We start from the raw sequence: 121,896 nt of genomic DNA, 5'->3' as shown, positions 1-121,896 counted from the left end.
CAGCTGATAGAAGCAGAGTCCTCTGTGGATCCTGGCTATATACAGGTTTCCACATGGAACGGCTGGAAGGAATGGGGCCTAAGCTGAGCCCACAAATTTGCTGCCTTCTTGTTAAGCACAAGTCTTAACTCTACTCAGAAACATCAATCAAACAAGTCATGTACCTGTTATGTAAGAGATTCAAGCTAGAAAAAGAAAGCTGTCCTGGGCTTCTATTGCACAATTTAGTATGTATCCTTCATTTGACAGAGTATTCCAGAGACCATCTGTGACTGTTTTCAACATAGTTCCACTTAATGAGGTTATGGGAGAGAAGGAGCCATGTCAGAAGAAGCTGTTACTGAGGCACGATTTTCTCTGAAGACGGCAGCTTTGCGGGTATTTCATCTTCCCCTTTCTTGGTATTATTCTCTTAACCAGGTAATATATATGTTATCTGAATATTGTCACTTTTGCTATACATTTGGAAGTTTAATTGCAATGTTGTATTCGCTCTTTGGAGCTTAATATGAGTTAAATTTGTACAGAATATCTTGATTTTTAGTTTCTTTAGAACACAACTAAAATAAGTGGGTTTTTTTGTCTATTTCTGCTAATTGAGATCTTCAAGTTGACTTTTTCTGTAGATTTTTTTAGGTATTTAAAAATTAAACATAACTGTTATTAAGTTTTGATTAATAGTACTGAGTGCGGTCTGAAATATTTTCTAGATTAATTTGATTAATGGTACTGTCAATCTGAATGATAATTAATGCAAATCAAAAATCCCTTGCTCTAGTCTTTGAGTCACTTCTGTTTGATGAAATAACTGGCACATGACTGAAGGCAGTGTTTATTTAAAAACAGGCTGTTTTTTAAACCTGTTCAGTTCTTTTTGCTGATTTTGTTTTGTTGTCTTACTTATGGAAAGATCTTGAAAGAAAATCTTAAAGCTCTATTAATCACAGTATTTCCTTTTATAGATGGCCCTGGAGTGACTGATTTTTATTTTCTTTCATTGATATTATAGGCTAATTTTCACTATATAAATAGCAACATGGGTAGCAGTCACTCAAATCTGGGCAAAGAGGATATTATGATCTTAGTTTTCAGGTGACAAAAGCTAGAAGTATTGTGAAGCTGATACTCCTTGTCTGCAGGAAATCATGATTTGTCCTTAGAGCACCTTCATGTCAAAGACAGGGAGGAGGAGCTGTAATTGTGTTGTAGAGATTCAGAGGTGTTAGTTGCCTATAACTATGTATGGGATAAGAGAGAGAGCAAAGCAAGTCAGAATTACTTGAGAAAATGTTAAGGCTCCAGTCGTATCCCTCAGAGAATAAAGTTCTTGAAGAGTTAGCCACATTCTGATGCCATAATACACTGCAGGGAAAAAAAGGATGTTTCTAGCTGTCTGCAAAATATGGTCCAGTAGTTTTTTCCATTCTGTGTATGCTGAATCATTGACAAGGATAACTAAAAGGGGAAAAAAAAGTTTATAATTAGGAATGCCAACAATATTTAAAAAAAAATAGATATTAGGAGGTTCTAATAAAGTTCTGCTTTTAAAGCCCATGTCTTTAATATGACTGTATTTTATTCTTATTGAATTAGATGCTTGTAAGCAAAAGCTATGTCATTTTTTATATTTGCATGTAAATGCTTTTCAAAGTTTTACTGCATATAAAACCTGCATGAGAGATTCTCTCAGCTGCATTATTTTAACATTTTTTCTCTATTTACAATACTTGAAAAATCTCACTGCAAGATCACTGATTTCTTTTTTTTACGTTGCAGCATATTCATATCCTTTTAAAATACTATGTGCAACTGTTAATTTTCCTTTCCATAGGGGTTTTCATTTCACTGTTTACTTATGGTAATGCTTGCAGGCACAGACAAATTTTAAAAAAAATCCACTTATAGTTCTTTGAAACTTTACTCCTAGCATTTAATTCTGTGAGCTTCAAGGTTTTAATCTCAGTTACTTGGTTATTAATTCTTTTCTGTTAAATACAGTAGTCTTTTGTAAGTATGTATTTGTGCTGCGTTTCAGGGATTTCCTTTTCCTTGCAGAGTACAGCGCTAGGTTTTTGGCCTCAGTCAAGATACAGTACCACTAAGGACAAGATTCTCAAGTCAAAGGTGTTTGACTTGATTGCAAACTCAGTGCAGAGCAAAACTTTCAATGCTGCTTTAAATTACACCATTCTGATGGTAGTAACCAATTGCACAGCAGGCAGCGACTGCCAGAGCGCAGTGGTACGCTGTGTGGCCAGCTCTCTTGTGTGAGGAAACATGTTACAGAAATGATGTATGAGCTCCAAGGACTGCAGATCTGATTATCTCCCAGCAGTCTGTTTCTCAAGCAGCACAGATTTCCTAAGGATTTTGTGAATGTGGACTCTAGTTTCCAGTTGAACATCTCTTTTCTTCCTTGTATATCTTGTCACTTTGAATTTTGTAAACTTTGTTAATGGCTTTTAATTCCAGTTGCTTGTATATGTGGCTCTTATTTGCTAATTTAAACATTTTTAAATTTATGACTTATCTATATCCAAAATTAAAATGAAACAATTAAAAAACCCTGGTTTATTTAGATAAATATGTTTAAATACATGTTCTTGCCAAATCGAAACACCATGCAAATGTTAGCTTTTGGATCCTCCACTCTTTCAGAGCGCAATAAAATAATCTGCTTGTGAAGGGTGAGTTTCTTCTCAGCATTTTTCTGCTGTTAGAGAATTAATTGAAGCCCTGCATTGTCCTGACATTAAAAAGAAAGTAAGAAAAAAAGAAGTTTGTCTAAAAGTCATTTTCTTAGATCTCCATAGTTTGTGGATTTGCAATACACCTTACAGTTCTTGGTGCTGCAGTATGTGTCTTGGTGCAGTCACTCACTTTGTCACACCAGCCCCTTTGTAAACTCTTTCCTATACTGGCCATTGCAGATTTTGAAAAGCAGTTAGTCCATGTCCTTACTTGAGTCAGTTTTTTCTCAGGCTGTGTGAGACCAGCATCTCTTGTCTCCCTCAGTCCAACTATAGCCTAGCTTGAACACACCAAAAGGAGGGTAGGAGGAAAGGTGGGAGTTAAGGAGTATCTATTTCCAATGAAGTCACATATTTTTATTTTCAGATAAAGCTTTCCCCTGGGTTAAAGAAGCTGTTCACAGTAACAGCAGTGAGTGCAATATCTGTTATTTTCCTGGCCCATCATTTTAAAAGAAGACGTGGAAAGAAAAACAAGAAAGTGCCACAATGGGAACCGAGTCATCTAGTGTTGGAGTGTACCAAAGCAGCTGCATCAGAAAAAGGTACATGAAGGAGCCCCCGAGTTGGTTTTTTTTGTTTTCTTGGAGGGGAACAAAAGGAGTGCGAGGGGATGGGTGTGCATAACAGTGTGTAGTAGTAAAACAAACTATTTTCCTTTAATGCTGAGTAGGTTTGAATTGTTAAAGTAGAAATTGTGCAAATTTAGAACAAAATTACAGTGTTTTATAAATAAGCTGGTCTTGTTCTCAAAGCTGAAGTTTTAATCATGAATTTGGACTAAAACATTTTTATCAATAGTATATTTACAATGGGGTTTGCAGTTCTTGCGGACATATATCAATATTGGGAAAAGCAGATTTAAATTTTTACAGGGTGGAAAAATAATTATACTGAAATGTACGTTTATTGTTACAGATATTGACTATTCTAATTTGTGGTTTCTCATAGGGAACTGAAAATAAAAGAATAATTATTGTTTGCTTCTAAACTGGCTTTTATTGAAAACAGTAAATGCAATTCTTGATAGATCTTGCTAACAAAAGGTACAATGTTCTGAGTTTGTAGCAGCTTTAAAATCAGTGTATCTGTTAGGTTCTAGTTGTTCCAGTAGTCGGCAAAACTTGACTCTTTCTCTGAGCTCTGCCAAGGAAAAAGGATCTCAGTCTTGTATCTATGCAAATGGAGGACTTTTCAGTAAATACTCCGGTTCAGTTCAGAGTCTGGCCTCGGTAAGTTAAAAGTGTTTTAAGGCTCTTGAATGTCTGTTAACTTGCACTGGATATGCAGCTAATGGTTTCGCGAAGCTGAAACAACTTTTCTGAACAAGCTGCACAGATGGCTAGAGATGCTGAGAAGGCTGTTGTACTTAGTAAATCTAGATAGGTAACGTGGATGTAATGTACTCTGGCAGGAATGTAGTTTTAAGGACAGATGCTCTGTATAACAGCAGTTCAAAATTTGGGTGTTTGGGTTTTTTTTAAGGTTCAGAGTGCCACCTCTTGTCACAGTTGTGCTTGTGCCAATTCTAATTCCTGGGATAAAACAGATGAAGATGATATTAAGCTTGTAAATATTCCAGTGACCACACCTGAAAATTTGTATTTGATGGGTAAGTTAGAATAAAAATTTTCAGTATCTATCAACAATGAACATAAATAATTTCTTGGGTTTGTGGCAAAGTGACACACAGTATTATTGTGGTGTTCTTTCAGTGTCCTGTGGGCATGTGTCTAAGAACATTTCCATAAAGTAATGAGATCTTACTTGATCTAAAGTTAGTTTTTTAAAAAACTTTTTTTGTTCCTTTTTTGTGCTAGTAAGCTGTAGAATTATTTTAAATAATTAATAGGAAAAAATACACTGAACACTTGCTTTAATCATATTGTGAACTTTTTTACCTTATTAAAAAGGCAGGTTTTGGTTTTTTTTAGACTGGGAATTGCTGTTGTTTTAAAAACTTACATCTCTGCTATAATCATGCTTACTAACTACATAGTCTCCTGTGACTCTAAAATGTGAATGCATATGGAAGCTGTGTATTTGATGGAATGGAGGTATTCCTGATGTCCCCTAGGTATGGAGCTTTTTGAAGAAGCACTGCGTCGATGGGAGCAGGCACTAACTTTCCGTAATAGGCAAGTTGAAGATGAAGCAAGTTGTGGTTCCATTAAGCTGGGAGCAGGAGATGCAATTGCAGAAGAAAGTGTAGAAGTGAGTAATTCAATCTATGCTCTACTGTTGCTGCCCTGACTACTCATTGCTTTTTGTTACCTGACTCTTTTCAACTTCTAATTCAATTACCAAAACTGAGAATGAATTAAAATTTCTAATTTAGTCGTATTGCATTTAAAGGACATCTAACTTTGCTCCTTTTGATTTTTTTTGACTGGTTATTTGGAGGAGGGCAGGGCGGGGGGGGAATTAACTTTATTTTTTGGCAATTGCTGTTTTATCAGTGTTTGCTTCTGGATGGTATTGTCAAGCTACCAAGCGTACTAGTTCTCTGCACAAAATCTCTTGGGTCATCCCTTTCTTTTATGACTATGTGAGAGGATATCTGCTTAGCAAAGATAAATGTCTTGGGCAAGATTATGAATTTATGAATATTCACAAATAATGGACTCGAGCTTTATTTGTATTCCTTTGTTCTTACGAACTAAAGGATAAAAATATTTTGAAAAAATATACATCTAATGGCTTTCATTATTTCTAGTGCAGTAAACATCACAAATAATTTAAAAGTATTTTTAAATTCAGATTTTATTTGTATTGTAGTAAATGAAATGTATGTATATTTAGAAAAGTGTTTGTATTTTGGATGTGAAGCATTCCTCTGATAGTGTCCTTATGTGGTTTGTAGGAAATTAATGTGGCCCAGTGAGCTCTTTGAAGGCTTAATATTCTTAGATTTTACAAAGGAATCTTACAGACTCTAAACAAATAGAAAAATCTTCTAATGTCTGTCGTCTTGTAGGATATCATTAGTGCTGAATTCATTCATAAGCTTGAATCCCTTCTTCAAAGAGCTTACCGTCTTCAGGAGGAGTTTGAGGCCACCCTTGGGGCCTCTGATCCTGCTTCTCTAGCTAATGATACTGGTAAGTACTCCTATTTTACATTTTTATTGCTTGTAATAATGGAGGGGGAGGGAAGTCACTGAAATATCCACTGAGCAGAACTGTATTTATCAGTAAATAAACAGAAAAAAATTCATGTTCTTCATTTTATATGTAACATTTGATGTAGTGCTTCTATTTTAGCTAAGAATGGACTAAGAGGAACTCTTGTCAGTACACTTCAGAGCTTTCATAATACTTCTCTGCTTTCTAAAGTTTATGTTGACTTGGGTATTTAAATATTTGTGCAGTAAGAATATATGACTCTTTTTATAGCATGGGTGTATTGGAGTGTTCCAAAGAAGTTTTATGTCTTTTGAACTGTCAAATTGTATATGCATGTACTTTTTTTGCCTGCCATGATTAATTTTTTAACTTCTTTTTTTTAACAAAAAAACCCAGAACCCAACCAGAAAGACTTAACCTGAAACAGATATCTATTACCAAAATTCTTATCCCTGGTGATTGAAATTTATCACAGTTATGAGTGGCTAAAACCAGGATGTTATAATGGCAAATATAGTAAGAGTAGTTGCTGCCAGACATGCTGATTAAATAGATAGTTTGATTATTTTTATTTCAATAATTGGTTTAAGATGTTCTTAAAGACTGGTACTGTTACCCTCTTTCATAACTCAGGATCAAGCATCTGATGTCAAATAACTGACTTAAAATGCAGAACGTGTTCTGGGATTAGTTTTGGTCTGTAGTCTTGTTAGGCTTCAGCTTGACTGGCACAAGGTGGCAGTACTCTCGTGTATTAGACCTCGTGTTATCCCGCAACTGCTAAACGCAGCTCTGAGTAAGGTGGGAATTAAATTTAAGTCAGAACTGGCTTTCTAACATATCTGTATGCACCTGTTAATGTAATTCTTATAGCAGAAAAGCGTTTGGATGTTTTATTCTGGTGTCTGAAACCATAAGCCCTAAATAAAGTTGCAGTGTATATCCATTATTAATTTAGAAGTTTATTTGTAATTTCTGTCTTCAGGCAAAATTAATAACATGGTATTCAAAGGACTCAGTATGGTGTTCAATGTTTAGTGTTAGTTATTGTTGTGCTTGGTTACCCTGGAAATATTTTAAATTGGTATTTTATTTTTTACATGGATAGCTGGATTCTTGTTTACCAAGAATGGTCTGAGAATTGAATTCCTTTCAAATGTTCTGTATAGAAATAGTTTGTCATGTCTTGAGTAGATGTCTGTTACTTTGTGTTTTATTTGTGCTGGCCCAGGTAAGTGAGGAAAACAAGTAGTGCATTAGTTTAGAGAGAATAATGTTTCACTGTTCAGGATTTGGGGCTTTTTCATCATGATCCTGAATTCATGGCTTGAACAGCAAGTAAGATATTAGACAATGCTTTACTCTTTCAGAATGCTATTTTAGAACATAAACAGAACAACGTCATGTCGAACACTGTGGAGCTTGAAAGATTTAATACAGCGGTTGTTTTTGTTCAATATTTGATACAAAAACATTCAATCACTCAAAACTTCTGAGATACTGCTGTTCTGTAGCATATGACACTAAGTGTAGTGTATGAATGTTTGAAGTAGGATGTGTTTGAGGTTGTCTTTCCCACAGAACTTACCAAAAAAAGTCAGCCTCTAGGCTTCTCCCAAACATACTTTTCTATCTTGTAAGTTTATTCCCCCCCTTTTTTTTTTTTAATTTGTTAATCTAGTGAAAGAAAAATGAGAGCTACTGTTAACAGACTTCCCTTTACTACCCCAAAATGTGCATGTTATCATGTAATATTTATCTTGTTTCTCTTTATGTTCAAAGCTTTGTATTACTCATTTAGGAAGTATGTGGCTATGAACATTGATCACACACGTGTGTACATGTGCATGTGTTAAGAGCAACAGGAGTGGAAGGGTTCAAGAGCCACAGGCATAAGCAAGTCAAAGAAAATTATGCAATCACAGTGACCAAAAGAAATATAGTACTGTGTTCTTTATACACTACTAAGAATAAAAATAATATCCTACTGCAAAACAAAAATGACTGTTCTGAACAGAAACAGAAATGAAGGGGCCTCTGCTCTGTATTCGAAATGAGGTGTGAATGTGTATATATCTTTGACAGGACTGTGTATAGTTTGTGGCAAGAGGCATCATCTGCTAAATCAGCAGTCCTGAACAACTTAAACACAAAACTTCCTAAGAAGCTAGGTAAGGAAAGCACCCTACTCCATCATTTACTATTCACTAATCTCGGAAAGTGGAAAACGTTCCAATGTTTGGGAAAGCACTAATTTGGTTCCCAATCTTAAACAACAACAACAACAAAAAAAACACAAAAGAAGAAAACCTCACCAAAACTCCAACACACAGGTTATGCATTAAGTGTCATGCCTGTGAAATAATGGAGTTGCTAACTTGCAGTCCTGTTACCACAGACAACATAGTAAAAGATGCAATTAGTGCCAGTTGGTACAGTTTTATGGTAGCTAGTTTTTCTTGGACTGCAGGTTTTTGAGAAATCAATTTGGAAGATTGATACAGCATACATTAGATGCTCATGTCAGTGAGCTAATTTATCATTTGTTTATACTTCTGTACACTGTTAAGGGAAATGTTTATAGCAAAGTATCTAGGGAAGATGTTTGGTCAAACACTAATTTTATCAACTATGTAGTTGAGAAGAATCATTTAAAGAGCTGGAAGTTGGTAAAAACATTATAATTTGGGGCATTAAAAGCATTGAATTAATGAAAAGGAAGGGTTAGTAGTACTGATTTGATTTATCAGTTGCAATGGTTACTATCTAGCAAATCACACTTGAATCCAAGCAAGTATGAGTTGTACATAGATGCAAGATTTTAAAAGAAAAATAATAAAGAGACACTTTTGGAATGCATTAGGAAAATTATACATCGCAGTCAATGTAAGTTCTCACCACAGTGCTGTAGAAAAAAGACCATTGCTTATCTTTGACTATGTGAAGAGGAAAACATCAGCACAGAGGCAGAGATATGATCTTGGTTTTGTATGGTTTTAGAATACTGTATCAAGTTCTGTTCATATTTCAGAAGATATGGAAATACTAGACAGCTCAAAACAAGCTATAAAAATGATCCATGTTTTGGAAAAACAAGCTAATGTGTCGCTTAAGTTGCGTATGTCCGGCTCCTTACTGAAGAAAGTACTAAGAGGTGGCTTACTTGTTCTGAATAGCTACTTACACATGGAAAAGGTATGTGGTGCTGGTGGATTTATAGACCTTGTTGTCAAAGTCATAACCGGATCCAATTTCTAGTTGTTCAAGTGAAACAAGATAAGTTCTGAAGTAAGTTGCCTCTAAAGCATTTTAAGGGTATTTCAGTGTTTTGGACAAAGATGTGGTTTTTTAATGCTGTTTTGAGGGATGGTTTTATTACTCTTTGAGAGAAAGGATGGATTCGGGGGTAGACAGTCATTGTGGTCTTTCTGGCACTTAAGCGTTTCCCCTTACTACTGCTATTTTTTCTCCTTTCATGGGCCTTGGGGTGAACAAGAAAAAGCCTTTGTTACCCTTAATAGGTTCATAACACTTGCAGCTTGTCATTAGAATGCTTATAACCAGCTCTTATGCTTCAGGGTTTGACCCACAACAGTAATGAGAAAATGTTTTGCTTTTGTATTTTCTGTGATACACATCATGGTTAAATACAGTTTGTGGATTTTTCTTCCATTTTCTCCATGTGAAGCACTTGTCATTAGGCACAGCTGGAGACAGGGCTCTGACAGTTGGACAAATGTTATCAGGTGTTATCAAAAGTCTTGCTGCATAAATGTATGACTAGTATTTCTTATTCAGACACCCTAGGTTATAGCAAGCTCCACATTAGGTCAGGAAGAAAACTTACAAAGCGGACAATTTCCATCACTTTCTGGTTTTCAGCTTTGTCTGTAAAATCATCTGTCAAACTTCCGGGGCTCCTGAAAGCACTCTCTCCCCTACTTGTCTACAAGTCACAGATGTTGCTCCGTCCCAAAACCTTTAGATGTTATTCTTCACAGGTCATCATTTCCCTCTACCTAATCAAATTAAGACCTTAGTGCTGCCATTGACCATACCACAGACTTGCTTTTGCTTTGTTATGCCACATACTGGTTGAAGTTGGTTGGCATGATGAACAGTTTGCCAGCCATCTTTGAGAAACAGCCTTCTGGAGGAGACATGCTACCTGGGAGAGTCAGGACTGAGTTACCTGGGACCCTGGTGAAATAGCTTGTCACTGCAACCACTGTCTTTCATGATGTAGCCTGAAGTGCTTCTCTTTTGTCTGCTATGACAGTTAAAAGGTGACATGTCAGAGCAGGCAACCATCACTTGAAGTGGTTGCATGCTGTAGTCTAATTGCCTTTTGTTTGAGGCTTGTTGTGTAAATCGGCACCTCCAGATGCTTCCCCCCCCCTTAGTTGTATGTCAATTATATATTTTTCTCTTCCAGATATTTCTCAATATTTAGATTTCAGCAGTGTAGAAGATACAGGCATAAATAAATAACTTTTCTCCCCTTAGAATTCTATTAGTAGTTATAATAATCAAATAATAGCAAATAATAATTTTCAACTCTGTAAAATATTTTTGAGTTATAAACAATACAGCCCTGGAAAAGACTTGCATTTTAAATAGATGAAATAATGGAATGCAATTATGTTCATTGCTGTTTCATTCTCCACTGGACTTCCACAATTATCGTATAAACCAGCAAACTAAAATAGGATGGGAAGCTTAGAGACACGCTTTCCTGGTGCAGGCATAAGCTGCACTAAATCAGGAAGGAGCAAATTGGCAGAAAACTGTGAAACAAAATATTCATCTTGTTATTTGAGTGGTAAATGTGAGGGGGTAGAGGGTTAAAAGCTTCCAAGACTTTCTGTAGTTGGTCCTTGAAGAAAGTTGTTGGTTTTTTGTTTTTTTTTTTTTTGTTTTGTTTTTTTTTTTTTTGTTAGATCTTTTCTAGCAGACTGAAATGTTAGTCGAGCTAACTTGGGAGGAATGCAAAGAGTTAGGAGAGAAACAATAGCTTTACTTGCGAACAGAATTACAGGTCAGAGGGGAAAATTCTCAAATTGTAGGGCTCCTTGTCAGTACTGAATTCCTGATACTTCATATTATTATTTTGATTTCTACTGTAAAAGGGAATGCTGGCATTCAAATTAATGGTGACTTGTGTACACTGGCCCTTAAACTTTTTGATAATAATATTAAAATCTATGCATTGATTGAATTTTTAGTTTTAAAATATTTACTTTTTATTTTATATTAATTGTACAATTTAAAACAAATTAATTGTTACAGCTACTGCAGTAAAAGATCTCTCACAAAGGTCTGTGTTGTTGGATGGTTTTGTTGGAAGGTTTGTCTGTTTCTTTTTTTAATTTTCTTCTCACACTCAAAGATATGCCTGGCATTTTGGAGAGAATGAGTGTAGCCTTTAACCCAGTGACAAAATTCTTTGGAGAACTTATTTACATATTAGAAACCTTTTCTCCAGCTGCTGTTTAAAACAAACAGAAAAGTCTTTGCATAGGCAATGAATCTGTTGAAAACTCATTTTTATATATTTTAGTAATACAGACTTCTATAACGTTTTACTGTCCATGGATGAATATCTAAGCCTGTATTTGCCTCTGAAATGTTAATGGAAAAATTTTAGTTTGAGAGTATTAGGTTTTATTTGGTTATGCACAACCAATACTTCTAATTCTAAGGCTCCAATGAGGAGGTGAGCAATTTGTAGTAATTCACTTGGGTGTGCTCTAGTAGTACATACTATAAAAATAATTTCAAAGTAGTGTAACTTTTTATGATAGCTTGAAAACTTTTGCTAGCTTTGTGTTCCTTCAAGGTAAATTTACATTAAATGATTTCTTCATTTCCTGGAGAAGTACAAAACCTTTTTCTAGTGGCTGAAACAGAATTCAAATAAAAACAAAAGAAAACAATAGTTTTCTCTTTAGGTGTGGAAATATATTCATCCCAAGAAATGGTCTTGTAAAGGAAAGGAAACAATATTACTAAGTCTGCGGAAAACCCCAGAAAAGTTATTCTGATCCTATTTTTAAAAAATAGTGCATATTTTTAACATAATTTAGCTATTACAGTTTGTGGAAGGTCAGTAACTGCTGAAGCTTACTGCGTTTTACTGTGAGGTCTCTTGTATTGCAGCTTATTGCTGCAACTCCCTTATTTCTGACTCGCAATAGCTACTCAAAGGGCAGATGTTTGAATTGGATAGTATGTCTTCTGCTATCAATAATATTTAAGACTTTAAAGGAAAGTCATATTTGTCCAATATTAATAATACTTCTTTTCTAAATTGCCTTCAGCAAAATTCTTTACCAGAAAGCACTTAAGCACAGAATGTTGAATAGTAGAGTAAGATCGGTAGTTAAAAGTTCAGCTTAAAACTCTAAACAAAAATATTTCTGCAAATGTTGTGTCTATGAAAAGATTATAATGCCTGGCTTTCTCAGTGATACTCTTAGTTTTGGCAGTACTCTACTGAAAAAGGAAAATAGCTTTGCATGGACCTGCAGTGAAGTTACTGGTATGGAAAAAGATTAGTGTTTGATAATATGTATCTTTATGTTGGTATTTGATAACCTGGAGTATATATTTGTGTTTATCTTAAAAGCTGAAGCTTAGATGCCATTTTATTGCGTAGTAAAACAGGTTAGCTGAAGTCTTGTCAACAATGGCTCAAGGTAATCTATCTTACTGTACAGTGAACCAGCATTGGAGAACTCAAGGTCACCAGGGGGTGATATAGATAGAAATTTCAGAAAACACTTCCAATAAGATCAGAAAGAGTCCATTTCTGATTTGAGGACCCCTGTTGCTATTTGCCCAGCAGCTTTTCTCTTAGATCCAACCATGCAGGCTATTTATACACCTTGTTGCTTTTCCTTAAATGGCATCACTGAAACCTGTTGTCTTTCTGTCCACACCAAAACTCCTGTTTGAGCCCTTGTCTTTCTCACTTCTTGTGTCCTGCTGTGTTCTTGTGTCGTGCTTCGTCCATTTGAAACTTGTCTCACATGGATTTAACTGTTGTTTGTAAAAAAAAAAAAAAAAAAATCGCCTTTGCTTATTTTTTCTGAGCAGATTATTCCTTTCCCTTAAGCTGTCTCTTTCCCTCAGGAGCTTCTCTTCAAATGAAATACAAGCTATTCCTCCTTGTAGCTCTAAAGGCTGCTCATAATTGAGCCACAATCCACCTCACTGATTTAATTTCCCAAACTTTGTTCCCTTAGCTGTTCCTGTGCTTCCCTGCTCAGTCTTCCTAACGCAAAATCCATCTGCTATTTCTCAACTGCTTCTGCTCGTTCCTCACAACATGTGAGCAGCTGCAATCATCTCTTCCCTGAGATCTCTTCTGAGTGTGAGCCTCCTGGTTCCACATAGTTACATGGGCAAGCTCTAACTACTTTCTCATTCTTTTTCCTTTCTTCTCTGCCCATCAATTTTAAAGGGGGAAATACAATGAAGCTGTTCCAGTTCCTTACATGAGTAAGGAACATTTGTACAGCAGTTTATGCAGTTAGTGCCCCACAATACTACTTAAGTAGGACTAGTTAACACGTGTGTGTTTAGCACTTATTCCTCAACAGCAAACACACATGACTAACAATACTTTAAAGGTGTATTTTTTTGGTGTTCCATTTGCATCTTTTCCATTGACCATTCTAGTGCTTAGTTCTAGTCAATAGCTTCTTCCTTTAAAAAAAAAGTAAATGTATTTACCTTCTTTTTGCATAAAGAAAAGTGATCATTTTCCCCATAGATCAGGGCTTGATTTAATAACCACTTGCCTTCATTTTGAACACTTTTCAAAAGTGGTGTATGGAATAAGTGGAAACAGCCTTCCAACCTTCCAAAGGCAGGAAGTTGCTTCCCCCGCCCCATGTTCTTGTGGTATATTCTTAACAAGTCATAGTTTACAAATTCTTTTTCTTACTAAAAAGGATGTATATACACTTAACTTCTATGTGTTTATATACATGGTGAATATAAATGTTCCAGAGGCAGGAAAAATCATACCAGACAGATGGCAAGTAGTGAGGGCCAAGATAAGTGTTTATTTTTCTGGCTGGAGTATCGCAGTGTGAGGTTATATAAACTGATGATCAAGAACATGTTTTGGCCCATAGGGCTAATTCCTGTGTTAGAACTTCTACTCAAACAATTTATTCTTGCATTAAAGTCTATTTTTAAGAGAGGCTTGTCTGAAACATTCTTGGGCGAAATGAAGGAAGGCGAGACAGAATGGGGTGGAAGAGATACGGGCAGTGATAGTTTAGAGTTCGAAAAGACTTCAAAGGTAATCAGCTCTCTTAGCTTGGTAGCTTAATCATCTTGAAGGTGCAGAAACAACATTATGAACTTTTCTGATTGCTTTTGAGCACAATGTCAAAATGGAATATTGACAGAATCGTATAAAATGAGCAAATGTAGCTCTCTGCACTGTAGTTCCTTCATTAATTCAATAGTTCAGTTGGGACTAAAATAGATAAACTTCTGTCTGCCATATATTTTCAAGGGCTTAAAATGAAAACACTGTGTCTGTGTGCACACATGTAAAAGCTAACAATTTTTCTCAACTGATGTGTCTGCTATGTTTAAATCTTGCTGCTATTTAAATCAAAGGCCTGGCATAAATAGTTGTAGCAATATCCATATAGCACAGTCTTAAATGATTGCTAGTTACTGGGCTTGTTATTCAGCACTAGCTATACCCCATTGCTACAGCAATACACATTTACCAGGCAAATAGTTTTTGGGGTGGGTTTTTTTTTTCCCATTGTTTACCCTATAGCTGGGAGGCTCAAGTAGCTTTTGTAATCATTTAATTCCTAAAGGCCTTTTTATATCTTGCAGTTGTCTTAAACTTTTGTTTCAGCTTGAAAAGTTTCAAAGTTAAACCTATATGTGGGCATAAATCTGTTTTTGTGGAAAGTTATAGCAAAAGGTTCTGTGAAAAATAACAGAGGGAGTAAAATTTATTATTTGTGTCATTTTTCTCTCATGCAGGTTTTTATACAGTTAATTACTAAAACTGTTACAAAAAATAACTGAGTTTAAGATGTGTTTTATTTCCCTTTTGGTGGCTCAAGCTAAACTTTTTTTTAATAAATTACTGTCAATTTTCTAATTCTTAGTGCACAGACCCAATATCCCACAATGTTCCACCTTACCTAGTAATCCTGTCTGTAGCAAAGTGCTGTAGAGTAGCTGATTCAAGAGCACATGTCGATCACACCAGCCTTTATTCTTTCTACTGCTATTTAAAGCTGCCCTTGTTCTACATGCAGATATGCTGCAAGTATTTAAAGGTAAATATATACATATTTCCAGATAGCCTAAATTATGTACATTCTTTATTATTCAAGCTTTGCTTTATTTTACTGTAATTTACTATGGATAACTAATATATTGGCTATATAGCAGCTTTAACTACATCTGTTTGAGTAGCTGCTAAGCAGTGTCAAGCTGTTTTCCAGGGTCAGGTTGCACTAATCATTACTTACATTATAATTCAAGTATTAATATGTTGTTACTAATGCACTTAAAAACCTTATAGTGTTATTAATTTGATTTTTAATTTAAGTTTGGTAACTGATATTATTTAAGGTCCAGAGGCAGAACTCCTTTATTCAGTACAACTTTTTTAAGGATTCTTATCTCATTTTTTCCTACTCTTGGGGGCAAGTGGAATGCAACCAGGCCCCAATCAGTAGGGCACTTAAGATATTCTTTAAGTCTTATTGTTTAAAGTTAAGCATATGTCTTGCTAATTTAGGTTCTTAAACTGTATGCTGGGTGCAGCTGGGCTTGCAGAAGCCAGTCACATTCCTGAGCAGCTTCACTGGAGTCTGCAGAATTTTCTAAGACAGTTCTGCCCTGAAATTCAAGTCAAGACTAGGATTATTATGCTCTCCCTGCAGAGTTTGCCTGTGTCAAATATGCTAAAGTCAAATATCCATTCTGAATACAGAATCCAAATGTTAGTCCAAATCAAATATATATATATATTTGCATGTTTTGATGTTTATTTCACTGAAGATTACCAGTTACATAGTGATTCTGTCTTTCAGCTTTCTATCTCCGAAGTTAGTGGAAAGATAATCAATCTTTCTTTTCTGACACTGTCTTCATAAATGTAGGTGAATTACCAACTGCTAGACAGTATGTTTTTCTTTTAATGGAAGAACAAATTAATATGCAGGTTCCTTTTGTCAGTCTGCCTCACTTGCTTTGAAAGGTCAACATCTCTGAAGCATAATATAGTGGCTAAAGAAAAACCTTTCCAGCAATCTGTGTTTAGAATCTTACTTTAAAGAGAACCTGTTGGATGGTCCCGTACCCTTGTGCTGTGTTCAGCAAAATAGTCTATATGCTAGCATACTAAACTGTTTCCTCTTTCCTTTTTTTATATAACAAACTAGGAAACTTTATAAAGCAACAAGTTTCAGGAGCTGAGCTACAGTTTCTCATTATTCTTGTCCTTTTTCATCACTGAGTGTGCTACTATCTGCTCCTCTATCAAGAGGTGCATGGTGGGAAAGCCAAGAAGGTGGCAGTGAACTGGTTTGGAAAAAAGCAAGGGATACTGCTAGTAATGCACTTGTGTAAACATCTTGCTTTAAGTACCCACTGATTTAAATAGAATTACACAGATGCAGTAGAACTGAGGCCAAAAGAATAAGTTCACTTAGTTTTGAGACTCCTCTCTCAAGTCTGATGAGAAGACACTTCTACCTAGCCCACTTATAGTGGCCTCTGGCATTAGGAAAGGTATTGAAGGAGCTAATTCTAGATGTGTAAGCCTCAAAGTTAACCTTGCACTTCCTTCTCTGTAAATATGACATTGCATTTTGAATCTGCTCTGCAGCACAATGAGTTAGTGTACTATCACACTGAATGTGGCTGAACAGACCATTCCATTGTCGCTAGAAAGTGTCTGTGCAAAAATAGCTGTACGTTGTGCTTGTTTTTAGGATGTGAAGAAGTAAGAAAAGGCAGTGACATTCAAATCTGATGACTAAGGTGTCTGGTAGTCTTCACAGTGCTGTGCTGTAATTCCCCAGTGGACAGCTTATGTTTTAAAATAAGCAGCACTGGAATTCAAACTAGACCTTGCTGTGGACAAAATAGGTGTGATGCTTTCTGAACTACAGGAGAATGGAGTACCCCTGTGAAGAGGAACCAGTGACAACTTTGTTGCTTATCCACCTAAATAGACTCTATCCCAATTAGACAGCTGAGCAAACTTGATTGCCAGATCTTCTCTCTCAAATCAAATGCAAGTACAGAAACTGTTATCTAAACTATTAGACATGAAAACAGGAGAGTGGTCAGAAATCAAAGTCTTCTGTAAAAGGTAGGGATTTAAACCTTAAAATCAGAGAAGATCCAATGATTTTTAGCTTCAAGGTAAAGAAAAGAAAATTGTAATCCTGTGTAAATGTAGGAACTTATAATGTACAGTTATGAATAATCAAAGTGTACGTTTTCAAATAAATGAAAAGCTGTATCATAGGGAGAGACTTGTCCTGGTGTGTAGTTGACACAGGATATACCTCTCAAACCTGTTTCTGGATCATATGTCTGTCAAGCAGAGTCAGAGCAGTAAGCCGGAGAATTGAACATACGCATACATTTATTTTGCGTTTACTAAGCTGATTTCTCAGCTGTCAGCACATATGATGTGTTAGTTCAGGTTATAAAATACACATTAGATGCTGCTTTATTTTCGGTATCTGTGTACATATTTATATATTTCAGTAATCTAGCACCACATGTGTTTACTTTGCCTCTTCCTTGAGATTTGAATTGCAGAGTTCCTCATGTAACATCTTTCTATTTTGAAATTTTGGTTTTACAATAAAGCATGCCACAATGATTCAGGGACACCTTTCACAGGTCACATTCTTTATAACAAAATTATATTCCTAGCCTTTTGGTAATTTTTTGGCTTAAAAAAAATTACTACCACTGGAAAATATCAAATTTATGAAAGAGTTGTTCAGCAGATTTAAATCGTGAAAGGATTATTTGATTTATTACCATTCCAGAATAGCAAAGGTATATGATATTTCCTAATACTCTTGAGTTACTTAAGGTACCTTTATCTAGGTATGACAGAAAATAAATTATACTTAAATTCCTTTCTTAGTCATATTTGAATTTTACTTGGAGAAACTAAAATGATTATTTATGCACAAGCATTTTGGGCTGTCTTTACCTTTGCTAGATGAGAGTGTTCAAGGTGCTTGATTTTACTCTTGTTGGAATATAAGAGCAGTAGCCATGTTTTGTTTTATACATCGTTAAATATGTGGTGCTCAGCAGATAATGTAACTTTATGGACAAAGGCAGTATCTTGAAGGTCTGAAAATAACCAAATTATTATAAACATCTCAGAAACTGCTATTATTTCTTTCCAAAGTATATAAAAAGTCTCTTGAAGGTTATAAGGTTATTTTAGGCAATTTACATCTTTTTACAGATGACAAATATTGAAAATCAGTACATCTCAGTTTTCAGGTGGATTTTATTGCTTCTGTATGTAAACTTAATGGATTGTACTATTCAATTTTTATATGCATTCTCTACTTGTTTATATTTAATCTATTACTGTCATCTATACACTTGCTTTTAATCAGCTGGACTCCTTTTGTCTTAAGAATAACATCAAAGTAATAAATACAGAACACAGCATGAAGAACATCTTGTGTTTTGCATAATGATAGTTAGGTGAGCATCCAGTGTCTTGGAAAATGGGCCTTTTTATACCTGTGTGGGTATTGTGGAAGGCTTTTATGTGGACGTTGAAGATTATAGCTGTACTTGGAAACAATTACGAAAGCTCTGTTGAGTCAACTTTCACTGAGGAAGTAAGACTTGTCCTTCTGTTTGCACAAAAACAGAAGATTATTCTCTGCATGAAAACTACTAAGGTATTTGTGAAGGATGTAATTTGAAGGCTCAGCAGTTAGCTCAGCCAAAACTTACCTTGAAAAAGGTCTGAGTACTAGGAGGGAGGTAAAATTGCAAATAAAAAGTACTTTGTGCTGTCCCATACTCAGTTTTCCCCAGTTGCTCCTTTCCATTAGACCACTGCTTTGGTTGCTGAGTTTCTAGTCAAATACTGGTGAGCAGAAGCTGTGTCTTCACAACAGGAGCCTGCTGAAGGTGGGAGGCTGGATGATCATATGGCACTGGAGTGTCTTTTTGTGGGTTTGGTGGGGGTAGGAGGAGTGTTGGGGTTTTGTTTTGTTTTTAATGGAATCTGTTGCTTCAGTTTGCATCAGGGCAGTCCTAACAAAGAACCATGAGATATGTTTAACTCGTGATACATGCTAACATATGGGTAGAGTACAAGATTTGGTTAGGTATTTTTAAAAGACCCTGACCTGAAATATATTTTTATGCTGAAGTAAACAGCTTTGTTAATATGCAGTGAGGTGAAATGTCTCCAGCTATAGGCAATTTCCTGAACCCACTTATTTGTGTTACTGATGAATGCAAACACTTAATTTAACAATAACTGTTGAATCCCGAATGGTCTGTGTAGGCACCCTGCTCTGTTCTTGGATTGCCATACAACCCAGTCATCAGAAGGTGCCATCTGAAGGTTGGGATTGTTTTCTTTTTATAAATACAACAGAGCGCAGTGAATTTTACTTTATAGGTGTATCCTGTAAGACTTCATGTAATACATTAGCAGCTACTTGGTAGGACTGATGATTTTTTAATGAATATTCAGTCAACACCCTCAGAGTTATGACTATTTATAAACGTAAATAAAGCTGCCTTTGGATGCTTCAGCAACAGTGGTGACAAACCACTATACTGCTTGTGACTTGCTAGAAGACTGTGTCACATTCTCTTGAAATTGAATTGTGTAGTAATTCATGCTTCTGTGCTCTCTGAACTTGATTAATTCCTTTGTCCAGGCATGAAGCCACACGTCTAAGGGGCCAGGCTAGCACAGTGGCTGTGTGTGTGGTAGCCTGGCAGAATACTGGGACCCTGCTGCTCTTGGGGTACCCTGACTTTTCATAAATGGATTCCTTTGCAAGGTTTTTTCCTCTTTGGAGTCTGTTAGGTCTCTCCTTTCTCATCCTGCTTTCCTGCTTGTGATGTGTTACTGCACTGATGGCCCACTGAAGTGTGAGGGCTGGGTGGAATAGGAAACCATGGCTTTAACAGTGGCACTCAGAACTAAATTCCTTAACTCCCAGTGAGTTCTTTGCCAGCGGGTAAGTGCTTTCCTTTTTTAACTGCTGCACGTAAGTGCCAAACTCACTTGCTAACTCATGCCATGTTTCACTCAGGGTAGGAGGGAAGATAACATGTAAACAGTTTCCAGAATTTTAAAACATGGCCTGATGGTGAATACTTCCTAACTGAATGCTAGAAAGTTATTTTGAGTGCAGTTCCATCTTTAAGTTCCGATCTTGCTCTGAGAGTTTAGAGGGTTGGTTTTGTGGTCTGTCTTACCACATGAACCTACCAGAGCAAAGACAAATAAATATTCTAGATTAGTATTCTGTGAATAGATGTGAAAGTAGTTTTGTTCTGGTTTGTTGGTGGTTTTTTTAGCTTGCTTAGTTTCAAATAGATAGTTGTTTGTAAAATCTTATAAAGCTAGGATTAATTTCACAAGCTCTAGCAATAGTCTATATCCTTAGCATTTTTTTAATACCCTTAATCTAACTTTAGAACCATGTATGCGTTTTAAGGCACTGTAACCAAGCATCTTGATGGCAATTACTGTTGTCAGTATCGTGTCTGAAACTCTACATCATCCTCTTCACAAATATAAATGAACCTAAAATAACCCCCTGGCTTCTCAAATAAGTGAAGTATATTTGAAGCTCACATACTCACTAGTATTCCTTCCCTGAAGGTATTAGACTACATAAGAACTAGGGATGACTGTACGAGCAGTTGCAGCCGGTGGTGGGTGGGTTCCTCCTGCAGCTGTTCATTCCAGGAGTCTCATTGTGCTGCTGTCTCTTTTTTTTTTTTCATGTTCTTCTGTCTAAGAATGTTCTCCTGGTACTTGCATGGTATGTACTCCAGCAGTAACTTAATTTTCACCCTCACGTTTTCATAATAATGCGCGCTCTGCACAGCGTGGGTATTGGTAAGCACCTGCTTGGCTAAGGATATTTTAGGGTGGTGGTGGCCAGAAAGTCAGAAATAGCTGACAAGGCTGTTTTGTTTCCTTTGGGAAGTCTGTGCTTTGTATGCACATATAACTTGCCAAAGGTATTATTTCACTCAGCATTACCAGCCTTTTTTAATCTCTTTTTTTGTCATAGCATGCAAATTTTGTGCTTTTTTTTTTTCCTGTAGTAGTGAGAATTTTCTTTGACTGAAAACGTATATTCCATGTTCAACTAACATGTTAAAAACATACTGGCTAGGTGACAGTTCTAGGTCCATATTAGAAAACTTGGAATTATGACTTCTTCAGCAAACATAGATGTATTCAGAATCTTATCTCTAGAGCTTCATGTAATCTGTAGCAGGCTGGATACAAACTCTACAGAAGAACCTCTGATTCTGTGGTATTCTGGGCTGGAAAATCTGTGGTTCCTTCATTTGCACCAATTATTTTTTTTTTTACATATATGCAGAACAAATTTTAGTTACATATAAATGGAAATAATGCTATTAACCAATAACACAGGATTAAATACTTCAGCATCAGTTTGGGGATATGTTGTTGTCATTGAGCTATAAACTCACACATAACAGCAACAGCACAGTAGTTATCAGACAATATCTAAAGGCTTTGAGGCTTCGTTGGGACTTCCCTGTGAGGGTGGTGGAGGTGTTCTTGGGCTGTGAATAAGTTGATTTATGAGACTACTTGACAGCTGCACTTTGTGTACATAAGAGTTGGGTCCTTACCTTAACATCTTCATTAAAGTCATCAGTAAGACCTTTATCAGTATGGCCCACACTTTACTCTCATAGCAGTTTATTATTTGCATTGCTACTTATGAGTATAACTGTTTATTTCTCATGAAGTGTTGCATGTTGCCTACAGACTAGGAGGATCAGGAAAATAATATTTCTTTAGATCACACTTGAACCAGGTGCTAGAGGGTTTTTCTAACTGATAGATGTAGAAACTTTTGTTTTAATTGCAAATTTATTATGGAAAACAACTTGGCCAAAAGGAGAGTTTCAATGGAGAAATCTGCAATCAGGCTATATGTCCCTGTACTACCCTATGTTTAACAGTATTATTGCAGTTTCAGCAATTGCTGATGTGAAAAAGTGATATTAGTAAAAGCGTTTAATGTAATACTAGAGGGGGATTAATGCAAATTACAAGCTAGAAATAAGATGGAAACATCATGTTACCCATCTGCTCTTACCAGACCTCAAGCAAATGCTTCACAAACCACAGCTGGGTTTTCTGTTCCTGCTCTTCAAATTCCAGTATGTGATTGTTTCTCAACCAACTTGGATGCTGCTGTACTTTTCCTCTTGGTTTTAAGAGGTCAGGAAAAAAAGAACGAAGTATTAAGAATGATCTGAAAAAATCTGAGACACTCATATGAATATTGGTGAAGTTGTGATTACAAGTTGGAATCTGCCTAACTCAATGTAGTAAAATCTTTGTCCAAACTTTTAATAATTTTTTCCCTTCGATGAATAGTCTCAAAGACAGATATTTACTGTTATGTGCAATTTTTAAGCTGTCATTCCAAGTCTGTAACTAATGAAACCATAACAACCACTGAAATAATAGTTAAGTTATGTGGACTTGTAGCATTTCAACTGAGGAGTAAACCATTCCAGTATATTGGCATTTGGCCACTTTGCTATGTAATAGTGTTTTTTATGAAGTATTGCCGTAGCAACAGATCTGGATGATATTGGGTAGCTGGTTGCTGCTGACTGTTGGAAATAAAACAGACTTTTAGCAACACATGTGTAATGTCTGAAGGTAAAGTAACCCAAAATAACTGCCTGTGCTCTACTGAGAATGTAGTATGGGGCACATGAAGCCAAAGTCTGACTTACGAATTTAATCCTTCTGTGAAAGTGTTTCTGTACAGTGAAAACAAAACTATATATGCTAGTAATATGTGCAACAGTTGAAATCTGAGAATAAAATAAAGGAAAACTGAGAGAAACTGTATTTTAAGCATAAAGTGTCAGTTATTTTAAAGGTGTTAAGAATTCCAGTACTATAGGAAATGCTTCTGGATGTGTTATTTCAATGGAAAAGTTTGTTGGGGGGAAAAAGGATACAGAGAAGATTAAAAACTTCACTTGCTTTCCTGAAGAACCAGCAAGTGAAAAAAGGCATGAGAAATAGAATATGATACAAATTCAAGGGAAGCTGAAACCTGTTTGTTATTAATGGCTTTTATTTAGAACAGTATTTCTTGGTTACTAAAACATTGAGCATTTGTTATGTAACAACACAGCCAAGTTAAAAACTTAACAGAGGATTTAGAGCAATATAGCAAAGTAATAGTTTTAGATAGTGAGATCTTCGGAAGTCTATGAAACAAAAGGCAGAAACCCTGGGGAAATACTTTTTTCTTCTCTCTCTCCATTGCAGATGATGCTTGTAAGTCCACTTTAAAGACAGAAAAATACTGTCACCTTCATATATGTTAGCAGGTCATAATTGAATTTACTCTTATAGTAGTACAATGTTGTGTCTTCCAAATGAAGTAGTACATTAAAGTATACATGAAACACACACTTTCAAGACTTAAATTGAATTTTATGGTAGTCTAATAATCACGTTTTGTTGTCTTTTTTATTTTCAAGATAAAAATACAGACATTACTGTAAAGGATAGTACAGATGATTTCTGCCTTCGTGACACATTAAGCATTGCATCTACGGACTCCTTTGTTTCCACAGCTGAGGTAAGACTCTTAAAGATTGCTTCTTTAAAGATTCGTTGATCTATTTGAACAGAGAACAGAAGAATATTAATTTTTTGCTAATTATTGTAAGAAAAGTATATTTCTCTTATGAGGGAAAAAAGCAGCTTTACTTGCTTAGTTGTAACCAGCTTCCTAGCAGTTCAAGTAATGAAGTTGGAATCAATTTGCCTTTTTTTTTTCCTTTTGTGCACTGGCAGAATGCTTCCCCAAGTCCTTCTAAAAAGAAGTTGCTTTTAAAAAATATACCAGAATTTCATGACTGAAGAAATACGATCAGTTGAGGCTATAGTAGTTCCTTTCACCATGAATTGCATTTTTCTATTGTCTCTTTTTTCTTTTTTTTTTTTTGTTTTCCTCCTATTCCTGTACCATAATATCAAGATGTATGAAGAAGGCTTTTTCTTTTTTGGAGTAGTTTGGTTTTTTTGGAGAGCAAATTATTAGAAATTAACAGCTACCTCTCTTAGGAGGTTCCATGCACAATATAATATACTTCATCTAATTTCCCCTAATCTTCTTGGGTAAGACCACAAAGGATACGTAAAGAAATAATCTTTAGATAACGGGGCATTGTCTATTAGCTGAAATCAAGGGAGCTGTAGCAGAAGTATTTGAAAGACTTCTTTATGAAGTGACACACTTATTTGAATGAGCAATATCTCCTTTTATAGTCTCTCAGGAGCTGAAGTCATCTTGAATAGCACTCTTCTCCAAATTACAGGAAAGACAATTAGTCTCAATAGGATACATTCTGTGTTAGATATTGCTATCATGTATGCACTACAACTAAGCTACTAAACTCAGAGTACAAAAAGAATTACATACATGTTCTTTGCAAGTATCTTTTCACTGTCTATTGTAGGGCTTTTTTTTTTCCATGACACAACTACCTTGATTAGTAATTCACATTAAGTTGTGATGATACACCTAGCATTCATTCCTAACTAAGATTATGTCTATAGAGACTGGTTACTCTTTCCTGTAATTTGGTCAAGACCACAATTTAAGCTTACTTCAACTCTATCAGGTCTTGAGAGGAGCTGTAAACTATTATAGTTGGTATACTTTGGTTTTGCTTTGGTTTTTGGTTTGTTTGGTTTTTTTAATGAACTTTCCTAGTGTTTTTGCAAGTATGTGGAGATGGGAACAGTCTATAGTTGCTTGGTTTAAAAACCCCAACACCCAAACCAGGATGCGTCACCTCAGAGGAATTACCATCCTATCCTGAAGCTACATTGTCTCAGGATTTGCTAAAGAAACATTTGAGCCAAAATTGGCAACAGAATTGTCTTTACCTATCCTGAAAGTATTCTGTACATTTCATACCTCAAAACCACTTCTGTCAACTTGGAACAAAGTTATGAAGATTTTTCTCTTCCTTTCCATCTGTTCTAGCCTCTGCCAATAGAACAAGCTCTCTGATCTCCTTTCTCAGTTTTTATTGAAGAATCTATTAAAATTCTCAGCTGATAGGAGTCCTGAAGATTAAGAAAGCCATAAACAACTTGAAGTCTGGTGTTCAAACCAGAACACCATCAAAATTCTGGATTAAATATGAGCCGCTAGGCTTAAACTACAGGGCCAGTTAGCTCTCCAGTAGTAGCTACTGGGACATCATTGTGTGGTGCAGATAAAAGAAAGGTGTGAATTGGTCTTCTCTTATGAATATAATGTTACCCTGGTGTAAGGTTTTGTCCCTCTTCTGAGGGGAAAACTGCTTTAAGTTAGTACTGCAAATAACTATGGCAATGAGAGGGAGTAATAACTACTTCTCAGTATATTTCAGGTATTAATAGAGAACAGTGATCACTTTGATGTAAGTGGATTATAATTGACATAACAGAATTTTTTCGTTCTAGATATGATGTCAGGTAGCTTCTTGCTTATCTACTTCTTTCATTTTGTTATTCTTGCACTTGCAAAAAAAGTAGAATGTTTCAGGCTAAGAGGTTGGAGGCTTTTCCAGCTTCGGATTTGTCTCAGCTAATGGGCAAACAGGCAGTTTTTCTTTTGTCCTGTGCTCCCTGGTTGCAGTTACAATTTTAGTAACTATCCTAAACTCTGTGTGCTGATAGAAATGTTTAGCAAAGTTTTTAAGTCTGAAATTCATATAAGTGCATATACTGCTGTGTGATTTTTTTTTTTTTTTTTTTTTTCCCCCCCCCTCCCCCCCTGGCATCATTAGGAATTTAATCTTCCAGGAAATTACAAAGCAGCAGCATTTTTTGTGGTCACATTATGCTACAAGCTGTATGTTGACAATTTACTCATCATCTTTCTACATTGCATCCTGTCCCAAGGAGCAGGACTAAGTATTTTGTATGACTCCTGGCTTTAGAGACTGGAAGCTATATCAATGTTTCAGTGCTGACACACAGTCAGATGAAATTTAGTTCACTGCCCTGAGGAGAGATAATAGCAAAGATACAGGGAATCCTAAAACAAGACATAGATAGATGTTTTGATGGAAATTGACAGGGATATTGCTTAGGAGTCAAGAAGAAAGTTGTGCTGTGTTATATTAGAACAAAACATAGTAAGATGGCTTTCAAGAAAAGGCTGTACAAAACTGGAACATCTGGCAGAGTTTAAATCACATGCCCTTTTGAGCTCTACAGGATAGCAGTAGGGCATGACAAAACCTCATCTTGGCTATGGCTGATAATCAAGAGGATGCTGAGGATCATGCACTTGATGACCTCTCGTATAGAATTGTGCCAGTCTGGACAACTACAACACACAGGTGATGATTTAGACAGTCAGTTGCCATCCCCAACCCAGTCAGACTTCCATTCATAAACACACATAGGCTCTCAGAAGCACTGCAGAAAGGATGGTGAGCACAACCATTTGCCCTAATTAAGTTATTGGTAGTATATATACTGTGATAAATAATGGTATTTTCTTCCCCATTTGAGACTATCTGCCATCAGCTTGTGTTTATGAGGGTTCGTATCCTTTTCATATTCTTGCTGTCTCACCTACTGTGTGATCAAAATAGCTGCCACCTTTGGCAACAATACAGCAGTGAGTGTGCCAGATAAAGGTCTCCACCCTTTCTTTCCTGGCTTCTCTTCCATCTTTCCAATAGCAGCTCTTTCCTGCTCTCCCTGACGGTGAGCTTTGTTGCTGCCTCTCCATTGTCAGTGCACATGCATTTATCATGTCCTATTTTCATATCTTGACTGGAACTGCATCTGTAGTTCTATTATCAAATAAACTTTGCTTTCTTTATTAAAATGTTAACTCAGTAGAAAGCTTAGGAGATTTCTTTAGACTTGTGGATAAAGCCTTAGCTGCTCTTTTTTTCTCAGTAATTACTTTACTAAGGTTATCTTTTTCTCGGTTCAAATCTACTAAAACAAAGCAGTGCAGGAAGGAGCAGGCTTTGACAACAGAGAAAGAACACCAGTTTCCATATGCCTGTAATTATTTATGTATGGAACCAAAACCTTCCAAGTGACTGAAATTTCAATTTTAGATTCAGAAAGTGCTCAGAAAGAGCCCTGTCACTGAAAGGTAGGGTTACCTTTTTCCTGCTTTCCAGGTAGATGTTCTTTTTCTTTCCTGAAATAGAGAACACCAGGGGGGAATAATGTTGGAAAGTAATAGTAAGATATATGCTATAGCACTTGTAAGTGAGGGGTTTGGTTTGTTTGTGTGTTTTTCCTGTTTCATCACAAAAATCAGACACATGCCCTCCTATATCCTGACAGACTTCAGAAATGTGACCATAATGACTAATCTGATCTTCTTGGGACTTATTGTTCTCATCCTGGTCACTTCCTCCATGTTCATGTCATCTGTCCAATTTGATGTGGATTATTGTCTTGCCTCAAAAACAAATGTCGTACAGCAGTCCTGCAGTCTAGCATGCCCTGAGTAGCAAATGGTAAGGAGCTCCCTATCCGAACAACTTTAATGAGGTATGGAGGTGCCTCATATTTATAGTCTTAAAACATGTGGAGAAAGAGAGGAAAATTAATCCCTGAAATCTTTCACTTTGATAAAAGTAATAGTATTTCTTTGAAGAACATGTACCTGAAGTGCCACTAACCACTGCCTACTACTTTGGGCAAGCTCAGAAGTTTTCATGGTGTCCAGTGAAGCACGATATCTGGTAATGAAGCTTGTCTATTCATGTCGTCATCAGAAGCTTTTCACCTCCCAGTAAATGTCAGTGGTGGTAGAGGCAACAGAAAAGCTCTGTTCTACTTTGAGAAACACTTCCCATTCCTATGTCCTTTCTAACAAATTTCTCAAACTTCATGCTTCCTTTGTATTGGGTGTTTTTTCCCCATTATTTGTCTTCTGCATCCTAACAGATGTAGCCCTGGTTAAAAAGATTCCATTGCTGTGAAAAGTTTTTTCCATGTGGCAATGAAGAGTGATCAATGGGAATGAGATTCCTTTGATTCTCTCCAAGGACAACTATGACTGCTTGCTGTATGGCTATGAATAGGAAAACTTAGGTCAACAAGTCATTAAATGGTGCTCTAAAAGCTTCAAAAATAATAGTAAAATAAAAAAACGTGGAGTTGATCCTTGTCATCTAACAGAAACCTTAGCTGCGTATGGTATTTGCATAGTATATTAAATGTTCTCACTTCTAGGACAAGGATGAGTTTCATCTAATAAATAGCCAGTGTGTTCCTATATGCTGACTGCTCATACCATACAGTTTTTAATTTTTAGGAAATATATGTAACACTTTTAACAAATCCCATATATTAGCACTGAACTAATTTTTGTACCGTAATACCTTCTTGTAGGTATTATGTAGGCCAAAGCCAGAGACAGCACAGAAGCCTAGGATTATTCTGCCTGGCAAGAAGTACTACTACCACTGATGCACATAACATAGTAAATTCGCATTCTTCATTATACTTAAAATCAAGAAATTTGCAGCAATAATTCAGACAAAAAAGAAAAATCTTTTAAAAGATAAAGATACTCGGAGAATAAGATTATCATCAGTCTTTTTAATATAGGATAAGCATAGTTTTTCAGAATGTGAGGAATGCTGACTGTGCTAGTAAATTGACCTTTTTATTAGGGGGAGCAAGCAAGAATTCCTAAAAGGTCTCGCATTGTTTATTTTTGTTACATTCATGTAGGTGGTTATTTTGGTAGTCAACAAGGTTTTGATGCACAACTGAGAATTTTTTCTGTTTATTAAGAAACATCTTGTGGGTGGCAAGTAAGATTACTGGGTCCGTTCATTAGACCACAGCAGTCAAGGAATCCCAGGCTTAAAACCTATTGCATGTTCTAGGGTTTTGATGCTTTACAGCAGTGGTTTCGGTATCTCTTTACTAGCAGATGCAGCCTTAAAGCTGAACTGTCCAGAGAAAACTGCAAAAACAATCTATGTTGTAATCTTCAGAGGCTGCTTTGCAGCACTGTGTGTAGTTATGACTCAAACTTTGGAGTTTTGAAGATGTACATATTATGTCAACATAATGAAGCTAGGTATCTACTGCAGGTCATCATAAATGTCATGTGCAGTGGTCCCAACAACTGCTACGTCTTTCTTGAGCCTTGAATGGATAGAAGTAAAGCATTACAAGACTAGAATGGGATGATTCATCTTTTAATCTGTTCTTTGTCTGCATTTTCATATTCTTCAATGTAACCCCACAAGACACTGAGGAAATAGCAGACGCTTAGAGGCTGGCATGTCAGGTCCGTCTTCACAAGCCTCTGTGTTACTCACAACTACCAGCACTTTTGGCAGCTGTGCATGGAGCATTTTTTCATCCTTAGTGGTTTTGTTTCAAAATGGCAGGGCTGTGTAAAGAAGTGTTCTCTACAGAGTGGCAAGAAAGGACTTGAGGATCTTTCAAGAGACAACTTACCTGTGATGACAAGATGTGGGATGCTGGGACTTTCTGCTAACTGATAAATACTGAACCACTGTTGGGGAAAGTTAGGTGGTGCATAGGGGTACATAGCGGCATAAAAAGCAGGTAACTGAATACACATCATGAATGCATGCCAATTCATAGAAGGTAGTGAACCATTTCATTTAAAACTAACCTTTCTCTCCACCTTTTTCTTCAAAGGTAATAAGTCCTTGGACACTTTAAAAATAAAAAAAGAGTTAATTTTCCTTTTGATGTCACCTTGGGAAGTTCTTACCTAGGAAATGTTGTATGCTCTGCATGTTAACCATTGTATATGATTTGTCCATTCTTCTAATAGCTGAACTCTGCGATTTCAGAAATGCAGATGTGTCTTTGGAGCATCTTCAACTAATTTTGTTTTGAACCAGGATGTTTATATAGGCAAGCTTTCACCTTATTTCACCTCAAAAAGAATGGCCATTACTGAATGTTTGCAAGACCGTTTAAAATATAATACTGGATGTTGCATATATACTATTTACATATAAAATATTTATCTAAAAATATGTTTTTAAATACTAGAAAGCATCAAAAGAAAATCCATGATGACTCCAGGAGCATTATGATGCAGCTTCAGAGCTTGTCTGGAAATCACCTTAGTTTCTGGTTTTCAGTTTATTTCGGTTTTTATCTGCTTCTTGCATGCTAAGAGAAGTCAGTGGTAGGGGAATTTACGTCCCTTTTCCAAATGTTGGGACTAACTTCAATCCATAATCAAAACCATCTTCTCAGCGGAAGAATAGTTACACCCTTCTCTCCTGCTTAGTAGCTGGTTGGTTTAATCACTTTCTTCATTTGAGCTCAATAATAGGCATTACAACAGTAACACAGCTGTTCTATTTCATCTGCTAGCATGAGAGCAAGTTTAAAAAAAAAAAAGCTAAATATAATCAAGGGCCTCACCCAACTCCCAGGTATCAGATTCTATGCTAATGTGTAACCACGTGGGCTATGATCAGGCATCTTCACATGCTAAAGATGTTATCTCAGGCTTGCTGGCAGCAGGTGGAGATTACCTCCATCTAACTGTAGAAATCCCATGAGTCCTAATTCAGTCACAGTCAGTCAGTTTGCCTAAATATCTAAAGAAGGTGATTTGCCTGCAGGTCACTAGAGAAAACTAATATAATCCCTTTTACCACAGAAATTATAACCTCCAAGACAGGGGCAGCTCTTTACAAAGTACATATGTGTTTACAACCTATTTCTTCTCATGCTTTGCAAGTGAAATAAAGTAAATGGAATGTTTTATGGCTTCAGTAATAGCTGGATCAGGTAAGAAATAAGTAGGTATACTTATTTGTGTTCTGTTTTGGTCTTTATTTTGGAAAATATGTATATATTGTTCCACAGTTAATACTTTCTTAACCATAATGTAGAAAAACAAATTCTGGAGTAAAGATTGTCACTTGTTCTTGTTTAAACATGTTCTAACTATTACACTATATATACATGTGTCTATATATGTGTGTGTGTCTGTATGTATATTGATTTCTTATATCTGAAAGAAATCAATATATTCCTGTCTCTTCCAGCTGGTTAAATTATTTCTTCCTATATATTTTCACATGTATTTTTCAATTAAAGGCTGTGTGGCTTCCTTTTTTTAAAAACAACATAAATTTTCAGGTGGGCTTTTTGAATTAGTGATCCCAAAACACAATTTGGTGCTATGATAATATTGTTAAATTGGAATGAGATCTTTGGTTTTAATAGCTGTAAATCCTTTTTTTAGGAAGTCAGCTTAATCTAGTCTGTTCTTCCAAGCAAAACAACTGATAAACTAATATAAACTAATATGTACTTTTAAAATGGAAATACTTTCAAGCTAGATGAATTGTAAAGGTGTACATTACACATTTAATATAACATTTTATCGATCTTAAAACTTTTATTCCTTAGCTATTGTCTCATCACTTGAATCTCAATTTGAGAAATCTATAGATATGTGTATGGGAATACAGATTTTTCTTTTTTTTTTTTTTTTAACCCAAACAAATCAATTTAAAATGGAACCTGACCATTTTATCAAAGGAATTGTATGTATTGGCTTACAGTAAAAGGATACTGGTATGAGTGATTCAAAGTACCAGTGTAAGTTCCAGCAAATATATGCCATCTAACAATGTGTGATGCTTGTCAGAACACCAACTCTGTACCGAAATCTCTGTAACTTATTCATGTGCTCAAATGTTTACATGGACAAAAACAGGTATTGGCAGGTACTTATATTCTTCCCTTTAGCATGCAAGCCTACTCGGCAAATTGTTGTTGCTGTAACCGGCTCAGCTACAGCCTGTGGAGAAGACATGCTGGAAGCATACTTCTTTGTGCCTTTATGAAGCCTCATGCCAGCACCTGCCTGTGTGTCCTCACTGATGGGAAAAACTTTTCATCATATATTTATTTTAAAATGTTAACGGAAGTTTAACATAAAGTTATATTTTAATCTGATTTCTTTAATCTTTCTAAGCTGTAGGGTGGCTATTTTTATGTAGTTCAATTACTGTGAGAATTATTTTTTAAAGATGTTTCTAAGCTCTGTTTTTATAGCCTAGAAGCACAGGTTTGTTTGCTGCATGCAGGATATAGGAAAAAAAAAATTTTTGGATTAAAAAAAAGTAAGAATTCATCTCCTGGTCATTAACTAAACTGAAGGATATGTAAGCCTGTGAAATTTTTTTTTTTAGTCATTCATAATATGATGTAATGTTTGTAGTGGAAATTGTAGCTAGCCATTGTTTGGTGGATTAAATATGGTACCCTGTAAACAGGAGTTCTCTGTATTATTTATGTGCTTTGATTTCTTAATCTGCTTTTGTTTTTTCTTGTTCAAAAAATGTCCATGGTTCACATTAATTTATATGATAACCACAGAATTAAAATTGCCGATAGTAAAAACCTTTTTGGGACCCTGTAGTAAAATGCTGGATGCTCATGCTTCATACAATATGCTTTGGTAACTTGCAGATATATTTACCAGCAAAACAAAAACGGGTGGGAGGATGTTACTATTTCCAGCTTCCTAAAGGTTTGCATGGTGCAATCATTCTGTACTTTGTGTCCTGACAATTTTAATTTTTTTTAACAGCTTTGAGACCCATTAGATTTAACTAGGCAAATTAAAAACAAAACTAAGCTGCCTGCATTTTGTAAATGAAACTTTTGAAACTTGGAAACCTGAAACTGTAGCTTTCAGATTTTAAAAGTTACAAAGTCTTGTTAATAGTGTGGTGTTTCTCTTCTGTTTACTAGCTGAGTGTTGCCTGTTTATTTTAAGCAGATGCAGAAAATGATACAACTTTCAGTAGAATATTGGAAAACCTCTTTTATTCATTTTATCTTTACAAAAATGTTACCAAGCTCTTTAATGAAATGGAAAAAAATTTTTTTTCAGCTTACAGAGCACAGAGAGATTCGTAATACATATGGTCTAGATTCTCTTTGCCATTGCCCATTGTATGAAGAAGCTATGCACTTAGCAGAAGAAGGCAAAATTTATTCACGAGTATTAAGGTATTGATTTGTGTCTACTTAATTATTTCCAAGAAAAGCAAGAATTAAAGTTAAATATTGTATATAGAACTCATTTTTTCTAAGTACTTGTACTAGGGTTTTTTTTTTCCTCAGAATTAGACTTATTTGAATTTTTGTGTGCTTCTTTTTTTAGTGGTCTTTGAAAACTTTTCTATTTTATATAGGACTGAAATGTTTGAGTGTCTAGGAGACAGTGACTTCCTTGCTAAGCTTCATTGTATTCGACAAGCTTTTCAGGTAAATAGTAAGGAGAGTGATTTGTCTGTCTGTCTTGTTAAGCCTAGAGTACATGGCATTGAAACTATCAATGCACTACCTGTGCCAGCATTTTTTCAACTTATGTAATTAAGTATTTTCTTGTGGCTTTTACATTTATATAATTCTAAAATGGGACATACTTGCAGAGGAGTCCCAGTTTTGTGATTAGGTTTGGAACCTTTGTGCCAAAGACTTATTAGGAACTTGCCTACTGTATTAGTGGTTATAATTATATGAAATTTGATTGAAGTATTTAAGGTCACTTAGTATAACCTGTGAATGAATATGTCTATATTTTCTGAAACCTTTTCTAGATAATTCTTTCAGAAAACGCAAACAGAATATTTCTTGCTGAAAGTGGAAGAAAAATTTTGTCTGCTTTAATTGTGAGAGCACGAAAGGTAAAAGTCTTTTTTAATTAATGTTTCATTGTTAATGTACTTCTACGAGAATTCACTTTCCAGCGTAAATAAACCATCTTTCTTATTAAGTTTGCTTGATACTCGTGCTTTTACTTTACAGAATCCAAAGAAATTTGAAGATGTCTTTGATGAGATGATATATTTTTTGGAAAAAACAGATCACTGGGATAATACTGAAATGGAACTTGCTGCTAGAGGAGTGAGTTTGAATTTCTGAAAAGTGCTTTTACCCTTAATTATGCAAACCATAGCATCTAAAAATACATTTTTACAGTTCAGAATTGTGGGAAAGACAACTCTCTTTGTTTACATTGCTGATTTAGAGAAATGGCATCTACCACTGCAGTTTAGTACCAGAAAGCACGTACTATTTTTTAAATTCTCCTTTACTGGCAAAGTATATTTAATATTCATTAAAAACAATTATAAATAAGCATCTTAATACAGAGTTAGAATATGGTGCATGATGAGTTCCACTGCTGAAAGAGAAACTAGGTTACTTAGATTGTGTTCTGATTTAATATAGGTGAAAAACCTGAATTTTTATGATGTTGTTCTGGACTTCATATTAATGGATTCATTTGAAGATTTAGAAAATCCACCAATATCTATACAGAATGTAGTAAATAACCGCTGGCTAAATTCCTCTTTTAAGGAAACAGTAAGTATTTATGTGTAACTTTCATGATTATTATTCTATAGTATATTACAATAAGTAGATGGTATGATCAATATAACATTGGTGGGAACATTCTGATACAGAATTTCTCTATATGCTGAAACTATTCTTCTGGCGATCTGTGCTTTATATTCTTAAAGCACAATGTAAAAATGAGAATAAGTCCAACAACTACAGGATATAGACTGTGTATATTGTCCTGATAACAGCATTGACTTTGAAGCAAAGAAACTACACCGTCCTTCACTGTGAACTCTAATTCGGCTTTCAATATAACTGAGTATGTACCTGAAATACTCCTCAGAAAAAAGAAACAGATTGTATTATCAGGTTTTTCATAATAGCAATTTAAAAGCTACAAGTCTGGGCCCAAAATACATAGAACAATTTAATGTGTTGGAGAAGATACTTTAACTTGATGAGTTTTCTCTGAGGAAGTAGAATTTTAGAAGGGAAGTTTCCGTTAACCACATCTTAGATCTTATTCCTTCTAGAGGAAGAAAAGGTAACATGCATATGTTTATTTTATAGTTACATGATAACAGTGTGTTTTGTGAATAGTAAATTATCTTGCAGTACTGAAGGAGAATCAGATGAGGATAGCTACAAGCTAGGAGGGGGGAAAAGCCTAGTACCCTTACTGGTATTTTGTATTTCACAGGTCCATATTTGGACAAAACTCCTTAGCTGCATCTGAAGCTATTGCAAGAATGTTTTTGCTAAAATGAAAAAGGACATTTCAATGTGTTCACATGCTACTTAATATCTAAAATAGTTACTTATGTCTGAGCACACACTTTGGTATATAAGAGACTGGTCCTCAGTTAAGACCAGTGAATGTTGCTAACTGTTGCAACTGTAAAATCAGTCAAGGATGAGAAAGTACATTTGAATTAAACTAAAGAAAATGTTGCAAAGAAAGATCTGAAAATAACAGATATGAACTACATATAAAATTAGTTATTTGCATCACCTGATATTTTCCCGATTTAAACTTTGTGTTATCACAGATTGAAACTGAATACAAATCCCCAAAATATAGAAATACAATATTCTGCAGATCACTTATTTTGTGATGATAGATAATTTCACTTACAATGAAGTTATGCGGGGTTTGGGCCCTTATTTTTCCTTTTTACATTTAGGCTGTGGCTTCAAGCTGTTGGTCAGTACTGAAGCAGAAAAGACAGCAAATGAAGGTGAGTTGCCTAGCAAATTATGTGGACCAAAGTTACTGATTGGCTCCTAAGAATTTGAAGTTCTGTCCTGTAGCTTTGGGAAAATAAATTACAGATCAACTCTTAATCGTGTAGACATGTTAGTTTAGACAAAAGGCTGACAATTGTGTAAGTCTAGCTCATGGGGCCCTAATACCAGTTTCTTAGCAAAAAGTCGTAGGTGCAAGATTTTCAGCCTAGTTTAGGTCCAGTCAACAGTGGTGACAGTAATTTCTCTGACTTACGGCCCCATGCATGTACCTTGATTTTTGCAGACCAAGGTCATTAGTCTCATATCTCACCTGCTTATGCTGGGATTCTCAATCCCATCTCCCTGCATCATCTCCACAGCTAAATAAAATTCAGTCCTGCCCCTTTACCTACCTGAAGTGCCATCTTCCTTGCCAGCGGCAGGAACTCTGTTGCAGCCTCCTTCAGACCACTTCTGCATCCTGACCTCTCAGTGAAGGAGCTCTGTGGATTTTGAAGTAGAACTCCTCTGCGCCAGCAGCTCCTGACTTCCACCTTTGGAGGCTTTTGTTAGACCTAGGAGGCAAATGCCCCATCTCTGTAATAGCCAGTCCAAAAGCAGAGTTGAGGCTTGCTGCAGGATATCCATAGCCAGTAGAAGTGGTTTTGCATACCGCAGGTGAGAAATCTCTGCTCAGGTGATTTGCACTGACACCTTTCTCTGATTCTAAGAATAGCTATTTACGTGACTCCTAACTGCTAAAGACATATTTCATCATAAAAAAAAAAGTTGGTTCCAATGGCAGTTGGTATTTTGTAAAAGATCCTCAGCTACCATTATGTCTTAAGATTTGAGGTGTCACATCCCTGTGTCAATATGATTGGGAATTTTATATAAATAGATGTTGTCTACACTAGTTTTTTATAAAAGGGATTATTTCCAAAACAGATGTTATAGTAGCCTATTATGTTCATCTCTATTTCAATGCACAAGTACCATACTCTGTAGTTCCTTTGTATACAGAAGTCTCAATATTTATAAGTTTGTAAGTATGTGAGTAACTCCTTGGGACTAGTTTTATCAGCACTGCTGGAGTCATTCAAAAGTGGATAAAGTTAAGCTCCATGGAAGTCTTTGTAACGGAGAGACTAACTGTACCACAAGGAGTTTGATGAACTTAAATTTCCTTCAGGACAGTTCTTTATGTGGTATTTTGTTTTTTAATTTGTGATTAATTTTTATTATTAATTATGTGCTGTTGAGAAATTATAAATATATGTTTATGAGTGTGTAAAAAACTGTGCGTTCATGTATGATATATAAGTTTGTACAATATAATATTTTATGAGTGCCTGTAAGTTGTAAAAGTAACAACAGTGTGGACATTCACAGATATTTTATGTTTTCTTTAGACTTAAAGATGGATTCTTGTAAAGTGTAATTTTTTCCATTCAAAAATCATGATACTTGTTTGGTACAGTTGCCCTATAACTTAACAGAGTTTAAGTTACCACAGCCCTGAAGTAGGAGGTGTTTTAGGCTTTTCTGAAGACTTAGTTTTATATAATAGAGATTTATGCTAAGTTTTCTGTGTGACTTTTGTCTACAATTTTTATATCACTAGGTGCCTGATGGATTTTTTGCACATTTCTATGCTGTATGTGAACATATCAGCCCTGTTTTGGCGTGGGGGTTTTTGGGCCCTAGAAATTCGCTTTATGACCTATGCTGCTTCTTCAAGGTTTGCAACTTTTTAATTGCCACTTATCTTAATTTAAAAAAAAAAAATCTTTGACATTAAAATAAATGTGAATTTATTTATAGGCATACATTTGCATTTTCCTAAGGTTAAGACTAACAGTAAGAAACCATGAAAATAAATATTTTCATATTAATTTTTTTAAGCCTAGAACTGTTTAGCAAAGTCTATTTTAGTGTACTTCTATCTTAGCACCAAAAGAATACATAAATGTTTTTAGGGAATGTGTAAAAGAAATAGCTAGCAGTGCATACTTTTTTCTTCTTGTAAGTGAATACAAGTTTTTCTTTCCCCCACCCCCTCCCCACTAGGATCAAGTGCTTTTCTTCCTCAAGGACATTTTTGATTTTGAAAAGGTGAGATACTCAACTATGGAGAGTTTGGCTGAAGATCTTATGCAATTATTAATCCGACACACTGAACTTTTAATGGCCTATCTTGGAGCAGATTCACTAAGACATGTCAGTGCTTGCGTAAGTGGTCAGGGTCACGTCATGACCAGTGGGCTCTTAGAAGCAAAAGTGCAGTAAGCTTAAAGTCCATGAGAAATGAAACGGAGTGCACTTTGATGTACTCCTTCCCACCTTTCTCTCTAACCCTGAAGCTATCATTGCTGTTACTGAGCAAGCATCTGAAAATGTATCATGTTGCTAAGTATGGAAAAGGACTCAGGGAGGTTAAACATAAATCTGTGAAAAGAACTGGTGAGCATATTATTGTATATAACTAAATTAAATTTGCAGCTCAGCTGTCCACTGTATACTTATTGTATCCCAAAGCTTTTTTCTGTTAATATTTGGGTAAAGTTTATTTATGAAATACTGTACTTTTGCACAGATAATTTGTAAGTGAAGCTGATGAAGTTGTTTCCTTTAAAGGCTTATAGTACAAAATGCTCATTACAAAGTCTCCAAATCATTGTGTGTCTAGATCTAGAAGGTGGTTTGACTGGGCTATATGCAGTCTCTTATTCATGTGATGTGCAATAAAGGAATCACACTCTCAAAACTGAACACGTTGCCTCTGCCCTGAAATTACACTTGTGCGGGAGTAAGCAGTCATTTTGTACTACACTGTAATAGAGTGATGCAGGAAATGCAGACACCATTTGGGCAGGAATGACTTCCAGTATGCATTTTTTTACTTTATTTTAAAATACCTAAACATCTTGAAGGTGTTTGAGAGCACTTATTTATATTAAAAAAGCTATGCTAGCTTCATCAATTAATTTAAAATTTTTTCTTCTTCTAAAACTGTTACTACATTATATGGTAGAGGTAAATTAATACCATTTCATATGTAGCATTTCAAAATATATTTTCAGATAAGGATGTATGATGATATTTGTTAGTCATGAAACAAAATCAAAGATGGTGTTTTATAATTGAAAGCATTTCTGTCTTCCTCCCTTCCTTGTAGGAAGTCAGATGTCTATTTAAGAGGAAATTTAAGCGACTGTGGCCATCTATGTGCAATGTAGAACTGTGGCTCAGGATATGGAACCCTGAACTTTAGATAGGAGCGCAGCACAGTAAGGAGGCATGAGGGAACTTGCAGTAACATTTTTTCCTGTGCTGGAGGTAATAAATAATGATCTATAGTCTTTGAATTTCTGTAAACTGAAACAACGTTTCATAGTTAGCTTAGGCTTTTAAACCATGCTTACATAAGCTTTGCCACATGAAGCCAGCCCAGAATCAACCATTTGTTAAGTAACACAGAGTAAGTAATTGGAGAGTAATTCTAATCATTCAGATACTTGAGAAGCATGTTGTTAAAATCTCAGATACTGAAACAAATATTGATTAGAAACATTTCAATTTTTGAGCAAACACAACCCAAAACGATATTTGAAAAGGAGGGCCTGTGTAATTCCATAATAATTCCAAATGCTGCTGTTGGCCTATTTCAACACAATTCAAGTTGCTGAACTTGGCACTATGCTCCATGGGGTACTCTCTTCTCTGCAAAGTATGTCTTCAATACCAGAATGTGAAGTCTTTTTCACTCATCTCACTTAGCTTACACATACTGATCTCCCCTAATCACACTGCTCAAAAAGTATCTGTATTTTGGTAGCTTCTTGCAAGTCTATGAATGAAATTATATGGTACAGTGAGTGTCTTGTTGGGTTCACAGTCAATAAGAATAGCTGGAAAGAGAAGTAAACAGAGTAAATGGCATGTTCAACAGCAAGTGTACTACCTGGAGGTTGCAATGGGTCAAAGGAAGTGGTCTGCTTTGCTTTGTCTGGTCTAATAAAATGATATGAAGAAAATGGCACCTTAACATTCATCACAGAAAAAGGTAAATGCACTTTTTCACAGAAGTAAATGCATATTTTAGTGAGAGACTTTCACATTATTTATAAAAAACTCTTGAAGAAAGTGCAACAGTGTTGTAAATGAGATTATAACTGTTTCCAGATAATTTAAAAGTAGATCTTTTGTTGAAACTGAAAGGATATTTTTTTAAACAGAAGAATGAAAAAGGTCTAATGAAACACCAAACTATTTAGAAAATGGGAAAGAACCTGATAATATCTGGCTTAAACAAATGTATCCCTTTAAATTAGCAGCACTTCCATGCACTTGTAGAGCTCTCAAAAGTCCATAGCATCGGGTTGGAAATTGGATGGATGTATTTCCCATCCAAAATAAGAATTACAGTATCTGGTTGCTGTGAGATACTATCAACAAATATTTGATTTGAAAACAGTTAAGAAAGGAAGAAAAAAATAGAGAGGGGAAGGGAGAAAAAGAGAGAGGAAGAGGGAAATGGGCAGGTACATCTGGGTAGGCTTTTGATCTCCTCAAGCTCTCTTTGGACCTTTTCCCAAAAAGCATTCACATACACTGTCCTTCCTAACTCCAGAGACAGAGCTATATGTTTAAATGACAGATAGCTGTCCCATTCTAACATGGAACTGGAATCAGTTCTGTTATAACCTAAGGTTTATACACCTCGGCTAGAAGGTGTATACAGAGTATCTGTTGCTAACCAGCCCTATGGCTTAAGAATTTCAAAAGTCTACCATCTTGAAAACACAAGTGCCAGAGCTGCAGCAAAGTGGTGACAGTATGACGCAATTCTACTTTAGTGAATTCATAATCAAAATCAGAATTTAATTTATAATGTCTAAACTTTTAAATAGTTTTGAATGGCTCTTTACACATTAATAAGAATAAGCTAAATTTAAAAGCCATCCTCTTCTGCCATAACTGTACTCCTAAGATCAGAAATGTTGAATGTGTAGGGATTATACAAGAATCAAATGTTTATATCATTTGTAATTTAGTTGTAATAATAATCTTGCTTTTAATGTTTTCTTAATGATTATTATACTTCACTTTTGTAGTCTTTGGTTTTTATCAAGCTAAGCGTGTCAAATCAAGTGTCAGAGTAAGCGTATTTGTGAACTTCATATTGCCTAAATGAACTGCAGTTGTGTATATTAAATAAAATAATTCAGTGAAATTACTGTTGCTCATATGATTGTATCTAAAACTTGAATTTGCTCCCTGAAATCCAACAGAAAACAACTATTACAGAATTTCTTATATACATGAAAAAGAAATGGAATGGGAACAGCTGTCCAGTTTAAATGGATTTTGTTGACCTGTTTTATTTTGCATCTATGAAACAGGCCACAGCACTGACAAATTTTCAACACATAGGCCAGTGATGCACCAAAAATCCAAATATTGGTGTTTCCAGCCTTGGAATTGAAAAAGTGATTCAGCAGGAAACCCCCCAACCTAAGGATGGCTATCATGGTTTGCAGTCGATTCAAGTGCTGTGACACGGGCCATGGTTGGTCAGTTGGCGAGATCCCTGCCTGTCCTACTAACCAGAACAGTTTAACTCTGTGCCATGCTGCTGTCTCGTCTCGTGGTTTTAGGAGACAACTGTTTTCAGGATTATTTCCAAACTGCTCTAGTGAGCTCCAGTCATGGAATAAGACTTCCTTTGTGGGCTAACATAAATAACAGAATCACAGAATCACTAGGTTGGAAAGGACCTTTAAGATCATCAAGTCCAACCATTAATCCAGCGCCACCATGTCCCCTAAACCATGTCCTGAAGCGCCACATCCACACACTTCCAGAGATGGTGACTCCACCACCTTCCTGGACAGCCTGTTCCAATGCCTGACCACTCTCTCGGTGAAGAAATTTTTCCTAATATCCAATCTAAACCTCCCCTGGCGCAACTTGAGGCCATTTCCTCTTGTCCTATCGCTAGTTACTTGGGAGAAGAGACCAACACCCTCATCGCCACAACCCCCTTTCAGGTAGTTGTAGAGAGCAATAAGGTCTCCCCTCAGCCTCCTCTTCTCCAGACTAAACAACCCTAGTTCCCTCAGACGCTCCTCATAAGACTTGTGCTCCAGACCCCTCACCAGCTTCGTTGCCCTTCTCTGGACACGCTCCAGCACCTCAACATCCTTCTTGTAGTGAGGGGCCCAAAACTGAACACAGTGTTCAAGCTGCGGCCGACAGGGGCACGACCATTTCCCTGCTCCTGCTGGCCACACTATTTCTGATACAGGCCAGGACGCTGTTGGCCTTCTTGGCCACCTGGGCACACTGCCGGCTCATGTCCAGCCAGCTGTCAACCAGCACCCCCAGGTCCCTTTCCACCGAGCTGCTCTCCAGCCACTCCTCCCCAAGCCTGTAGCGTTGCATGGGGTTGTTGTGGCCAAAGTGCAGGACCTGGCACTTGGCCTTATTAAACCTCATACAGTTGGCCTCTGCCCATCGATCCAGCCTGTCCAGATCCCTCTGCAGAGCCCTCCTACCCTCCAGCAGATCAACACTCCCACCCAACTTGGTGTCATCTGCAAACTTACTGAGGGAGCACTCGATTCCCTCATCCAGATCATCAATAAAGGTATTGAACAAGACTGGCCCCAGAACCGAGCCCTGGGGAACACCGCTTGTGACCGGCCGCCAGCTGGATTTAACACCATTCACCACAACTCTCTGGGCTCAGCCATCCAGCCAGTTCCTCACCCAGCGAAGAGTAAACCTGTCTAAGCCACGAGCCGCCAGTTTCTCCAGGAGAATGCTGTGGGAGACCCTGTCAAAGGCTTTACTAAAGTCCAGGTAGACAACGTCCACAGCCTTTCCCTCATCCACTAGGCGGGTCACCTGGTCATAGAAGGAGATCAGGTTGGTCAAGCAGGACCTGCCTTTCATGAACCCATGCTGGCTGGGCCTGATCCCTTGGTTGTCGTGCAGGTGCCCTGTGAGCACTCTCAAGACCAACCGCTCCATAATCTTCCCTGGTACAGAGGTCAGGCTGACAGGCCTGTAGTTCCCAGGATCCTCCTTCCGGCCTTTCTTGTAGACGGGCGTCACATTGGCAAGCCTCCAGTCTTCTGGGACCTCCCCTGTTAACCAGGACTGCTGATAAATGATGGAGAGTGGCTTGGCAAGCTCCTCCGCCAGCTCTCTCAGTACCCTCGGGTGGATCCCATCAGGCCCCATAGACTTGTGGGTGTCCAGGTGGTTTAGCATGTCCTTGAGTGCTTCCTTCTGGAACGAAATGGAGAACATAAAGCATTTAATCCTTAAGACTGTAGAAAGGCGATGTATATATGCTTTCATCTGCCCAAATTTGTTATATGTGCTCATCTGCTGAAAACTTGTTATTTTTACTGAGAGTTGAAAGCCCTACCTTAACTGAAATCTTGTGCCTTCGCTTCAGACATGTGAGTCCAGCTATTTTGAGGGTGGCACTGGGGGAAAGTTCCTGTACTGTCCTTCAAAAGACAAACGCATTTTGTGTTCTAACTTTGATGGCTGTTGTTCAGATTTGCAGAGCCTAAGGTCACGTGGTTGTCGTCCTAATATTTATAAATCCAGCTGAAAGTTAAGCTCCACTGTGGCAGACATAACACAAGCGAAATAGGAATAAGTAAGTTCTGTGCTGGAGACCTTGCAGTTGAAGATGTAGGAAACAAGTTGTCTTTCAGTAGGAAAAGGAACATACTCAGACGTGTAATAAAATCACGTTTCTTCCTCTGCTTTGTAAAGTTTCCAGAGAAAGGCGCTGCTTTAAACCAAACGCGCTCTCCGTCTCACAACTCTGGCACGAGCTAGACCGCTCTCCACTCCGTCAGAGCTAACTGTCACATTGCTATTATTAGTCGGTTGCTCGCCATGTGCCATAAGACGACCTAGGACCTGGCCGCGTAGGTATAAAGCCTCCCCGCTGGCAGGGCCCGGGCCAACGGCGGCGAGCGCGCTCGGCGGGGCCGGCGCTTCCCGCCAGCTCCGATTCGGGGCCGGGAGGCGAGAGCGGCGGTTGGCTGCGGCTGCGGGAGCTGTAAGTACCTGGCGACCGTTAGGTGCTGGGGGCCGGGACCCTGCCGTTACCGGAGGCAGCGCTCTCTGGGGACGCGGACGTGAAAGCTCCGCGGTGCCGCCGCCTCAGCCGCGGGCGGGCGGCGGGTCCCGGGCCCCTCCGCCGGCGCAGCCCCCTCCCGCCGCTCGCCCGCTGCGCTGCGGCGGAGCCGGCGCGGCCAGGAGCGCGCTAGCCGAGCGGCGGCCTCCCTCTCCCGGTTATTTATAGCTCCGTGGTGCTTCCAGCCCAAAATAAGCCTGTTGGCCCGGCCGGCTGCCCGCGGCGGGGGGGGTGGGCTGCGCCCCCCGCCGCGGCGAGGGGCCGGGCATGGCGTGCCGAGCCCCGCCGCAGGGCCGGGGCCGGGGCCGGGGCCGAGGCGGGCCGGGCCGGGCCGGGACAGCTGCCGCGGCGCGGGGCTCGCCTGGAATGCGGGCGCCGGCCGCGCGTCGCGACTTTTATGGAAACTTGCAGCGCCGGAGCGGCGGCCGCAGCCGAGGGGCGCTCCGCAGCCGCCAGCCCGCCCGCCGGGACCGCGCCGAGCCGCAGCGGCGGGGCAGCGCTCGCAGGTAAGAGCGGCTCCGCCGGCCGCGGACGGGAGCGGGGGCTCGGGCCGGCTCCCGCGCCCCGCGCCGCTCCCTGCCGCGCACCGCCCGGCCCGCTCCGCGTTCGCCTCCCCCCGCTGCCCCGCTCCCTCGCCGTGGCGGCCCGCTGCCCACCCCGGCGCCCTCCGGCCGCGGGCGCTGCGGGCGTGGCGTCTCCTCCCGCCGCCGGGGAGCCCGCTCTGCCGGCCGCCCCTCACGGCCTCGGAGCGGCCGGGCCGAGCGGCGGCGCGGGGGTCTGTCGGGAGAAGCGGCTCCCTTGGCACCGCGGCCCCGGTGGGGAGGGCGCGGTGGTGCGAGGGCCGCCGCCGTTGGGGTGGCAGCCGGCGGGGCAGCGCCTGGTGATGGGCAGCCGCCGCCCCGCGGAAAGGGACAAGGGGACGTGCCGAGCCCGGCTGGCAGCGGCCGCCTGCGAGGGCGGCGGGGCGGGGGCTCCCCCGCAGACCGGCGCTGCGCCCGTCGCGGGTGCGACCCGCCGCTGCCTTTAGATGGAGTTAATGCAGGCGGGCTGGTGCCCCGCGGGAGCCCCGCCGGAGGCGCGGAAGCGGCCCCGGGCAAGCACGGAGGCAACGCGGCAGCCGGGCAGCCTCGGGGCTGGCGCGCGGCGGGTGAGGACGCGCCGCGCGGTCTCCCGTGCGAGTCTGGCGCTGTGACGTGCGGCTGGTGAAGGTTACTTGAAAATCCCTTCTGCTCATCAACCACGTCTCTGCGTAGAGAGGAGTTCAGCTCTGCTGGCGTGGTCTGCAGCAGCGAGGGCACACTGAGTGCGTTTGTAGGTTCCGCTTCTTCCTGAAGCGTTAAGGCACCGTGGCTTCGAAGAAAACATTGGGTTTCCGTGAAACTTTACTAACGATTTGTTACCAGGTTTGCTTTAGGTAAATAAGAGCTTCTGCTAACACAATAAAAATCTAAAAAAAAAAAAAGCATGCTTAATAGAACGTATTAGTATTTTGAAAATTTGTCAACAGGTAGCTGCATGCTAGAAAACTTCATACTGTTAACCTTAGATCTCAGCTCTTAAGAGACCTTAGATCCCTTAGAATAATGTCCAATGAAATTGTAGAATAATAATTAGTCTTACAAGAGGGTCAGGTGTGTTAAGGAATGTACCCAAGTGTGAGGAGACATCTAATATACCTACAAAGCACTCAGTATGGTGAAATAGAACCAGGTAGATGGTTTAAGACATGCCTAAGGAATACTTTCTCTAACTGCATTTGGAATATTTTGAATTAGTAGTTTCCTCAGTAAAAGAAGTCAGACAATCTGTCATTTACCATACTCGGGTATTCAGCTTTGAAACCCCTTTAACAAGGAACAGTGCCCTGGTGAGCTCTCTGGAAGGTAGCTGCGGGGAAATGGAGGTGGACGTTAAGGACCGTGGAAGAGCAGTTCAGGAAGACCCTTTGCTGTGCACTGAAGGCAGCCATGATCTGGTTTTTATGGGCATCAGCACCACCAGCAGAGTTGGGTTGTGAGGTGGAAGCAGCAGCTTATCTCCAGGAAGGAAGCAGACCTCTACTTTGCAGCCGAGGCATGGCCTGGGCACAGCGACCACTGCTGCGTTCAGTCTGAGTTGACCAGGAGGAGAGGCAGATGGGCTGTGTCCTGTCATTGGAGAAGGGAAGAAGCAAATTGCAGTAGTGCTTCATGTCCAATAATTTATCCCACATTTCAGTACCCTGATCTCTGAAGTCCTGTCAGTGAAGTCAACAAGAGTTGAGCCCAAATCATACTGTTTCTCTTCAGCTGCTGTGAGGAACTGCGGCATGGGGCAAAATGTGCTGAATTTTCTCTCAGGGATGTCGGTTCACAATTTACTGCCGCCCATGATTAGGGTCAGCAGATATCTTGGAACACGAAATCACGGGCCAGGTCACCTCAGCAAGGATTTCCCCGTAACAGCCCAGTCTCTCAGCCTCCACTACATTTGCTCTGGAACCTATGTACCCCATGGTAGTACCCAAAGAGAGTAAGGAACTGGGAGACAGACGTTTCCTGTAAAGAAGGGTGATTTTATTTTTTAACATAGCAGTTGGACTGCATGGCACTGTCATATTGAGTATTTGTAGTTATATAAACAGACAGACGAAATACTTACTAATAGATATGTTTTTATAAATAACATCATATCTGCAAGGACTATTCTACTAGAAGATGAGGCGTTCAATAAAAGTCAAAGAGCAATAAATTCAAAGGTTGAAGAAAAGATTGTGTATGAAATTGAATTATCTGGGCCAGTTGTTGGTAAGCATTCTAGGCTTTAATTATAAAGGCTTCATGAAGAAAATACAAGCGAGTGGAAGTAGTTTGTAGTTTGTATTTGACAAAATGTGAAGTTTAGACAGCTGGTGTTAATTGTCATAACTCATTGGATTCAGTGGAGCTGACGGTTTGTGCCAGTTCAGGATCTTCCCCTATGCATGATAATTTTAGTATCTACTTTAGTATCTGTAATTTAGTACAACAACTGGTAGTGTCATTCCGGACAAGTTACAGTATGGACATAAATGATGAACATCACTCTCTTTCCCCTCCTCTTTCCAGTTCTATTTAATATTTCGCTAAATATTTTAACATTGCGGACTGTGTTTTCCTCTCCTAAGGGCTTTGGCTGCAAGTAGTGAGTTTCCAACTCTCACAATATGGTTTTCTTATATAATGGAGTCTCCCCTGCAAGTAGATCAGAAAGAGGAGACAGATGGCAAACGTAACTTAGACTGTGCCGTGAAGGGCTTATTTATAACTCGGAGTAGCCGTAGGACAGCAGGGGGGCCTCGCGAAAGGAGAAATCACAGAGGAACTAGACTTTTTAAAAAGTCCTGGCTTCGTAGTCCTATTGTAAAGAGTAGTATTCAGTTCAGAAAAATGCTGGTATTTTTCTGTGTCTCATGTGGGGATGTTAATCACTCCACTGACAATCAAGAACTTCTGTGTTTTCTTATGAAGGGGAATTTTATTATTTGTGGGAGGTTTTTTTTATTTCGTTAAAGCTGCACAACATTTTTTGATCAATTGAGGACTCTGACCATCTTTCAGAAATGGAAATTAATTAAATTTAAGGAGATGGATTTTGGGACTTGTGAGCCATCAGGCCTTCTGTGTCCCTTTAACGGTTTTCTTTGTTGATTTTGATTATTTTGCCTAAAAAGTAAGGTTTTAGGGAGTCCGTGTGGAAAGTTGAAAAAGTGCTATGATCATACAAACAAAGACATACCGGAGGTGATAGCTTACCCATTTACAGCAAACAAATAAGACGCTTGAAAACAGGTTTGTTTTTTTTTTTTACAGAGTATTTCTAATCTATTGCCTAGTTTCCCAGGCATTATGGTTTTGTATTAAATTTTCACTTGAAGCTTCTTAGAGATCACTCTCTGCATTACAGCCAGTCAATCCATGCTAGGAATGGCATTTTCTCTTCCATTCAGTTCCAGAGGTAGGACCATTGATAAAAGGCTGAAATTTCTCTTCTGGGAAAAGTCTCAGTGTAGACCTCCTTTGAAAGTGGAACTGCAGTCTGGTACTTTCAGTATAAACATTATAACAGCAGACTAACATTTCCTGAGATATCTCATTTAATCATAAGAAAGGTAAAATTTGGAGACAAATAATAAACCAAGTAATTAGACTAGAGTCGGGTGAATGCTAGAGTGATGGCACTGGATAGGCAAAGAAAAGCCTAGTGAGAAGCTTGAGTCATGTTTTGATCGTGGTTATGTTCAACATTATAATCTGGGATTTTTCTCAATGGGAAGCTTCAGTGAGGAGCTCTTACAGCTTTTCCTGAGATGTGCTGATCTCAGGAAATAAAAGAAAATATGAGACTGAATCTTAAGATTGGACAGCTTCATAATAGGAGGACAAATTTCCTCTCCACTAACTACGTACACAAGCAGACCCTTGTTGCCTCAAAGAGTAAGCATCACTTGTATTAGATTAACTCTGTGGGAAAATTCTTACTACAAAACAAGTATGTATATACAACTTAAATATATAACTAGGTCCTCTCAAAAGGGAATTGATAGGAAGACATCTTATTTAAAAGTAGCTATAATTAGAAAATAAAATATTTCAAAGTTTCTCAGGTTGGAAAATTTATTACCGCATACTTTGTGCAAAGCTATCAGCAGATGATGAAGACACTGTTCTTCCATGATTGTAGGTGTCAGGACTTCTTGACTTAGCCACTTTGGTTTTCTCAGCAACAATATATTGGCTGTGTGGATCCTGTCCTAACGATAAGGCAGATACAAAGGAGCTTCAATCCACTGTTGTTCCTGAAGGAGTGGTCACTGCCTCACAGACCCAAGGCAAAACTCATCGACTGCTTCTTTTTTTTCTTAAAGATTCTGATTGTCTTTATTGGAAATTACTCATCTGCCTTGAGGGGTGCCTGAGGCAGGGTCTTGCTGCTGTTCCTCCTCAAAGTTTAGCTGCTACCTTGGGATGAAAGTGCAAACACGGGTGGTATCATGTTTAGTAATGCCCTACTGCTTTATATCCATATCTTTTGGCATCAAAGGCGGAGGTAGGATGACTTGCAGATGCAAAATGTCTCAAAGCCAGCTGGCTAGCCTTCAAGCATATTAAGAGTTAGTGATGCCAAAGAACTGGAAAGTAGCCTAAAGTAATAGCAGATATGGCAGTATTCCAAATGGCAGAAACGTATCTGCCATCTTGAAGGCCCACAACCTGTTGGACTGGCACAGTTTTGGAAGTTCAGACAGCAGGAAATTGCAAAGAAAATTTCTTCCAACATTTGTACTTTTAAAGAAAATTTCAGATTTTTTATTTGAGGGTAGGTCTCACTGCTGTCAGCAATCTTAGCGACACTGTTAAGGGGTTCAGGTAACTGGAGCTATCAGGAAGGTTTACGACAAAGTTGACCCAAAAGCTCAAAAGCTAAATTGTGTTCTCAGAGTCATAAACATGATCTTCTTCCTACAATTACTTGCACATAATAAGCAAATCAGACTTTGGAACACTCAGTTTTCAAATTACTTTAAGATGAAGCCATATATAGATAGCGTATGTTGCTGCAGTGAAGGTTAGCAGTAACCTTCAGTTCCTTGTGAAAGATGATCTTTGGGACACACTTTTCTGCTCTAGCCCTGTATGAAGGCTAGAAGGTCTCTATGTCCCAGGCTAGTTCAGTGCACGAATTGTACCAATGCGTGACGTTCCTTTGTTTTCTGATGGGTTCATGCAGTAAACTTCTATTCAGCTTCTGTAGTTGAAGGACAAGGCTAAAGGCTATTAATCAGCCACAAGTAGGGGAGAAGAAATTAAAAAAGCAGAGTAGCAAAAGAAGAGAACAGAGAAGAACTTCTCTTAGACCTGCTTAGAAAAATGAGGAAGTAAAAAGATTTTAACTAGTTTTAAGGTTATACTGATCACAATGGCGATTTTACTTCCATGCATGAAGTAAGCTAAAGCTTACAGGGATGTGTAAAACCAACTGCACAATATACAATTGCATATTAAAGTGTATAGGGACCTGGAGACCACAAGAATGCTAGTGAAGTTATCTGCCCTTCTAGACACAACAGAATTTTCACATGCTACTGCTCATCTGAAGCAGTCTAAATAGGAACCAACACTTAATAATTTTACGTTCATGTGTTCACAAGTGACAAACTGAAATGCTTTGGATTCCTGTCAGTCTACAGATGAGGTATTTGTCAACTCTGATTTGGAGGGGAATGACTTCTCATATTCATTCTTTGAAAAGGAACACGCAAGTGTTCTCCATAACATCTCTGTCGAAGCTGAATTTGAAGAGTTTGGAATCTGTAAATCAGGGCAGGGTTTGGTAGCCAAATGCTTGTTTCATATATTGTGACTGCTTTAATTCAGAAAAACACCCCAAGATATCTAAGAATCTGTAGAGGTACAGCAGCACCAATGAGCATTGATGACGTCGGTGTATTTTTGAAGAAATTATATGAAAGCAACTCTTAATGTTCATTATTTTTAACACCATATATAAAAATTCCCATGTTTAAAATCTGTTTGTGACTAAGAATTAGAGAGCTTAAAGGCTAAGAACTACTAAGAACTTAACTTTCCATGTCATGAAATGCCCTGACTTCAGTTCCTCAAAACCGTAAGTGAGAAGTCCCTTCCAGTAGTAAGCTACTTTTCCAGCCTTTTTACTTTGAGCCTTTGAGTCCGTTTGCACCACGTTTGGCACACTGAGTTTTTTAGGTCTGCCTGGGACTCAGGGCATCTGTACAATACAGACAGCAATGGCACTGGAGTCACGTCGTGATTTCCTTCCTCCCACAAGCTCCGAAAGACTTGATGATTTAAAAAAAACACGGGGCGGGGGGAAGGGAAAAGCTTGCCCTGAACTTGAAGTGCTTTTCCGTTAGGTTCCTAATAAATAAAGTGTAATTTAAAATTTGTAATGCTTTCCTCTTAAAAAACGCAGTGCAACTTCCAGCCCACAATTAAATGATAGAAATACTTTCTTTAAGGTATGTGTGTGGCTTACCTAACTCATCTCGTAGTTTTTAGCACTAGTTTTTCCTAGAGCAGCCCTAGGAGAAAGGAAAGCGATATTTTGTAATCCTGCATTGGGTGAAGAGCTGAGGGAGTTGCCAGCCTGGCTGAGACTCGAGCGGGATCGTTCACCCAGGCAGGAGATCCAGCCGCATCCCCGAATGCAGGTAGGTTCCCCCAGCCACCGGGGGCTGTCCCGCCGTGTCAAGGCGAAGCAGCATCTCCGGGAGGCTGCGGGGCTTTGGCCTGAGCACTCTGCACGCTTCGTGCAGCCTGAGCCCACTGGCTCGTACATCAGAGCGCAGCGGCGCGGCGGAGGTGCAGAGCGCATTCCTTTCTGCTAGCATGAGTACTGAGAAAATTACACCAGCCAGGGCAGCCAGAGCTTGGCTCCACGTTTGTGTGGGGTTGGGGGGTGGTAGGGGGGGTTTTTTTTGTTTGTTTGTTTTTAATGGAAATTAAAACCCAACGTCTAGGACTATATAGAGGAGTTATGAGCATGAATAGTGAATCATAAGCTTGTTCTTTTAATTACTGCTGCACACTTAGACATCAATGCTATTGATGTCTTCAAAAGCCTCAAAGGACCACATGAAATTGTGATACATCGATTTCAGCCTATGCAAACTTATTTACAGGAAGATGTTTAAAGCATCATTTAAAAGGAAAAGAAAGGAATATAACTACAACTGTTTCTTTCAGGTAGAAACTGAAAGCAATCTTAAACATACCAGGTGCAGAGCACAATACGGTAGCCATGAATGACATTGCGCAGAAAACTGAGGTATGTACCAATTTTAAAGTAATCAAAGTAATGTAGTAATTTACAACTGATTCTTGCAAAAAGAGTAATTACAAACAATTGTAAAAGACAATTATACTGGAAGTCTGCTGGTAATGCTGTTATTTTAAGACAATGGAAGGGCACTTGAAAGTAGCTTAAGGAAACAGTATCTGATGTGATGGAATCTGTGAAATACGGTCTCACCGCTATTAAAAAAACAAAACCATGAAGAAATAAGGCAAAATAAAGGTAGTAAAATATGAAGAAACTTTAAATGTTGTGGGGAAATTCAGGGCAACATTCTAATTCTGAAAGGTGAATATTAGGCTACTTCAAATATTTCTTCTTCTATGTAGACTCCCTGAGCAACAGGAGAAAAAAACTAGTGGTTTAGGTGGAAAATATGAAACATGGAATGTTTTCAGCCAGTTTTCTCAGCATTACTGTATTGAGAACATTCTTGTAGTCATTACAGTAAAAAGAGAGAAAACTTCACAGTAGTTCTGAAAAGTGGGAACTTCTCTTACTGTTTGGACTCCCACAGAGAAAGCAGTGGGAAAGAAGTGTCCATTAGCTGTATCAATATCACAGTCCTGCACGTCCAGTGATCTTGGCACTTTAGAACACAAAATCACTGGACTTCTGAGTTTCTCTAAATATTAAAAAAGTAAGTATATAATTTACTGGAATTTTAAAATGAACAAATAATACTATTTATTTAAAAACTACATATGGCTGTTGAAGCATTGCCAGAAGAAAACATACATATTGTATTATGTGCCTATGTCTTTATATCTGTTCTAAGTGTTAGGGTAGAGAGGCTCTTTGGTGACTGCTTATGATTGAAACCAGCGATATAAATCTGTATCTAATTTTTAAAGCCATAGTAATTGAAAATGTATATTCACATACTTCATACACATTCATACATTATATAGCTATTGATTACAATTACTTAGCCTATTACTTAGGCTATTTACAATAGCCTAAATTTAATACAATGCTAAACGTTGGCTATTTTAGTATTTATTACTATTTATGAACAAATACAATGATGCTTAATTGATGATGGCTAGTGGCACAATGTTCATAATCCCAAATGCACTTCTGTTTTATGTTCTTACATTCTTTCTAATCCAATCTACCAGAATATTTCTTTCCATCTGTTTCAACTTTCTTTTTCTTATCTTCATTTCTTCTATATCTTCACCAAGATTCTGCTTTCTTCATCTAAACCCGTCCAAAAATCCTATGTGCCCAAGCTTCACAAGGGTGATGTAAAGGATAAATTTGAAGCTATGCAGAAAGCAAGGGAAGAAAGAAATCAAAGGAGATCTAGAGATGAAAAACAAAGAAGAAAAGAACAATATGTTAGAGAGAGAGAATGGAACAGGAGAAAGCAGGAGGTTATTTTCTTTGCCAATATTTTGTGTTATTTTAATACTCAATATTATGTGTGAAAATAATTTCACATTATTTTAAGACAATAATACTGGAACTTTATTTAAAGTATAAAGACAGTTTACTTCCTGTGTTTCATCAACTAGATGAAAGAACTGCTTGGATCTGATGAAGATGATGACACAAAATCATCTAAAATAGAAAAAGGTTACGTTCCAAAGCTAATAGGTAAGAGAGGCCCAATTTTAAAGGCCACATAATTCTCTAGATAAGTGTTAGATGTAACTACTGAACTGTGTATTTCATATTCATAGGAACCGTTAAAGGCAAGTTTGCAGAAATGGAGAAGCAAAGGCAGGAAGAAGAAAGAAAAAGAATGGAAGAAGAAAGAAAGCGTAGAATTGAACAAGATATGATTGAGAAGAGAAAAATTCAAAGAGAATTAGCAAAAAAAGCACAGGAGGTATGTTCATCTGATCACATTAGTCAGGATATAATTCTAAACAACACAAGAAAAAAAGTCTTGTCCTGATCAGAATGATTTCATCTTAAGATTTCTGGTCATGGTGATTTACATGGGAGATGCTCAATGGGACAGAAGTGGGGAATAATGTTCAGAGAATCTTCATCTTCAATTTTTTACAATAATAATTTTTTTAAGCACTAAACTTGAGTTACAGATGAAACCAGGCAGGCACAAACCTGATAGGAATGTGAATCAGGCACAAATTTTGGTGTCATATGCATACAAGAGTTTATAGAATTTACTAAACTAATTAAAAAATGTTATCTTTTACCAACGCTTACTTTAGACAATTTTTGCTTATACATTAGTGAATACTAATGTATCACATCTATTAGTGATAGATGAACTAAGACAAGCAAGAAGAAACAGGAAAACGCCATCAGCAGGCAAAAAAGAGAAGATACTAATGCAGTAAAAATCATAAATCATGGAGATTCAGATGTTTCACTTCGTGAATCTTCATGTATATGTGAACAGAGTCCAACTTTTGTTGATGTCAATAAAGCAAATTTTGTCTTTTGTAGAATTTTGCTTTGGGGTATCATATTTAATTCCTTTTGTAAGTTTTCTTCAGTGCTTCAAATACTGCAGTGAGAATGAAGATCTAAATGAGAGACTAGAACCATAAGTGAATTTGTATTTAACCAAAAGATAGTAATACTTAATTTAGGTCTGTTTTCATTGTAAGAAAAGAAAAACTTCTATAGGAGGAATCAGTTTTCAACAAGGACTTGGACAGTATTTTCTACTAAGACTTTTAACAGTGTTGAAACTGGACTTTTAACTGGAAACGTATCTAGCATATATTTAGTCTACTCTGAAAATCTGAAGTACATACTATGTAGAATTTTACAAAGTATGTTAGTTTTAGACAGTAACATATAAAGACACCATATGAAGCAAATACAGAAATAGGCTTTTTGCAGGAGTTGAGGGGAAGACAATGTCACTTGAATCAGAAACAACCTATGAGCTTGCTTTAGCTTTTTTTCTTTTTACACAATTCTGGAATGCTTAAATGAAGAATGGATGTCTAAAGTACTCTTCTCAGTTCATCACTGAAGTGTTAAGAATGCTTGAGCATAGTTTCTGTATGATGTTTTATGTCATGTTCCCTCTTTCTCAACAAGCTAACCTATCCGAAGTATTCCAACAAAGGTTGAATCATTACCATCTCTGTGAATTTAAGTGCTACATATGTATCACTGATACAAAAAGAATTTCCAGTTCTATGTTTGCAAATATAAGGCAAAGAGCCAAAGTAATGTAATCATATTAAATTCTCATTTAATAGATTGATGACTTTAACAATACGGGAACTGAATCAGCAGCAGAGGTAATCGGATTTTTTTAAAGAAATGTTCACCTACATTTTTTTTCACTTTGTTTTATTATTGTAATTTGGGCTGGGAAAACTTAGAAAAGGGCACATGAATACATAATTAAAATTCAACCAAGAAGCTAACAAATTTCTAAAGTATATGGAACTATATGTCTGTACTTGAGGTGGATTTATTTAAGTTTGAAATAGAGTCTGCACTATGAATACTTTGTGGTTAGTTAAAAACATCTAAAATGTAAATACTCAAAGCCACCAGAATGATTTGAGGTATATGGGCAATAATACTCTAAGTCCTCTTGCTTTGGAAAGTATCATCTTAAAGCTCTTTGCCTTAAACTTGAAATTAAAAGGGGATTCTGTCAATATACAGATGTTTGAACCCCTTACTCAGTTAATTTTTTTTTTTTAATTGACTAATTTACCATATGGGTTTGGATTTTAAGTCTTGCAAATAAATGTTTAATACAAAAAGGCTAGGTCCACAGTTCCTATTTGTCTTCCACTAACACAAGAATATTGCATTCCTACTACAGTTTTGGAAAGACAAACAAACAAACAAAGAAAAATCCATTAATTTTAAGTTATCTGACAGTATCCCTGCTAATCATGGTATTTTGTGGAAAAAAAACCCAAAACAAAACAACCCAAAAACTGGGTAAAATGTATTTTGGCAAGTAATTTGTGAAAATAGTTTTGCAGCACCATCATCCTTCAGAAAAATTACTCTGCCTGACAAATTACATAGTGCGCTCTAGAACTAGCAGCTTATTCCAACTGCTGTCTAATCCCTCACTTAGTAAATACAAGACTGGAAACTAAGTGTGACTACAATTGCTACATATTCAAAATTTCACCTGTTCTTCTCCAAACCATTAATATTTATAATTACAGTTAATGAAAACATGTAAAGAAATTAAGGAGTTTGCCAGCAGTGATGTTTAAAATATAATTCAGTCTCGATGCTCTCCAGATAGTACAAGAAAATTAGTGACTGCCACAGGCAGATGGGTTTATTCGTGCAGTAAATACTCAATACAAGTAAGTCTTTTTGGAAGCTTTGGTGCACAGAGGTAAAACCAGCAGTGTCATTAAGAAATGAGTCTATCTAGAAGTAAAGCTTTATGAAAATATAATAAATATCTTTTTGGACAGGAAGGGGATGATTCACTGCTAGTTACAGTTGTGCCTGTAAAACTCACCAAAACACCTGGGAAGATGAAAATAAACTTTGAGAACACAGGAAAGGAGAGAGCAGAACAAAGAGAGAGACAGGATGAAAAGACGAAGCCAAAACATGAGGAACAAAACCAATTGCTTAAAGAAACCAAGTGCCTTTCATTTGTCATGGTAAACCCCTCATCTAAAAATACCTATGAAATAAATATGTATTATTTAAGGTATAACTATTCCATTTTTCTTACATAGGGTGAAAATGAAGACAATGATACACAAGAGCCTCTGTCTCCTGGTAAGCTGAAAGTAACATTTGAACAACTTGAAAGACAAAGACAGGAAAATCAAAGGCGGCAAGCAGAGGAGGAAGCAAGACAGCGTTTAGAAGAGGAAAAACGCTCTTTTGAAGAAGCTAGACAGCAAATGGTAAATACACGTTTTGTTCATGTTGTTACAGAATTTTCACATAGGATATGCTTTTGCAGTCTTCCCTGTATCTTATTTTTCTTTTTTCTTATTCCTTAACTATATTTCAAGCTGTTAAGAGTCTGAAAATTAATTTTTTACAGACGTATTTTTGACCTTATCTCTAACTCAGTAACCACACTGGCAGAATGCTTTAGACATTCTTTTATTACAACCAGGAAACTTATGTGTTTTAAATTTGCCAACAATCTTAGCAGGTTTTGCATCTACACTTTGTGGTACCTTAAGCTATGAGTCCTCAAGAAGATAATTAGTTGTCTGTTTTGTTCTTAAACAGTGCTTCAGATGTTTCAGTAACCAGTTTTTGATTAAAACATTCTGTAGTAACAGAATGGTATTTTTTATTCTCATATTTATTTATAAATGATAGATAAGTACATCAATTACCACTTTCCTTTTATAAAGAAACAGAAAAACAGACAGGTCAACTCTCTTGTATGCATTGACATAAACAATAATATACTAGAAATTACTAGAATAGGCCCAAAATTTTCAGAAATGTAGCTCACAATTCCTGTTTTATATTACTTGCAAAACTGCCTCCTTATGTGTTCTTTATCATAAGCCAGACTTATGTTAGATTAACTATAAACAGACCTCACTGTAGTTTGTTCTTTGATCATACTAAGGGAATCGTACACTTGGTATTAACGTAAGATATACCACATAGTTTAGTTCTATATTTCCTCACTTGACCATACTCCATTTCCAAAAGCATGTTTTAAGTTCTGTATTTGAATACCTTTCCCCTGTACAATCACGATCATTATGTCTTTGTTAATTCACATACGAAGAAGATTAATGAGAAATGAGATTTTAACCTTCCATGAAATCTCTGAAAATATTACTTCCAGGAATTTGCTAACTTTAAGTTAAACAGAGTATAATTATGTACGAACATTCTTGGACAAACAGCTCAAGATCACTATATTGACTATATTTCAAAACACTCGAGAAACTGATATTCTCCAGAAAAAACACCCAACAACACAGAACCTCCAGAAAGTTGAGACACTGAAATTCCCAACTGGTCCAAATTGAGAGGGTTCTAGGTTTAGGCAGATACCCAAATTGTAGTTTACTCCTCCACCCCCACCTCCAATAAATCACTTAACCTTTGACAACAATAACCTTGACATTATGTCAATAATACACTTAACTTTTTTTATTTGGGGTTGGGCAGGTGATAATAAAGAAGGAGAAGAGGGAAGAAAATGAAGGCGGGAGAACTTCATGAAGTCAATAGCTATTCTAACTGAAGCTTTGTTCATGTCTCCCACCCTTATGTATCATGCACTTATTAATCAAGTAATACAAAGTAATTTACAAATTCTCTACTTGAAAATAAATTTTCTAACATGCAGTTCTATCTGGCATCAGTGGTTGTCAAAATTCAAAGTCAAAAGTTTTCTTAAAGGAAGAGTTGAGCAGTTAATTTACTTCAATTCTTTCTTTCTTCCCCATCAATTCCAAAGAAAAGACTTTTGTAATTCCCTTGACTGGCTACCCCACATACCAGTCCCAGGACTGCTGGCAGTGTACAGAAATCTGGATTATCAATATTCTGACAGTTCCCAGTCCACTTCCTCCATTAACAAATAAAGTACTCTGAGATGTCTTCTGGAGACGTTTCGTTCTTTTATTCTTGATTGCAGTTTGCAAACCACAGGCTTCTCTTAGCAGTTAAGTGTTCACTGGAGACAAGCAATAGTGAAGAGATCAGAGTGTCTCAATTCCCTTTCCTCAGTGATGATTAAATGTCTAAAAAGAAAAGAAACAAAAGTCTCAGTCTGGAGTAATAGCAAAATGTTAACTGATTTAGTTTTGCTATAAAACTCTACGGCATTTTTTAAACTGCCAAGTGCATTGGTGAAAACGACTTATATGCAAACGAAAAGACTTGATGGTATAAAGGTCTATGGAAGTGATATAAAGAAAGTGAACAGGGAGTGATTTATAGTAAATGATCCAACCCCGAGACCATAAAATATGTACTTAATTGTTCAGCCTTTTCCTGATAAGACATTGTTCTTTGAATTATATGCTCAACAGATTTTTTTAAAATTATAGAAGGTACTTATAGGTTACTGAAATGCATTTCTTTTCTCCCTCCCCTGGCTAAAACCAGGATTAAAATGTTTCTTATAGGAACCAAACTCTTGATATATTTTTTTTCCCCAGGAGAAAAAAAAAAAACAAACATAAAAGATCAGAAAGGAATTAATGGAGTATATATTTACTATAAAGAGTATTTTTATGTTTGGATAAGTCTTTTCTATTTTTTCCCTCTCCTCCTTCTCTGAAGATAAATGAAGGTAGTGATGAAGGATCTGAAAACTCTGTTAAAGAATTCCGTCCTGGTAAACTCAGGCTCAGTTTTGAGGAGATAGAAAGACAGAGGAGAGAAGAGGAAAAGAAGAAAGCGGAAGAAGATGCAAGACGACGCATAGAAGAGGAGAAAAGAGCATTTGCTGAAGCAAGGAAGAACATGGTATGGCATTTTTTTTAGTATAGTGTAAGGTTTAATTTTTACCTAAGTCTCAAATGAACTGGAAAGCAGCTCTAGGAAAGAGTTACAAAAAGAGTTGTCTGTCCTTACGTCCAAAGACAGAAAATGGAAGCTAAAACCACTAGGGGAAAAAAAAAAAAAAGAAAAGGAGTGCTACTGGACTTCTGCCTTTACCAGCAGACAACTAAAGGAAAGCAAAGTTTAAATACAGTTAGGAATGCATGCTTCAACTCCTTCATTAATTAGGTCACCACAGTACTTATTAGAAGGTAGGGGGGTAAACTAATCAAGTTCGTTTGCCAAAAAGCATCACAGACCAATCCCTCCTCACAGCAAGCCTAGAAAGGATTTCAAATAATTTAGTCAAAACCAGATATTGTGTCCAACAGTATTATTATGCTAGATGCAACAAACTTGGAAAGCAAAACGTTTTCACAAGGAGGGTTTGGGCTTTTTTTTTGGGGGGGAGGCGGGGAGGAGGGAAACAATTCCTTTTACTGCTCCAAGTTTATCTCCCTACCTTTACAGGTAAAGGTCCACCAATCAGCTCTTACTAGCTCAAGCATAATCAATGGTATACTAGCAAAATGCTCGCTGCAAGTACAAATTTTATAGTCATCTGTGGCCTTTGAGGAAGGAAAAATTAAGAAGGCTGAACTCAGCTAATTGATGTTTTTCTTGTATTTCATTGCCTGTTCAGAGAAACAAAAAGTAACTTGTGGCATTTACCATTAGAACAATTTGTAATATGGAACTTCCTTAGACAAAAACAGATTTCTGTGATATGCTATGGCTTCCAAAATTTGAGCTAAGTTTATACTGAAGACGATTTTTCAGGGACCTAGGATTGACATGCTGACACTACCTGAAAGCAGAGAAAGATGCCTGACTTCAGAGGGTGGCAACATTATTTATAAAAAAATGAGTAGCATGAAGCTTTTCACTGTGTTCTTCATGTTTATTCCCACAACTTCAAGTTTCAGCAGGCTTTTGGGTATAAACCAGTTACTTACTGGTGCTTGTTGGGAAATACAGTATTAAATTACACAAATACCACCTGAAGCAAAGTATTTTTTCCTTCAAAAGGAAGGGCAAGACATGCCGTAAAGAACTGTGGAATAACCCACTCATCTGGCAGCGTCTTCCTACATTCCCCTCTGTGGTTTTTTGGGGAAAGACCAACTGCATGCCTAATAAAATTTTCTTCATCATTCAAAGAAATGCTTGTCAGACAAATTAAAACCTTGTATGAGGACTATTATTGCTAGCAGTGCTCCCTCTGCCTGAAAATTGGGCCAAAGCAAGACCTATATGCTGAAAGACTACCTAGAGAAACTACAATGTAAATTTACATTTGCTATTGTACTGGTAAGCAATTACGGAAAAGAGTGTCTGTCCTTACCTCCAAAGACAGAAAATAGAAGCTAAAACCACTAGGAAAAAAAAAGAGTGCTACTACTGGACTTCTGCCATTACAATTTTTATGAAAAACCAGCAGACAACTAAAGGAAAGCAAAGAAAGTATGTGCTGTCTTCTGTTTTTCCCTGCTTTCTTGAGAATCTCTTTTTTTCTGCCTTAGCGTAGCAAGAACTGAAGCTCAAGTGTCCAGACAAGAAAAATCTCACTGATTAAACAGGGTTTAATCCATTAGATGCAGTGCAGAGTGTATGACTGCACTGTAATCACAGACAATGAAGATACTCAGTAATTTAAAAAATTAACTGAAAATGTATTTTCAGCATATACTTATTTGGAAGTTTTCTGTTAATTAGCATCCTGAATATGAGCACCACATTTTCTATTTCTTATAACAGAAAATATAAGCCTGTGCTTCCCCTATTGTCCACAGCTACATAATGCAGCAGCAATGCAGATGTGCTTTTGAACATTTTAGGAACACATTAGTGATCTCTTTCAGGTGTAGTAAAGCCTCACACTCAGTTTTTATTTAAACATTTAAATCAAATAGTTATTTTAGAACCTTTTTCACATTTATTTATTTAAATTTAGTTTCGAAAGTATACACACACAGAAGTAGCAATATTGCTGCTGGAAAACACAAACACCACCTCCTTTTCACATTTACTTGTGCTACATTTATACTTCCATGCTTCCCACAATCAACATGATCACTTTCAGACTGAAGCATTCGCCTTTCATCCCTGTCAGTCTCTACTAGAGATTGCATAAAAAACCTGTCTTAGCACGAATTAAAAAAAAGTTCTACTTTCTATCACTCACTGTTTGCCCACTGAAAATTTGTTGACTGTGCTGCAAACCATGGTTGTTACAGAACTTTCTCACTGCCATCTGTTCCCACTTTGCAGAAAAAAAAAGTATGGTCTCACTTCACAAAATACAGCTAAAATATTTACTGAACGAACCACAAGGGTTTTGTACATCTCACAACTCAGCTGAATTTTTTCCTGTGCTTTTTAACCAGGAGTAAGTTGGTTTACAGTCTTTTCATAACTTAGTGACTCAGAAATAGAGAGCAGACAGCTGCTAGTGTTTGCTGATATGCACAGCTTTTTAAAGTCTATACATACATGCATTGGTAAATTTTGAATTAATGCTTCTCCTACTCACTTAGGTACCGTATCTTCTTGAAGCGATGAGCATATGAACTCATGCATCACAAGCAAGAGCCTTTCACATTTCTTTGCTAATTTAGCTGTGGTTCGCTTCTGAAAACTATGTGGCTATGCATTGTTTTCATTAAGGAAAATAGTTTACAGCTTTGTTTTTTTGAATCCACTTCTCCATAACAAAATTTCAACAGATATGCTCATATTACGCAAAACAAATGAAGAATGGAAGGAATGGGGCTGGTCCAACTGTAAGCTTACTCAGAGGGAAAATCTGAAGGAAATCTACAGTGAATATCAGTGTTCGAGCAGGACTGGGCCAAAAAACTACCGAAAGAGCTGTGACAAATAAAAAGGATATGGGCAAAGTAGGTCAAGACAGTGGTACGAACTAGGACGACACAAACAGCAGTGAAAGGCATAAGTTACAATGGCAGTAAGTAGCAACAAAGAGAAAAAAGAGTGCCTCTTTTTAAAAAATAGGTTTATTTTCTGTTTTGTTATAAAGCTAGTCAAAACAGTTTCTCACATGAAAGTTTTGCTCCTTGAATTCTTTCTAGCATTTGACTGATTACTACTGTTGGGAGTGCCTACGATTTAAGGCACGTTGGGCTCCTCAATGTTTGCCACAAGGCTTTTCATCATGTGCTAATTAAATAGTGCCAAAACCCACATCACCACACAGTTCTAGACCAGTATCTGACCTCATTGCACATGTATCTACAGAACGTTCCTGTTGAGACAATCCCTGTTAATAAGTTTACCTAGCTACATGCACAAACATACATTTAGGTAGGTTTTATCAAGAAGTTATCTTAAAAATCTTCCTGCGTAACTCATGCGAACTGGCCATTTTTGTGGCATAGCTTCATATTTTAGTAATGCTTTGCTTCAACAAATTCAACTTGATAAAATACTTGTTCTTACACTTCCTGCTTTTGGAAGTAATGAAAATTGCCTTTCCGAGGCCTTACTGTCTTCTTATGAATTAGTCTACAAATAAGCAAACTGCTCATGAACGACCATCAAAGCCCAACCCTACTCTGAAGCCTGAGAAAAGGACAGGGAAAGGAGGGGACCCTTGCTGTGGGGCTGTACAAAGCAATGAACTGCCAACGTAACTCTTAGGATGATTGATTTGTGCACAGGAGGAGGTTTTTTGTAGAAAATTCTGTTCAGTTATCCTCACTGGGAATACTAACATTGCTTAAGAACGGGAATAAATTTCAGCTGGCTTAGTAAAGATTACAGATTTATGTACTTCAGCATTAAGAGCAGTGACATTTAAACACAAACACTTTGTGTACTGATGGTTTATGAAGTAAACAGGAATTGTTTCATGTCCCAAAGCTGCACTTGGAAGACACCCTCTCCATCATCTCCCAAAAAAAGACCGCATTTTAATAAACACCTTCATCTTCATTATACAAGTTTAGCATCATAATAATAAAGAGCTAAAGTCAAATAGAAAACCCCCAAACACACTCTCGCCCAGAACATTAGAGGAATGCCCACGTTGTTGTATTGCATCTTACTGCGCTGCGGCAGGCGTGGCAAAATACTTTGTTATCTTTATGTACTAGAAGTGTCTGAGCACTTTGATTTCATCTCAGGTATCATTAATGCTCTGCATTTCCAGCAGGTGCTGGATGATGAATCACCAGAAATGTTTAAAACAATTTCTCAAGAATCTCTCATACCTGGTAAACTGGAAATTAATTTTGAGGAGCTGCTGAGACAAAAAATGGAAGAAGAAAAGAGACGCACGGAAGAAGAGCGTAGGCAAAAGTTGGAAATGGAAAAGCAAGAATTTCAACAGTTGAGACAAGAAATGGGAGAGGTTTGTATATCAAAGGATATGTTAAGCATGCTCTGAATAAAAATATAATAGATCGTTTCAGTTAATTACTAAAATCTCAGTTTAAGTCTGTAACTGAAAATTCCATTAAAAGGAATTTGAAATCAATACTTTTAATATGATGTGAAAAGAATGAAATAAAGAAGCACATTTTTAGAACATAACATTGTATATAATAAGATACATATTTTTATCACTAATGTACCAGGAAAATGCTTTTATCCCCTTCCAACCTCTTAAGTAAAAACACAATTTCATATTTGTAATTTTTAGTCACTTCTGAAAATTCTACAGTGTTACTAAAATGATTATGTAATATCTACAATATTGGGAGCTCAGAAACATCTAGTTCCCAAATTAATATACAAAAATGAAAGTAGGAAAGAGCAGAATTCTTGCTTTTCCTCAAGGGAATGCTGTGTTACTAATTAGGAAAGAATTACAGTGGCCTCAACTTACTCTAATCAGTGTATCAAGGGTTTGAAGACTGTAACAGTTGATTTTAAAAATCATACACAAAATTTGCTTTGCATACCAAATGTCTAAAACATCACATCCATGAACTTTACACTTCAATTTGATTTGGTTGTGGGTGGCAATCCTTTACTATTCCCTTTCGAATGCCAGAGGACAAAGTTTGTTTATTTATTTATTTTGTTACGCAAGGCTGGCATGAGCAATAACAGCTGTAGCTTGCGAACTTTTCAAGTAAATTTTATATGACATCCCAGGGAATACGGGAGAGACAGCGACATCCAACTAAAATGCACATACATCTTTCCTGTCAGTCAGAAGTCATAAGAGGAGGGAATATAGTATCAACAATTACTGCTTCAGACGTAGTTTGACAACAGGATCCAGAACTGCTGTTTCTTTTCCAGCCATGACATCCTGAAATCTCATTTGCTTTTTACTGAATTAAAAAAAATGATAGTAATTTTCTGTTTACAAAGTAGCTGATTTTTAGGAAACTCTTTCACATCATATTGCAAGTAAGTCAGAGGTAAATTACAGATTTAAATTACAGATTTTTCTGGGATAAGCAAGTTTTTTGTATTGCTAGGTGTCTGGTTTCCCTAGTCTGTGAAGGGTGGTTTGTTGACAGCAATTCTTGAACAAAGGGTACACTCAAACAAGAGATTTTAAAATCTGTATCTAGTTTAGATGTGATACAAACACAGTAATCCTGAGAATAGTGAGCTAAAAAAAGAAATTAGAGGGAAAAGGTCTCTGGGCTGATTTCAAATAACTAAGAGAGCTGTTCAAGTGTATTAAGTTACACCTATCTGAGAAGAACAGGTAGTAAAAATAACTGGGGCATTTTCTATCTCACATGTTCTGTAATTTATGAACAGCTGGAAGAAGAGCCTGAAACTTTTGAGCTAAGCAAAGAATATGAAGAATTAATAAAGCTAAAAAGAAGTGGTTCTATTCAGGCAAAGAACTTAAAAAGCAAGTTTGAAAAAATAGGACAACTGTCTCAAGAAGAAATACAGAAAAAGATTGAAGAAGAGCGAGCTAAGAGAAGAGCAATGGATGAAGAAATAAGAGAAAGGGAAGCTGAAAAATTTCAAGAGGTAGGTTGCATTCTGTGTATATTAATGATACACTTAACTAGCACACTAACGATCCAGGAGTGGAAAATGCTCCTGCTTTCACCAAAGCTTGCTGCATTTCCAAAATTATTTTCTCCCTTCTTTCCTGTTCCCTCCTTTGGATGCATGAGGAAGTCTCGCCTCAGCATCCCTAAAGGACACAGCACCAGTTTAGTATTAGTCATCTGGTCAAGCAGAGATCCATTTTTCTGCTCAAAGCCCTCAATTCAGGATCTTAACAACCTGAACCCTGCCAGCCTGAGGGTCTGAAACATTCATATTTGAGAATTAATCACCACATGAATTGCTTCTCCTTCTGAACTCTAATTCATTCTCCACTGCATGAATTACACCACCCCACCCCACCCCCAGTAATACCACTTGAAGATCAAGTCTTATCATCTTTACTCATGTCTCAGGGTTGAGCAGAGAAGGATACCTGCTTATCTATGCTTCAGACTGGAACCTCTCACATTTTTTCAGAGGGGGAAAACTGAGAAATGATGCTATCAGTCTAGTCAATAAATCCACACTATGCTCTGTGACCCAAAACACCGATATGACTTTTCATAACATGACCAGGTGGGCAGTGCAGGAACCTTCACAGCAGTACGCCTGGCCTGAGCTCGTTCTGAGGTTCCCACCCACAGCAGTCAGTCACTTCAGTATCAGCTCAAACCCCATCTTTTAGTTTTGAGCTTCTAACTTAATGACCAACTCTGTAATTACGTTTCTATAAAGTAAACCTGTGTTAGTGTTGAAGCTACCATAACAGCTTGGCATAAAAGTCAAGTCACTAAGGATTTACCATTGCCACAAGACAGTATTCAACTTCTATATGAAAAAAAAATATTTAGGAGTATTTTTCTACCAAACGTTTTTGCAAGTATTTTGCCCGATCCCTGGGATAAACTGTTACTAAGACTTGATCTTAAACCCAACATTAAACAAACCTCAAAGCAGAACAGGACTCCGGGTGGCTTTGCTCAGTTAAGAAGTACAGCTCTACAAAACTAATTTTATCATCGTACACATTTAAAAGGTAATAAATGAGCTAAGTCCTATTTTTTTTAATCCCCCCACACCGCCAAGGATGACGAGGTAGATGTGAGACCAGCCAAGAAATCTGAGGCTCCATTTACTCATAAAGTAAACATGAAGGCCCGTTTTGAGCAAATGGCAAGAGCCAGGGAAGAAGAGGAGCAGAGGAGAATTGAGGAACAGAAATTACTACGCATGCAGTTCGAACAAAAAGAAATTGATGCAGCGTTACAGAAGGTATAAATTACCAAGTACCTTTTCTTCAGCCATAAGTGTCGTTTAATTTAGCTTCTGATTACCACTGACAGCAGCACTGCCAGAGGTATGAAAGGAACATTATACTTGTTTTAACAGCTGCTGTGAATTGCTGCAATAATGTAAAATTGCTTTTGCTGTTTTCACATATTCTTGTATGTGTAGGAGTAAGAGTAGGACAGCACTACTGCAAAGAAAGTTCATCACATCCTTTCAATAGTCTGAACATGGAATCTACATTCATGCCTGTATTTTACCCTAAGATTCCAGCCTCATTAAAACCCATTTAACTGCCAATTCCATAACCAGATTCAGTGCATTATGTTACCTAGTATGGGTAGGTGTAACATTTCCCCTTCTCAGAACACAGTAACTTTTCTGTCATCAAGTACATACTGCTATTGCCACTTTACATGTTCTAAACCTGACTTATTTTAAAACAGAAAAGGGAAGAGGAAGAAGAGGAGGAGGGAAGCATTATTAATGGTTCTACTTGTGAAGATGAGGAGGATCAAGCTCGATCTGGAGCTCCCTGGTTCAAGAAGTCACTGAAAAACACATCAGTTGTCGATGGCGAACCAGTGAGATTTACAGTTAAAATTACTGGAGAACCAAAACCTGAAGTTACATGGTGGTTTGAGGGGGAAATGTTGCAGGACTCTGAGGACTATCAGTATATTGAAAGAGGAGAAACCTATTGCCTTTATTTGCCAGAAACCTTCCCAGAAGATGAAGGGGAATATATGTGTAAAGCAGTCAACAACAGAGGCACATCTGCTAGCACCTGTATTCTCACCATTGAAAGTAAGAGCTAGCATTTTAATTCACTTAATTCTCAAATATTCTTCTTGCCTCTTTCCTATTATGAAAATCTAATTATCTGTTCCTCTTAACCTCTTTTCTTTTCTAGCTGATGACTACTAATGCTCTGCTTTAGCTGGAGTCTTTCTTCCCCTCAAAACTTTCTTATTGCATCATCTTTCTCTGATGGGGCCAACTAAAGAAAGCAAGGATATGCATTGATTTGTCATTCCCGCATCAGATAAGAATAACCTTCAAATTGTGAGTGTCCACGTTCCTTGCTCAATAAAAAAGTTAGTATTAAAGGCTAAAAAGAAGGAATCAATGTATGAAAGATCAACTGAAGGAAAAAACTGAATTATGTTAGTGCTCCCACATTTGAAGACCAACTGTTGTGTAATAGTACAAAGCTAAAGACACAATCTGGAAACTTGTGTACTAGTGTAAATCTCTAGGTATATTTTGCATGAACACTGAATATTTAATCTGTTTTACTTTATCCCAGAGGCACTGAACTGGCAAAAGGAAATACTTATTGACAATTTTCAAAAACACCAGTGTACTATTTTTAAAGAATAAAAGATTACGTAACTGCTCACTTTTGTTGGTTTGTTTCAAAGAGCGTTAGTTCTTTTGTTTTAAAATGGCCTTGCATTTAAATTGTTATGCTCTTATCAATTTACGCAGTTGATAATCCAAAAGTAAAAACCACCTCAGTAAGGCTTGTAGTAGTCCTTATAGTACCAACATGTGCTTGTAAAACTTTTAGCATTCTCATTGCTTGAATGAAACGGGAACAGTTGGTGACTAAGTATGAGCCTACCATAACTAACTTGAGAGGAAGCAAGCTTTAAGGAAAATATTTTCAGAAAGTGCCTAACTTCTCAATCTTTGTTCTCTCTTAATGAAATAGATTTATTGCTGCATCTCTAAACATTGTCTTCTTAAGGCTACTGTACTATTTTTCTCTAAGACCTCTTGGTATCAACACTAATGTCACTGTGCTAACACCACCTGAATTGTTCAGCTTAGCTTAAGCTTCTGTAGGAGTAATTTTACAAACAATAGCCACATTTTAATTAAAGAACGTGTATAGGCCTTAACATAAAGGCAAGGTAAGCTGCAGTAAATTAGATTTATGTAGTCATTTTAAAAATAAATTTTCCTGTGGCTGAATCTGCTGACTGCTCTTTGTACAGTTATGTATTGGAAGCCACTCTTTTGCCTCAATAAAATAGTTACAAATTCAGAAACATCTTGGAAAAAATGGTAATAAGTTGCATGATGTTTTGAATGAATGTTTATCCTAATAGCCATATAAATATATTTTACTTCATTTTATGTGGGTGATGTTCATTCACAGAACTACTAGTTGCTGCAGTATCTTTCACCTGAAGCTGTTATTTCAAATCAACGAAGGCAGAAATAGAAGCGTTAAAAAAAAAGACAAAAACATTGCTATTATTATCCATCAGTTTACATTTATTGAGAAAAACCATACAAAACCATTATACAGTTAACGTGTACCCATATTACATACAATGTCAATGCAAGCTCAAAACCACATTTTTGTAAAGCATTCAATTTACCTCAAGTCCAAGCTGCATCTCCCTAAGACACTGTTCCCATCACAGTTGCCTTTTAAAGCCAATCTTCTTTTTACACACGGGTAGTTTCTGCAGAGAACACTTTTCTCAGGACGAAAAGGCATTTCACATGCACGCAAGAGAAATATTTGTGCATACATAAGAGTTTTATAAGCTATTACTAGGGAAGAGGGAATCCTGTCAACTGTATGCTTTCTGAAAAGCCCAGTCCTCCCTTCCTCCCCACACTTCCAGAAAAAGGCAAAATAAAAAGCTTTTAACATGCAACGGAAAACTTAAAAATTACTTTGGAAGAGAACAAGAGAGAAACAGTTTCTACCATCCAATAAAATACCACTAGTAAAATGATGAAATACTTCAAGATAGGCAAGATAGTGCAAGTGAACAGCGATCCTGTCTGCCTGGACAACTTAAATAGACAACTTATGATCAAGCTAGACTGAAGATCATCCGCCTGACATTTTATTTCATGTCCTATTAAAGCACAGGCTGCAGAAAGTGATACTAAAATGCTTTTCCTACTTTGAACATTATGCTTCCTTTTTAAACTTTTTGTACTCTTCGCGTTCTACTTAATTTGTGGGACTCTAAGGGTGGGGGAAAAAAAGCAGGAAACATTTAAAGACACCTTTTTGGACAAGTTCATTACATTTCTAAGGAAGTCCAGTTATCTTTTTGGATCAGGATAAACTGCAATAATCTATTTTCTGTTCTCACAAGAACTAGGAGTTTGGAGACAGAGTTGAAAAATAAACACTATGCTGTGAGAAAGCTGGAAGTCAGTACAACTCAAATCATACACACAAGAACATTCTCGTCTTCCACACACTAGCAATATTGCAATAGACTGGCTTTTTCTTCTCTATCCCCTCCCACTGGCTAAATTTACAATTGAGAGACTGTTCAAGGTATTTTAGGAACAACAGTTGAAGAAAAAAGTATCATGTAAAAGGAAGTGAACAAATGACTCACCCCAACACTAAATTCACAGTATCAAAATCCAAATGGTACACACCTAACCTTTTCTCACATCAAAAATGAAGTTACATATTAAACTACAGATGAAATATTAAGTGGCTTGAGAAACTGAAGCACAACTATTAATTTAGTTCAAAAATTCCATGTAGCTAAGCTCGGCTGTTTAGAAGAATATAAATTAAAATAGATGGTTTATATTATTAAATCACAGTTTAAAAAACTTAACAGATTATGGAACATTTATGGTCAAACAAATAATACTTAAAGAATGAAAAGTGATCAAAACAAAAATTATACCCTACACCATTATGTATGGGATACATTTCAAATCTGTTATGTTTTTGCCAATTTTACCTTCTACATGGAGCCCTTCTATGGTCCATGCTCATCGGCTCACCAATGGCATACACTCAAAGGATTCCTCTTTACTGGTAGTAACTATCTCAGGACCTGATTCTATGAGCTATGATTTGGTGCTTGCAGCATCTTCAGCACTGTGTGTGAAAATGAAGGCAGTAATTTTGAATATTTTTCTTTGATGTACAGATAAGCAGGACTTTTGAAAGAGGAGCAGCACATTTTAGAAACAGAATAATCAACAAAAAACCAAGTAGATGCTGCTTTACTTTAAGCTAAAAAAAAAAAACCAACCCAAAAACAAAAACCAGAAACAAAAACCTGTACCAGACCATCTGTAAGACATACAAACATTTTAAGCTATCAAAAATATACAGCAATTCAGTTAAAGTATCAAGAAACAGATACACTGACTGCTATATAAAATATTACTTGCTGTACTGTTAACATTTAATTGGTGCACATGCTTTTTCAGTTAAAACATACTAATCTCTGAAACTCTAGAATCTGTTTTCCTACCATGTCAAGTATGAATAAGCAAACTATCTAAAAATTCCACTAACACACTGTAACTGTAAGATAAGTTACCAAGTTCAGTGATAACAACAAGTTGTATTCTTTATATTTAGGTCTTATGAGTTTGAGTGGGAATAGTGCTCTATTATAAAAAAACATTTGTGAAGGCTGTTGACATTTCTAACCAAAGTAGTTACTGCATATTTTTAAAGGTTTTGATTCTTTAATTGCAACAATTAGCTATTTGAGGAAAAATAACAAAAATTACTTATTCTGATCAAGTTTAATTACTGCAATCTACTAATCTTTTCTAAAAAACCAAAAAACAAAAACAAAAAACCGAAACAAAAAACATATTTACCTAGAAATATAAACAGTTGTTTAAAAACTTAAAAGACTTTCCACTGAAATGGAACCGTGAGTAACAATGCATTTGGGGAAGCAGCAGATTGCTTTTCAATACACAACCACAAAGATCTCACAGGGACAACATTAATGTACTGAAATATATTAATTTATATACTTCCTTAGGTTGTGCTTACCTGTTGCTTTTTTGCAGCAGAACCTAAGGTGGAAGGTCTGGGAAGGCACTGTGAAGTATAAATAATTGCACTGTTTGCAATTAATAAAGATTTTATACCTTAAATGAATCAAAATCAACAGCCTCCATTTTGTGAATGATAAAGAATCCAGTGAATTTAATTTTGCTCAGTTTAGTACATAATAAATGCACCATTCTATAAGGTTATCTACAAAATACCATGCAAAATATCTGAACTATTAAACTTCATACCCTACACTAAAGATAGCAAATACTATCCTAGCCTTTTTTAAGATACCAGAATAATTCCTAGTTTTAAAAGGGATAAAAATAATTTCTTCTATTTCCACAGCACAATACATACATTGCTAATTACCTGAATAAACTACTTCAAGCCTTAACTTTTACTTCTCTGTGCAGCCACCCTAAAAAAATTTATTCTCAAAGCAACAATACGGTGTTCCAAAAGATAAAGCAAGTAACAGTTACAGAATTATTTAAAACATACCTACATCACTACATATCTGCAAACTATCTGAAGACAAAGACAACTTCTGTCTATCAAGTGGTTCAAAAGACTTCAATGTTACGATATGCATACTTTAAAACACTAAATGTTATAGCTGTCTCAGGAGTACTAATGAAAAAAAGCTATTACTCAGATAAACAGAAACAAGATTTTCTTTAGCTATTGCTAAACGTTTCAGGAATACTTACCCACAAAGCTCATATTATGTGTATGTATATATATGCAAACCTATGTTTCTGAATTAAGAAGCAATTATGATTTCCTAAGATATCAGCACTGTATTCCAACATAATAGTCACACAATTATTGCATTTTCATTATGTGGAACATTGACAAAAAGATACTGTTGCAGTTCATCAATTTGTCATTCTGATGTACTTACAGTGCAATGCTCCTTGAAGGAACAATCAAGGATGATACACAGCACAGTCCTCCTCACCCCTATAGAGCTAGTTCTATACTGGCTGGATCAAACCTGCACTTCAACAGACAATGGCAAGACAGACTGTATTGCATGTAGTCTAATATACGCAAGAGCCAATAAATATGCAAAGAGCAAACACAGGATTTCAAGAGAACCAGATTTTTAGTATGAGCATTAGAGCAATAAGAAGTTTCAAGTATATATAAAAAAATAATAAATTGATTCAAATACTTGAGTATTTACAAAAACAGAAATTATCTGCTCTGCAGGAAGTTCTCAACCACTCCCCACCACTCAAACAAAACAGCATTTTACGGACAGATGCAATTTTTGTAACTACTACGCATACCACATTGACTTTTCTACACTGAATTTTGCAGTGGACTACTTTAAACTGAAGGCTTAAGCACATTACACTTAAATTTTATAGCTATTCTGAAAAAATCCATAAAATAGTTATGCAGGAACAGTTTTGAAGTATTCAATTAAGAACAAAAATGTTATCTGTTATAGCAGCTGCACAGGTCTGAAACAATGGTCATGTATAAAAGGAAATTTCACTGTTAATGCAATGGAAGTATGCCAAAAGATCACCTTCTTAAACACATGCAGTTTTAATCAAATAGAAAGAAAATTAAGGTATCAAGATTACTGGTGCTAGGCAGAAAAATACAATGAATGAAAGAGATCCTCCATCTACAACTATTCTGCAAGAGGGGAAAAACATGCTAATGACAAGTTTTTAAACTCAACAAGGTTTCATGGGGGAGGGGGAAAAAATTCTCATTTGTGTACAGGTACCTTGATTCAGCGTTGCAAATCAATCCTATAATTCTTTATATACCCACATATCCAACTTACCGACACAGGAGGTTTCATATTATTTATTGTAAAGCACAAAACAGGCATTTTAAAAGTGATAAAGTATACATTGAAAAAGTACATTTATATCACAAAGCATTGACCACATAATTGCAAATACATTTGCTGGAATGTGTACATCTACACTAATACTAAAAACAAACCATTTTTCATTTCTACAGAGAAATATTACCTCCTATCAGTAGTGATAGATATTTTGTACATTTTCAAAAACACTATTTTTTTTTAACCAAACAAAATTAAGATCTTCATCAAGGCGTCTGCATCCATACATTTAACAAAGGTTTTTTCCCCCACACAATGAAGCAAATACTGTATTGTCCACTTCTTATTATTGGCCCTGTGCAGAAGAGATACATAAGAGATACACAAAAAGTTAAAGAAAATCCTTTAAATCGAGCTAACTCAGGAGTGAAGCCTTTAAGAAAGAAAAATCGGTTAATGTAAATGGTGGTGGCTTCTTGCATGGTTTTCAAAACCCTGGGAGGAGAAAGTTTTTCTTTTAAAAAAAAACAAAACAAAACCATAATCACCAAACATATGGATAGATACAGAACTTGAGTTATCAGGTAAACAAAGTCATCTATTAATTATTCTGATAGTTATTTCACTAAAAAAAAAAAAAAAAAAAAAAAAAAATATGCATACTCCAAAGGTAACAAAGCAGGAGACATGCAAAAAAATATCTATAACCACTGAAACAGAAGCTAGCCAAAAAACACTTAAACTTTTTACCTGTGGTGCTGGAGGATGTTGTGGCATTCCCTGTGGACTTGTCTGGGCGTAATATGCTGCCTGTTGCCTGTAGTACTCAGCCCATGCTGCACTGTAATCTGGCTGACCGCCTGGCGGAGCCCCAGCAGGGGCAGGAACTGCTTGACCTACAAGTAATTAAAATGATACAGCTCTGTTGTTGTAATGGAAATGAGAAAATTTCAAAATGTCACTGCCTAACAAATGTCACCTAGCTTCTTGGAATACTCCTTCAAGATTTCTGAATAATCTTGTGGCTGCTTTTTTTAACTGACCACTCATCCTATTATTTTAATGGCACGATTCCCATGTAAAGCAAAATGGAAGAACCGTAAGGACAGTTTTTTTCCACTCCTTGAATCACATTCCAGAGCAAAAGTCTTTAAAATGTGCTGATGCAAAATGACCTGAACAACTGGTAGCATTTAAATCAAAACACATGTCAACAGAAAAAATTACTTTCTGTAATCTACCTAGACTGACTTTTATCTTATTGTACAGACTTCATTAATTAATTTATCAGACGCCAATTCCTTCAACCCCCCAATTTTGGCATCCTTAATGCAACTGCTAGGTTACCGCAGATTATGTTTTTCAAAAAGAGCATTAATTTTTGTAAAGATTTACTCCACCACAGGATATAGTCCTGAAACATCTCCTTCCAACCTTTGCTTAAGTTCCAATTCTCTAGAAATAACAGCATGTACACACATACGTGTACACACATACGTGTACACACATACGTGTACACACACACTACCAGACTTACAGCTGAGAACTACCGGTCTTCCCAACAAAATCAACTTGCAGGTTAACAACTCTGTAAAAGCGATAGACTAATACACAATGACTCTTCAGCGTCTAAACAAAAAAACCTACAGCTAACTTTTTAGGACCTCAGTCATGCTGTTCTTCCAAGGCAGGTTGGTTGCAGGCATTTTTGCTTCCTTTTTCCCTTCTCTTATTTCAGAAACATCAAACACACTCCACTTACTATCACTATCTTCACAATTTTTTATCTGAAAGGTGCTTTTGCAGTTACCAGTATAGAATGTACCTGACTATAAGCAGAACACCACTCTCTATCCTTTATCCAATCACCTGTCCTCACACTTGCATGCATCCACACAGAATGGATATACTTTCATTTACACCATAGAGTGCTTCATTTTAAGTTTCTTGAACTTCCAAAACATTTACTACTGTGATATGACATTTCTGGGATCTACATACTTAAAGGGTTATTTTTTCAAATCAAAAGTTTTAGTCAGAATAGGGGTATTACCAAAAAGAGTTTGTATCAAAGCTGTATCAAGTTTTTGCTAGGATACTAGAAAAACAAAACCAAAACACCACATCCAATCACACTACATCAAATAAATCCAAGCAAAATACAGGCCTGCACACTGTACAATTCCACGTGCACCTAACCTTCTGCTATGAAGAAAAAGGGGCAGCTTCCACATGACGAGGGCTGAAAGTTTTCAGTCCTACCTGAAACCACCTTACCTTTTATTTGTATAGAAGACCACTGAGAAACCTTCTGGGGAACATGAGTATCAGATTCTAATGAACTCTTTTATAGGGTATTGGATAGAAGGTTGGTTTTAACTACTTTTACACTGAAACTTCACATGGAGAATACTAGCTATCCAACATTCCTCTTATGGATCTATGTATTATCCCAATCCCCTCAAAAACATTACGTGTGAGCAGAAAATCTGAACATTTGGCAAAGCACTATCCTGACTGTCTTCAAAATACAATCTTCCATTTTCCAATCCTCTACACAACTTATACAGTTTTTCCACTTATACTGTAGATAGATTAAAAAAACCTCTCCATCAGTTTATGGGTTATATGGTAAAGCAATTGTTTTCTTTGAAAAACTTACTTAAATTTCTTCAAATTTTAAGAGCTGAAATCATCTTTTACAATTTATACTTACAATTTACCACAACTTACAATTTACACTTCTGATCAATTATTTTAACCAAAATGATCTTTAATATGGTTGCAAATTATCCCAGGATACACTTTTCTCAAGTTTGGTATTCATTTATGAGGTAATAATTCTACTTACACATTATTTAGCTATGTCATAGCTGTCAGCACAGCTGAATGTCAAAGCTAAGCCATTTTTTGTGCATTATGATCCGAGAATCTTCTGACATTCAGCCAGCTATCCCAAGGCAGTGTTGGAATTCAAATAATGAACCAAATAAAGGAAGTTTAACATCTACTCAAAGATGTCAAACTGGACTTCTGTTCAAAATGGGTTAGTAAAAATTAAAAATATTTTAGCTGCATCATTCTCCTGCCAAGTACTGCAAGTAATTCTGAACCTACATATGGAATTCAGCAGTTTAGTCAAAACGCCTTTTCAGTGTATAGAACTGTACTGAAACAGTACATGCTCATTAATATCCAGATTCAACTGGAACACTAATAAACAAGATTGATAAACTACATACAGGGGAAATACAAGAAACACAGAATACCTCCCCATTAAGGCAGGCTAAGAAAGAAAATGTCAGATGATTCTACAGTTCTTCCAGTACTCAAATCATCAAGAGTGATTTTAAGTATCAGAAAACTTCTTTGTCCCCTTTCCTGCTACAATGCTGAGGAATTATTAAAGAACAGTTCCACTATTTTATTATGGAATCCCTTAACTATAAATCAAGCCCACAGTATATTAGAATGACTTTAAATGATAAATTTACAAACTCCTATAGTGACATACAGATAATTTACTAAAATATGACTTCATGTTATCCTTTTTTAGACTTTTAGGGCCTAGTTATGCAAATCTTTATTTCAGCTCTTGTAGAGAAAAATAAAAATACTATGTCTCCAATTCAAGATAACAGCACCTATGTCTTCGAAAGCGAAATTACTGTCTTGTTACCTGGTAATACTCAAGGGAAATTAGATTTTTTTTTTTTTTTTTTTTTTTAAATTTATGAAGACGGGTACCAAGCAAATAGATGGTCTAGGTCACCAACAAGATCCACGCAAAGTAACTCACCAGTGTTCACGAGCAATTTTACTAGCTTTTCTGTCCTATTTTTAATTGTGTTTGATACTCAAGGCAGTAGTCCCTGACCAGAAGAAGAGTCTGAAATAGGGGATGGTCTTTGCCACTATATTTGTGAATTGGAAAACACGTTGTTTTCAAGTCACTGTTCTATATACTGAAAAAATAGGAGTGTTCTCTGTGATTAGCAGAGTCATATTGCACCATTAGGAAGCCACTTTGGAAAACAGTATTATGGCTTTAATGGGAATATTCAGGACTGCTTTAGAGTTTTCAGATCACTCATACTTGAAGTATGAGAAAATCCAGAGCACCAACTGCAGTATCACATCAAACTTAATCAGCTCAGTACTGTCACCCTCACAAGCTTGCCTCATGGATTACCAAAGTTCAGCCGCAAAAATAGACTGCTTGGGCTCAGCAAGTCACAAGTTTCAGTTTAGTTCTCAAAACCAGCTGTTTGTGTAATTATCTGTGCTGTGAAAAATCTGAAAGAGGACTTGAAGAGTGAATGCCTTGTAATTCTTACCTTCCCCCTTTTGCACAAGTTAATGGGGACATAATGGGGACAGTTAATGGGACAGAAGAACTACAGTACTGTAGGAAGCACAAACAGTACAAGCTGTGTTTGAGAGCCCGGAGACCACATGAACCTGCTGATGGACACCCTTCCTGTTCGCCAGATCTTCTACCACTTCACGTTGGGGAAGAACACTTCCATTTAGCCCTAAATCAACTCTAGGTGAATTCTCTGCCCTTCAACTTCACTTGGTCAGCTCTTCCTCTTTCCCAAGTAGATCTTAAGAAAAATTATTATCTTCCATATCAAGATTTTCAACATGCTGAAGAAGCAAAAAGTTCTCATGATTTACACAGTCAAGTTATACAGGTCCAGACATCAAGAGTTCTCCTTCAGGCAAGGAACTCAATTTGAACTAGAAAAACAAATGAAGATCAGAACTGTCCTTCTGTTTTTCCTTTTATTTGATTGTTGTCTTGGGATTTTTTAATTTTGCATTTTAAGATTGATCATTTTAAGATTGATCATTTTAAGATTGATCATTTTAAGATTGATCATTTTAAGATTGATCATTTTAAGATTGATCATTTTAAGATTGATCATTTTAAGATTGATCATTTTAAGATTGATCATTTTAAGATTGATCATTTTAAGATTGATCATTTTAAGATTGATTGATTGACATCTCCCAGTGTCTATCTTTTTTGGGTTCTCACTCCTCTTTGGACTTGCTCCCAGAAACTCTATCTTACCACCTTATAACTAGCTATTATTTAATCAGAGCAAATGCAAGACTAGTGCAATCCAGGCTTTGCTTTCCAGAGATAGCAAATTAGAAAGATGGCAGAGTCCCTGCCAACAATTTACATTATTCTTAAAAAGAGGAGTTAAAGGAATCAGGAAGAGGAAAAATAGAAAGGCCCATCACATCTTAAAAATCATGTGTTTGGGAGTTCTGCTGCAATTTTCTTAGCCTGATACACAATCCTTGAAGTAAGTAATCATTATCTATTTTCTTTTTAATTTCACCACTTACACTGTGCCAAAATAAAGAAGAATAAAGGTCGTCATGTTTTGGCACATAATTTGAGATCAGCCTGGTAGAAGGCTGGTAAAAGGAACTAAACACACTATTAATTGTAATTCCAAATGCTTTTTCATATACCATGAGAAAACAGGGTGCAGTTGAAAGAGGGCAAAAAAACCCTCAAACCCTCCCAACCCAAACAAACAAAAAATGGAAACTAGATGCTGGTCTATGGCTAGTCAAATAGAGATACCAGGGAAAGCACTGGCATTCAGAAACCCACTAGTCCTCACAGCGTATACAAATTTACATCAACTACAACATCCATGGGAGAACACTGTGGACAAAACATCGACCTGCAAGACATTCCCATGATTTAAAAGCTAACAAGACCTTCTGCCAATGTATTGAGACTACATATTCTTTTCCTTATTCAGTAAAGGATGAAATCATCAACTTGACAAGCAAATACATTTCAGTTTTGTAAGTCACCTCAAGCAAATTATTTTGAAAAAGTTAGCAACAACATATAACCTGCAGTTTCAACACAGCTGTTAAGTGCTGCAAAGCAAATAGAATTTAAAAAAGGGCATGATATAAATGAAAGTTAGTTGTGATGCTTTAATAACCTGGAACACAGAAAGCAAGTTACAAGAAAAAAAAAAAAGTGTCTGTAATCTTAAGAGCATTGGGAAACAACTACCAAAGAAGACGAACAGCAGCTTTATAAAGCAGATCAAAGTTGAAACTCAAAGACTTATGAAATATACTTAAAAAATACTCAGATTGAAGAATTTAAAAGATGTTGTTTCCCAACAATCAAATATAGACATCTCATAAGGTATGAAATATTTTTGCAAAGATAATTACTAGCATGAGTACAAGTAAATGGCTTAAACACAACACAAATTTTTAAGCACATTTTTTGCAGGGTTCAGGGCCTCTAGCAGTATATGGTTCAGAAGACACATGGATTGTGCATTTTTATTTTTTGAGGGTAAAAAAAAAAAAGGTATCTCAAAGAAGATACGCAAGTCTCCTAAAACGTTCTACTGTGCAACAACAGAAAAAAAACATGCACACGTACCCATTTTTTTATAGTACTCCTCCCAGGCCTTGGTATAGTCAACCTGCCCTGCTGGTGCTGGATTTGGCTGATCTCCTGAATTACATTAAAAACAGTCAAAATAAAACTACTGGGTTTTGTTTCATACCTAGAACAATTTGAAAATAATCAGCCGAATTTTTCAGTAACAATCCCAAATAACATCACTGAACTCTGACACTATAAATCTATGTAGTACAAGCTACTACAAATATAGTACAATTAGTTTACAATTAGTAAAAGACACAAAGAAACAAAGATCTGTTTGTAGTGTCCAAGCATGTTCCCAAGATTCAGGAAATGCACACCGCTCATAGTACAAAATACTACCTAAAATTTAAGTGGTAAGCCTCATGCACGCACAACAATTATACTAATACTACAATTGTAATTGTCCTAAAACCACAAGAAGTGGTGAAAATGTTTAAGCGAGGGACAATCAACAGTTTGGTTCATTCCATTTTTACTTATAACTGACAGCATTATGTAGATGTAATTAAGTCAACCCAAGTTGCAGTAAACTTCTCTTTGGAGTACATTACAACATAAATACATTACCCTTATTGCTGAAATTAAGAAAAGCAATGCTGAAGGCTGTAAGCAAAAGTTTTCCAAGAAAACCAGCTACCTTACAATAAATGTACCCAATATATGAAGACAACAGTAAAAAATAATGTGGCATCTACACCCTCAGCAATGAGAAATGTATCCGTTTTAGTAAACTGCTACCTTGTCCATTAGTTTGGGTTGTAGCTGGTCCACCAGGAGGGGCTGCAGGTGGTGGCTGTGCTTGCTGCTGATAGTAGTGAGCATAATAAGCTGCCCACGCTGCTGAATTGGGATCTGTTCCTGGCTTACCTATGAAAACAAAACATAAGCATTTATAAAAAGTAGTATGAACAGAATGCTGTTGCCAATTAACCCTGTCCTAAGCCCTCATATTTTCCTCCAAGAAAAATCCAACTAAACCAAATAACCACGTACATCCTCTAAGTATCCTTTCTTTCAAGCACGAAGTTTTGATCAGGTTTAAGATAAGTGTGTTGTACAAAGTATACTTTCATAGGACTGATGAGATAAAAATCATTCTAGAACCCTTACTACCACAATGTCATTCATTATTTTTAAATGTGATAAACAGAAACAGATTTTCAAGTTTATTTAAGCAGTCACATTACTAAATAGCGGCAACAGTGAATCATTCTAGCACCAACAATTTCAGTGGTTTTACTTTTGTTATAACCTCACACTAATGACACTGGCAGAGGCGGAGGAGGTATGCCAAATACGTATTTCTGAAACAGAAGAATACAAATCTTACTAAGTATTTGCAATGTTTTTGTCAGTTAAGCTTTAAGGTAACAGTTAAAATACAGAAACACATTATTTTAAGAACCTGAATCCCCATACATGGCTATAAAGCATCACTGTTTACTTACAGCTTTTTAGTATAATAAATAATAACACCACTTGCATCTTCTGCAGCTATCTCCATGCTTCCCTTGTTTTTAACTACATCTAGGTAGGCCAACACTGCTGCTTCCTAAAGCCTTATTTCTCTGTTTTTCACATATAGCTTTTAGGAACGGCTTATTCTTGCTGAATCAAAAGAGATTGATTATATTACCAGATTGGCAAACCACAAAAACTGCAAATCTACTATTAGATAACGTAACGTTCTATAACACAACCAGCATACTTTAACATTACTTGCATCCTTAAAGAATAAAAATATCTGCAAATAAATGCAGCCAACTGAGGAAAGAACTTCATATAAAAGAGACTGATACAACTGATATTTTAAAGTAACTATACATGGAAGTAATATTTCCCTGCACACACAAAATATATAAGGCAGCGACTAATGGAAGAAGAAATTCCCTGAAAAAGGTGTCAGAAAAAGTCCACAGCACAAAAATTTCTTGCAGTATTTCATTTAGCATTAAAGTCAGATGTAACCACCTAAAATGTACACGATAGTATCAGCATACAGGAAACAAGGTTAATACGCCATTTCCTTTTTAAATTACACTGCTTCCATCAACAATAGTGGATTTAAACTAGTATGTACAATATTCTACGGTTACCTGCAAATATCAAATAAGTCATTTCTCAGTTCCCCCCCTCCTTCCCCTTAGCAGCTACTTCTCTAGAATAGAAGAACACAGAGTGGGATTCATTACATTTCCAAAGAAATCTGACTGTAGTAACTAGCTCCACTTTCATGGAGCTTGACAGGAAGCAAGCACAGTTCTGGAGACAGCACCTCTGAAAAAATACTAAAATAACCCATATTTTACACTGAAACGAGCAAATAAGTAGACAACTGTACAAAACTAATCCAAATAATTGCTAGTTGAAAGAAACGCCAACTTCAGCTGCACACAGGAAGACTTCATTAGATTTTTAAGAGGAGTATTTATCCAAAAAATGGTTACTAAATCATCATCAAGATGACATCAAGGTGAGTATTTGCCATTTTCTTACAGACCTTTATGTAGATAAATTGCTTTATAAAAAATGAAAAGTTAGTATGAAAAAGGCTGTAACATTTTGGCAGTGGTTTCAGATTAAATTACACTTTTGGTATGCTAAGACTTTAAGTCAAGTCACTGTGAATCATTGTACTTCTAGATAATGGCAATAGTACACTTTTGGTATGCTAAGACTTTAAGTCAAGTCAAGTCACTGTGAATCATTCTACTTCTAAGTAATGGCAACAGGCATTTTTAAATACTAAACTGAATGCATGCAGAGCTACCTTTTATAAAAGTTAGGGAAATGAAAACAGAGACGGTTCTTTCCCAAGAAAGGATACATGAGAGACTTGAATATGAACGGAACTCTGCAGACTGAAGTTCTGAAGAAGCTCTACCTCAAACAAGTGAGGTACAAGTGACTCAAGCATCTAGCCTTACCATGCCTTCCGTGGCTGCAATTCTGTTTCCCCATACACTGTAGTCCAACCAAAGGACATAACTTAAAGAAAAGTAGGATGCTAAAACTTCGGAGAGTTCTAATTAAGTAAAAACTCCCCGTGTTGACAAAGAAACATAAATAGAAGAACCAGATTCTATAAAGGTGGGTTTCAGAAGAAAATAGAAAACTATTACAGGCAAAAACTCAAAATACACAATACTAACTAGTTTTATTGTATTAACAGCAGCTCAACAGAAGTTTCATCCCTCAAAAAGGACTAAAAAAGATACGCTTCTATCACACAGAAGCAATCCTCATATAAGTCAATGTAGAAAAATACATAATATAGCATAAACTGTGAAAATTCAGTATCAATGGGATTGTAAGGGGCACTGTTTAAAATAAAATACATACAAAGCCACTGATTATTAGGGAACGAAAACACATCCTCATTAAAAGAACTTGATGTAAGAACATCCATTGTAAGAAAAACGTACTGATTTGAACAAAATCAGTTAACCAAGAGTCTTGCAAAAAGTATCATAAATTGGGATGCAAATTTTAGTAAAGGGCATTCTGACTCCAGCGATTGAATTTTAACATCTCGCAAGCAACATGTGGGAAGCATAAAACATACGCAGACTGACAATCAGTAAAGACAAGACAGAAAAACAGCAGCTTTTTCAGATTTACCACTATGACATAAAATGAATTGTGAAACATATATACTTGTAAGGGCAAAATGGGTGTACTCCAAATATATCCACACTACAGTACAACTGTGACATTTCTTACCTGGATCTGGTGGATTTGGTGGCTGCCAGTGTGGATAAGCATTTCCCCATCCTTGTGGAGCATACGGAGCTGGAGGACCACTATAAAAGAGAAGTCATACATATACAGTGAAAGCCAGCCCCAGGGTCACCCTACAAAAAAGGAAGCTAGCTGAAGCAGTACTTACTGAGGCGCAGGGCCAGGAGGCCCTGGATTATAAGGAGCTGGGTTATATGGTCCCATAGGAGCACCAGGACCTGGTGGCCCAGGAGGTCCATGTGGGCCAGGAACAACACCATGGGGTCCATGGGGAACAGGTGGACCCAATGGATTTACTGGACCCTGTAACAAGAGTAGCACCGAGATGAGGATAAACTTTGAAGTTCTCAATTTTTCAGCAGTTTAGAAGCATAAATCTGAACACTTTCAGAATATAGGCCAAAAGGTTTGATTGTTTTAAAATAAAAGACACTTCCCTGGAGAAAAAAGTCTTTCTGAAGTTGAATTAGGCTTATGGGTAGTTAAAGAAGAGTTAGAAACAGCCATGGCAGTAATATCAACTAAAAATCTGCACTTATTTCCATTCTTTCTTGAGGAAACAAAAGAATTTTACCAATAAACATGGATTTTCCCACAAGTTGCATTAAAAAACCCACAAACTAAATTAATACTATCAATCTTTCAAAATAAACCGATACATCTACATCTGGCTAATCTTGCTTATTAAATCTGTTTGTAATATCAGGTACAAAAACCAGGTAGTAAATTTGATTACATGCATACAAAAGTGCAGTGAATTTAGTGTAAAGTTGGATTAAAACTCTACCTAAACATACCAAGACTGAAAAACTAAACACACAATCTAATAGCTTTAACTGTATCAAGGATATCTTTGAAGTAATCACATTTTTCACTACGCACAGAGTGGGCATCTTCAAGAACACATAATTTAAAAAAATACACTATATTACATTGAAGAAAGCAACGTTTCTTTCAATTTCAAGTTTTTGCTTATTTTGGTGCATCAGGTTATGTTTATACTACTTTAAACCCAGATTACCATTCATTATTACCAATTTATTATCTGATTAAGTAATCTGGAAGTGAAATGGAAGAAAAGACTCCACAAAGGAGATTCCTTTCCTATTGTGTTTAGTTATAATAGTAATCCAAAGTATAGTTATACACTCACTCCAATCTTTTCTTCTATAAGTTGTCGTGCATAATCTATTTGCTGGGGTGTTCCACGGATAGTAAACATCTTCATGTTTGGATCTGCATTAGGTGGAGGATTTCTTTGAAGTTCTATTCTAGCACCAGACTGCTGGCTTATGCTTTTAATAGTTTCACCACCTACAATGCAACATACAGCTTTTATGACATGTGTTAAAGCACAAATACTAAGATTCAAATCAGAGAAGGTCAACTCATGGAAGCTGAAGATAAAGAAGTGAAAAGGTACCTATTCTTATAAGCCATACAACAACATTCTAACAATTAAAAAAAGTCTCTTCAGTGTCTAGTATAGAGCTTTGATTACAATAAACTAGTAAAAATAAACTATTTTTTCAATTAAAGACCACAGTATTACTCAGAAAGAACAGCAAAGAATTCCTACAATGTTGTCTTTTTTTCCATTCATGTAAAGATGCAAGATTAGACGTGAGTAACAGCCAATATCCACGGTTATCAATAAATACAACCTTAAAGCCTAACCTTCCTATAATGCAACAGGCAAGCAGAGATAACAAAAAACCCCGGAAGCTGACCAGATGGTAAAGTTTACATTTTTTAAGTGCACTAAAACCAGAAAGTTAAAATTTCCTAAACTAGTTCCTCCTCTTATAGGATCCTGAGAAATTACTTGTATCATTAGTACGCACAAAGTTTTCAAAACAGGGGTCCATTTAGCATTTAAAAAAAATAAAAATCAAATAACATTCCAGGTCAAGAACTGAACTATATCAGCCTGTTTGTTGTGTCTGGAGAACCCATTGCAAAACAGATTAAGATAACTCAAGCGTTTCATTTAGAAGCATACAGTAAATTACTTTAAAAACACAATTATTTGAGAGAAAAATTATTTTAATAAACACACACAAAATAATTGTTACACGATTCCACTGTAAAATACGTGAATGTGAAAATTAGTTTTAAGAGCGAATTAACAGATGCAATAACACTAGGCTAATCAAGCAGTATCAAATGCAATTAGAAAATACATCATCTAAGAATCTACCAAACACTACCAATGTAACTCTGTACTTATTACTTTAAAAAAAATATGGGTTAGATAAATTGATTGGTTCTTGAGTTTCAACTACTGGGGTACGTGTTTTGGTGAGGAAAATCTGAAAAGAATATTAGGAGTGTTATAATTGAGGAGTATTACGTTGCTTTAATGTACATGAAACTATTCACAAAGGCTTCTCTCGAAACTTCTCTCTAGTATGGCTACTTATACAAATAGAAAAGCTGAGAGTTTTTTAATAGATACACATAATATATATAAGATAATATTACCTTTGCCAATGATTAATCCAGTTTTTCCAGTGGGAACAATAAAATTGAATTCCTGTAATCCACCAGGAGGCCCCATGTTCCAGTTTCCTTGGCCTCTACCCCGTCCTCGACCACCAGGTCCTGGTCCACCAGGGTTACCAGCCTAAGAAGAAAAAGCAACAAGTAAGCACGTTCTACAAAAATTACTGCATGCAAATTACTAACGCCAACTGGTTACATCACATCATTTGTTAAAGAAAAAACTCATTTACTACTCAAGACAGTTTTGATAGCTGAAGCACTATCTTTTCCAGAAGACCTAAATTACATTTTCAAAAGATGTTCTGTACATAAAGATGAAGAAGGAAAGGATATAGAAGCAGAATGTTTCACATGTAAAAAGATATCATTTCTGTCTACCTTCTGTAAATGCAGCACTGGGGCTCATCTCAAAATAAGCATTTGAGCGGTCTTTTGAACACCAGTTACAATCAAAAGTAACAGCATATCAGCTATTAATACAAGACAACAGAACAAGCAGCTCTAAAACCAGACAGACCAAGAACTGCCCTGACTTTAAATTAGTATTATCATTATCACGCTGACACTTGCAAAATTGTGACTGTAAAAGCAAACATTCATATTCCAGACTGAACTTTGAAGTAGATTCAGATGACACCACTAAACTATCTTCTTTAGTTACACACTCATTCTAAAAATATTAAGTCTTTACAGAAGTCTGGCAAGAGATTCTAAATGGTAAACAACATATTACCCAACCTGAACACTTCGAAGGAGATCTGTAATAATTTCTGCAGCATGCTGACATCTGTCAGGAGGCCCCGTGATTTGGGCTATTCTATCTGGAGTTGTTCCATCATCTGGAATAAAAATGAACTATTCTAGTATATGTAATCCAGTAAATTTGCACTCAATTAACAGAAACCTATGGACATATTACCAACCTGGCTTAAATTGGATCCTAACACCAGCATCATTCTGTATCTTTTTTATCATCTCTCCATTTCTTCCAATTACAATACCTACAGCAAACCGTGGTATGGGAACCTTAAAGAGAAAAAAAAAGTCAAGATGTCAATGATGCAAAATTTCCTACCAAATTCACACAACTGAAGGGTCACATATTAGAACGGCAAACTACGGCCAGCCCTATGCAACTTCAAGCTTTCTGAAGTGTAATTTTTTTTAATACCAAGTCACAAGCCTAGCAAATAGTAGACGGAAGCATCAAAAAGAAAGAGTTCTACAAGTTCTCACAGTGGCAGCAATTCCAGTGGATATTATGCTTCTCACAACTGAAGAACAAAGTTCTAATGGGCCTAAATTGCACATTCTAGCAGATGAAACTTTCAGCCTGACCTCTGATGAACAGTTTTAAGTTCATGACTTGCACAATAGGTGGCCTTAAGTATTATTCTGTAAAGGCCAAACTCCAATTTCTATAATGACATTATATACTTAGCCACAAACTTTTGCTTACTTGATAGAAAACTCCAGCTAGCTGAAACTGTTTAGAAGTGCTGGTAAAGTGAATGCTGCACACCATTATGAAGTCGTAATTTCAGCAATGATCAATACTTACATGCCACAACCACCTTTGGAATCTGTTTAAGAGCTTTCAGTGGTATTACCCAGCTTAACATTTGAATGTTAACAACTCAAAATACAGTGAACAAGTTTTTCAGCCATGCTTACGTCTATCCCTTCATTTCCTCCTATTCTTGACCCATATTCGTTGCGCACCTCTCTAAAGCCACCTTGATCACGAATTAACTCCAGCACCATTTCCTTGGCTTGCTGAAAGAGAAAGAAAGTTCATTTAGGTACTGCAACAAGAGAACTGATTTTCAAATGCTCTGGATTCTGAAGGACTCCTTACTTGAACTTTATAAGGGTCTCCAGTTATCCTAAGGGGCTTGTCTGCACCAGTGTTCTGTGGACCATCTTGAATCATGACCATTTTGACACCTGCCCGCTCCTGTTTGGCAAAAGGGAGGTCAATACCCACTCAAATCTAGATTCAGTATTATCACACATTTAAAAGAAGATACATATATACCTGCAATTGTTTAATTGTCTCTCCACCTTTTCCAATAACTAATCCTGCTTTACTTGCTGGAATCATAATTTCTTGGACTGCATTTCCAGGTCCATCACCATGATGAAAGCCCGGTGCAGGTCTTCCCTTTTCAACTATCTGATCAAGTAATCTTTTTGCTGATCTGTGAAGAAATACATACATTTATAAATACACTTATTCCTTCCTACAAGTACCACTTGCCCACATCTATTCTGCTTGCAAATTTTTATTTTTTTTTAATTTGAAAAGTTTCTGCAGAAGAAATGTTAATTACTGTCACTAAGAAATATGAGGCAAACTCAGTAAATCTAAGAAAGTAACTGCAAGATGATGTGGTAGACCTAATACCACCCCAACATCAGAATACAAAAGGTAGTTCTTTACCAAACACACATAAGTAAAAGTTACCTCAAACATGACCATCCTCCCTGAATATAGTTACACTGATAAAACCTTAATTCAGAGCTAAACACAGAAACCTTGACCGTTAAAAATATTTTAAAAAATCTGTGTTAATTAGATTCAAAATTGTTCCAATTTACTTTTTTTAAGTGCATTAAAAACCAGTATCACCAGACAGAAAATGTTTTCTAACTTTAATTTCAGCAGTAATTCAGGTAACCCCTCATTTGACAGTAATTTTTCTTTAATCTACTACCAGCCAATCCTAAGGCAGATCTATTTTATGTTAAGTTTTACAAAAAGGCAAAAACCCCAGACTGTAAAATAAACCTAGCTTTAACACCAGTATCGTAATAGCTGTAAATAGAACATTTGTACTTGTAGCCATTACCAGAATAGTGGCAAAAGTAGGTGTATGTTCACCACACGCCAGCTGCCATTAGAGTAAAATCTAATTACAGTACTAACATTAGTTAAAAACTCTTCCCTTTAATAAGCGAGCAGAATAAACTATAATTAGAAAGAAAATTCCCATAAATGAATGACTTCATTAACAGCAACCTGCTTGGCTGCAACATAAGAGAATGCCATGCTACGTTCCCAAAGGAAAACATGTAGCTGCAGGCCTTACCTGCAAACATGAAGTTGGAGCAGCTAACATAAATGAGGTAATACCAAATATACTACTACATTTAAGGTCTTTCCTAGTAAAGCCAGGGTAAGTCCAAGTGGTTATATAACCTCTGTGCCAGTAAAAAAAACCCCAAACCTACAGCCATTTTCATTGCTATTATCCTTTTCCCTGAACACAGGAAGGCAAAAGTTAACCTTGCTGATAGGTATTGCATAGACATCACTATTTCATAACTTTGGGTATACATTAATTTATACCAAAGACATTTAAGAACTCTGATGGGCTGAGCTTTGAGTACCTCCTCCTCTTATGCAATTACTGATTTTCCTTTTTCCCTGTGATCTTCCAATTTATGGTTAATAAAGAAGTTTTTTAGCACACGTTTATTTTTAGTATACATTCACACATTACATTCTCAAGCTGAAATCAGTGCACAGTTATATAAGTATTAACTACAAGAATATTTGGACTTGAACATGTTGACGTTCCCTATTTTTGTTTTAAAATTCCAAGTATGTTGAGGGATCTAACTGCAGATTCAAGGCCTTTTTTCTTATGTATACATTTGTCACCAGACTGTCTCTTCAATACAGGAAAAACACGCTATTATTATAAACATACTATCTAGGTATTATATTTAGATCTGAAAAATGAAGTGTATTGCACAGTTAAATATGAACAGACTGAACTTATTTTACTTACTGAACAGACTCTGGTGTTCCAGTTAGCATACATGATCTTTCAGGCAGGCCTCCACTATCTATGGTCATAAAACAAAACAAATTTAGCAGTAATGTCAAGTTGGAAGAGATTATGAAATTAAACATAATATACAAACTACTTGAACTTCACTACAGTAGAATGATTGGTGTATCAAAACATTTTGCATTTTTTTAGCCTCTGATAATTGTGATTAGCACAAACCACTAAAATACACCTTAGATCAAGGTTCAGGCAATTAGAAGCAATGATCAGCCTTCTGAACTTTCAACCAAAAAACCCCACTGAAATAAACAAAGAAAACAACCCCACAAATAGTTACCAGGAGCAATCTGTATTTTACAGCCAGACTCTTGCTGTATACGTGAGATCTGCTCTCCACCTCTGCCAATTACTTGGGAGAAAGAAAATATAGAAAGATTATTTGTATTAACAGCATCTGCTAACATCCCTCACTATACTAACATCACCACAACCATACTACTTACTGAATCCTACCATCCCATCTGGAACTTTGTACTCCTCTGTCATCACAGACCTACAGAAAGTGTTAAATCAAACAAAAGACAACGACTATTCAGAGACCAAACTGGCACTAAATTTTTATGTATCCTCCAACTAAAATAAAGAAACCTAGTTCCCCCACTATCACCCTGGCTTACTTGCCTCCCATTAATTTTATAAGTCATTATGCAAATACGGCACTAAGTAAACTAACAATATACAAAAGCGACCACAAAAAGTTCAGGTATAATACGAATTGAACAAAGTTTTCCTTCATCCTTTTTACTATTAACAGATGCGTGGTACAGAAAAGGCCAGTGTAGCATTTTAAATTTCATCTGTATATCCACTGAAGTATGCTGAAAATACACAAATTTCAGCACCTCATCTACCAAAAGCAGTCAAAGCATAAGAATAATAGTTCTGTGTGGTTGTTTAGGGAAGAAATGAGCGGAGAAAACTACTAAATTGTAGCAAATGTAGCTGAGCAAAACACTGTGTTAAATCTGATTTTGTTTAGAAGATAGTGTCAACCCCTTCCCCTTCAGATCTGCTTCCAACTTCTGGTCATGCTACCTATGCTGAAGTAGTAAATGTCAACAACGCATTTTCCTTTTACTAAGCTTGATGCACAGCCTAGGCTGTGAAGAGAAAGAGAGCACAACGTAGATACGTTTTAAGTGTTTGGCTTGGGACTTGCTGAAGCTAAATTTCAACACATCACACAAATACAGAGTAATTGCTTTATGCATTGATACCACTTTTTCAGAACAAATTCTTGAAATTGCTTTCTTTCAGCAAAGAGGAAAACTCTACATAAGATGTAGCGTAACTCTTACCTTTGTTGTTGATGCATCGGTGGTAGCTGATTTCCAAAAGCTATAAATAAATATTGTTAAAATTAAATTCAAACAAGTAGTATAATTTACAACTAAGTTTCTCCTTTGATAATAAAACTTAATTGTACCAACTGTTATCCAAGTTGACTTTTTAAGAAGCGTTACCAAGAGGTTTAGAAACCGCTAAAAAGATTCTGAGCTGGTACTAACAACATTGTCAGTTTTACAAAGCAGACTCGCACGGCTTCAAGAAAATAAGACAAAAAACACCCATCCTTTCTTTTGATATTACTGGTTCAAGTAATCACCTACCAGAACACTGTTTCAAATTCTTGTTCTGACAATGTTACACTTGTTAGGGTTTTTGGGCAACAAAATAAAAATTACTTACAGTCATTCTGAGGAGCAACTTTCTTAGCATCTGGTTGATCTGCAAAATTTAAGATTTTTTTAATTTTTTTGCCAAGAAATTCAAGAAGTGTTTACACCTTTTACTGTGAATTGTAACTTTCCAGTGTATTTTAGTCTCCCTTTCCTTTTTTTTCTTTTTTTTTTTTCCTCCAATTTCAGGGAGTTGATCATCTGAATAAAAGAAAGAATCTCACGAACACTCAGCACTTCGTTAGTATAGCTGAAAAGATGTTAGGTTTTTCCATATTATCTATTCAGTAGTTTAACAAAAGGCAGTTTTCAGAACACACTGTAGATTGCTCATAGATACCCCGTCACTGAAACTTAACTAAGACAAGGAACAAAGGTTAGCTCTGTTGGTTGCTCAAGCTAATGATGCTTCTATAGTAAAAAAAGGAAAAAAAAAAAAAATCAAATCCATACAAAAATCAACAATGATTTAAAGAAAAAAAAAATTCTGACAATGACCACAAATCTAGATCGAATATCTGAAAATACAACAGTATCACATGGCAATGCAATCTCAATCTGAATGTCGACATGAAATTCCTATCCAAATAGAAAGCATTTCACAGCATAAAACTTCAAAAAAAAAGCAGATTCAAAGAAACTACATCACTACCATCCAAATCCTTTCTGTACAGTAAAGGAATAAAAGGCATAATTAACCTGTATCTGAAAAGATAGACTTCAGATGCTTCCTTCCCACCCCAAAATAAAGGTTATATGAACCACCATAATTTAATTTATGTGCAGCAAAAACTCAGACACATATTCCAAGAAATATTTGTGTCAATCCAGAAAGATCCACTAGTTTATGTCATCTTTACATACTAAACACAGGTAATAAATAAAAATTCCTGCCTTTAAAAGGAGAGGGCATTCCCTCCCAGTGTGTTGTACTGCTCGGACTTGTCCAAGAGCCATCTACACATAAAATAAAAAGAATACATTACATATATCATCTGAAGCATCATTAGCTCATTTTTGTATATTAAAAACCTCACCTTTAATAGAAAAAAAAACCCCAAAACTTTATTACAGGACACAAGAACTCCTGATATAAAGCCTTAGTTACATTCTGTAGGCTGAGTTTCAATCCTCTTAAAGGAAAAAAAAGCATTGCTCTTTTGTGAGACCTATGTGAACATTTCAAGAACAAGCTCAGAGATTTCTTTCCACAATTTAGCCAGGATTTTCTCTGTATATTAAACATATAAAACCCTGTTAAGTTCAAACTGGCTCCTTAGCAAGAAACAGAAGACGACACACACATTTCAGGAGAAAACTTTACTGCAGTATAAGGCAAATCCAAAAAGCTGCAACAAGCTCGAAGACTTAAGTATGATCTCACAGTGTTCACACACGCTTACAGGCTTAAATAGTAGACTAAGCAAAAGTGTGTACAAGGTAGAAAATTTACTTTCCTGTCTTTTTTTAAAGTCCTATGCTTTTACAATGAAATGCATTAATACTTTTATTTGAAACTGTGTAGTAATAAAGTATATGAAATAATCAAATTCAAGGAGTGAGCACTTCCTACTCTAATTGTAATTTACAAACTGTAATCAGTCTTACACAACAACAAAAGACTGAAATGACATACCTGTGTAAGCATTTCTCAATCACGAATTTATCTGCTCCCTCCCCGGCATACATTTTCCTCTTTACAGCATTTAAACCACATTTAAAATATTTTAAAACAGTCTTACATTCACTTCGGGTTAGAACGCAATGGTTTAAAACAAATTTCCCCATTAAACTGAAAGTGAAAAAGCATGTCATGATCTATAAAGGGAACAAAATGTTTTTATGCTGTGCTATGGAAAAAAAGGCCACATACAAAAAAACACCTGCAATTTTTCTGGCACCATGGCCATACTCAAGAAAAATAAATGCAGCAGTAATGAGTGCATACCTCCATCCTCAAGAGGTCTTTTCTGTCCTCCATAACCGTAGTCGTTTGAATTCATTGATGTGCCAGCATCTCCTCCAATTTTTGCTGCAATCTAAACAAAAGGCAGATGTGAGTAAAAAAAGAAATAAAAATTCAGTCAGCCCTCATTTACTCCATGTCTTCTAAACGATTTTAAGCAATTTAGACAAAGCATATAAAAATGACCCAAAATAAGTAAATAAAAGGCTGCTGCTAGAAACAGTTCTGCACACAGAAATTTTATTTTTTATTGTCTTCAAGGACACTTGTGCTCATCCTTCAACAGCAAAGCTTTCTAGATTTTCTTCATCGGTTGACAAAAAACAAACAACTGCCCTTCAAACACCAGAAACTTTCCTCTAAAAGGCGCTTTTCACTTTCTATCCATTCTTTACGAAACACCGCGGTATCTCACCGAGGGCCTGACTGCTGAAACTATGTCAAACCTTAGTAGCCCCGACTACATCGGATCTTCAAATATTGCCAAAACCGCAACTAGGCGAAATTTGCTCGAGAAGTAATGAAAACATCGCCCGTGGTGCAAAAGCTACAAATAAAACTTCGGGATAAAGAACTTCCGAAGAGACAGCCGCCGCCGCCGCGGCGTCGCAGGCCGCAGCACTTCCCAACCGGTCTGAACAGGTTAGCGGGCACCGAGGGCGCCTCGGGGAACACAATACGGGCCGCGCGGCGGAGCCGCCCTCCCGCCTGCCCCTCCGCAGCCCGAGAAGCCAGGCACGGCGCCGAGCTCCCGATAACGCGGCGCGCCGCTCGCCGTCGGCCGAGATTTTGCCTCCCCCCAGGGGGGCAGGAGGGACCCGGTAGCGCCGCTCCCCTCACCCCCGCTGCCCCGCGATAGCGCGGATCACTTCGGGCCCAGCCAGGGCTCTGCGGGCACCCAGTCTGCCAGCGGGGAATGGCGGAGAGCCGAGTACTGACTAGAAAAACCTTCCACCGCCCAAGGAAGGCGGGCGGGCCCTCACGACGGCGTGAGCGGAGGGCAATGAGGGGCTGGGACAAAGCTCCCCCCCTCACCCCGCAGACACATACTGGTGGAGAGGCCCCCTCCTCAGGTCTCCCCAGAACCGAGCGTCGCCACGGCGCAGCCCGCTAACTCCTCCCGCAGCTCAGGCGCCGCGGCCTGGTCAGCGGCTGCCTCTGGGACCCGAGAGCCCATTGATTTGGCGGAGCCACGTTACACGCACACACACACACCTGCCTAGCCCTCTGCAGCGCGTCTTTAAAGGCATCGTTCACTCCTCCACCTCCACCGCCGCCTCCCCCAGGAGCGCCCGAAGCAGGAGGGGGCACCGTGGAATAGTCCGCCATACTCGCTCAGCCACCGCTTCCTGCCCCACTCGCTGCCTGCCAAGAAAGAAAGAAAATGGCGGCGGGCGGGAGCCTTTCACATTCCTGCGCGGCATCGTGCTCGGGGAGGGGGGGGGCGGGGAGGGAAAGCAGCATAATCTCGCGAGATCTCGGGCGAGATTTCATAAGGGTGCCAGGGAACGGCGAGGAAAGCTCGCGGCGTTTCACCCGGCCCCGCTCCCCCACCTCGTTCAGCCGAGCAGCGGGGGGGGGGGAGGGGGTGTACAGGGTGCAGCGAGCTCGCGAGGTTTCCATTGTGGCACGAGCTGTTAGAAGCACCTAACGATAGGGCTGGGAGTGTCACGTGGTGCGGAGGAGGCCGCAGCGCTGCGCTCGAGGCGCTGCGGGCGGGTGCTGGGCAGATCTCGCGTGATTTGGTTTCGAGCTGTGCGTGCGCGAGTAGGAGCTGCGCCTGAGGCGCGGAGGTTACTGGGAGCAAGGTTGGCCCGGGGGGCGTCTGAGGCGGTGTCAGTTGGGTGAGTGTGTGAGGGAGGTAATGGACGGGGGCCCGAGGGCAACCGGCAGCGCTGCGGCTTGGCCGCTGTCTGCGTTAGACTGCGCCTGAGGAGGCGTTTGGCGCTCTGGTGGCTCTGTTCCCTTCTGGCTGGCTGGGGACCGGGCGGTGGGGGTAGCAGCGGTGCTGTCCGAAGCCCTGAGCGGGAAGAGGAGCCGGGCCTTTTTCCCGTCTTAGCGCGGCGGTGGAGGGGCTCCTCGTAACGTGGTGCGCGGCCGTCTGGCGCTGTCCGTGTGCCCATCGTGTGACGCGGGACAGCTAGGGAAAATAATAAAAGCTCTCTTTCCGGGGGAGAAACCTTGGCGTCTATGGGTGCAGGCTTTACGGTAGATGGAGAGGCGAGGGGCCCTCGTCGGCTTGTTCCCGAGCCCCGAGGAGAGGCAGAGCTGGCGGCCGCGGGGCCGGGGCGGTGAGCCGAGGTGCCGGCCGCTCCCCTCCGCCGCGCTCCTCCCGGCACTCTGCCCGTTGCTTGTTTTGAACGGCTTTTTGGCTGTTCTACCGCCGCGCGAAACGGAGCAGGCTTTTTCCTTCACCTTTCAGGGAGCTTCATTTGCCGTCTCCTGCAGCGTCCGCAATTGTTTATTTCTTGGTTGAAATGATTACCGCTAGTGTACAGTTTTTACAATTTGAGGGATTTTTTTCTTGTCTGTGCGAGCACAAGCTTTAGCGAAACACTGGAGCTAGCAATGCTTTATTCTGGGCACTGTTTAGGTCCTGTGACCTGGTGAGGATGAACTGTCATGCTGAATATGGATGACGGTGTTGCAAAGCCTTCACATCTAGATAAGGTCATGGCATAGCTACTTAGCTCACATCGGAGTAGAGACTAGATAATACTGAAGGGGAACTAAGCTGTACAACTGTTTTCTGTACTGTTCTGAGGGCATGGTTTGCAATTTAAAAACAAACTATATGTATTGAATTGTAGCTTTTTTATGTGCTTCTGGATTACATAAATTCTCTGTGTTTTTTTTTTAAACTTGTACTTTTAAACTGAAGTGTGGGAGGTCTCTTACAACCTGAATGAGTCTGTGTTTCTCTGTTGTCAGTGCTTTTAATTAAGAAGCTGTTGTTTCGGACTTTGCCTAGCTTTGGGCTATAGGCAGAGAGGGAGGAATTCTGTTGAAATCGTATAAGAAAATGCGTCTTGTGGTCTTTTTTTTTGGCTAGCTTTGTAGTTCTGTGTTGCCTTAAGAAGGTCCTAGTTTTTCATTGGTCCTGTCAGTTCTGGCTGTTTATACACGGGATCATTTTAGTAGACCTTAAAACACAGTGCTGCTGCTGAGGTTAGATTATCCTGCATCTCCAGTCCAGATAACTCCACCAGAGGAAGCCGAAAACATGTGCTAGATTTTTTTCCTCCTGTAAAAATTCTGAAGTAGTATAGCTCAAAAGGGTTTTAAGATTAATATATTCCACAAAACTAAAATTTCTACAGGCTTCTAGGCAGGTTACGGTGTATAATTAGAGCTAGGTGAAACTTGCTGCTGGGATACTTCTGCTGAAAAAGTATCTTCAGAAGAATTAGCATATATTTTCCATTAATGTAGCTGTGTTAAAGGTAGGGGGCAAAAATAGGTTTGGAAAGCGGGAACTTAATTTTCAGCCTTGACTTTTCTATTTCTAAACAATAATTTGACCTTGAACTATTTTTTCATTTCCTTTGTTATTGAGAATTTGGCTATGTGTGCCAGCCATGCTATGCAAATAAGTAAGTTGAGCATTAGTAGTTGACTATGATGCATTGACGCTAATACTGGCTACTGGCTATGTCTTTTATAGCTCTTTGTTTATGAGAAGATGTGGAGCGTCTGTGTACTTTGCTTTTTGTTGTTACGAAATGAGTTAATGATTCTTTGCTAAGTTCTGTGAGACAAGCCAGGAGCTGTATAACACTGATATTTTTTTAAGCAATTGTAATGCCTCGGGCGAATGAAAACACTCTTATCTGGTACTGTAAGTGTTCTAGTTGCATTCATGAACAACTAATGATAAATTTTTATCAGCTGCTTACTACTGTTTGAGCTGATGCTTCATTTGGAACATATGTAGTACACATATGATTCCTCAGTCTTACAAATTCTTGAAGTCAGAACATGAAATTTAGCAAATTACAGAGGAGTAAGATCTTAAATATTATATACTGTATAGATATAATGCCCTTATTTTAACCATTCCTAAGTTGATCTAATGACCTTTATCAACAGTTAAAGAGTTGCTTCTATCTGTATTTCCCATGATGGCACTTAGACCCTATCTGCTAGAAACCTGTGTCTCTTCATCACTCTATCTCCCTCCCATTTCCCTTTATTAAATGATACTTCTGTTGAGAAAATTACCCCTGTGGGATTAATTCCTTCTCCTTAATCCGTTAATGAGAGTGGGATGAGGATGTAACCCCTTAACAGTGCTAACTGCAATATTTTTTCAAAGCTTTCCTGACTCGTTAGAGCGGCATATGCCAGGTTATTCTGCTTTCTCACTTGCAAAAATTCCTTATTGCCTGTTTTCACAAATCTGCCTTCTGAGAAATTAAATGTAGTAGATTGGTAAGCAAATATTTGCACTATGCTGCTAGAGCAAAAGAACTTTTGGTTTGCTGTGAAAAATAAGCCTCAGTTCTGCAGTAACTCATTCTTACTAAAGGACGTATAGTAGGGAAATCTTCTGCCACTTATCTTTCAGAATTTTAATAATTAGGTAGTAGATGACATAAGAGGTAACAGAATACGGACTTCTAAAATGTCTTTCAGTATTTATTTTGGAGCTTGGAGTAAGGGGTCTCCCCTAACTAAACTTATTAGATAATGACATCTCTCATGGTTTTCAGGCCATAGTTTGATTACTGAAAACAAGAAAACCCAGAACATTCTGGTAGATGTAATTACTGAGAAACATCTAGTTCAAATGAAAGCTCTGACAAGTCAGAAAACTTTGCATGTATAGTGTGGATTGTCACAGACTTAAGTAATGGAGAGTTCTGGGGAAAAAAAAACCTCACAAACCAACCACATTTCTGTTTGGTGTTTTGTTTTTTTAAAAAAAAACTAAAATATTGTCTATATGAAGGAATCTTTAATTTTACCAAAAGGTGCTTGGGGTATTTCTAAATTAGCTCGTTCAGGCATTGCAAAAGCATAGATGTAAAAGTGTGGAACTGACCCAAAACCTCTGCTTAAGCCAAGACACTTCAGTGCATGCTTGCATTGGCTTCTGTTCTATTTTTGGGCTGTTTGGGGTTTTTTTTCCCGCTTTAACAATTGACTTCAACTCTGATCTACAGTGACCAAACCAAAGGGTAAGGCAGTCCTGAAAGAAGTGGTTTACTAGTACAGGTAAGGAGACCTCCCATAGGGTTATAAACGAAAGGATTACATTTCTTACAAAGTTGTTTCTGCAGCTCTCTGGTATCGTGTTTTGTTTAGCTTTGCATCAGTATGCTAAACACCTGCATAGGAAAAATTATTATAGTCGCTAAGTATCAGAGGAAGATAGCCATTGTGATAGCTTTACATCTGCAAGTCATTGCTGGGGTGGGGAAATTTGCAGTTGGTTTCTGATGATTTCATAATTTCGGGAGATTTAGATCAACTAATTCAGATCCTAACTGTCAGCTGATGTTCCTGCACTGGCAGGTGGTCTCTGGGATCTGCAGTATTATTAGTAGAAGACTCCATTAAGTAACAATGGAGAGAAGATTCAGCATGTACTCTATATACAAACAACTGTTGATCTGTTGTGGGTTTTCGTATTTACTATACATGCACTGAAGCAGTAATTACAAATTTCAGATCCACTATTTGGATCTGAAAGAGAATGTATTGGTGGAAAAATGGCAATACTAAGGTGTAACTTAAACTGTCTAGAAAATCTATACAATGCTCATAATCAGGTTCTCTTTTGAAAGATACAAAGTTCAAGGAGAACACTTTTTAGGACTGAAATAGTAAGATTACTGTGCAGAATTCACCTACTCTGGATGATCCTAGTGATGACCAGCTGTGTCTTCCTAGTCAGCAAATATTCCTGTTATGCTTCATTCCAGACAAATGTAGAGGGTTGCTACTGAGGAATCAGAGGGGGTAGGAGAAAGTATTTGTGGGAGGGGATGGGAGTGTTGAAGGGCAGCCTGCTCTGCTGCAGTTGCGATCACATCTGCTTTCACTCAGTGATGATAACACAACTTTCCTCTTGGATTCTGGGGGAAGGACAAGAGTGAATTTTCTCCCTGAGGCTGTATCTGGTCCCCTGTGTACCAACTTTTGTATAGTAAGCATCAAAAACACCCAAATCTTTGGGGGGGTTGGCTTACATTTATTTAGTCATGCTGCTTTTCTTAGCAAAAATGTTTTACTATTTAAGTATTTAAAGAAAAGCTGTGTAAATATTGTAGATTCTACAGAGCACTTGTCTTGCGCATCTTTTGTGAATCTTAGCTCATCTATATTTGATTTAAAGCTAGAAGTGGGTTGAAGCTGCTGAAAGGAAATTTAATAGTAAAACTTAAAAGGGAAGAAGGAGTCTTTGCTCCAAGGTTTCTGTTGAGGTCTACCAGCAGATTTGATTCTGGGCTTGAGGACAGTTGAGCAGTAAAAGATTAACATGACCTAACCTCTGAAATTTTGACTAGCTTACAGAAGGCTATCAAATTGCATTAGGCCACCATTGCATTAGGTGTGTCACAAATGCAGAAGGATAAATTGGATAACATGCACTTCTTCCTTAATTACAACTGAAGTATGCAATGAGACAGTGGATCACCATATAGAAAGAATGTGGTGCAAAAGGGCAGCTGGATAATATTAGTCAGCATGATAATGTGGTCATCAGTCTTCAGCATCCTACTTGTTCAAGGGGGTTGGATGTTTTTGTGTGAATGTCATGGGAAGGAAAGTTTTGAGAGCCCAGAAAATTTGTTTGCTGTTAGCATCTGCAGGACTCTTCCCAGATGGGGGAGAAAAAGTGTGAAAGGCCTTGTTTGAAATAAATTGATTCATGGAGCTAGGCATGGAAGTTGCATACGAATGGGGTTAAGAAGGGCAGAGATGGGCACTAAGGGACTTTTAAAGGGAGAAGAAGTAATTATTGCAATAGTAGCTGTAAGGGATAGAAGTGTCTACTGTATCCCTCTATCAGCAGAGCACTGAATAATGTGCATTCAAGTCCTGTTAATAAGTGTATAAATACATACTTTGTTGAATTAAGGCAGCAATGTTCAGAATTCTCATCTCAAAGTGGGAAAAGCTTGATTACTTTAAAGGGATTGGTCTACTTCCCTATTATGTAGGCCTGATCCCTAGTAGTATTCTTTCTGATAGTGTTTAATTACAGCTAACATTTATTTGTTCATTTGTGAGTCAGGGCACCTTATTTTTAACCAAATTGTGCATATTCACAGAATCAATTAAGAAAAAAATGCCTAGCATAGAAAGGTAGATCTCTTCTGAAGGTAAGGAAGGAAAAATGGAAGAGAAGCTTTAGAAGCATAAATGACTAATCCCTTCAGTCCATAAAACCATAATTATGACAAGTTTATCTAAGTTGCAAATCCTCTTTATTGCTGGGGTTGCATGCTTGTTTTGGGGAAAAACGTTTGCAGTGCAGTTTGTGAATGTGTAAGGATATTTTTTTCTTTAATAAATCAATATCCAGAGGCTCCTTAGAGAAAGCTGTAGCCTAATTGCCACTTCAGTATCTATTGGTGGTTAAAAGTATCTTGGTGTAATTGTTAAAAGCCCAGTTTTATTTAAAAAAGAGCCCTCAATAACAATGCTGCATAGACTTGGAAAGGGATGAATGTTGCTGGGTTAATCTCAGATATGATGCCAAAAAATCAGTGATGTGGATGTCATGATATACCTTTATCTGAAGAGCAAGTAAACAGTAGGTTCCATAAGTTTAGCTTAAACAAAAGCCATATACCTGTAAACCTTTTGACTATGGATTGGTATTTTCCATGGAGGATATAAAGAAGTCATCCTCTACTTCCTTTCTGCAGGTTGCTGTCTGTTAGGATTATGTCCTATGAGTGGACTGATTCTGTGTAATGTTTTCATTAAATAGTCATGGAAATGATAAATTATATTTGCAGGTATCCTCTAATTTTTCACTATTCTTTGTACTGCAGTTTTTCAGGAGGGACAGCGAAAAGGTTAAAAAGAAATATGTCACTTTCTGCAGTGAAATGTTTTTCTAGGACTTGCTACCATGCAAAGTTTGAACTTCTATTATGAGTTTGAGGGAAATTTTTCACAAAAGTATAGAATTTCTGTAGTCTGTTAATAGCATAGATGCTGAAAGTTACTATCGCTTTAGAACACCTAGACATGTTTCTGCTTAAATTGTTCATCTTTCCATGTTGTACCTTCTCTACTTCACACCATTTAATCTAGAGGAATAAAGTCATTTAAGAGATTAACTGCAGTGTAGGCCTATCAAACTCCCTCCTTATATCTTCTTTTCCCAAAACTCATGTAGGTTGACTAAGGGGGGGACACACCAACTAAGAAACCTGACTTCAGCTATGGGATGTAGTTGAAACATTTGAAAGACTAATGAGCAACTTTTTTGACTTCTGTTACAGCAGATTCTGATAAATGTAACTAGGGCTGCCTGTATTTCTGTCTTCTGTAGGTACAGAAGTACACTTACTGCTTCACCTTAAATCAAGTGTGTTTAGGTATACTGACATATGGTCTCTTTTCAGGTTAAACAGAGCTGTTCTGACATCTCCTTATCAAATTCCTGTGTTTATACAACAGTTCAATGTATGTGTTTTCAGCCTTGCATGTAAAACTAGCTGTGTGAATCACAGCAGCTGGGTGGGATTTTGACGAGTGCACGCTGGAGAAAGCATCTAGTGTGACCATCTCCTTTTGCTTATGTAAGAACAGTGTGATCACATGTCCGCAGCAAAAATGCGTGCAGCTCCTTATTTGGTAAAGCGTTAATAACCTTCATCTTGTTTGAGTGTAACAGCAATTAAAAACACTACAATGTAGCTGAGTCACTTTTCCAAGTGGATTTATTTGTTTTGCAGTTCCTCTCTTCAACAAGACTGAGAAAATAGTTGATTTTCTACTGGAAACTATTAATTTCTGTCATTACTACAGGGAAAAAAAAAATAACCAAGTAGAGTGTGGATAGGGATTTTGTAGGCATCTTCCACCTACCCTTCCCTCTTACGTGTGACCCATAACTATGATCAATATTAAGTTTATTCAGGTTTTTTTCTCTAAGCTCTTCTGTTTACTGATAGCTTCTTAACTATGCCATAAAAAAAATGTAGTACTTTTGCAAGAAATAATAAAGACTTGCAGACATGACTTCTGTCTGTTCCTTAATTATGGAACATGACTGAAGCAGTGATACAACTCTAGGTGAGCCTGTCAGTCTTCGCTATAAAGCTGTAGAGTATCTTTGCTGTTAGGAAAATATTTCTATAATGTATTATGTTCCAAACTGGCAGTGTGTTGGGATGGTTTTGTTTTTTGTTTTTTAAATAGAATGACTCCAAATACTTAAGTGATAGGCTGAGAACCACTGGAAAGAAAGACTTCAGGTTCAGATCAGGTCACGTCTGAGCCATGCCAGTGCCAACTTCCCAGAGGTATTTAGCAAGAGCTAACCTGTAAGGACTGTCTTTATTCTACAGGTACCCTGAATTCTCTGCTGCTGCCTCTTTGCTGAGACAACAGGTTGTTAATTATATTGTTTGGTGGAAGAAACCCCTTAGGATTTCTTGCTGTCAATGAAGGAATTGCTACTATAGTTAAGGTAAACACCAATAAGTTGTTATAGGTGGCAGATACCCTCCCTTTTCTACAGATGTAAGGCTAGAGGAGCTGTTGTATGCTACTTCTATTGAAATGGGTATTAAATGAAATAGTCTGTCCATCCTAATGTTTCCTGGGTGATAAGGTAGTTGTGATAACAAACTTTATGTAGGATATTGAAATAAATGCATTTAAAATGCCTTTTTAAAAAATCTTTTTCCATTCCAATTTCTTGAAGGAAAGTCAGCAAGGGTTATTGTGGAAACTAGCACTATTTTTCCATTGTCCTTTTCCTGTTAATCAGTACATAGCACTACTATTAGGTCACAGAAGTTCTCTTACACCAGGGTTCATTTGGTGGAGGAACTGCTAGGGAGCCAATCACAGTTCCCAGGGTCTGAGCTGGCTGGCCTTGTGTCCAGTCTCAGCTGGCCCAGAGCAAATGTTACTCTGGTTTGTGCCAGTTGGCTCTGGTCGGTGGGGTGGAGAATGCTGGACTGCAGAAGGGGTAGCATATGAGCTGGCTATTCTGTCCCTATACTTGTAGGGAGATTTCTGCCCCTTCTGTGCTGCCAGGGTGGAGGTGAATCCACCAAGTGTTAATGTCAAATTAAGCCTCACTTTTATTGAAAGCAGGAATATTAGGAAGGTCTTTAAAAGTGTTACTAAATACCTGTTTTTAAATGTCTGTTTATTGTGAGCAACACCTTTATTTCACTTAGATGGAAAACAATACAGATATGCTTAGTATTCATTTTTTATTTTGCAAGGTTTGTATAATAAACAGATCTGCAGGTAGGAAAATGAGGGTAGAGGTCTCCACATCTTTTCAGTTTCTTTTTTTCTGTGTGTGAATTGCCTGTTATAGGCAACTGATACTTTGTTTCGTAGGAACAGATGGAAAGGTCCCACCAGAGAAAGAGGAGGTTGCAACCATTATGGTTGCAAGTTGGTACCCTGGATTGTAATTTCAAGTCAGGTTTAAGTAGTATGCCTCTAGCATATGTACATTAAAAAAACCCAACAAAACAACAACCTCCAAAAAACCCCACAGAAAAAAGCCCTCACCAACCCTCCTTGGCAGTATTAATGAGTTGAACGTTTTTTTAAAAAACGTATACAAAACAATACTCCAGTTGTATGACAAGGAAGCATGCTAGAATGAAGAATACCTTTTCTAATACATTAGTTGGAGCGGACCTCTAGGGCTTGGTTGAAACCATACATTTGGACAGCATTTGTCTGTCACCGAGGTTGATTACATAGCGCCAGTGCACAAATGTTAAGCTTCTATGTTAGCCTTTCTTCTTTAGAACATGGAATTGGCTGAATTGCATTATATTGAGGTTTTCATGAATCTAATGAGGGTGCTCATCTAGAGAATGCTGGTGGTCCATTAAGTGGTCTGTTTAGCCCAGTAATTTGCATTGGAAAGTGGCCATAAGTAGATGCTTCAGGGAAAGATGGAATAAAGCAAACGCTTTGTCCTCTTTTCCACCTTCTTAGCTTCCAAATATTTGCAGCTCAGGGAATTCCTGCTCTGGCTTCGCTGTTGAGAAACTTGTAGTGGATTTCTTCTATGGTAATTTTTCAGTGTCCCACTGAAACCATTTTTGAGTTTCCAGTGTCCTTTGGCAGGGAATTCTATCACTTGTAGATCATCTTAATTTTATTGTTGAAACTAGGTTCTGCTAGTTTCATGTGGTGTCTCTGTCTTAGATGGGAGTAAACTATGAACAGTTCATGTCTCCTCTTCCTTTTCTCCATCATTTGTAGACCTTTGACTTCTTTCTGTCTTTTTTACAGACCAAAGAACTCAAGCCTCCTCAGTTTTTTCTCATATGGAAACATTTTCACATCTTTGGTCATCTTCTATGGTTCTTCTTTGAACATTTTAAAAAATTATACTTGGTTTTGGGAAGGGGAACAGAACTGCACAGTGTTATGGTATAGATGTACTGTCAGTACTGTACTGTTCATATGATACTATAATAATGCTTTCTGTTTTGTTCTCTATTCCTTTCCTAGTAACTCCTAACACTTAATTTGTGTTTTTTCCTGGCTACCAAGCAATCTTGTATTCTTTTTGACACTAATCAGAATTAATCAGTACTTCTTTTACCTTTTTTAAGCAGTAACTATTTTGTTATGTGGTACACTATTCAGGCTGGGGAAAAATGTAACATGAAAGCCTGTAGCATATGTATAAAACATATGTATAACCAATAAAATACTTCTATGTCACGATATTGAAAAGATATTCAGGGTCTGAGTATCTTAGCACTTCAGAATCTGAAAGACTTGTATTGGAGCAGTATGTTGTTTCTTAAAACAACTTCCAGAAAGGCTATAAAACTTAAACATTAATACAATCAGATAAAAAGCAACTAGAATTGGAGGGAAACAGTGAACAATTATGAAGCCTTAAACTGTTCATCATATTAAACATCTTTGCTTGTTACATAACCAACATGGGAAGGTTGGTGGCATGGGAGAAACCTAACCGGTACAGTGTGATAAATTTGTGATGAAGTCTAACTCTTCATTTAGACAGAATTCCTTGAGTCTTGGATAAATTCCTGAGAGATAGCAGTCAGAGACAAAAATAGTTGGGACAAAAATCCAGGCTTATTTATGTAAAAATGAAAGGAAGAACTTTGACTACTGTATTTTTTTGCTTTCTTTGCCCCTAACAGATAATAGTAAATTGTGCAGAACTTGTCAAAACGGAACATTTTCTTGGAGGAAACAGAACTTCAACTTCCTTAAGAATTTTATTTTTTTGGTAACAACAGTGAGAAGTTACTTCTCTTTACCAACACAATACACTTCTTTATATAGATGTTTACAAAAGTGTATATGGCAACAATGCTGTTAACTACTTGAAGTTTGTAATAGTGAGTGTGGTGAAAAGGCGTTGTCAGTAATGTAAGGGAACCTGTTGAATGTTTGGCATTTTTCCTGGTTGACCAATCAACTTGTTTTGCAGAAGAGGCCTTTAACAGAAATTTATGTGGGTGGGAATTGAAATGGTCACTGACTCTAAGTAAGGAATTGCAAAGCATTTGTGGAATCTGTATTCTTTCAGAAGAGGGAAGCCTTAATCTGTAGATGAAAATGCTTTGTGTTTGTGTTGCTTTCTGTGACCATATTTCAGATGTTTCCTTTTGTTTTTTTAAGTGCAGTCTGGTACTTAACTGAAATGGTTATCACAACATTGTGAAGTAAGGGCAAGTTAGTTGGGTTTTCATCAGTGCAATACATCACAGCTGAGTCTGAAGAACTTTGCCTACTTGCAAGATGATGTTCATTCCCTTTCAGCAGTGGAAAGTTAAATCTGGAAAATTCTTCCAAGTGTATTTTTGTTCTTCAACTATAGTAGAGATTGTGACTTGGTAGACAGGAATCAGGTATGAGAAAGCAATTCTTTATGTTAATGACATATAAGTTTGCTATGTTGTGATGAAGGAGCAGTGTGCATGTGTGACTAGTGTCCTAGTCATGTTTTTGAAGATAGTTGTAACCATGTTTAAGATAAAATCCACTTGAGACTTAGATAAGTTTCTTTTCTTTCTTCTTTTTTCTATTGCATGTACTTCTACATACATCGTAATATATATAGTAGGAAGAATAATTTTCTGAAGAGAAGAACCGAACCCTAAAACTTAATATATAATAAACAACAGTAAGTTTTAATGTGAAAATATGATGGACATTTTCAGTTGTGCATAATGTTTCTAGCATTAGGTTTATTTTTAAAAAAGTAACAAGAAAAATAAAACTAATTAAAAAAAGAAATTGCTAACAGTGCCTGCTGTCTTGTCATTTAGATTTTCCAAATAAAATTGAAGGCTGTGTGAATCACAGGCTTAAAAATTCATTTTGGAAGTTCACAAGTGGTAACAGTATATCTCTGGGTGATAGCAATATGCGTTTTGAGATTTAACATTTGAACTTGAGCTGTAAATGCATGTTGATTCTGGAACGTATATTTTAAGTAAGCTTTCCCACAAAAAACATTAAAAACATGTCCTTTGGCCTGTTGGCCAGAGCATAACTTCATGTACATTCCAGGAATATTATAAACATTATTTTGAAGCAGATACTGCCAATATAATATAGAAAATATTTTTGTTGAAGCTAGGGTTGGTAAACTTAAATATAATTAATTTAATTGTATTGGATAACTTTGTATCATGCAATTTTATATAATATATCTTCTTGAACCAAAAGTAATCCGACCAGATCATTCCAGACAATACTATCGACTTTTAAATATAGAAAGTATAGTAGGTATATGTCCTATGAAGTACTGTTTCACAGTGACTTAGGTATATCTCTAATGGAAGCTAGATTATTTTTTTAAAACATGACTATACCTATCCCACTACCTTTCTTCCTTTTTAATCTGTGACAAAATTAAGTCAACAAGTCTTTCTAATGTAAGCTTCAATTGTCAGTGAATTGCATTAAATTGCACTGTTGCATGTGCCTCAGGAAAGAAATTATGATGTATGTAGTACACAAACTGGTAGATACTTTGGGGGTGCATTTCAATTTGAATCTTTTACACGAAGAGTGTCTCAAAGACACAATGCATGCAGTGTGGAAATATAAAAGAAGTGTGCCTAGTTACTCAAGTATGCTGTTTAACAAAGTGAATGTCACTGTCTATTGTAACTTTATAATTCTCCTAATTTTTTAAAGTTTTTAGGTGGTATTTTGTTTTCTTGTGTGATTATTTATTTAGATATAAAATCAGCCGCAGAATCCTTATGTACAATGAACTTTTTACTTCCATCACAGTAGCAGCATGTTTCTGCAGAAAACTGAAGTAAAAATTTGATAAATTTGGGTAGTTACTTGGGTATGAAGGGCATGACTAAATGATGCATTTCTTTTAGGGCCATTAACTGATTAGAAAGAGCTGTTATGCTCTGCAGGTTTCACTTTGCATTTTCTGTTAGCTATATAAAAAAAATTTCAACTATTTGTTGCTTCTGTTGTAAACTCTAACATTTATTTCTCTGAGACCAGCTACTGAATATTTCTGTAGTGAAACTCTGTTTAATGAATTAATGAATGGGGTTTGCGTGTGACAAGGTCTTATTCATAGTCCAAAAGTATAAATGTAGTTCAGTCAACAACTACGTACAGTTAAATATGATGGGGAGAAAAGTCATTGTCAAAATTCTTTTTTCTTTGGGAAAATAATGGATGATCTTAGATGAAATTTTACTATCATATACATGTGTTTTCTTCAAACCATTGTAGACAAATGTCAGTTTATTCCATTCATTAATGTAGGTTTGCAAATTTTATGATACTAAATTGTAAAAGAGCTCTTTCTGGGGAGGGATTTGGCTCCTCTGCCTTGACATTTACATGCACATGTATATTTATAGTTGTGATCTGTCTGGAATTTGCCTTTGTGGTTTTGTTTGCTCTTTAACTTGTTCTGTGATCTAGTCCTGTCTTTTTGCGTTTTTTTTTCCTGAGGTTTAATAAGTGAGGAATGTAGAAGAAATGGCTTAATTTAAAGGAAATAATGAGCATTTTTATTCCACTTCAAATACTTTAGGAAATAATGACACTGTTCTGTTTAGAAGTTTTTCCTTAAAATAACGTTATACTGGTGCTAATTTATGATTAATCTAGAATTTGTGTTCAGTGTAACTATTATTGTGAATATTTCCTTGGCTGTATCTTAAATTATTTCAGTTATTCTTATGAAGGTTTCTTTAAAGAAAGCAATTAATCCAGAGTTAATATTATCAGTGCAACTATTCTAAGACCTTGAAGCGGTATGACCTTGCACCCACTGTTCTGCCAAACTTAGGATGTATAGCACTTGGCCATATATGTGTGAGTTAAACTGTGGTTGTTCAGAGAGAATAATGGGAAAGGTATTTTAAAGGAACAATGCTGAATATGAGTAGTCAGTCTCAGAAGGGAAGGTGAACTGTTGAAGGAACAATTTGCAGCTTCCTAGTGTATATTTCATAAACACTTTCAGATTAAAAAAGGAAGTCTTGTATTACAAAAGTGAATGTCATTTTCTTGGTTTTGATCAAAGAACACAGAAAATACTCTGTAGATAAGAGTGGACTTATATTAGGCAAGTTCTGTATGGTTTCAAAATTTTATTCCAATTACTGAGAATTAATAAATTGTCTATTTGACTTTTTAATAATTTGTTACAGTTGAAGATGTACCATTTTTTCCCCCAGTCAACTTGAAAAAGCTTGAACTGAAATTCCCATTTTATGTATTTGTTCCTTAATTTGGACTGTAACAACACTGATGAAGGGAAGCACTGAACAAATACTGGCTGCTAACTTTCTCAGTGTATAAGAGTACCCTAAAGTAGCTTATAAGAACAGGAAGACACATCTGAGACTGCCTAGTTTGGCAGAAAATTGGTTTATAGAATTGACTCTAAGCAAAAGCTTCTTAGACACCATTTGATACTACGGTGATGATAAAAACTTTTTTCTCTGTATGCCTGAAATGGAATGCAGCTATTTTTTATACAGTCTTCAAATACAAACAATTGATGATATAGATGGTTAATTGATGAATAATGTGGTGTATCAGTCAGAGAAATAGATGTGATGTGATTAGAATGAGGAAGAAAGGTAGCTAATTGATGGTGGCTTTTTATCTGTTACGATTTTGAGGTGGCGTCACAGCCAAGTGCATTACTGGATTGATATGTCTGAAGTTGCTTAGCACTCAAACAGGAGCACTCTTAATCAAAGTCTTGGATTATGGCCTTACTAATTTTATAGATACATAGTTTAGTGGCTTGCTTCTGGGAGGCTTGAGTAAGTTGCAGGGTACACTACTGCTGGCTTGTCACAGCTGAGGCTAGCCCTGGCTACATGGGATCTATTGGGCTGTGTGCTGTTAATGCTTCCTAAACAAATCAAATCACAGCAACCACCCCTCCTTTAAGTAAAAGCTAAAAGTCCAAATAGAGGGTGGGCATGCATCCCAGTATGCTGCACTTAAGAGCACATGTGCATACGGTGCAGGTGCCGCATGGTACTTGGACACAAGATGTAATTCTCTGAAGTAAGGGGTGACTAAAATGCAAGGACTCTGGGAAGTGGGCTGGCTGACAAAATGCCCTGTGATGTTTATAAGTGCTACTATGATAGAGGTAGACCTTGAGATAGAAATGCAGAAACTTGTAAAGAACAAAATGTTCCTGTAAATGAGTTCATCTGTCCCACACTAGGTGATGACCTTATCTGGTTTTGTAGAGGACCCTTATCCAGGCATTTAAACAAAAAATAAACAACTTAAGCATAGAATCATGGAATCATAGAGTATCTTGACGTGGAAGGGACCCATAAGGATCATTGAGTCCAATTCCATGCTCCTCACAGGACTACCTAAAGCTGTGACTAAGAGCATGGTTCAGATGCTCGTTGAACTCTTGACAGGCTTGGAGCTGTGACCACTTCCCTGGGCAGCCTGTTCCAGTGACTGACCACCCTCTCAGTGAAGACCCTTTTCCTCATGTCCAACCTGAACTTCCCCCGACACAGCTTCATTCCATTTCCTTATTTCCTATCTCTGGTCACCAGAGAGAGGAAATCAGCACCTCCCCCTCCACATTCCCCCCTTGAGGAGGTTGTAGACTGCAATGAGGTCACCCTTCAGCCTTTTCTTGTCCAAGCTGAACAAACCAAGTGACCTCAGCCATTCCTCATATGTCTTGCCCTTGAGGTCTTTCACCATCTTGGTTACTCTTCTCTGGACACACACTAATGGTTTGATGTCCTTCTTATACTGAGATGCCCAAAGCTGTACACAGTACTAGAGGTGGGGCTGCACCAGTGCAGTGTAGAGTGGGACAATGACCTTCCTCAACCAGCTAAGCTATACTGCACTCGATGCACCCGAGGACATGGTTGTCCCTTTTGGATACTGGGGCACACTGTTGATTCATATTCAACTTGCCATCAACCCCAACCCCCAGATCTCTTTCCACAGGGCTGCTCTGCAGCCTCTCATCCCTCAGTTTGTACATACCAGGTTTACCCCATGCCAAGTAGAGAATCCAGCACTTGCTCTTGTTAAATTTCCTGTGGCTGGTGATTGCACAGTTCTAGCCTGCGTATCCAGATCTCTCTGTAAGGCCTCTGTACCATATTGGAAGAGGAATCAATTCACAGTCTAGAAAAGTTTTTTAAATACTTCCACTTTTAGGTGTATACGATAATGGGAAGATAAGACTATAGTAGTAAACTGGGAACTGGGGTTCTTTAGCCTGGAGAAAATGAGGCTGAGGGGAGGAGACCTTACCATTCTTTACAACTGCCTGAAAGGAGGTTGTAGCAAAGAGGATGTTGGTCTCTTCTGCCAAGTAACAGGCGATAGGACAAGAGGAAATGGCCTCAAGTTGCTCCAGTGGAGGTTTAGATTTGATATTAGAAAAAAATTTCTTCACTGAAAGGGTTGTGGAGCATTGGAACCGGCTGCCCCGGGGAGGTGTTTTGAGTCACCATTCCTGGAGGTATGTAAAAGATTTAGATGCAGATGTGGTGCTTAGGGACATCGTTTAGTGGTGGACTTGGCAGTGCTAGGTTAATGGTTGGACTTGATGATCTTAAAAGTCTTTTCCAACCTAAATGATTCTGTGATTCTGTACAACTAAATATGTAGGTTGTTTTTTTTTTTAAAGCTGTTTTGTGTTCTGTTTATCTATGCTTATTTGAAGGGACTGCAATGCCAGAAGTCCTTTTTGTGGAGAATATATGAAGGATTTTCCTTTCATTTCTTTTGTTAATAGCTCTTGAAGAGGAATGTGGGATAAAATAACAAAATTAACAATAAAGAATTGCAAAGATCAGATACTCAGAATTCTAAAAATCTAGCAGCTGTGATTTATTATCTGTCCTTGAAACTGCTCTAATACTAGAAGATTGGAAGATATTAAAACTTACCACATTTACCAGATGGATTTCACTGTCTGAAGTGCTAGTATGGTCGGATGTACCCAAATGATCATTAGTGTGATCAGTAGATGTTCATCTTGTGCACGCTAGTCTTTTAATTAAAAAAAAAAAAGTATTCACTAATTCTAAGAGTCGTATCTCTCAATCCATGACAAATTGGTTAAAGAACTTGATAAGCATGTGAGAAGAACTGCAGCCTACTTGTATTTCCAAAAGATCTCTGATTTGAGAGGGGGTGCTCCAGTTATCCCATCAACTCTTAGAAGATAATGGGATTCCAGACTGTAAATTAATTCTGACAGGAAGATATCATGCAGGGCAGGAAGTGCAAGTAATGTAGTCATTGCTGCACACCTCGCTCAGAATCTTAAGTAATTTCATTTTTAGGGAATAACTTACCTAATTAGTGTGTAACTTGGCACTTAAGCCAGAATAGCATGTTCCCCTCTGTAGAGAGAGAGGATGCCTGAACACTTACTCACTGTGACTGTCAGCAAAAGTCCCAGTGTGACTTTTTTGTTGTTACTAGAATTTGTTCTGTAAGTTTTGACATTTGAGGGGAAAAAATGTTTGATTTAAGAAAGAATCCAGACTATTTGGTCTCTTAGTAAAACCTGGGAAATTAATTACTATGTTTTACAAAATCGGGGGGAGGAGGGGAGCTCTAAGCCTTGCTAATTACAGTTCCTTGAGTATTGTTTTGATATTTATAAGGTGTTTAATATAATATTCTGAAAGGGGAAAATTTCTTATACCTTGTTTTTTAAGCTAGCATATGCACACTCTGCCACTTTGATCAACCAGAGGTTTTTAAAAATTTAATGAAAAATAACAGTCCTGAAAATAGTCTGAGCTATTGCTGTTCTGAAGATTCTATTATGACAACACAGTGACACCAATATTATGGGGTCTCAGACACTCACTGGTGGGAATGCTTCAAGTGATGTAAGTTATGACCCCACCAGAGATTGCTCAAACCATATAATGGAAGCACAGCTCAGCGTAATAACTCCTTGTACTGCTAGTTTTGCAAAGAATTTAAGGCTGCTCTAAATCTTATTCTGTCAATAGTGAGACATATCTGAGAGACTTGGTGGCAAGGGGAGCCGATTCCTTCTTTTGATACCCTTTGGCCTCTGTTACATTTTACATAATAACTACGGACATGCAAAAGTTCTTGCTTTCTCAAATATTGTAGTGAAATCTCATCTTTGTGCTGTTCTGTCTTCATCTTTCCTGCCCCTATTCCAAGGGGAATTTAAAAAGAAAATAATTAAGCAAATCCTGGATACACTGAGGGAATCTGATCAGTTCTAGTGCAGAAATTAGAAAATAATAGATACAATGTGAGGAACAGGGGGATGACACTTTTTTTCTTTTTTAAAAAGTTGCTAATCTTCTAGATATGACCAAAACTTGCATATTTTAATACTTTGTTCCAGGCAGGAGTATTTTTCAAGCTATGCTAATCAGTCTTGAAGTTTATCACCATACTGACGATAAGGATAATTTCTTGACGTATAGCTCTTCACTGAGAGCCAGAAGAAATCTTGCAGGATGAAACTTCATACCATTCTCTCTGCAGAGCATGAGAAATACTTCAGTAGTAAAATTTGCACTATGTATTATAAACCAAATATGTAGGAACCAGGTATTTTTCTCTTACTAGTATCAGATGAAAGCCATTTGCTTAGAAGTCATGTGTATGAAGACATCTCTAGGCTCAATTATAAAGTTACCTGTACGAAGAAAATTAGGTTCGACTGGCTTCCTTCATAATGATAAAAGTTTAAGCAAAGCGGCATATAGCAGCCAAGGGACCATCAAACTCAAGTGGGAAACACTAACCTTTCTGATTCGGAGAGCATTATATTTGAAGTTGTTTTCCAGAACCTGCTCTGGCTTAAAAGGGGGCTGATCAGAAGTGACAGAAAATTTCTCCTTAACCAAAAGGTACTATTAAGAAGATTAGGGACTTTTTAAAAAAGAAAATAGTGTTGATATTGCTCTTGTGTAGGCAGGGGCTGGAACCCAGTTTTGATCTGCTTTAATTGAGTGGCTTAAGTTGTGGTAAAACTGAGTGGTATTTTTTGCTCAGATTTGATTTGTTACTGCTTAATAGTACATGGCTGCAGTGAACTCTGGTTGAGGGTGGCTTTATTTTATTTATAAAGCAGGTAAGTTACGCTTTCTGAAGCTTTGTGGTTAACCTGGGTGTAAAATACTTTGTAGTCTTTGCTGGAAAGGGTAAAAATCCATGTTGATATATTTGGAAGACGGTTATACTGTCTCTATGGAAACTGTGAAGTAAAATGCTGTAACTACTTTATATGGACTACTGCGTTTTCTGTTGGGGCTGTTATATCTTTAGAGCTGTCTGGATTCAGCCCTGGTGGTGAAAGGCACTGTATCACACCATTAAACCTTTTAAACTTTCTAGTTGCTTGAGAAGGGAGGAAATAGAAATTCAGCATTTTCTCTGTGTGTGCGCGCACGCATGCGTGTGCGCGAGAGAGAGTGAAAGCTGTGCAGACTGTTCAGCTGGGGCAGTCGGGGAAGTGACGTCCTGTATTATTTGTCGTTCTAGAAAGAGCGGAGACACGTACTGTAGGTGGGAGGACTCTAAAGAGGGCTGTGTCTTGTCCAGTGTGTATAATTATTTATAAATGAGCAACAGGGGAAGGAGTGAAATACGGAGAAGCTGTCTAGTGTTTCTTTAATGTATCAGAGAGTTTCTTGATTTGTAACAGATCTGTTTGTTTTAATTCCAAATTTGTTTTTTATTTTTCCTTCTCTAGCATCTCTGCGTTGCTAAGACACTGGACACTGCTTGCTTTATAGCAAGGAAAATCTGAATTCCTTCAACACAGGATGGGGAAGGATTATTATTCTATCCTGGGAATTGAAAAAGGGGCTTCTGATGAGGATATCAAAAAGGCTTACAGAAAACAAGCGCTTAAATGGCATCCAGATAAGAACAAATCTCCCCATGCAGAGGAAAAATTCAAAGAGATTGCAGAAGCTTACGAAGTGCTGAGCGATCCCAAAAAGAGAGACATTTATGATCAGTTTGGGGAGGAAGGTACGTATACTCTGTTATACTCTGATCAGTCACTTCATTATGTTGAACGAAGCAAAATAAATGTAGATGATGCATGAAAACATGATATGTGTTGATTTTTAGGCAATGTATTTGTATTGCTTGGAAGTTTGACTCACCAGGTTTTTTAATGCAAAATGTATTGCATAGTTTTAATGCTTGATCTAGTTTTAATTTGTTATTGTAATGTGGTTTTAAGTTTTTGTTTGTTTTTTTTTTAAATCACAAATACTTGACAGGCAAAAAGTTAGTGAATTGAAAAGGTTTGTAGGACCTCTAAACAGTTTTCTGGGATCTCTTTCTGCTATCTTCCCTTGCCCTAGCACTTTTTGAGGTGCAGTTTGAGAGGTGTATTCTTTTCTTAATTTTTGCTAAAGGGCAATCTGCTTGATCTAGGCAGGACAGTCCTTCTGAGCAGAAGCCCAGGTGTCCAGTCTGTAGTTGTCCTTGGCTTCTTGCCTGGAGAGGAAAGAATTTGGCTGATGTCATGAAATACCAGAACAATTTTTTAGCTTTAATTGTAAACAGTGATAACATGCCAGGAGAATGAGGCTTCAGAAATGTCATATTTATCCTAAAATGGTTATCTGTAGAGGATGACTTTTTTTTTTTGACCTACATGGCTTTCAGTCTTATGATTGAGCAACAGAGGAAGTCATTAACATCCCTCCCCTTAAATGTATGGTATCAGAAATTCTACATGAAGTAATTACTTCCATTGTGACAAGTAGGTCCACTCACTCATTGCCGTTCACTCAGGGCCATGTTTTTTACTAATGTAAAGGAGGACACTTAAATAGCAGTACTTTGGGGAAAAATGGGTTCTTATGAATGCAGAATAAAATTTGGTCCTCTGTTATCAGTGGGACTTAACACAATTGTTAACTTCCATAAATTCATGTAGAAGACCTTCAGCTTCTGCAGAGGATACAGTTTTTTTGGTCTTTTGTTCCATTGCATGTGTTCAAACCTTTAGTGCTGTTACTGATACATTTTAGGAAAAAAGTGATAATGTAGATACCAGAGACCTTTTCCTCTTGGATCTTTTGCCTTCTTGTACTTCTTCCTTCTCACCTACTGCCTTCTTTCTGTTTATCATTATAAACCTATTTACTTTGTGGTTTCATTTGCGTTTTAAATTCCTGTGCAGCAGGTCATCCTAACTACTTTCCCAAAATACCATTTTAGTCACTTTTACCAAAGAGCTTGAAGTAAAGCACATAAAAGCAATGCAGCCTTTGGCATCCTAGTATTGCATACTTGAAGACAGAGAGTCAAAACCTAGATGTCTATTTGATTGGGGTATAATATTAAACTGAAGTATGAATTTTTAGAATGGTGAATCTGGAATTACCTCCTGACACCTCAGTTGCCCTCTAAGTTCTTGAGTTGCATCTGATAGTGTAACTAGTAGTTGTGAGAGAAAGGTGGCCAGGGGGTGGGAGGAAGGAGGACATATCAGTGTTTTTACAGCCAGGAACTTGATGTACTTTCGATAACAACTTTTGGTTAGGTATTCCAGGAGGTGTCCTTCTGCTGTCACAGATTGAATCCACTGATCTGCTTGTTTTACTTTAACAGTACTGTGACAGAAGGATGTACTGCATGTCACTCGGTACTTTTAGTATGGACTGGTATTGAGATCGGGAAAGCTTTCTCATTATAATGTCTTACTTGGTTACTGTTGATAACCAGTGTTAAGCTTATGCCTAGAAGGTTTAAAACACTAAGCCAAAAAACGCAACCCCACCACTTTCAACTTCAGGGAATGTGTGCTTCATTAATGTAAGCCTTCACATTTTTATGGCTATGGAAATAGGATAGCAGCTGTAGTACTAACCTGCTATAAGACTGGAGAGGAAAAAAAAAAACACACCCCAAACAAAAAAACCCACCCACATTGTAAGTTTAGAAATAAGACTCTCAAGAAGAGTTTCAGTCTTTCATCTTAAAGATTTGAGAAGGTATCCTGAAATGGTCAGTGCAGCAGAGCACTAACTATTACGAGGAAATACTTAGAGATCACCTATTGGGAAAGAAGCATTTAAGTAAAATGTTTTTTAGCTGGATTTGGAATGAGAGAGCAGGAAGTACAAGAGACTGACCAGTGAGAATTGTATGGGAAATCTTATCAGGAAGAAATGAGATGTAGATCTCTCCTGGTGGAATATAGAAGAGAAAAAACAAAGTAATTTGAGAACATTCTGATTTTTGCACAGAGATACTGACAGTATGTACAAGATTTTTGTACCCAAATAGGTCTTAGGAGCTTCCAAGCTATTTTTATTTGTGGCTGGATTGAAAAGAGTTCCCAAGTTTCTTACCTATTTTATATCATAGGAACACAAGCTGTGATAAGTTTGGGACTCTGAGTTGAATACTAAGGAAGCGTGTGGCTACTTGACTATTGGCATATTACCTTTTATTCAAACTGAACTGCAGGAAATCAGACGTAAAGCTAATTAACACTGGGTTAAAGCTGAGCTATGGAGAGTGTGGAAAATGCTGCATATGATACTGCATAATTTTCCCAAGAATTGATCTTGAAGAGGGATGCAACTCCCAGCAGGCTTTGCAGAACAAGAAAAGATGAAGTCAAGCAGACCTGTCTTCTGTTTTAGGATACTAATTCTTTGAATAACTGGCTTCAATCATATGAAATAAAATTGGCAGTGTCAGAATACTTGTTTTTCTGAAGTAGAATTCATTCTAGAGCTTCTGAAACTTTGTTGCTGTTCAAGCTATTACTAGTTGGTATTGCATGGTCTGGTGGTGAGTCCTCATTGAAAAGCAGACCTTTCACTCTACTGCAAAGACCGTGTCTGACATCATTACACTCTGCAATAGGAAAGCTTATACTAATATTCCATTTGTTTTTAACTTTGCTTATTTGTCTTATTTAGGCTTGAAAGGAGGAGCTGGAGGACCTGATGGACAGGGTGGTACCTTCCGGTACTCCTTCCATGGTGACCCACATGCTACATTTGCAGCTTTCTTTGGTGGCACAAATCCTTTTGAGATCTTCTTTGGAAGGAGGATGCCTGGTGGCAGAGACACTGAAGACATGGAGGTGGATGGTGATCCGTTTGGATCCTTCACTAGTTTTAGTATGAATGGTTTTCCAAGGGAAAGGAATACAGTTGGTAGCCAATTACGTCGTAAACAAGATCCCCCTGTAATCCATGAACTTAAAGTGTCATTGGAAGAGATCTATCATGGCTGCACAAAAAGGATGAGGATTTCACGTAAAAGGCTTAACCCAGATGGTAGAAGTGTCCGAACAGAGGACAAAATTCTTACTATTGAGATAAAAAGAGGATGGAAAGAAGGCACCAAAATCACTTTTCCAAAAGAAGGTGATGAAACACCCAACACAATTCCAGCTGATATTGTTTTTATCATTAAAGATAAACCTCACTCTCACTTCAAGAGAGACGGATCAAATATTATCTATCCTGTTAAGATCAGCTTAAGGGAGGTAAGTTTTCTATTTTGGTAGAACTCTAAATGTTTAAACCTGTTACAGTGTCATACAATGGCTATGCTGCACAAGCTGTATGGCAGCAGTAAAGCTTTGGTTTGGTGTTTTTTTTTTTTTTTAAATAGTGTTTCATTCTTGTGAAGTCAAAGTGTGACTTATTAGTGGAAGCATTAACTGTTTTGATGTAAAAGGAGTATTCTTTCAAGCTGTTTACTAGAGAGGTGGAAGAGAATGAGGGTGGAAGGGTAAGAGTAAAGGTTGATACATCTTAAATCTTCGTACTCTGCCTTTCTAGCTCAACATATATTAGGCTGCAGTAAGAAACACAAATACAGTTATCAAATACATCCAGTATAGGATGCACCTTACTACTGTGATTTGCCACTTCTGTAGGACAAAGTAGAAATGTCTTAAATATTTTCACTGACAACAAATTCTGAGCCTGCCTTTTTATGTCATAAGTGATTTCAAAGTACATAGAGATTGATTTCATGAGGATAAATTATTGTGAACAGGTGTTATAGAGCTATATATAACAACAAAAATGGTATAGCTTTTTAAAATTCCGTTTCAAGCCAAAACACATTGCCTTTCAAAAGGAAAAATCAGAAAGACAACTGAGCAGAGTTCTTAAGGGTCTGAAGCCTTGACATGATCATCACTTAAAAGATAATGTAACTGAATGTGTTGTGTTTTTTCTTCATAATTAACATTAGGTAGAGAAATAAATTCTTGCTTGCATTATAAGCTCTTTGTGTACATTATGAGCTCCCTTCTTAAAAGATTCTTAACTAAACATACATCTGAGGGGAAGCACCTAAAACAGGATAAGGGAGGGAGAAAAGACAGTATTTAATGTTGGTGTGGGTAATATAGTTCCTTCATAGATGTCATGGTTTAGCCCCAGCCAGCAGCTACGCACCACGCAGCCGCTTGCTCACTCCCCCACGGTGGCACGGGGGAGAGAATTGGAAGAGTAGAAGTGAGGAAACTCATGGTTTGAGATAAAGACAGTTTAATAAGTAAAGCAAAAGCCGCGCACGCAAGCAAAGCAAAACAAAACAAGGAATTTGTTCACCACTCCCCATGGGCAGGCAGGTGTTCAGCCATCTCCAGGGAAGCAGGGCTCCGTCACGTGTAATGGTTTCTTGGGAAGACAGGCGCCATAACTCCAAACGTCCCTCCACCCCTTCCTTCTTCTTTGTCCCAGCTTTATATACTGAGCATGACGTTATATGGTATGGAATATCTCTTTGGCCAGCCTGGGTCAGCTGTCCCAGCTGTGTCCCCTCCCAGCTTCCCGTGCACCCCCAGCCTGCTCGCTGCAGGCCAGCATGAGAAGCTGGACTGTCCATGACTACTTAGCAACAACTCAAAATATCAGCACCTTATCAACATTTTCTCATCCCAAATCCAAAACATAGCCTCATGCTAGCTTCTATGAAGAAAATTAACTCTACCCTGGCTGAAACCAGGACAATAGATAAAAGGCTATTTGGAGTCATTGCATTGTTATGTAAATTGGACATTATCAGTATAGACTAAGTGTGCTGAATCAGGTGAAGTTGGAGGAATCAAAATGTTATTGTCAGAGATGCTAGTAATGAAAAGAAGCTATTGGATAAAGCAGGAGAAACTCTGTGATGTTTTAATTTTGGTGCACCAAAATAGTTGTTTGCTTTTCTTTGAGCATCAAACACTCACCTAAGATGGCTGAGAAATTTGATATGCCTCTGCATAGATGCTTAAATGTTGCTCTGCGATTGGATAGAATATAGATTGATAGTGCATTAGAGTAAACCCCTGTGCGATGTAAAGAAACAGAAAATGGAACAGCACTCATAAATTTCCAATGGAAACTGAGAAGCTGGACATCTCTAGAGAAGTATGAGTGACAAGTTTGCTTTGTGCTCAACTACCTTATTATTTGATAAAGTTTTTGAAGACTATATAAGCTCAATTACCCCCCAGTGGCCATTGTGCAAGATTGGAAAATTCTGTGGTATTCAATGACAAATTGAAGCCTTCCCTTTTTAAGAGAGGAACAATGTATTTGAATTTTGACATCTCAGTAGTGCACAGTGGAAATACTGTTTAGAATGCTAGTCTTTTCTAAATAATCCAAATTCAGTTGTAGGTACAGATAAAGTTTTGACCAATTTCTTTTTCTCATGATGCAATTTTTCTTTAGGCTTTGTGTGGCAGCTCTATCAATGTGCCAACGATAGAAGGAAGAACCATACCCATGACAGTAAATGAAGTTGTAAAGCCTGGGATGAGAAGAAGAATTATAGGATATGGTTTGCCGTTTCCCAAAAATCCTGACCAACGTGGAGACTTAATTATAGAGTTTGAAGTAATTTTCCCAGATAACATTTCTCCAGCATCAAAAGAAGTACTTAGACGAAATCTTCCAGTTTCATAAAATGAAGACTGTGTATGTCAGCTGTTTAAATAGGACACTGGAAATGCAGAAGACTGGCAAGTCTGTGCTTTAGAAGTGCAATCTGTAACAACTAGTGGAATATTTGTTTTTTTGTTTTGTGGGATGGGTGGGGGGGAAATACTGTAATGCTGCATGAGAAGAAAAGGTTAAGTACAAGTCATACAGGTGACTTCTGCAGTAAAATTTACAGAGAAAACCACTCATTTTATTTTACATCTTCCTAATCAGAGAAGTTTATTCATTATTTTGCCTAATGTAAAATGTAGTTGGTTTTTACAAAGTCAGTGCTTATTTCTGATACAGTACTTAAGCCTCCAAGTACTTTATTTCTTATATCCCTACTGTATCTATAACATTACCTATTTATACAGAAATTGGAGATAGTAGTAGAAATACACAAATGTATAAATATTTTAAAGAGCAAAACATGAAAGGTATCGTTTTGGTATGTTGCCTTCCACTGCACAAAGCATTGGCTGGGAAAATCAGCTTGGACTCCTGAACTGCCCCCCAGTGGAAAGAAAGCATTTATTGCCCCAGAATGTGGGAGGACTGCATTGTGAGTCTAGCAAAGGGCATGTGGCTTGAGGAGCAAAAGTAGCCATTTGCTATGGGATAGTTCCTCAGCCTGCAGGAAGAACAGCAAGAAAAGATTCTACAAGTATGTAAACAGCAAATGGTGGGTCTGCTGTCAAATGGGGCAGGGAAACTGGTAAAGAAGTGACATGGAGAAGGCTGAGGTACTCAATGCCTTCTTTGCATCAGCCTCTACCAGTAAAACAAGCCTTCAGGAATTCTATGCCCCTGAGATCAGGGGGGAAGTCTGGAACCTCGGTGGTGGAAGACCAGATTAG

The 121,896-nt window shown here is 37.4% G+C and overlaps 4 protein-coding genes across 10 annotated transcripts; 3 read left to right on the top strand and 1 right to left on the bottom strand.

Moving 5' to 3' along the window:
* Positions 1-321: 321 nt before the first annotated feature.
* Positions 322-38,214, top strand: MIGA1 (mitoguardin 1; the record flags this gene model as incomplete). Its single annotated transcript, XM_082002809.1, has 15 exons — positions 322-420; positions 3,118-3,295; positions 3,846-3,982; positions 4,236-4,362; positions 4,828-4,964; positions 5,728-5,851; positions 23,684-23,784; positions 33,109-33,227; positions 33,413-33,485; positions 33,821-33,907; positions 34,029-34,127; positions 34,455-34,589; positions 35,753-35,806; positions 37,420-37,536; positions 37,866-38,214. 15 exons carry the CDS (start codon positions 322-324, stop codon positions 38,082-38,084), a joined length of 1,806 nt encoding a protein of 601 aa, XP_081858935.1. The 3' UTR covers positions 38,085-38,214.
* A 6,220-nt stretch (positions 38,215-44,434) lies between these two features.
* NEXN (nexilin F-actin binding protein) lies at positions 44,435-67,382 on the top strand (the record flags this gene model as incomplete). Of its 2 annotated transcripts, none has more annotated exons than XM_082003310.1 (12): positions 44,435-44,471; positions 51,715-51,792; positions 53,340-53,421; positions 53,508-53,656; positions 55,014-55,055; positions 56,214-56,408; positions 56,487-56,660; positions 59,026-59,211; positions 63,461-63,658; positions 65,032-65,253; positions 66,364-66,549; positions 67,011-67,382. In XM_082003310.1, the coding sequence occupies 11 exons, from the start codon at positions 51,766-51,768 to the stop codon at positions 67,380-67,382; spliced, it is 1,833 nt and encodes a 610-aa protein (XP_081859436.1). The 2 variants fall into 2 exon arrangements, with proteins under 2 accessions (XP_081859436.1, XP_081859435.1); XM_082003309.1 differs by lacking the exon at positions 44,435-44,471 and adding an exon at positions 53,007-53,198 and having other exon boundaries at positions 51,766-51,792.
* A 2,805-nt stretch (positions 67,383-70,187) lies between these two features.
* FUBP1 (far upstream element binding protein 1) lies at positions 70,188-94,718 on the bottom strand (the record flags this gene model as incomplete). 6 transcript variants are annotated; one of them, XM_082002951.1, is made up of 22 exons in its annotated part: positions 70,442-70,447; positions 71,369-71,416; positions 73,938-74,083; positions 79,630-79,704; positions 80,377-80,505; positions 83,362-83,441; positions 83,528-83,682; positions 84,533-84,693; positions 85,864-86,005; positions 86,623-86,723; positions 86,808-86,910; positions 87,559-87,660; positions 87,743-87,841; positions 87,923-88,085; positions 89,682-89,739; positions 90,022-90,093; positions 90,188-90,237; positions 91,043-91,082; positions 91,434-91,472; positions 92,318-92,380; positions 93,372-93,462; positions 94,605-94,718. In XM_082002951.1, the coding sequence occupies 22 exons, from the start codon at positions 94,716-94,718 to the stop codon at positions 70,442-70,444; spliced, it is 2,037 nt and encodes a 678-aa protein (XP_081859077.1). The 6 variants fall into 6 exon arrangements, with proteins under 6 accessions (XP_081859076.1, XP_081859078.1, XP_081859077.1 ...); XM_082002950.1 differs by having other exon boundaries at positions 70,188-71,416; XM_082002953.1 differs by lacking the exon at positions 92,318-92,380.
* Positions 94,719-114,886: 20,168 nt separating this feature from the next.
* On the top strand, positions 114,887-121,021 carry DNAJB4 (DnaJ heat shock protein family (Hsp40) member B4; the record flags this gene model as incomplete). Its single annotated transcript, XM_082002624.1, has 3 exons — positions 114,887-115,097; positions 118,019-118,593; positions 120,788-121,021. 3 exons carry the CDS (start codon positions 114,887-114,889, stop codon positions 121,019-121,021), a joined length of 1,020 nt encoding a protein of 339 aa, XP_081858750.1.
* Between the last annotated feature and the right edge of the window lie 875 nt (positions 121,022-121,896).

The sequence above is a fragment of the Phaethon aethereus genome (assembly GCF_964289735.1).
Source record: "Phaethon aethereus genome assembly, chromosome: 8".
NCBI lineage: Eukaryota > Metazoa > Chordata > Aves > Phaethontiformes > Phaethontidae > Phaethon > Phaethon aethereus.
The sequence above is the reverse complement of the archived record's forward strand: the minus strand, read 5'-3'. Positions and strand labels throughout refer to the sequence as shown.